At 37.5% G+C, this 144179-nt stretch overlaps 2 protein-coding genes and 1 long non-coding RNA gene across 6 annotated transcripts in view; all 3 read right to left on the reverse strand.

The window, feature by feature from the left end:
- Nucleotides 1-16862: 16862 nt before the first annotated feature.
- On the reverse strand, nucleotides 16863-22171 carry LOC137658156 (uncharacterized). The gene is made up of 2 exons (XR_011047264.1): nucleotides 22109-22171; nucleotides 16863-17077 (listed from the first exon to the last, which is right to left on the reverse strand). It is a non-coding gene; the product is annotated as an uncharacterized lncRNA (long non-coding RNA).
- An 8329-nt stretch (nucleotides 22172-30500) lies between these two features.
- Nucleotides 30501-103720, reverse strand: LOC137658487 (cleavage and polyadenylation specificity factor subunit 6-like). Of its 3 annotated transcripts, XM_068393239.1 has the most exons (12): nucleotides 103589-103720; nucleotides 103375-103483; nucleotides 78920-79159; nucleotides 64658-64885; nucleotides 64202-64257; nucleotides 63849-63979; nucleotides 56584-56787; nucleotides 44982-45145; nucleotides 38347-38485; nucleotides 38010-38116; nucleotides 33946-34244; nucleotides 30501-31523 (listed from the first exon to the last, which is right to left on the reverse strand). In XM_068393239.1, the coding sequence occupies exons 2-12, from the start codon at nucleotides 103426-103428 to the stop codon at nucleotides 31289-31291; spliced, it is 1857 nt and encodes a 618-aa protein (XP_068249340.1). In that variant the 5' UTR covers nucleotides 103429-103483; nucleotides 103589-103720; the 3' UTR covers nucleotides 30501-31288. The 3 variants fall into 3 exon arrangements, with proteins under 3 accessions (XP_068249340.1, XP_068249339.1, XP_068249341.1); XM_068393238.1 differs by having other exon boundaries at nucleotides 63849-64257; XM_068393240.1 differs by lacking the exons at nucleotides 38010-38116; nucleotides 38347-38485 and having other exon boundaries at nucleotides 63849-64257.
- A 10618-nt stretch (nucleotides 103721-114338) lies between these two features.
- Nucleotides 114339-144179, reverse strand: part of TfIIFalpha (transcription factor IIFalpha) — a 59916-nt gene continuing 30075 nt past the window's right edge. The window contains exons 4-12 of one of the 2 annotated variants that reach the window (XM_068393243.1): nucleotides 138233-138367; nucleotides 136848-137018; nucleotides 133505-133599; nucleotides 129867-130010; nucleotides 129157-129271; nucleotides 126561-126784; nucleotides 124403-124478; nucleotides 123914-124042; nucleotides 114339-116471 (exon numbers count right to left, since the gene is read on the reverse strand). In XM_068393243.1, the coding sequence (XP_068249344.1) occupies nucleotides 116267-116471; nucleotides 123914-124042; nucleotides 124403-124478; nucleotides 126561-126784; nucleotides 129157-129271; nucleotides 129867-130010; nucleotides 133505-133599; nucleotides 136848-137018; nucleotides 138233-138367 (1294 nt within the window). In that variant the 3' untranslated portion in view covers nucleotides 114339-116266. Of the gene's footprint in view, nucleotides 116472-123913; nucleotides 124043-124402; nucleotides 124479-126560; nucleotides 126785-129156; nucleotides 129272-129866; nucleotides 130011-133489; nucleotides 133600-136847; nucleotides 137019-138232; nucleotides 138368-144179 lie in introns of both variants that reach the window. The other variant, XM_068393242.1, reaches the window with a different exon arrangement.

Raw genomic sequence — 144179 nt, forward strand, 5'->3', positions numbered from 1 at the left:
TCCCGAACAGCAACCTGGTCTAATCAGGAACAATCCTCCGAAGAGGAGTCTCTATGAGTGGCCTCTATCACGAACGAGAGAGGTGAACACTTCGTAGAAGAGACTTGAAGACACTCGTGATGGCGCCCCTTAGGGTCGTTGGATCAACAAGCTGACCCATAAGGAGCAATCCTCCGAAGAGGAGTCCTTATGAGTGGCCTCCCTCGCGAACGAGAGAGGTCACAAGACTAATCCTGCCGCTGCTCAGCCCCAAGAGCATAGCCACCTGAAGTTCCATGTGCCCGGCCTTGCAACCGCTCAGCCCCTTGAGCATAGTTACAAATGCGGTTGCTCAGCACCAAGAGCATAACCGCTAGAGGACCATAGAAACCCCAACCAGGAAAATTAAGGTATGAGAAGTTCCCCCTCTGCAGGGGGAAGATCTCACACCTGGGAAGGGAACCTCCCACGGAAGGGAACCTCCCACGGAAGGGAACTTCCCACGGAAGGGAAGTTACCCACCCCCGGAGGCGAACCTCCTATCGTTCTAAGATGCACTGAAGAGCTGACAGTTATCACGGGAGAACTTCTAAGAGAAGGGAACGCCCATGACGATGTCCTAGAGAGATGGCAGCGACAGCAGACTCCCCAGGCACAAACAGGACAGCTCTGCTTCATTGGCACACTTAGTCAAACGAAAAAAACTGCATAGTTAACTGGGAAACAGAAATTCCACCCCCCCCCCCCCCCCGGAGGAACTCCGAAGAGAAACCCCGAGGGAATAGCAAACATAAGAATTAAAAATTAAGTATGCGTCATCATCCCCACTTGACATACACGGGAGAAGGGGGAGGGCGGAGAACTGTAACAAAAACAGAATTATAATTATGTAACTCATCTTAGAAAGTTCACAAAAAGAAAGAACCACTGACCCCCGAAGGGAAGTGTTCCCCCACAGAAGCTGAAAAGTTAACAATACAATTAGATTTCATTAAAAATAATTGAGAAAAATAAATGGAATAGCAACCCAACCCGCACGGGAAGGAAGCTCCGTAATAGTACGTAGTGATAGTAAAGGGTGAACGACCTCGACTAGAGAGAGAGACCGTAGTCAAACTAAACTCCCACATTCCCTTCGCTGAGGATCCAAGTTCCCCGTAGGAAAGGAGGAACGGCGAAGATAGAGATGAATGAAGAAAGTCCAGCGATGACGATTCCCTACGGCGGCCGAGTTAACAGATATGTCGAAGGAAGGCCGATGGACCAAGAGGGAGAGGTCGTACCCCACGAAGAGGAACCGTGGTGGCCTAGAACAGAGCCGGTGACGTCATACACTACACACACAGCACAAACACTGAAAAGAAAACTTACTACATTTCTATACACAAATATATACATAAAAATAAAGAATGTTTACATATATATTACAAGTATAAGAAAAAGTAAGTAAAAAGACCAAAAGCATTAATGGCTGTCAACAAGGCGAGGGTGAAAGCGGACATGTCCGATCACTACCCGAACCAAAGTAACAGTGAACTACTGACCAGTGTGTGGGGGGGGGGGAGGGGTAGCTAGCTACCCCTCCCCTACCCCCTCGCTAACTAGCGAGGGGGTAGTAAACCCTCATTAAATTCTAATGGCTCGTCATTTCAGCTACGCCGAAAGTAATACCCTAATTAAATAGCGTGGTTTGTATTTCGGTTGTGGAACAATATTATTTTCTTTCATTATTAATATATACAGGTAATGCTCAACTTACGACCTATGCGACTCATGATGATTCGATTTTACGACTTTTTTTCAGGGTGATAACGTCACAAGTCTATCGGAAATAGGACGAGTATTTCCTTGAAAATAATCTATTTTCTTGTACTGTATACAGATAAACTAATTCCTCTAGTTAAATTATTATTTTCTTTCATTGTTAATATTCAGTATCTATTTTCAGTAAAAAATACATCAAAAAAAGTTTTAATATCTGTCGAGTTCATATTATATGTCTGGTGACGTCACATCACCGATGGAAAGCGACCGGGCAATACAGTGATTTCCTTAAAATAGGCTAACAATTAATATGAGTATTCCCATTATCGAAATATTAAGTAACGATAAAAAGTATTTTGTGGGTCTGTATCGGTTGTCATGAGTACTACGTAACGTACATTTGACTGTACGCTAGTTTTTATTGGGCTCAAGCCATGTCGTCCTGATGGAAGGGTCCTATTGGTAACTTTCTAAGGGATATTTGGCTACAGTGATATTCCCAGAGAATTAACCTTTAGGTCTCCAGAATTCTAACTCCTGGCGCGAATATCCTTGAAATTTCACTTAAGGATATCGCATATCAGGGGACGTATATCTTGATACGACGCGTAGCAATCTTCACCCCGAATAGCGTTTTCGTTTCGAGGGGGAAGAGTGGCGAAAATAGAAGGGGAGCCGTTATCAAGGTTACCCTTCCTCCCGTACTGTTACGAGTATCCGAGATGGCGTCCATTCCTATTTTAGTAGCGATTGCACACGGTGGTTTTCCCTGTTATCTAACATTTTTGATCGTTATCGAGAGGATTTAATATGCAATCTCCAGCTGCTTCTGCCTCTGGAAAGTTGAGTATTTTATCTTTACAGTGAATAATTTTTGGCTCCTGCTTCACAGTGAAATTAGCTTAATTTAATGTGTTTTGGAGCTTGGCCAGTCACTAAAGGCGCCGTGGGCGCTGTCGTTCGTTATGCATGTGTTATTTAGCAGAACAACATTCCCAGTGGTAATAGCAATAATAAATTATGAAAGCTATTTAGGGAAAATTATACTAGTAAAGATATATTATGCATACAAAATTCCCTCTTCCTTATGTCGATCGTATATGTTAGTTTTGGATTTAGGTAACCAAGATCTCACCCTGCGCTAGGCTACCTAGCTTATGCGCTTTAGTATACAGGTATTGCTCGACTTACGACCTATGCGACATACGACTATTCGACTTTACGACCATTTTTTTCAGGGCGATGACGTCACAAGTTTATCGGAAATAGGACGAATATTTCCTTGAAAATAATCTTTTTTCTTGTATACATATAAACTGATTTATCTTGGTAAATTATCATTTTCTTTTATTGTTGATATTCAGTATTTATTTTCAGTTAAAAATACATTAAGAAAAGTTTTAATATCTGTCAAGTTCATATTATGTCTGGTGACGTCACATCACTGGCGGAAAGCGTCCGGGCAATACAGTGATTTCCTTCCAATAGGCTAATGATTAATATTAGTATTTCCATTATCGAAATATTAAATAACGATACAAAGTATTTTGATTGTCTTTATCGGTTGTCATGAGTACTACGTAGCGTAAATTTGACTGTACGCTACTTTTTTAATCTCTGATAATGGATCGATGTTTATCTAAAGAAAATATACTATTAGGGCAAATATTTTCTTGAAAATAATATATTTCCTTTTACATTATAAAAATAAAATACTTTTGTTTGTAAAGTTAGTATTTTCTTTTCATTCCTTGCGAGAAACAAAGAAAATGAATTTACATATTTTGCTAGTCATTCTTCGTAGAGTTTACTGTACGTCACGTGTCTTGTGACGCCATGTATCTGGTGGAAGCGCGCTGACAAACCGAATGATTTCCTTTCATTGTTACCGAGTAATCTAATTACAGCATTCCCATCATCGAAACACCCAGTAACGATATCAAGTGTTTTAGTGGTCTGTATCATTAGTTATAAGATTAGTACAACTTACCGTAAATTTAAGAAGAAGAAAAAAAGTCTGATGACGTCATATTTCTGGCGGAAGGCGAGAGGCAAATCAAGTGATTTCTTTCCGATGCGTTACTATTCCCATAATCGAAACATCGAATAATGATAAATAGAATTTTTTAATAATTTAAAAAAAAAAAAATATGAAGATACAACTGAATTAAAAACAAAATACAGAGAGAGAGAGAGAGAGAGAGAGAGAGAGAGAGAGAGAGAGAGAGAGAGAGAGAGAGAGAGAGAGAGAGAGAGAGAGAGAGAGAGAGAGAGTAATAATAATAATAATAATAATAATAAGCTTTATTCCAATATTTACATTGGCTATTACAATAACTACAAATTACATTGTAGTTTACATTTAAAATTTAGATATTTACATGTGCCTTCATAAAAATTTACATCATTATAAAACATTAATATATAGATTTACTTTATACAAGTTTAAGAACAATAAAGAATTTGTGACATATATAGGTATATCAAAAGTATTTAAAACATTGAAAATTTTGCATATAAAATATGAATTTTTCATAATAGTACTTGAGGCTTAATAAAAATTCTTACCTTGATAAAATATTTGCTATAAAAGTTACATATCTCTCTATAATATTAAAATTATCTTTAGCATGATTATAACATTTCGATTTCAAAATTGCTTATGAAATACAGGTACTTAGAAAACTAGAGTTATGAACATTTATCTTAAAATAGAATCTAAAATACATAAATAGTCTGCTAAAATAGAGTAAAAAAGTAAAAGAGCTCAATTAAAATATATATAAAGTTTTACTATAAAAATTATTTGGACAACAGATACTTTTTCAAATTTAGTTTAAAAGAGTTAATATTAGTTGATGCTTTTAGTTGGTTTGGCAGTTTGTTCCACACTGATGGACCCCGCACAACAAATGCTCTGCTTCCTAGATCAGTGTTGGTTCTTGAAACAAAAAGGTCATCATTAAATCTAGTTTGTCTGTTACGTCTATCTCCAATTCTTATTAGATTAAAAAGCCATGGTGGAATTAGATTATGTAAAATTTTAAAGATCATGACACATAAATCAAAATCAATCTTCTGTTTGATTGTCAGCCATTGCAAGTTATTTAAAATTGGAGTTGCATGATCATACTTCTTGGCTTCCCCATCAATTACTTTAGCTGCAAAGTTTTGAAGCCTCTGTATCCGCTGCAGCTGCTGCTTACTTGTTGAGCCCCAGATCTTTAAACAGTAGTCAAGAATGCTCACGGCAAGAGACCGAACGACCATTCCCCGCATTTCACTATCAAATCGGTCCTTAATTCTATTTAAGTATATTAAAGTACCGTTTACCTTCCTACAAACTTCATCTATATGACCGTCAAATAGCATATACTGGTCAAAATATACCCCAAGATTTTTTACTTTAATGCTTTTCTCAATTGCAAATCCATTGAAATTTATTTTTGTGTCTTCAGGAATTTGGGATATGAACTGCCTAGAGCCAATGAATATACATTTAGTTTTAGACTCATTAATATTTAATCCATTTATTTGAAAATAACATCTCGCCATTTCTAATATTCTTTCTGCTCTTGCTACCAAGTTATTTAGTTCATTTATAGTTCCAGTCATTAGAAGTTGACTGTCATCTGCGAATTGAACCAAGATGCAGTCTCGCACAGCAGTAGCCATATCATTTATATAAATAAGGAAAAGTGTTGGCCCCAAGATAGATCCCTGTGGAACTCCAAATTCTACTGGTTTAGGGGAGGATATAACATCGCCTAATCTCACTGACTGGTAACGATTTTCTAGATAGCTTTTAAACCAGAGAGGGTCAATTTTTAATTGTGTACATTTATTAAGTAAAATATTGTGGCTAACGCTATCGAAAGCTTTAGAAAGATCCAATAAAATAAGTAAAGATATCTTTTTGTCGTCGATATTTCTGTAAATAGCTTCTGTAACTTTCAATAACGCAGTTTCAGTAGAGAGATGAGACCTAAATCCATGTTGAGTGTGAGACAGTAAATCATTTTCCTCGAGATATTTTATGAGTTGAATTGACACAATCTTTTCTAGAATTTTAGATATGATGGGCAAAAGTGATATTGGTCTGTAATTCTCTACATTATCTGCATCACCACTCTTAAAAAAGGGCAGAACGTGGGACAACTTCCAATCACTTGGATAAAGGCAAGTCACTATAGAGGTATTTACTACGACAGTTAAGTAAAACGCAATTATCGGTAAGGCGTCCCGAATGAAACGGAAGGATATCAAATCACATCCATAGGCTCTCGTGTCACTAAGCTCCCCAACTACTAAAATAACTGTTTCGACATCAACTGGCTGTGGCCTAAAAAAGTCATTAAAATTTTCACTAACTATATTCGACTCATTTCTTAAAAGTTGTGAAATATTGTTCATATCTAGATTTTTTTGAGATTTTTCAAAGGCTGTCCTACCAACACTTGAGAAATACTGGTTGAACTCTTCTACTTTTTCCTTCTTATCATTATAATCAGGTAAAATGGCATTATTATTTTTGGGGATCATTTCCCGAACTATTTTCCATTTATTAGGCACATTGCCATTACAATTACGAAATTTATCTTTAAAATGTTCCGATTTACTAGCTTTAATCAAAGTTTTAACCCGTTTCTTTTCGTTTTTGTAATGATCTTGTAGTGTTTCGTTCTGTATATTTGTTTTAGCTCTCTTTTGCAGGTCATCTCTCGCTTTCATTTCTGCTTTAAGGTTACTATTCATCCAAGGGGCTGGGGGTCGGATAATTTCTTGGGTCACAAATGGTGCACATTCATCCAAGCAGCAAACAAAGGTTTTGGTAAAAATATTAACCTGTACATCCACATTATCAGTTTGTAGAATACAATTAAAATCTGGGGCCTTATTTAGTAAAGTGCTACAAAAACTGTCCTGACTGTACTGCTTAAGACAACGAAAGGTTCTTTTAACAGGTATTCTCCTGGGCTTAGAAATATCAATTTTTAAAGTTACTAGCTCATGATCAGCAATGGGACAGGAAACCACATCTGAATATACAATCATTTGTTGTTTGTTTGTAATGACAACATCCAATAATGTCGAGGACGTGCTTGTTATTCTAGTTGGCTTTGTTATTGTTTGATAGAGATTTAGCTGATGTATTATTTTACTTAATTTGTTGTTAGGAACAAGCATATCCTCATTTAGATCACCCAAGACGAACACGGGTTTTTTACGTAAAGATACATTTTTAAAAGTTTCTTTAAGATAATCAAAGGAGGGTGTCAAAGCCTTTGGATGCCGGTAGACACACCCAACTATAAAAGACGGTAATTTCTTATGCTGTATACTAATCCAGACGTCCTCAACACCATTAGCTTTCTCTACATCTGTCAATATTCTATTAACCTTTAAATCATTTCTTACATATACTAATGTTCCTCCCCCTTTTCCATAGTCACACCTATATACATTAAAATTCGTAACATGAATGAACTTATCTTGAACAGACAAATCTAACCAGGTTTCACTTACACAAAGAATGTCTATGTTTCTTTCCAGTATTAACAGTTCTATTTCATCAATATGGGCTAATAATGACTGTGCATTTATGTGTTCTATAGTTAACTGATTACGTATTTCCCTCCTTACAGTAGTCGCTTCTATAGTATCACCTGGGGCACATTCTTCTTGGCCATCTCCCTACTGAACATAGCTAGAGCATATACGCCCTTTGTGTCCCAATCTGTAACAAATACTGCACTTAATTCTGTGGTCGTATCTGCATTGCCCTTGACGGTGGTTAAATTCACCACAATTGTAGCATCCAGCTGGTCTGTGTTGATAACGTTGGTTATGTTCGTCTCTTAACCCTTCTTCATTGTATCGCCTCTTGTAATTTCTGCTATCTGCTTGTTGATGGTTGCTATTTCGAAGTTGTCCTCCATTGAAAACTGTTCTTTGATCTTGGCCGCGTTCACTTGTTGGCCGTCATCCGAAAATCGAGGGGCGTTGATTTTTTCTTTGTTGTGGAATGGTAGGTTCTAATTGTGTATTTGTCCATTCATGTGACATCTTCATTTTTTTCCAGTCGTCACATAACTCTAGATATTGGCATTGCTTGTTGAGTGAATCAAGTAATCTTATGACACCACATCTGTTTAGGAAGATTCCAGGATTTTCATTATTCAGATGAAAACACATTTCATCCACCTCTCCAGTAGCTAGTTTCAAAGACAGTTCGCATTGCATAATCGTTATACCGTTGTCTGTGCCCCATTCCACTAGTTGGCTATTGTGATGATCAATGATGTCCTCTAGTTCATTTGTTCGTAGAGTTGGAAATAGTTGGCATACTATAATTTCCATGTTTCCATTTACTTTCTTGAGCTCCGCAATAAGGCTTCCCATATTATCCAGAATGTTAGACGGGGTTTCCTCTTCCAATACATCCTGCATACCACACACACACACACACACACACACACACACACACACACACACACACACACACACACACACACACACACACACACACACAGAGAGAGAGAGAGAGAGAGAGAGAGAGAGAGAGAGAGAGAGAGAGAGAGAGAGAGAGAGAGAGAGAGAGTATTCCTTTTATAACTAATAATAAGGTCTATAAACGAACTGTATGGAAAATGTGATACCCTATAACATTATGAATATTATGAAGAAATTTCGAATGTCAAGAAAATTATATAAATCAGTGTTATTCGCACTATATATATATATGTGCTCGTAATAGTAATACGGCAGCGTGACCTTGAGATCAGCTGATGCCAACCGAAAGTAAATTGAAAGTATTTGTTGATTATTGATATGCTCAAGAAATTGAAAAATAAAATATAAACGTTCTTTAATAAACCACAATTAAACACAGTAATGTCTAATGAAATATAAAGACTTAATATTAAACCACAATACTGTATGAAGCTTTAAAAATGAACTACCCGTATGTGATTGCGAGAGCGAGCGTGCGCATACACACAGAGAAAGAGCTACAACGATTTCGCATTATACCTAATGATTAGAAGAACTGTATGGAAACTGATTTCCTGTAACATATTGACGTTGATGTAATATTCATCATGAAGATATTTCTAATAAGTTAAGAAATGAAAAAAAAATATGCCATACGTATGTACGCCATATTTTGATACGGTAGGTAGCGGCAATTTCAGATCAGCTGATCATAACCAAAGGTAAACAAAATTTTCAGTACTCGATTGTGAAATGCTTCCAAAATTGATGAATAGAATACAATAATGCATTCATAGAGCATATGATATCCTATGAAACAAGAAAATGGAATAATGATAGACAGTAAGAAAATATTGACAAAATATGATCCAGATGATTGCCGAATCATAACTTATCAAAATAAATCTACGGAAACTTCACTTTTCTAGTTCGACATACGGCCAACTCGACTTACTCATCTCTCGGTCCCTATCTCGGTCTTAAGTCGAGCAATACCTGTACCTTCGTATTCCCCGGTTACCCTCATGTATCGTTTTATCAATTCAACAGCAGATAGTTTATATCCTAGAATTATTCATATAACTCGATACTCGTCTCCTGTGGAGATTTAGGGGTAATCCCTTCTTCCCTCTGAGCGCCGCCGTAGGCGACAACCCTATCTTGGTCTTGCCATAGAGTAGTTCACTCAGGCTTGACTAGGCTAGTGTTTTCTGTCTCCCACCCTTGCCGGCGAGTATGCCGGCTTAGGTTTTCGACAACCTCAGAGTATTCAGTCTTTCTGCAGGCGGCCGAGCGGCAGGGTGAGTAGTCACTCCCCTGCCGGCTTAGTGCTGCCGGCATAGGAGGCCAAGTCTCCCTAGGCTGCACTTGCAGTGGTAGTATGATGCCGCCACCTTCTCCCCTGCGGTCTAGAAGACTAGTCCTGTTTCGGCAGACCCTAGGCTGAAGAATAGATATTCTTCTGCTGCCTAGGATGGCACCGATACTGAAACAATGTTTCACTCTTGAGTGGAAGTGGCGGCAATCCTGCCACCGCCTTCTACACTTGATACAGGACCCTTTTCCCTCCCCTCTCTGTGGCCATTGCCCTGCAATCTCACCGCTTGCCGGGTAGATTGTGGTGCCAGCTGGGCTCCTACATATGCAGCTGTATAGTCACTCAGTCTTTCCCTTATGGACATACGCTCCAGGAAAGGTTGTGCCGGCTGTGACGGCTGCTGGTGGGAGACCCCTCCGCTGCTGAGGGTTCTTCAGTCTTCTCTTGGACTGCCATCCACATTCCTGAAACTGGCAATGCCGGCAACGGATCTTGTGGCTGGATGGAAGCTTGAATGATGCATTCTCCCCTTCCATTTGAACCCTCATTCTAGAGGAAGGCAGTAAGGTTATATACCTACACCCTTATTTATTGTAAATATACATTTTAATAAGGCAGCCCTTCACTCCATACTTTCTCTCTCTCTGTCAGCTAGTGCCGCCAGGTACTAACCCAGCCGCCATGGCATACTGGTCTGGTGCTGTCAGGTACTGCCGGCTGGGCCGGTGCTGCTAGGTACTAACCCAGCCAGCGAAAGGTCGGCTGGGCAGGTGCCGCCAGGTACTAACCCAGCCGGCGACATGTCGGCTGGGCCGGTGCCGCCAGGTACTAACCCAGCCGGCACCATGCCGGTCGGACCGCCCCGCCAGGTGCTAGCCTAGCCGACAACATGCCGGCTGAACTCCAGTATATGATTATACAGTAGCCAGTATATTTGCAGTATAATATATACTGCAGACAGAAAACTATAGTATATATTATACAGTAGTTATTTTCCAACATACCTTGTGTATCCTTGCACAGTCTATTGCTGAGACCAATCCTATATTGAAAGAATAGGATTCCTTCGATACTCTGATTAGAAATCAGTTAATAACTCACCCCACAATATTAAATATTTTAAGAAGGGTCAATGGTAGTATACACTTTTTCAATCCCTAGAGGTTAGAAATCTTCTCGAGTTTGGTCTGATCAAGGAAACTCTATAACCTTAATATTGAGGGGAGGTAATAGCAATTGGCTGGAAAGGACACACAAGTATGTTTCTTTCCTAATTTCTTTCTAGCTTACTATCCTAAGCTATAATGGTTAAAATATCATTAATATTTTGCATAATCTGCTTATCATGTGCGATAAACAAACGCACACTTATTTAATTTTCCTTTCTTTACAGGAGGAACCCCAGATGAAATGCGATGTGATCTTCTGCAACCATAGGAGTAGGAACTTCTACGGTCACAAAGCGTGCAGGTCTCATGCCCCCTGCACCATCATTACCAAACCCCTTCAAGTGCTAGGACCCCTAAGTCTGCAATATCTGTCGGACCTTCGTGACCGAAGGTTTCGACGAACCAAAGTCAACGGAGTCGAGGGATGCGGCACGAGAAAAGCTGCACAAGTGGGTACGAGGGTTCCAAAAGAACTCTCCGGGACCATACCTACCTAACGATAGGATGCATAGCTTGCTGTTCCCAAAAGCGGGTAGTGAAATTATTATCATGACCCAAGCACGACCCGGACCTCCCTGCGTCCAGATTGCCATTGAGACGGATGTCAGTGAGGCGTTGCAAAGCATGGACATCCACCAGGAGGAAAGGATGTCGGAAGTGTCTACGGACACTGAAAAGGATCTACTAAAGGATGATCCCGAGGAGGAGTCTACTCTACCTCCGGAAGATGATAGTGGCGTCGAGCGAGTTCCTTCCGTCTGTGCCGGCACCGGAGCCGTTACCCTCGACATCTTCAGCTTCTACCCCTCCATTGGACAACACGAGCCAGGCAATGGCCCATCTTACGGCCTTAATGGAAAACATTTGCAAGCAAGGCGAAGCAAGGGAAGCGAGACTCAAGAGAGAGCTCCGTGAAGCTCCACTTACCGCCTCCCGAGGGTCATACAAGCAACCCAGAGTCCAAGACCTCCCAACCTGCTCCAAAACCAATCCCTGGAGGTATGCGGAGTTTATGCCGACAACTAACGGCAAACTCTACATCTCGGAGAAGATGGGAGCCATCCCTTTAGACAACATCCAGTTTTAGCCAAGCTTTAACGCTTACCCTGATTGCTTCATTCAACTGAAGCATGAACCAACGTAAAAAGAGGAGACAGAACCGAAGGAGGTCATGGTTTTCGACCACGATAAGGAACAGGCTCTCTTGTCAAGTAGCCTAAAAAAAGGCGGGCTATTCAAATTCAAAAGTGTCCGCCTTGAGCAAGAAACACCTTACCTTTCTTGCTCCTGCTTCAATAGCCTTCCCCTTTACGTCGAAGGCATTTAAAACTGTCACCAAGGCAGTGGAGGCAGGCAAACCATGCCCTGCACTAGAGGAGTACAGGCCTCTGTCGTTAGCCTTGCCCATGGAAGAGAAGGAATGGAAAGAAGTCCATCTAACGTTCTCAGTAGGAAAACTGGACGCAGACATCGCTGGACGACAGTTTAGCGAGAATCTCCCTAACCTTTCTGACTTTCTCTTGCGCAAGGAACAAGAGACGAGAGAGAGACTTGCTGCATCCTTATCCCAACTGCATAGAGATGAGTGCAGGCCAAAGAAGTACCCCAGACATGCTCATGGTCCTGGCCAAAATGCATATGGTCACCCTAGTAAAGGACCTATATGCTTTCATGAAGGCTAGGAGAGCCTGTAGAGAGTTCGTGTTCGCTGCTGCAACAGTGAAACACTAACCCAGGAAGCTGATATCTTCTAACAGCTGGGGTAAAGAGCTCTTCCCGAACAAAGTAGTCAAAGAGGCAGCTGAGAAAGCCGCCACGGAGAATAGGAACCTTCTCCGGAAGTGGGGCACCTCCTCAAAGAGGAAGTCTTCCCAGGATACGGGTCCCCAACCTAAAGGGAAGACAAAGAAGCCTAGACTTCCTTCTCGGCCTGTTCAACAACATCCCAGTCACCATGACCGCAGTGCCCCAAACACAGACCACCTTTTAAGTGGTGCCTCAACAGCTGGTTGCCCCGTCACCAGCATTCAACCCCGGATTTGAGAGGCAGACCAGTACCTTTCAGTCGAAAGGTAAAGAATCCAGACACAGGTCTCCTCTAGACATCCCTCAAGAGAGGGAGGACGCGGTCGAGGAGATAAACCCTCCGGACAATTGAAGCAAGGAGATGCTTCCGGTAGGAGGGAGGCTCCAACATTTTCAGGATCGTTGGACCTTCGATCCTTGGGTCCACAGCCTAATCAAGATTGGACTAGGATGGAAACGGAAAAAGTCTCCACCATCATTTCCTCAATTCTTCCAACACTCCACCCCCTCATTAGAAAAATATACCCTAGAGCTCGTGAGCAAACGGGTTATAAGGAAAGCAAAGTCCATCGAATTCCAGGGAAGGCTGTTTTGTGTTCCCAAGAAGGACTCAGACAAACTCAAGTGTCTTTCTGGACTTGTCGCCACTCAACAAGTTCATAGAAACAGCAAGTTCAGTATGTTAATCCTTCAACACATAAGGACCCTGTTACCCAAAGGGGCGTTCACAATCTCGATAGACCTGGCAGATGCATATTGGCACATTCTAGTCAGTTGCCCCCTCTCTTCCTACCTAGGATTCAAGTTACAGAAGATCAAGTATGTTCTCAGAGCCATACCCTTCGGACTAAATATAGCCCCAAGGATTTTCACGAAACTTGCAGACGCAGTCGTGCAACAATTATGCCTAGAAGGCGTTCAGGTAGCAGCGTGCCTGGACGACATGAACATGGTCTGGCCGCCAACACAATAACTACGTGTAAGTCGGCCCTGACTAGACCTCTTATATACGCCTTTCAAGTGGACTTGACGAACGAAATCTTTAACAAGATCCCAAAGGCATGCGCTAGACTTAGGCATGCAGCTCCTCCGAAGCCCATTTCATGGTCCTTGGACAAGGTCCTACATTATGCTTCACCTGTGAACAATGAAGATTGTTCTCTCAAAGATCTAACCCAAAAGATTATTTTCCTATTCGCTATAGCCTCAGGGGCTAGAGTTAGTGAAATAGCAGCCCTATCAAGAAATGAGGGCCACATTCAGTTCACATTAGTGGGAGAACTGAATCTCTTTCTTGATCCAACCTTTCTCGACAAGAACGAGCTACCCACTAAAAGATGGGGTCCCTGGAGAATCTGCCCTCCGAAGGATTGTGTCTCTCTGTGTCCAGTAGTGTCTAAAGGTCTATCTTCAAAGAACTTCAGACTTCAGGGGAGGACAGCTCTTCAAAGGAGAAACTTCAGGATCAAACTTATCCCTAAAACAACTGAGAGCGAAGCTCACATACTTCATTCGCAGAGCGGATCCTGACAGTACACCCGCAGGTCATGATCCAAGAAAAATTGCTTCATCACTGAACTTTTTTCAGTATATGGACTGAGCGTCTTCGCTCATATACTGGATGGAAGTCATCCAGAGTGTTCTACAAACACTATGCAAAGCAATTGCATGAGCTGAAGCATTACATGGTGGCGGCAGGTAGTGTATTAAAACCTGTCGTCTAGTGCTGCGATGAACAGTGAATTGATTGGGACTATCAATTAGGGTGAAAAGGTGTTGACACTTCCGGTGCGATACCTTTTAAGTGGGTGTCATCATGGTGACAATAAGACTGTTCAAAATCTCAGGTGTGGAATTATACAGATAACACTTGTGCCGTGTGTACATAGTACATAGTGTTGATAGTATACAACATGTACAGAAAATTATATTAGAAAATTTTATCAAAATTTTCAAATTTCAGAGTGACACCGATCCTTTCTTCCCTATCAGGGAGACAAACGCTTTCTGTATACATTGTATGTATAATCCCCGTGACGTTACACTCGTTATTTCATTTGGACATTTATTCGAAATAAATGTCCATTATGAGTGTAATTGCGTCTTATTTCGCCCTGCAATTAGCACAATAAATATGGCCAGAGTCCTCTTACTTATTTAACTAAGTAAACCTCAAATTATTGTATGCTTACAAACTATGGATATAGTTGATACTTAGTCATTCTGACAACATATACAAATTGTGAGACCTTTGTATATCTAGTTGATACTTATGTTTGTTCATACAATATATGCAAACCTTGAAATCCCTTTTCTACTGTCTAGAATGACTCTTCCCTGCAGGGGGCAGGAAGCCCCAACATTGTCCATGATTAGTGGTAATGACGTATAACGGTAACGTCATTTATCTCAATGGTCCGGATTACCAAAGAAAAGTTTGTCCCAAGGTTAAGGCACCTATGAAAATCCACAGATACAGTAATTTCTAGTAATTCTCTGGTAAACTTCCATCAGGACGACATGGCTTGAGCCCAAAAAACGGATTTTGAAGCGAAGCGAAAAATCTATTTTTAGGTGAGATAGCCATGTCGTCCTGATGGAACCGCCCTCCTTTTCCATAGAAAAGGCACAGGCAAAATCCCTCCCGAAAACTACTATATCTGTAGCACCATGCTCAATGCTACAAGGAATGAGTGCCATGCTACAAGGAATGAGTGCCATCTTGGATGCTCGTAATAGTACAGGAGGAAGGGTAACCTTGATAACAACTCCCCTTCTATTTTTGCCACTCTTCGACTCGAAACGAAAACACTATTCGGGGTGAAGATTGCTATGTGTCGTATCAAGATATACGTCCCCTAATATTATGCGATATCCTTAAGTGAAACATTAAGGATATTCGCGCCAGGAGTTAGAATTCTGGAGACCTAAAGGTTAATTCTCTGGGAAAATGACTGTAGCCAAATATCCCTTAGAAAGCTACCAATAGAAACCTTCCATCAGGACGCCATGGCTATCTCACCAAAAAATAGATTTTTCGCTTCGCTTCAAAATCCGTTTATTAAATCACTAATGATAGATCAATGTTTATATAAAGAAAGTATACTAATAATACAAATATTTTCTTGAAAATAATATATTTCCTTTTACATTATAAAAATGAAATACTTTTGCTTTTTAAGTTAGTATTTTCTTTTCATTTCTTGCAAGGAAAAAAGGAAATAAATTAACATATTTTTTCAAGTCATTTTTCGTAACGTTTGTCACGTGTTTCGTGACGTCATGTATCTGGCGGAAGCGCGCTGACAAACCGAATTATTTCCTTTCATTGTGTTACCGAGTAATCTTATTACAGCATTCCCATCATTGAAACACCGAGTAACGATATCAAGTGTTTTAGTGATCCGTATCATTAGTTATGAGATTAGTGCACCGTGACGTAAATTTAAGAAAAAAAACTCTGATGACACCATATTTCTGGCGGAAGGCGAGATGCAAATCAACAGATTTTCTTCTGATGAGTTACTATTCCCATAATTGATTAATATATATATATATAAAAAAGAGAGAGAGAGAGAGAGAGAGAGAGAGAGAGAGAGAGAGAGAGGAGAGAGAGAGAGAGGAGAGAGAGAGAGAGGGAGAGGGAGAGGGAGAGGGAGAGGGAGAGGGAGAGAGGGAGAGGGAGAGAGGAGAGAGGGAGAGGGAGAGGGGAGAGAGGAGAGGGAGAGGGAGAGGGAGAGGGAGAGAGGAGAGGGGAGAGGGAGAGAGGGAGAGGGAGAGAGAGTGTGTGTGTGTCACTGCCCCTGGTGGATTGGCAACATCCTCATTGTCAGTCACAGGAGACCCAAAGTCAGACTGACAGGCTGCAGCACCTGCTCCACAAAGAGGATCCTCCACGGAGGAAGCAGACGGACGCCTACACTCCGTTTCCCTCTTAAGTAGGTCAAAGAGAACCTCCCGCAAGGGCAGCCTACCAACGCCCAGAGATGACCAAAGAAAGTAACTCTGGTGAGGTAGTTATCCCTTACTAAAAATTATCATGGCTAGTTCAGCTTTACCAAAAACAATATACCCAATATAAATATTGGAAGGTTTATATTTGTACAGGAACAAATATTGAATGTCATATCTACACTGTACTGTCATGACTTTCAAGTAGTGAATTATTTTACCTGTGCAGTATTGTCAAATTAATGAAGTCCATGTCAAGCATCCAGCGAGGAATAGTAGTTGGTAATTGCATGGTTCAGTAAATATCTGGAGCAAGTATCTTAGTCATGTAGTTGCTACATGTTTTTGTTACATTAAAGAACCGAAATCCTTTAATATGTACCACCGCCAGGTTTCCACATGCAGAAGCCACCAACCAGGAGTCATGGTCTGATACTCAAATGGGGTCTTATATTACTAAATAGTTAATTAATGTTTAAAAATCATCTCATGCCTCCTGGGGGACACCAACTACAGACAGATACTTAATAAAAATGGGATTTGATTGACCTCTATGCCCATCTTCGATATAGAAGTGTGTACTGTATCCACATACAACCTGAAAAGGGAAAAAAATCATGAATAATGCAGCACTAAAAATTTCAAATTTTCTTAATTTTTTTTTTTTTTTTTTTTTTTAAAGAAATTTGTATTTTTCCTGACAATAAAAATCTGTCCTTTATTAGGATTGTGCTTATAGCAAACCTGGATACAGGTGTTATAACTTCAACAGACCAGTGAGCCCAAACTTCAACCTTAAACTTAGAACTTGAAGGATGGTTGAGGCATAAGTATAATTTACAGGATCAGGTTTGTATAGTTAGGAAAATTACAATATATTTAAAAAGAAAAAATAAGATTTACTCAAAAATAAAAGCAAACTGTCATGCTTTATTACGAGACTTATCCTTGAATGGGAGGAAATCCCTATAATGAAACAGACCAGTTTACTAATCTGAGATATATACAAGCAGTTTAGTCCTGTATAAGAATGAAAGTGATGAGTCGTGTCAACCTCCCAAAGGCTTGGACAGGAAGATGCGGCACATGTTAGGCTAGGTCACCACAAGGAACTGGTAGACCGTCAAGGTAAACTTATATCCGATTGGAGGACATTTGTCCGATTGTATGGTAATTACGACAATTGGGTTGCATACACTTTACCATCCACCACATCTAGGAGGTTGAAAACACTTCTTAGACAGGATGTTTCATGTCATGTGAAGAAGACTTTATTTATTTTTTTTAAAGGGTAGAGATTCTCCAGACCAATAATTCAGGCAACATCTAGAGTTGGCACAAATACATTTGGGAAAGAAACTATATATTAATTCTAATTGATAAAAGATAAGCTATCATACATGTCTAAACTTTGGATTCTATTTCGCGATATGATCTTTAATACTGTATAACAAAAACATGCTTAACCTACCTTATCCTAAATAACAATCACGAATGCAACAGCATGATTACACCATATGTACTGAATATTATCTGTATTGCACTCTCTTCACCAACGGGATGATAGTTTATAACTTTGTGACTAATTCAGTTCAAACGTGTAATATTCTTCCAATTTCACTCTGTTCAAACCTAAGACTACTGACGCAATATAATAAATCTCATTTCTATCATTTTTGAAATATCGTACAGTATTGCTAACTCCAAGTATAGTGTACCAACGATATACTGTACAGGTACATAAATAATGTGAATTTTAGCTTTGTGTTACAGCGTATTTGAACGTTAAACTTTGCTTCAATTCCTCAGACTAAACATAGCGAACACTTTTACATACGATAAACTGACATATAGGCATGTATATTCCGATTTTAAACACAAAACCAAAAAGGTTAGAAATGTAAAACCTTGTAATGTAGATTCTATTCGAACAAGTACATTACTGTACAACATAAGGACCACCTATCAGAATTTTCAAGAACTGTGTGGAGCAACTTATGGCAGGGGGACAAAATCAAAATGGAATACAATACAAATTATGGATAGAAAGAGTAAAATTATTCCTTTAATAATTGTCAGAAAAAAAAAAAAAAAAAAAAAAAGCAGACGCACACTGACGTAAAGGTGACCAGATGTAACAATATTGTTAACATTTGGAATTGAAAGCTAATTTTGAAAACTTGTTCCTTAGCAACACATTTCAAGCAGTAAAGGATATCCACTCATCTGCTGGCTATTGTGTAGCTATTTCTAACTAAAACCTGTAACCAAGTTTATAGTAGCAATGGACTATAGGACGAGGTTAAAAAAATTTAATTATCTAAAGAAATTATTCTCTTAGGAGGTAATGTCCTAACTAATTTTATACAATACTATTAAAACCAATTAATGTCCCAAAGGTAAATAATGGACAACGGCCCTGTTACTCATAGTTCAATTAAAATGAAAAATATTATGCCAAGCACACATTAGTCTCAAAAAAACCCCAAAAAACTGTCGGCACTCGTGTTTCCATTTTCTGTAGCAAACTTCCATTAGGTTAGAAATAAAGTACACAAAGTTTAAAGCAATGGAAAATAATTCTTTCATTTATCACTTCCTCTACCAAAACAGACAAATCGACTGCAATGGATTACCTGGGAGTTACACATCCACACAATAAGGCAAAACACTTAAGGTAGGTCACTGCATCACAAGGAGGGGGGTCCCAAGGAGGAACGGTAGGCAAGGAAACAACATTATAAGCTTAGGTTAGATCATTCATGTTTATTCATGTTTGTGTGTCTAGTGAAATATTTTACAGGCATGAAAATATATCTGGAATTGCAAATGGGGCCCAGTTCTAGTGCTGAAGGAATATAGGGTATTAATCATTTTTTGCTTTAGTGTGAATCCTACCAACTCATGTAGGCCTATACTACATTTTACTACATAAGGGTAAAGCAAAAAATGGGAGTGATGTCATTTATGGTTGTACAGTATGATAAAATTTAAATGCAATAAAAATTATAATACAGTAAAAGGAAATGATGGTTTAAGGAAGATAAGGATACTATACAGCACTCTAAGGGGAGGTTGCAAGGGGCATCGACGCCTTCCAAGTAGGTAAAGATGTGGCTTGTAGGTTATGTTAGGTGGAGACTCATAGTTTGGCTTGTATTCTTGAGTTTCCATTTCCAAATTTGGCTTAGTAGGATGCACGCTAAAACAGATAAATTCTGAGGTAAGACTAAAATGCTGGTAGGACACAAGCTAAAACAGCATCAAAACCCCTTTTTGGGTGGAAACTGTTAGTTTTCAATTAAAACTACAGTAAATATATACTTTAGTTTCTAGCTAAATACTTGTACTATATATTTTTGCTACTCACTATCTTGCGTTTTATGCATTTCTGACCAAGACTATTGATGCAAACCAACCGTTTATGAGTTTTTGAACCGCCTCATATAGACAATTATGGGGGACTCGGTGGAAACTAGGGTTTTTAGGGTTGTGAAATGATCCCCACCCCCTCAAAAAAAAAAAAAAAGGGGGGGGGATTTGCAGCAATAATCTCCACCAGAATGAGAAATGTGAAGTAGAAAAGATAAAATATACAGTTCAGGTAAGTGGCTGAAAATTAAAACATCATACTTATCTACAAGTCACTTCACGTCTTCTAATATGGATTTTGCTGCGCAGTGACTCGCTTCACTCGCAAAAAACAAAAAACATCATTGATCCTATGGGTCCCGGTTTAGTAAGTGGCATACCTTTTTTATTCTGGCTTAGTATGTGGCCTACCTGGCTTGTTAGGTGAGGTGAGGTGAGGCGAGGTGAGGTAAGTTGAGGTGAGGTTAGGTTAGGCCACATACTAAAACATAGAATTTCGTAGGCCATATTCGAAAGGTAGGCCACATACTAAACCGGCACCCTCCTAGGTTATGGCAAGCGATACATATTGAGCTGCGTTATCAAGCCCCGCGTGTCATTATTTCATGAATAAATTTTACTTTTACATGAACAATAATAGCTACTATACAGTGAATAAAGCATTTTCATCATAATCAATTGGCAACATAAAAGACACTACTTTAAAATTTCCTAAGGATTGTATTTCCCTCTTGGAGATGTCTCTATGTGATGGTGGTCAAGCTGAAACTCAAGGGGAGAGTGAAAAAAAAATTGACTGTTGTAGAAAAACAGCTGGGAACTGGTGCAAATTTGGAAGCTCTTAATTGGTTAAGAAAGCCAGCTAATATGTCATATGAAAAACAGAAAAGCTGGCAAAAGCGAGTGCAAGCAAAGCATGTGCAATAAATCACCATCAGTCTCCCCAAAGTAAATAATGGAGTTAAGAGTGAGAAATAGACCACATTTTACTCAACTGATACGCAAGTCATTATGGCCAAGGCACCATTAAACATATAGAGTATCATATATTGACTAAAATTACATAAAAAAAAACCCTTGGCCTAAAACTGTATTTTCACCAAAAATCTGACTTTGAAAAAATTGTCAAAAGGTTACAAGTACATGTATTGCCATGCACAATGACACTAGAACTAATATTTACCAGAACTAGAATAAAAAGTAATTTAAAAGGTGAAATTGGTAAATATTTGGTAAAGTTGTATAAGTCTACAGGGTATCATTTCGAGCAAAAAATATAAGTTTTCCTGTAGCAAATAACGTGATTCAACCGAATTTGACCTTCATTTCAACGAAAAACAAACAGAACCAGTTCGACTAACTTCAAGAAGCCGAACTGGTTGTTGTTGTTGCTGTTGAAATGAAGGTGAAAACAGGTTAAATCACGTTATTTACTAGAGGAAAACATATATTTTCTGTTAAAATCTTTAAATATAATGGCTCTTGTTCCGCCGTGGGCTAGCTTCACTCGCCAGAAAACAAAAACATCAAGCTCATATGTACTGGCAAGCGGTAATGTTGAGCTGCGAACGCTAACATTAGCAATGTTAAGTAAACATTAATAACGCTAAATATAATGGTTCTTGTTACGCCACTGGCTCACTTCCCTTGTAGGAAAACATAACGATCTGAAACTAATCTTTTCCGACAGGAACGAGTGTCATTTTCGAAGAGCACGGACCCTTTTCTAAAGAAAAAATTATTTTTTTCACTAGGTTACGTTACCCTGTAATAAACTACAATAGAACAGATCTGGCTTGACCCCCATCCCACTTTCATTCTGTTTTCCGTCACTAATCTTTAGTGCTTAATGTAACTGCACAGTTATTTCAAACCGTTGCACGTGATCACAAAGGGACCTTACATTGCACAGCAACAGGTTTTTAAAGCCAAAATTCACAATTCCACTACAATATGTTTGAGTGTGCATAGGCTAATGTGAGGCGTATGGGCTGTTGGTAAGGAATGTGTAATTTACCTAAGTATTGTTCAAGAAAACTTATATTAGATTACAGCGAGATCAACTAAACAACATTTAACCTAAAGAACTGGAAACTAAATAAATGAGGACTAAAATGGGTTGTACAATATATACTCATCACCACTGGCTGACTGGATTGGTCAAGTAAATTAGTAATATTAACTAACTTCTTACCTAAGCAAATTATGAAACATAAACGTAGCAAAGTCACAAAGCATGCACAGAGGAAATACTTACATGAATTAAACTATGATCGTAAGTTAATAGAATATAAACTTAGAAACTTAGAGATGTTGTTGTTGTCAGTTCTTCACACCTTGAGAGCCGGGTAAATAATGACATAGAAAACGGATGCTTTCTTCAAATCCATGGATTCCGGAGACCATTGACGTGTCACGTGATAGAAAATCTAGGCGGAACCCAAACTCTGTGACTTTGTAATCCTTGGAAAGAAACTTAAAATTTATAATAAAAATGTATCGTATATTATATGAAATAAAATAACTGCTACCATTGTAGCTTAAACTACATCATTACACGTAAAATATAAATATACACACATACATATGAATTACAGTATGACTAAGATTAAATTCTAAGCAGGAAACATCATAAGAATTTTACCATTCAGTACCTGAACAATATTTTATTTCCGATGATATCCTTAAGTAGTGGAAATTATTTAGTTTTCCTCAAAAAAAATTCTTCATTGACTCGAGTTATAGATCATCGGCATAGCAAGTATCACGTTACCCCCTTGAGTAAAGCACTCATATAAATGATAACGTCAAATGGTTTCATCATATGCCCTATTGATGACATATGTGTGGCTAGGAAAGGAAAGATACTTTTTTTTTCTTTTTTTTTTTGAAATATTGAACGGCTTGGTCCCATCAATAAATTTTACAATTAGATTCAAGAACAATTGTAACTTACCTATTTGTTTTATTGCTGTATTAACATATGTAATGATATATTCAAGTTTAGTTTTACATAAAACCAATATATGTCTAAATCGAATTGTGTTGCTTATATTTCCATTCAAATCAAAGTAATAAAGCTAAAGAATTCAGCATTCACTTCAAAATTTTGAGAGTATTAAATTTGCAACTTTAAATATATTGATGAATCAAATGGGAGTAGTACTGTAGGCAGGTGATTTTAGAAGTAAATTCGTAAAAACATGTTTTTTCTAAGGATAATCTGACCAATTTAAATCTTTCACCATAGCATGACGCCATTAGAAATTACTGTATTACCATGTGCCCTATAACTTGAAAGCAGGTTCGTGGCAGCGTAAAGGTATACAGAACACTTAGAAATAAAATGCAGACCTACATTAACTGAAATAATTATCTCTGTAAGTAGACATCAGCGTCAATAATGTATTGAGAGAAAGTTTTTTGTTATCACGTGCTTTACTAGGAAAATATATTAATATAATACATTTCCCAATTTGGTTGAATCTAAAACTTTACCAGCAGAGGTTTCTATCACTCGATTCAATTCATGCATTAACGTTTGCTTAGTTTCCATAGATCTGCGATGACGTAATAAAAATGTAACAGTTTTCGTTGTTTTTTTCGGGCGGGGGGGATTAGTGTTAAATTAACTGCATATATCACTATGTATAATCTTCGTTGGACTTGTGCTAAATAGATGTCCTCAGCAAATGTTAATTGAAAACTAAGAATCACGCGTCTTTAAAAAAAAAAAAAAAAAATAATAATAATAATAATAAATATATTTTTTTCGGGACAAAATAATTCAATTCTGTCTTTATTGTTTATACCATTTTAAACAACGAATGTATACTATAGAACCGAAAGTTAAATTCACTGAACATATTTTTGTGAATAAGAGTGAGGATACATTAACGCGGTAAAAGGGTTTGTGTAATAATCGGGGCCACCCATACTAAGTTATTTTGCTGTGAGCTATCAGACGAAAATCTCCCACCATCACAATATCACAGTTGGCCCGGGGGGGGGGGGGTGATGAAATCAGGCTAAACTCCAGACATGAATAAGGACATGTCTGAGGCCTTTGTTCTGCAGTGAACTAGAAACGGCTGCATTTGTTGTTGTATTAAGCCAATCACGTATATATATATATATATATATATATATATATATATATATATATATATATATATATATATATATATATATATATATATGTGTGTGTGTGTGTGTGTGTGTGTGTGTGTGTCTCATCTGATGAATGGGAGTTAAGAGTGTTGGTAAATAAAGCAAAAAAAAAAAAAAAGGAGACCTGACTGATTGCAATAATTACAGAGGCATAACACTTGCATCAGTTGTTATGAAAATATATGGTATGCTTATCCTAAAGAGACTGACGAGAAAGATGAAAAGCTGAGAGAAGAACAAAAAGGATTTGGAAAAGGTAAAAGTTTTGAGACATGTACAGCAATGGGTACAATATAGAAAACCACTTTAAAATGGCAATTGTGAACTATGAAAAAAGCCTTTGATAGTGTGCACCGACCAATTTTGTGCAGAGTCTTGCGTTATTATGGAATTCCTTAAATATGTAGGCTAAATTTGATTAAGTCTGTTTATGAGCATAGCAAGTGCTAAGTTAATATTAATGGAGTCTTATCAAATGAATTTCCAGTGAACAGCAGAGTACTCCAAGGGAATGTGTTGTCACCTATGTTGTTTATTCTCTTCATGGATTTTCTAATGCATAGAACAGTCGCAGATGGTAGAGAAGGATGGACTGGATTGGTAATAGGAATTTAGCAGACCTAGAGTATGCTGATGATGCTGCCCTTGTTACCAGAACACCACAGGATTTGCAATGTTTGCTTACCAGAATGCTTGAAATATCACAGGAGGTGGGCTCAAGATAAATAAGAGACAGATGATGAGAATGGAGTATGCAATGGAAGATGAAATATTGGAAGGAGAAAGGATTAATGAGGTAGAATCATTCAAGTATTTAGGAACAATGATCTCCAATAGTGTCTTTAGAATTAGAATTTAGTGAAAAACTTTATGCTATTCTGGGAGACGATGCAGTTTTGTAAAATACCATAGTAAAGACATTCATTTTACACTATCATTATCAATGCTAAATTGAATTGGACTCCATATACAGAACGTTTACCATAGTAATAAAGTTACAAAGGAGACCTTGGAAGCAGATACTTCAGAATAATTATTATTAACACTTGCGGTAACCTATTAGAAATGTCCCAGTTTTGCAATGTTAAATAGTTTAAGCCCAGCTCAAGTCTGAAAGTTTTAGTATTGTCTGCAACCTTAAGTTTACCTGATGAATTAACAACAGCCATTGACTGGCCCTTCCTGGTCCTAGGTTGATGGAGAAGGGGCTTGGGCACTGATCATACATATGGCTGATCTATAAGACATCGCCCTCTCCATTTCCCCTGCCACAAAAGTGACATTTAACATGACGAGGGGTAAAATTTATAGAAAAAGGTACAATAAGGTAGTTTAACCTGACCACTGTTATAACACTCCCAAATCTATTGCACTGGGAAGAAGTGTTTGTCCTTATTACTATAATTTTACGTATATTTAGTAATTAATTTTGAATGAAACTATTTAGTAATTAAAAATATTTCCCATTTTCATATCGTTCAGATTGCCTGGAGCTTATCTCCAGGGTGGGTTTTTTAATAACATCCATGCACGTGTCACGACTGTGGTATTCTTAAAAAACAAAACAAAAAAGGATTACCAAATGATATTTAAGGTGTTAACTGAAGATAAGTGTGAATTACAGAAATGTAATGCTGCTAGGGGCTCTTAGACTAAATGTTATAACCCGGCCCCCCTTATTTTCACGTTTCCAAATTATGTTTAGGTACTTCAATCAAAAGATATTATACCTCTGCATGTCAAAGGGATGGATATATGGAACATGGACCACATAAGCTGGGCGCTGGAACTATAGAGGCCATTAAGAACCGCAACACAAGCGTTTAGCCCAGAGGGTTTAATCTTATTGATAAAATTTATCAAGTGAATTACAGCTTCTCTAAAATCTCATAATTGGACAAGTTAAAATTGAGACACTCTGACGAATTCCACAGTCCAACACTGGATTGTTTTAATTTGTTGTCAGGCTCATTACTCCATATGGGTTTGAGAGATAGCCTAATTCACTAACAGGAATGCTCTCTCTACACGAGATCTGTTCAACCACATCATTTGCATATTTATTAGCTTCATTCCTTAATTGCCTAATTTGGCATGAATCCAACATATTTCTACATTTTCACTATAAAGGATAAGCACATATGAGGCCATTCAGCACTGAAGTGCAGTCGGTGTTAAATCCCACTGTTACACAAGTAAGTAATACTCAAAGCAGGTTGGAGGGCAAGATGGAAGAAAAGAAATGGGAATAGAGGTAAAGCAAATGCAGCTAGAGTCCAAAGAGTTGCTGCAAAGACCCTTCAAGTTATGCCTGGTGATTCACATAAGGTCCACTCATGGTACCAACCCACAAAGGGACATGACCTCAGAGGATGAGGGTCTAGGGTTGTGGACATCAAAGCATTTTTTGAACAAATGCCTTGTGTACAGCTCCTTGAAATTTGAGATGACCTGTTGGTCCATGAGCTGGAGGAGTGGAGTGGTGTTGGATGGGAGATAGAGGACTTTAATAAACTTGAAACCATCAAGAATGTCATCTTCAAGACCCGGAGGGTGACCAGGGGCATTGTCTAAAATGAGAAGACATTTCAATGGCACGTTCTTCTCCATCAAATGCTTCTAGACTGCCAGACCAAAGGCCAGACCCATTCTATGAAGAAATGCCTTGTAACCCATGCCTTTGACTTTACTCAAAACATCACTTGAAGCTTTTCTTTCAAGATCTTGTGACTCTTTGAAAGCACATGGGTTTTCAGAGAAGTCAATGCTGGCATTAGAACACAAAGTTAGAGTTAATCTATCTTTCATGGGTTTATGGCCCAGCAGTTTCTTCTCTTCTGCCATGATTTGAAAACTAGTAGGGGGATGTAACCTTCCCTAGCAACAAGTGAGGCAAAACGTGCAACGTACCCCTCCATGGCTTTCACATTGGAACTTGCAGCTTACCTATGTCTCACAACCGAGTGGGTACCAGTTCGCTTTTTAAAGTTATCAAAACAGCCACGACTAGCTTTGAACATCTCCACGGGCATTGATGTCCCCCCACTGTTGGCTGATTTCCTTCGTTTCAAATTGTAGACTGCGCTGGCCTTCTCACAGTTGATTTTCAGTCACGCTATCCCCCGTCATCTGCTTTTCTTTAATACACAACAAAAGCCTCCCCAGCTCGTCATTTATTTCAGTCCATAACTTAGGCAAGATGGTTAGGTCTTTGGAAGGCTTTGTGCTCTTAATAGCATCCTTCTGTTGGAGGATGGTACATATCGTCTATGTACTCCTCTCATAATGGTGGGCCAATTCACTCACATGGACACCACGCACGTTTTTCTATAATTTCACACTTTGCCCCTATCGTCATCATGCGCTTTACCTTCTCACTGACGTTTCCACTCGCTTCTCTAAATAAGTTACTTATTAGAATAATTGTCTACAAATATATTAAAATCACGTAAATAACTCAAACAACACGCGGGATGCTTGGAGATGCGTACAGCAGTCAGTTATCACACAAAATGAACGAGTGATGCGGGCTTTGAGAAATCCCACGTGCTTAGCCACCTAGTGTCTGCACCTGTAAGCGTGCTTGTATCAACGCAAAAATTTGCTTGGTGGCTTGATTGCATGCCAATGCATTACTGTATACACCTGCCCAGGTGCTGTAAGGCCAAATGATAATTAAGGGAACCAGATGATGAAACTAAAATCCGCGAGTTTGTCCATATCAAGCGTACTGTACTTCCTTAAAAAAAGCAGAAGTCCTCGGAGGCCATACAGCAACCATGTGTAACAGGCAGTAAAACACAGCAGTTGCAATATGAAGGAACACTTAAGAGGCTGGAGAAGAGGTGTACTGTAATAACCCCTTATGGGGAACCGAGTTGGAGAAGTTGCTAAAAGTTTCATTGTTGCCCCCGTGCAGATGTGTGATCATGGCATTTGAATGACAGAATTTTAAAATCTGTAGAGCTTTCTTCAGAAATGTGTCGACAATGATATTACGTAATTGCAGATTAGCCCCAAAGAATCTACAAAATATGAACCCTCAATATTGTAATCCTTTTTTCTAAGAACCAAATACTATCCTTCCAAACTCCAAAAGCCTAAAAGTGAGAGGAGGCAGGTTTCTCTATCATAGTCAGGGAAGAAAGCTTCTTAAGGTGTAAGGGAAAACAGTGTGTTCATAGCCAAGGGTTAGGAAGGAAATGGGACTATCATAAATTACTTGCTAAATAGTTTGTCTGGAATTTTAGCTCTTTTCTTGACATGATTACCTATTGTTGGCCAATGGAGGAATGAGAAGGAAAGTCATGAAGTAAATATACAGATACAGTATTAACCTCCAACCTTGTTTGTCAGACACATGCAGAATATTGCTCTTGAACCTTGCCAAAACATAAATAAGGGCCAAAGAGGAGCCACGATCAATACCAAATTGAAGTAAACCTTGAGTGCTTGGACACTGGGAAGGAGGGATAGGCTTCCCCTCAAAAGGTGTAAAAATGCAATTGTTGAATTTAAATGTCCAGCAAAATTAAATGCACTCTATACAGTAACTGCAGTCGGTGCTCTCTACACCACCCGCCCACACTCAGGTGAAGTGGTTCTTCCTTAATGGAGGAGGATGAATTTCAACTTTAGGAAAGATGGTATAACAATTGAACCTACAAAAGAAGTCTGTAAGGTAACAAGTTCAGACAAATGAGACTAAGTGCTTGCTACCTCACCAAGAAAAATATGGATTTGGTTACCAGTGAATGCTAGGTAATGCGCTCATCATTTATGATAGCCGTGAAGAACCGAACTAGTTAAAATCTAAGATTATACTATTCCAGTTTTTCTTGTTAAGCTTTAATTTGAAGCATTAATGCACATGAAATGGGGCACAATAATTTAATTACCATTCAATGTATAGTCTTTATTTTGTTAACTATGGTTTTGGTAGCTAGATACCACGACTGATTTTTGGCGGTGGCTTTCACCCACAACGTTTCAACTTGCAGTGGGATGTCTACTCAAGTGTCAATTGCCAAGATTGAACAGTGAAACTGTTTACCTTGTTAGTACCAAGTACCTTGACAAATTATCTACAGAATCAAAGCAAGTCAAAGTTCGATCCAAAATTTGTCTTCTTTGATCCAATGATTAGATTCCAAGAGATTAGCCAAATACACAACAGAGGTCATTTAATAAATTAATTGTACTGGTTAGTTTCTGGGTCAGGGAGAAGAGCAATACTGCTACCTTTAAGAAGGTAACTAATAAGGCAGACCCAACTGAATATACACCTTACCCTCAGTGTCTTGAGTTATCTAACTAAAGGCAAGGTTTCATATTAAAATTTTCCATCAGAATCAAACCAGGTACTCGTTTTATTGGTGGAGAGGCTAGCAATCTCACTCCAACCACCAGCAATTTCAGTAACAATTTGTGATTTTACTAATTATTATATCTTTAGTACAAGGTCTACTTTAATAGGGAAGAATGGCAAAATTAAATTACTAAAAACAAAAGGCCTGACAAAAATTGGCTGAATTAGCAGCTTTAAGTAAGGTATGTATAAGTGTTAGCTCATGTCAAGTGTCTATTATTAAAATTATTAGCTAGTCTAGACCCTGTTTGAAATTATGATGCTATATACCCTATAAGGGCTCCAACAGGGAAAATAGCCCAGGGAGGAAAGGAAAAAAGGAAGTGAATAGATTAGCATGGCTGGGTGTGTGTACTCTCAAGCAAGAGAACTCTATCCCAGTTTACTCGTTAGCTATAAAATTAATATGATTCAGTTCATCGTTGCAGCATACTGTAGGCTGTGCAAACCACCTAGGACTTTGAAGTTTCAAATTAACAAAGCACTAGTGGTATTTTCTCACAGCTGCCATTCCTTACATCCTAATGCATCAAGATTTGCAGAGAGGAAAATTTAGAACAGCTAGCGACATAGTAGTTGGATATGTGGTAAGAAGACCCAGAAACTCAAGGAAGATATTAAAATCTAAACCTGGTGGGAATGTAGACAACATGCACTTGACATGAGGAGAATGAGGCAAACTTTTCACATCTAACCCTATATAGAAACATTTACAATAATGAAAATATTTTCACTATAAAATTAGACGTATTACTGTAGATTTCACTAAATTTAATTGTTAATTAAATCCATTATTAGCATACAGTATATGATTTGGCTAACTTTTGGGAAAGGAACAAGCTTTAAAAGTTTGGCCATTCTAGAACTAATAATTCAATCTGAACTCACGTTTACATTCTCTTGGCATATTTTTCTAGGAAATTTACTGTTTTGTTTTACAACTTCCATACTAAAATGATGAAAAGCATGATGGACACAAAATTGTAAAAACTATTTAACTATCATCTACCAGTATGCACTATATTAGATTTTGTGCAAGTTTATTTTTACATATATTCTTATACCTACCTAGATTGAGAACATGAACACCTAAATGGTAAATCAAATAAAATTCTACTTCATAACTTTTATTTAAACAAAAATTATATGAAGCACTGCTAACATATTTCTTTCTAGTGTGAAAGTAAACTATCTATTGTACTATTCTTCAGCCTGTCACCATAATATTGATATTCAAAAACAAAGAGCCCAAAAAATATTCAATAAAAAACATTTTCTGTGCCAATAAACTCTTCGGCAACTGAAAAGTCAGCCACTCTGAATATGAAAACTTGCCATAAAAAAAAGCAGTGATCAGGCCAAAACTCTCAAGCTAATATAATACACAAGCTTCATTTCCTCTTTTAAATCTTCATTTATTACAAAAACAAATAGCAAACACAAACTAAAGTACATATGACAATTATTTTCAAATGATTTCAGACTCAAATTCTGGTGCAAAATTACATGTGGTGAAATATGTAACTTGTGGATGACTTAGAAAGTTACTAATAACCACAACACTCACAACTGACAGCCTGCAGGGAACACATCAATGCACTGCTACAAAATCCTAACAAAAGGAGTAATAAAACAGTGAGGTACAGCAAATACATTCCCAAATTGGTTGCATAAAGTGCAATTTATCACTATAATTTCAATTAACCATTCATGTCTTCTGTCCCATTCACACAGTGTCATGAGCAAACTATCAATCATCCACTACACCAACTCTCCAAGTCCTAGAAGGAAACACTGCTTCATAGAGAACACAACTTCACCACAGTCTCTTTTTTTTATCAGTGTATATGTATACTGTATATATAAACTTGTAATTGATTTTCTCCTTAATTATTGCATCTAATGCCTAGATGAACGGTGGGAAGACGATTCCCTTTCTTCTCGAGTTCTCACATCCCTCTCGCGTTCTCTTTCACGTTCCCTATCCCTGTCTCTATCGCGTTCCCTTTCTCGCTCCCTGACAGGTTCTCTGACATCTTCACGGGTAGGCCTTTCTTCGATGCGTTCACGTGTTGGTCTTTCTTCAATACGCTCTCGCCTTGCATCCCGCTCTCTGTATCTCTCATCATAATATCTGAAATATTATGGTGGTCAGCTGCAGAGTTCTAAGGGTCTTTTAAACAATTTCCATCTTCATAATAGAATCTGGCCACTTAAATCTAATCTATCTATAATTCTTTTACGTTAATTATACATATATCGGCTCATTACTTAGTTTCAATTTATTCACTCCAATGGGCCAGGCCTCAAGGACTTGTCCCTAATACATAAATAGTTTAATCTTAATAATATGTAACTACATCTCTTGAGTTATATACAAGTTTAATAATTAAAACTCTTTAATTAATATAGGCTAAGAAGAGGGCTAAAAGAATATTATAACTAGTGGCCAATGGGAGGCTGAAAAGACCCTGCTTCCTATGGAAAGGCCGAAGAGATTTGTTCTTAAAATAAAATTAATAATACTGTGTGAAATTAAGTTACTGTACAGCTAAATTTGCAAATAATTACAATACATTACTGTACTGTTATTTTAAAAAACTAGTTTATACTAATGCACTTTCCTCTGCTATTTAAATTATCTTTCATGACTTGAATTAGGTCATATGGGTTATATATCACACACCTTCAGGTCTGAGTGCAACCTATTTGAAGATGGGATATTTACACTTAATGGGTAATTTTTTAAATTAGAGCCACTACTATTAATAAATAGGTTTCAAGTTTTAATTCATCAAATTCAGTATAGTATTCTATACAGGTTGTTGTAACTATACACGATTAATTTTAGATGGCAAAAAATTATTGACAGGATTAGTTTTACTTAATATGGTCATAGTTTTAACATTGGTCGTTTTATCCACTTAATTTAAATATATTCACTGTGAAAAAGCTTCATTTTAGAGATACTGTCGTAAAGAAAATCTGACAGGCGTAGTTATATTTAATATGGTCATCCAGTAGTAGCTTCAGCCTTGGCTGTTTTATCCACTTTATTTAAATATTCACTGTCAGGAAAGGTTAATTTAATATGGTCATAGTAGTTTCACCATCGACTGCTTTATCCACTTTAAAACACGTAATGTACAAAGCTTAATGTGATTTTGAATAATAACAGGGCTGAGTGTTGTCTCCTTGGAAAAAAAAAAACCCACCACTTAAAAATGTTAAAATTCATGGAAATACTTTAATTATTTTACCTTGATGTATAAAATTACCAATAATGATACAAAAACATCAAAATAATGTCTAAAAACTTTTTTTTTTCTTCTCATTAGCTGTTCCATTGGAAGGGTTAGATTATGAAATGAGTTCCCTCCCCTCTGCCCAAACTCCAACCAGGTAAAGACTGTCCTCACCTTGCATGGCCAAAGCACCTCAGCCTTATATTATATTAAACCGGACTAGACCAATAATGATTACGATTATAATTCCTGTTTTGGTAATATATCCAAAAATTCTATCAATCAACTGAATTGATATTTCCAAGTTTTAATTCTCAGTTGCATTGAGTTCTGGCCTTCTTTAAAGTGACAAAGGTATCATATTATAGCCACAGTCAACAGTAGTTACATATGGTTCTAGCTTAAACTAAACTGTACTTGACATTTGAGATTTAATTTAAGATTTATTAGAATATACATATCTAAAAGATAAACAAGAAATCAATTTTGTAGCTGTTAAGTACCAATGTTTGATTAAAGTGTTACTGTAGTTAAATGTAAAAGAGAATATGATGTTATAGTTGAAGGGTAAACGTTAAATAAAAGGTATGACAATATTTTATATTGCAGATACAATAGACTGCGAGGTGGTGATTAAGGTGAAAAAATGTTAAAAGTACAGTAGCTGGAGCCTGGATAAATGAATTAGGAAAGTTAGAAAGGCTACTTCTAGAAAATGGGGGAAAAAAAATCATTATTGATACAAGAGGCACGTCTACTTAGGGCAACTGATACATCGAGCACTTTAGAGAACGACAGGAAAATTTGAAAAAAAATGCAGATGCGTAACTAGTGTGCAGTGGACAAACCATACTATGCATGAGAAAAAGGGTAGAGATATGTGAACAGGCTAGAAAACAAAGATTTCAAAGAATAGAATGATTGGGAAACATGAAGAGAAATGATGAAAAACAATTAATAGGAAAGCCAAGTGCTGGATAAAAACCAGCAGGAAAGCATAGAAAGATTAGAGGTGATTGTTTCTTGTTTATTCCTATAAAGAGTAGACATAAAAAGTTCATGATAACATGATAACAAAGATCACCTAAAAAAAAATTTTAACACCTACATTAACATTATTAAATGATACTTGCACCAGACCAGAAAAATATTCAACTCTTATTGAAGTGGCCCAAAGGGGTAATCTAACAATATGTAAGTAACCGTCTGATCATTCACTAAAAATGAACTATCTAGATAACATGAAAATGTACAATACTAATTAATGACAATGGCTAGTTTGCCAGCCTGACATTTCATATCATTCCTTACCTTTCTCTGTCCCTGTCTCTATCACGGTCCCTTTCCCTGGCTCTGTCGTATTCCCTTTCTCGGCTGTAAGAACGTTCATAATCTCTCTCCCGCTCAGCTCTCTCAGAAGTGCCACGCTCTCTTTCACTTCGATGACGGTCGTATTCCCGATCACGAGAGTGCGACCTTGAGCGTTCTCGATACTCTCTTTCACGTGATCTTGACCTCTCACGTCTGTGTCTTCTGCTACTTGGAGAGCGTGATCTCTCCCTTCTTTTACTAGATCCATAACTCTTGGCTTCAATGCCATGCAATGTGTCCTGAAGAGATTAAATGAACCAAATATACTAAATATGCTATGCAAAACTTTTGTCATACAAAACCACTTGCATTAACAGTTATAATGTACGTCATTAAAATCAATATACATAAATTCTATTAGAACAGGGCAAATAAGATAAAACACAAAGGAATACTGTGGAAAAAGGTTAGAATAGCAGAAGTGAATGCAGTATAAGCAACAAATAATAAAAAAGAAATAAAATGTGCTTTGAAATACAGTAACCTTATATCTATGAATCAAGACCAAAAATTAACAAGAAAATATAACTCCAAATGACCCAGTAGCCACAGATGGTGGCACAATTACCACAACTTTAAAGTGAAAGGAGAGGATGATTAATGTCCCAACAACCAATGCAGTTTTGTCAATTTCAGTAATTGTGTTTCTATAATACATAGGTTTTGAAGGAAACTTGAACATTTCTATATAAACATTGTACAGATTAGATTATAAAAATGACCCTTTGGATTTAACCCATGATCTGAAGGACAAGTACATTTATTTACAATTGGTTTAAACAATACCTCAACATCATGTTGTTTATACAGTACAGTAGTCTTTAATATTTATTGGTGCTATAACTCACAAGCTAATATTTGCAAATAATATTTTAATTAGGTGGATCAAAGAACACCAAAGTCAGGGTCTCAAACTTAGGAAATCATATACAGTACATAAAGATAATTCTCAAAACAGGAGAGTACTTCTTTCATGATATCATTTATTGCTATGGTAAATTGAGTGCCATCAGGAGGCCCCATTTTTCTAATTTACAGATGTCTGAATAATTGTCGACAATGAGCACTTAGAGCTTGATTACATTTTAAGTATTGTACAGTATAGTACAGTTAAGTACCTCCATAAGGTATTAGAAGTTTTTTTGTATATACAAGAAAACAGATTGCAACCTGCTTTTGTTAAAATTCTCTCTGATGATATACTAAAGGAAAATGTCAAAGTTGAATCTGAATTATCAAAATCAAAATAAAGAGTATAAAATGCAATTCAAAATTTACACAGAAAGGTTTTCCATTATTAAACAAACAGCTAGTCAATGGTAAGTCAATCATTAGGATTGATTAAGTCTTTTTATGGCTTAACAATGGGAAATACTATATTTCTTTTCCATGATCTTGGAAAATTTTCCAGTCCATAAACAATTATATCATAAGAAAGAAAGATTTTGTCAACATCTTGTTAATCATCATATTTATAACATTTTCACCAGGACCATAATTAATGAAAACAGTACTGTACTGTAGACTCGCATTCAAATTCTTCTCCAATAAATTTATCTTAGATTATGAGCTTTAATCGTTTCCAATCATAACCAAAGAGAACCATAATTATACCAGAAACCTAACCAAATTTACTTCTCTCTCACAAGAATGGTCTGGATTATTTCTTAAATGAGAAGTTATCCACTAAAATGCAACTTGGCAAAACAGTTGGATATTCTGCCAATTTCCTTTTGACTTATTTCAAAGTCAGTTCATACATTATGTTGAGTAAATTCAGGACATCCTGTAGATTTAGGAATTGGGTCACGTGGACCATTCATCAAAAAGGCATATGGGGTCATCCAGGGTGGCCAATTTTAACACACACAAAATCTACTTAAGCATATCCTTTCCTTCCGATATGCTAGATTTCAGTCCAATATTGTTTTTGATCTGCTTAAACATTTCCTATCTGTCTCGTTATTCCATTTATTCTGGCATTCATTCAAGATAATGTTTAGCTTTTCTAATCTTATTCTTTGTAGTTTATAAGCAAAAATGTGCATGTAAGTAATTATTAATTATGAATACCAAGAGTAACAACAACAAATTTCCATGATTCCTAGTGTAAAGAGTGCTACTAGGAACTCATGAAATCAGTTCACAAATGAGAAAGTTTTTGAAAAAATATCTCAATCTCTACTTGCTATGTAAAATCTTCTCAATTTTGATTGAGTATGAGTGTGATCACATACTTTCATTAAGTATGTTTTCATGAGTATTTCAATGTAGTATCTTGTGTTATTTTATAAGTTATCTTTACAGTATTTCAACAGCAGGATAACTTTTCAAGGTGGATGCTTTGACGAAACAAGTTTCATCATAATTTTCATGAGCCATCTTCGCAACAGAATGTCAACTCAAAAGGATGAAATTTTCAAATTTTAACATCGATATCTATCACTAAGTTAGTATAGTATCAATTTTTTACACAAAGAGAAAGTTTTCTTTAATAGGTGTTATTATTTTGTTTTATTTGAAGTCCATTGAAATTTTACCCAGCACTGAGGATAAAATTTGAGTTTCTCTAAACTTGATGCATCAAGTACTATGGTTTTAGTATCATCAAATTTCAAGAACAATGATTTTCCAAAGGTCTACTTTGATAGGGGAAGAGGAGAAAGATTAAAATATTATAAAGAGAGAGACTAAAGCCCATGTCACAATCTGTTGGTTTAGTAGCTGTCTTGTTAGGCCCCAAGGCCCTAAGTGTCATATGTCATCAAAGCGCTGGTGGCATTGCCTCTCAACTGCCATCCCCTAAAGATCCACCACTGACGATGGGTTGAGAATCTCGGGGGAACGTTTGAAAACTAGTTTTCAATCAGAGAAACAAAGAATTATAAACTTGTCTAGGAGACTCAACCGCCCACCAACGGTCCCTACAGAGAATGAACATGGTTCTGCAACATACAATCAGACCCTACTGTTCACAGGGCTTATATTATAAGAGACCAGCGAATGCTGAAAAAACCACAAATAATTGTTGAATCCTATAAGAAATTCCCTGTTCCCTATTCCCTATATAATTACAAAAAACTTTTTAATCTCAACTCCGAGATGAAAAAACTATTAATAGATATTTAAACCAAAAAAAATATTAAGCTTTCACTGTTATATACCACCAAATAGAAAAACCCAAAACCCATTATTACACAATGACTTCAAAAATTCACTTATATAATCAACTTGACCCAGTTATAAGTGTTTGGTCTCATAAAACTCTATGCTTTTTATATGTTCGGATAAAGTGCATTTATAATCATCGAAGTATTAATGCACCTTAACTGAAATGGCAATAAAGCATAGAGTTATAAAGGACCAAATACAGCACTGCACACACTGTTATACATCAGGGAAAAGATATCATGACTGCATGTTTTAGGCTCCTGCATAATGCAATTTTTTTTTTCTACTTTTCCAATTAAGGGCTGTTCTGTATTTGGTGGTATATACACTTTTTGTGAATAAGTACCCATGAGTATTACTTATGGAATTCAAGAGCTGTCTTCAGAGTGTGAATATCAAACCTGTGAATGGTAAGGTCTGAATGTAGAGAACATCTTGGTAGAATTTCCTAGAGTTACAACTAAGCCTTACTACATTAGCAGTTGAGTCCAGAGATCAGACCAAGTACAAGAGCAAAGTTAGAAATAATAATTTTGCATCTATCAACCACATCAGCTACTAAAATTCTTTCGGTGAAGTAGCTTGCTATCCAACTTAACGTTCTATGCGCATTCTAATCCATATTCAAGTCGTCAACGAAGGGTCCGTATTGATAGAAGGGAAAAGTGGAAAAGTGTACAGACTTATCTAATTTAGTTATTAGCAACTACTCTGAACAAAATTATGGTTTGGTCATGAATAGTTGCCTCTCTGAAGACAAGAGTCTGAGGCCTAGTTTCTAAATACAATCAACAACAAACAATATCAAGAGGTAAACTTTGTCATCAACTCACCTGTAAGGAACTTGTGAGAATTTTACATCTGTCATCATGTGCAACCTTGGACTGCTTGATGAGCGATATTGCTGTTACAAGTGTTTCAATAGCACTTGCATACTCCCCTGAAGATAATTAAAATGAGAAATTAATCCACTTTTTAAATTACCAATGCTTTACAGGGTTCTGACACTAAGTTCTGATGTGTGTGGCTACTTTACCTTGAAATGTCATTCATCATATAAAGAAACAAAATTGAGGAGAGAGGAAATCACCGACATAAAACAAAGCGACTTTATCACAAACTCGTTCTATAATTTGATATCTTACTCATATGAAATGATCAGAACCTTACCAGATGAGGCATCAGCAACAGCTCTTGCAATAGCTGAACTGGAAACTGTACGATTACGGTTCATGATATCTTCAAACTCTGCTTCTGACAATGGTGGGGGCCCATCCATGCGGTGGTCACCCCCTCCGTAGCCGCTGTGCTGCAAGGAAAAGGAATTGTTTCAAGGCCACATTGTCAAATAAGCGACAAATACATCACTCGGAAGTTGTAGCTGGTCAAGAATAAAGATGGAACTTGACTAAAAGTAGGATCACAACCCTGTCCATGGCAATCTTAACCTTGAAGGCCATCCTGGAAGTTCCCGTCAGGTCAGGATTGATGTAAGTGGAATTACATAAATTCCATGCGAGTTAGCTTTTGACTGATTTGTAGAATTTGTGCCCCGTGGCCTAGCATTAGGGACAGGCTGGTCATTCAGTGTTGAAGTGCAAGTGGGGGGGAAAGCCTCACAGCTGCACTATGAAGTAAAAGGGGTTGGACAGCAAGATAGAAGGAAGTAGGAATAGAGATAAAGTAGAAGGTTATAAAGTGGGTGTAGATAGGGGTCAAAGGTATACTGCAAACTCTCTAGTGATGCCTTCAGCGTGAAGTGCAATGATGGCACCAGGTCTACAGATTAGATTTACTATTTGTTTTTTGTTTTTTGGGGGGAGCATATTCATGCACCCCCTTTTTTTTATCTCATACTAGTTCAAGAAAAAGGATGGTTTGGGGAAAATTTCCTATGGCACTGTGAAACTTGAGAATTACATTACACATGTATAACAATTTTTTGTTACACATGTATAAAATATTTTACAAATAGTATCTACAACCCTCTTTCTTGAACATGTTATTTTTCACAATTTTAATTGCTATACATATTGTTCCTTTAATACATCGTTTTATATAAATATTTACATATATAATACAATTAACAATAGAATGAGAAATGGCTTTCTCAACACCATAGTTCTGACAGATTTATTACCATAGAACATAAACCAAGGCTAACTAAGAGCATCTCTCACGAATATGCAAAACAGAGATGAGAAAGAAAAGTATTAACGTAGCTGAGAAAACTAATTCAATGTACCAATCATAAATAAATTTAAATAATACTTCATTAATAAGTTTTCAGTTAACAAATACATTATAACTTTGAAAGAAAAAAATATTCCAATTTGGATATGTAAATTTTTCGTTTCGAAATATAATCCTTTTTCAGAAATATAATAGACCCTTGAACTAGTATGTTAAGATTAAATTTTAACCTAATATCTGATCATTTAAACCTAAAACTAGCAATGACCTAAAGCAAATGTTACATAAGAAAATATTTTGAGCAATAGGTTTAATCTAGGAAAGATGTGTAGCTAGACCCAAGATATCTGTAATAAATGCTCAGTAGAAGTCAAAAGTTAAAATTCTAGTATTTTCTTTAGCTTCTGTTCAACCTCTGAGCCTGAGAGTTAAATATCATAAGCAGTGGGATACTCTCACATGAGTAACTGGCATGTGTGCTGGATGCAAGAGGAATAATTTCAGCACAATGAAATTTTCATTTACAGCACACAATAAACTAAATAGCAAAGATAAATACCATTTTGATTTAGAATACAAACAAGCTTTCTCTTAGATTCTCTTAGAATTAAATCCTCCATATACTAGTACAATCTGTGAGTACTCAAACAGACAGATAGTAGATAGTTCCAAATGGTCAACAGATGATTTTCATACTTTGCCTATAAAATTAAACTTGCTAGTGAAAGTGTGTCAAAATTCATGCCATTTGGTGTATAAAGGGCCCATAAACTCTAAAGAAATCAAAACTTGATAACTTTCATTACTAGATGCATCTTTAGTCATTTCTATTTATATTATCTGCCTGTCTAAATTCCTGCATTCAATGTCAGTTATAACCAAAACAAACTTGGCAAAAGTAACACTCAAGATTATTTTTACTTAAAAACTTATGAAATATCGTACTGCAAATATCATACCTTATGAAACAAATCTAGTAAATACAAATTAGAAATTGAGAAGATTAAAAACTTCTGCTTTCCATGATCAATAGTTACCTGAAAGCTAACGTCTCAAGTCCGCAAAATGCATTCCAAGTGTATATCATCAATCTTATTTTCTTTTTCACTTTTTTTTTTTAACAGTACTTCCAATGGTCATGCGTTTAGTGTACAATACTGCACCTACCTTAGTTTTTATATACTGTGTTGAAAACTCATATAGGATCTCACTACTTGGAAGTGTGAATTGTAGCCTAATGTTCGGGATTTGAGTATACTATCTTGGGCAACAAAATGCAAAGACCAACCACTGAGACAGATGAAGTCATTCTGTCAAGGTGGGGGTAGGTTCTACTCTGCCAGTGTACCTCTTAAGCAATCAATTACAGTAATTTCTGCTTATAAAGACAGTGATTTATGGCTAATGACAGCACACAGCTTTTCTAATGTTGACAACTGATATCGACAAATGACTGAGATTTTCATTGCGGAGCCAAATGCAGATACAGTATAGTGTATAGACACCAAATGCTTTGTTTAACAAGTGTATTAAAATGGTAAAATTATTTGCAAGTTTGTAGTAAAGCTTATTACATAATAGGTATCTATATAGTATTCCTTTATCTTTTATGGGTCTGTTATGTCATTTATAGGTTTGTTATTTTAAATGCTACTTGGGCTCATTTCATATCTGACATTGTCTTCTCAAGTATCCACACATTTATTATAGTGAAAAATTTTGGAAAATATATCACGAGTAAAATTTTGGTTTACGATAAACTGATTACAGGCTCTTTAGACCAAATTACACTAATTTCCGCAACATAGTTCAAAAAGGGTTTTCAAATGTCTGACTGTGTCATTAAACTTCCATACTCATTACATCTCCCCTAAAGCCCAAATATACCAAGCAAAGTGCTCCACAATAGTTGAACCAAACTCCAAGCTTAAAACTGATGATGCAAAAATTAACATATGAGATTCCTGGGGGAGGGGGTTTAAAACACATCCAGCTTATGAGGTGCTCTGGCTTAAAGACAAAAATCCAATTCTTTTTTATCACTTATTATAAATTAATTTTTCATAATACTGTATAATGAGGATTGTGGCATTTATATAAAGCTAAGATATTTTTTCACAGTATGTTCAAACATGAAAAAAAAATACAAAATCATAAACAAAGATGCTTTTAAAGTTATTAAAGAACCAATTTATTTAATTTTGTAAAAAAATAATAAAAAAGGCATAATTTGTTTTGCACCATAAAAGAAAATGGGAATTCAATTTCCAATGATACATAATATATTGCAATTTATTCTTGTTACTACCCAAAGAAAAATAATAAAAGTAGTAACATTAGGTACTGGGGCCTGGGAGGCTTTGAATTAATCAGAAATGATTTTATCAAATTCACATTGAACAAAACCAACTTTTGGTAGAAAAAAAAAGTTGAACCATATGGCAACACACCAGATACCATTCCCAATGTTCTTTAATGTTAAATATCTCATGTTTACCAATAAATTCTCATGGAATGGAATATGCATGAATTCATCAGCATCTGAATGGGTTGAAACTTTTATAGTTAACAAGTAACAATATACAAAACTAAGAGTATCATCAATAATTCATACAGAAGAGCAACAATACTGAACTTGCTTTAAGCATGTCCAAGATTGTTTCTATAACATAACTTGTTAAGAGTGAAATTACCTGACTATCATATTGAAATTGACAATAGAAACTGAAAGTCTATGAAATCACATGCATATACTGTATGTGTATAGTACTGTGCATCATGCATTTTGAACCTATGATTACTGTACCCAGTTGACATTTGTGACTATCCTCTCAAGTAAACGACATATAAATTGAACAAGAGACTCCTAAGTTTAATGATAAGATTATATTAGCTTGATTCTAATTAATTATTAAATAATTCAAATATTTTATATATATATATACATGAAAAAACTACCAAACTTTACCGAGTACAATATTTGTAAGTGTCTATATTCGTTTACAGTACTTTAACCCAATTTCTATAATTAAACATGACACATTTACACTCTAGATCAAACAAATCCACAAGATTAGTGAAAGTGAACGGAAGGACAAAGGAAATAGAAAACCAAGAAAATATCCCCCAAACTCTAACTTCAAGGTCAAAATAAAAAGGCCATCCACTTACCAGACTTTAAATATGTACATTTGAGATCCCCTTTATTTTTTTAAACAAAACTTTGTGAACGGTGGCAAATGTTTTTACATTGCTACAAACCGAATCCTTGCAATCATAAAACATATCAAGAGTACTGAAAGAGAAGTACAGTTACTTGACATCTTTATATTTATTTACAGGGTTGCGTTTAGTTTTTCTTGGTCATCTGAATTATTATTAAAGTAAAGGGAAAGTATGAAACATGTTATACCAGCAATATTCAATAAATAATATCAATAAATATCAAGGGAAAATATGAAATGTGTTATACCAGCTATATTGCGTGCCTTAGAGAGAAACGAGTAAAAAGGGTGCTTTACCGTGATAATGATTCAATTCATTATTGCACAGTGATTGGGAGTGAGAATGTTTTATAAGTTGTAATTACAGAAAATAAATATTGACTGACAGGCCAAAATAATTTCTAATTGCATGTTAAGACAGTATCAATAGCTTTCAATACATGAGTAGCATATATAAATGAAGACAAAATAAATATATACATGACCAGCATTTCTTGAATGATTAAGATAAAAAAAAAAAAATGCACTAAAACAACAAAACTGCTTCCATATTCAATGTTCCGAGAAAAGATTTAGGGATCTTTTATACTGCTAAATGATGAATATTACAATCTTTAAAAGGGGCAGTTCTGTCATACTGTAATTCTGAATTACAAAATTTGTCCTCAAAAAGCATATTCACGACCAGTAAGTTAAAACTGGCCACTGTCCACGAACACGTCAGGTGCTGACCAACCTAGTGGAATTACAATTTATCTTAATATCATAGCTACAACTTTCGTTAAATTTTCATCATCTTCACGTACCTCAACTACAAAGGAAGGGATCCAGAATATATGAGATTTTCATCAGTCATGAACTTGAAAGAAATGTATCTAATAAGTATAAGTTAATTCCATTTGAAAACTGTCGATATGAACCATAAATTAATACTGTACAATTATCCATTAAGTGAGCAGGTTGAAACCCGGTAATACTGTATAAGAATGAATATTTCCATGAATATTTAAAAGTACTTCAGTATTTTAATCAGACCAAGGCCACCTTTCCCCTCTTTTACAGGAAAAGACTGAACAATAATAATAATAATAATTTCTAAAATTGATATTTGGAGCAAGACTGAATGGACCAGCAGGAGAATTGTACGTGAATTGAAATGGACAAAGTAAAACACAGGCAGTAACGCAGCTGGGGGATGAATGGATGCTGCAAAGAGCCTTTACTGCTGTCTAGTGTGCCACGCTAAGCACACTGTAGGCAGTATGCTTCATAGGGAAGTAATCTAGCTAAAAGACAAACATGTTTTACTCAAACTATAATACAGAACTAGTTAAGTTCATCCAAAATCATAGTGCCAGCATGCTTATAAAAATAAGCATAAAATATTCAGTATACATTACTCTATACTAAATATTGGGAAAAAGTTAGACTGCCAAACCACTTTATTTCATGACACTTATTTCCTAAAGCCGTTACATGTAATTACCACCTACAAAAGGGAGCCTCTAAAATATCATTAATAATGTAATGGATATCACTGCTTTACCATTCATGTAAAATGAGCCCACATTAATGTAATGTTGTATGTTATCACCTGTTCCAAGTACCTTTCATCAAGCACAAATAAAAATAGTGCATACAATTACATCTCTGTGGACTCATTTTACTGTACCAAGTAATGTATTTTGGTAAATTATATAAATGGAGGATATAGCTGATAATCACATCAAACTGGGTATCTTTTGGAATGACATTAAAAAAACATATGGTTTTGGATAAACACTATGCTAGACATACCCTGAATCCTTTGTGTACTTAATAAACATATTACTTACAATCTCTAGCAATTCTGGTATATAATTTTAAATATGGATATACAGTGATGCAATTGGTTATATTAGTAATGATTTCTCTCAACCACAAGGAATTGTTCGTGTATATAAAATGTAAAATCTAATAAAATATTTATCAAGTAAAAAATTATGTTTAAAAACAACTTTTCAACAATTGTATAAAATTTTCTATTGTTTACATTACTAAATACCAATCCATCATATTACCAACATCTTTCATATATTCCTCTACCCTACTAGACAGTAATAACCACTTCCAATGTTTCTCTGGAAATAGTGTACACCAGATACATGGGTCAAACAAACCTATCAAAAGGTGTATAAAACACCAGTTTTAATCAACACATTTACACAACTTTTACACAAAAGTAACAAAATTTACATGAAGATATAATCTTCTGAGGAAATTAATCTTTCTTTCATTGCAACCATGTATGGCAACAACACACAGTTTTATAACAATAATGACAATCATATGAGTAATAATAACCAAATAACAACATACAGATTTCAAAGAGTATACAACGAGCAATACCTGATGTGGTGGTGGCGGTGGAGGGCCGTAATGAGCAGGTGGTGCAGCAGGGGGAGGTGGAGCGCCATGAGGTGGGAAGAAAGCTGGGTTGACGTGTGGTGCTGGAGGAGCACCTCCAGGTGGAGGGGGACCATGAGGTGGTGGAGCACCATGTGGAGGAGGACCTGGGAAATTACATTACCGTGAGGTGGTAAGACAATAAGATACAAAATATTCACGTCCATTGAATGGATTGCATGGAATCGGGGCCATACAGCAATTCATGTCCATTGCAAACCACCTCAATATCTTCTGCTTAGTGGGTAGGGGACAGACACTTGCCCAAGGTGGTTACTTAACATCTTGAGGGGTTGGCAATAGCAACAATTTCTTTGTATAATCAATTCTACTCATAATACTAGTGACAGGATTCATTTATCTTACACTAAAATTATAAGACACTACTTTGTAATTGTGTAACATTTCAATATGTTTACACAATAATTTTGGCATTACTTCAAGTTACCAAATTGTTCTTTGTTTTCTCAAACCCTCTCACAAATATAATAAATTCATTACAATCAAGAACAAAAACTATGCTCAACTGCAAAAAGAAAACGGACAGCCTAAAAAAAGTGATTCCAAAGGCAATGCCAATAATATAAAACATTGTTTCTGGAGGCAAAACTTTAAACAATCTTTACAAAAGCTACTTCAGTCTACTGACAAGGAAACCAATCTAAACCAACTCACAATCAATTTAATAAATATGTTGTTCCTTATGACTTACAATTTCAAACAAGCAACCCCCACACCATAGCTTTTCCTCTAGGTGAGCATTGAAAGGGCACTGTATTTGGTTTAAATTGTTGTGCAATGCATGCAGCACTAGAAACAAATCAATTGGACTGTTAATACAGTGTTTTAGCTAAGACTTCATGCAAATTAATTTAAATAATTTTACCCTTAATCATAAGCAAATCAATTATGAAAATATTTCATCGCTATTAAGTTACTGATTTTCTAAATATCTTTAAACATGACTCATCTCAAAAGAGTAAACTGTATAATATACAACCGGACAAATTTCAAACATTCTATCATACAAGAAACCGGGACCAGAGAAAAATTAACGTAGGATATATGACTGACCAATCATTCTACAGTACTAAATATTACAGCCAGTAATGATTTATTGCCTGCCAAGTAATCAATATTTAGGGTAAAAAGGTTGGTACAATAAGTTTCTTTTGATTAATGCACCTCCTTTATGAATGATATGCAAACTAATGTATGTATATATACACAAATATATATATCATATACATATTTATGCAAGTTTCATTCCCCTTTCCAGAAGTTGGTATTTGAAAAAAATCAACCAAAATCCCCTCACTCTGGATATACTACCTATGCACATCAAAACTGTACATATCCTTTTATGTCATCAACCTCAAATCATCAAATAGATATATCAACAATTCTGCTGCACCTCTACAAAAAAAACCCTCACATTTCTGTTGATAAAAATACTCATGATTCTTTAAAGTTAGATTTTATGAATGGAATACTTATGCAGCCACTGGTATTCCTTCCGGTCATATCTTACGGCTTCCTATGAATCAATGAAGGGAATACCCATTAAAATGTTCAAATATAAAACATGATCCCTAGCTACAGCAGTTAATAAAACATTAAATCTCTAAAAGCTACATAACTGATAGCTTTGATTATATGAAGTTAATAGCTAAGGTTACAATAGAATAAGTCTTCAAAAATAAATCTACCTAATTTACAACACTGCTTATGGCACTCACTGGCTGCAACAGGAATTCAAGCTACATCAAAAATTGTTCCTGAACATGGTTAAGTACATATCAAATACTCCTTTTGAACCCAATGGGAACCCATGTTAAGTGTTGACTTACCTGATACAGCAACAAAAAGACCATATATTTTTTTTCAACAAACTAGTTACTGAACCCTTCTCTATATTTTTCAAGGATTATCAAGTGAACACAACAATGTAAAAACTCACATGCGACTAAGTAAAAATAAAATTGCAAAAATATTTATAAAATTCCATTGCTTAATTTTTTTTAAATAAAATCCATACAAATTACAATTTGTTGATTACAGATCTTATAAAGGATTTTCTTCAACTCCTTATACAATATGATTTTGTTTGGATTTTAAATATTTTGCAACTTTACTATACTTATCGAATATTAGATAGGGTGCTACAATTTGTTACACCTTCAACAATTGAACTTAATCACCTAACTGTATCCGCAATCTGCCCACACCACTATTAGAATACTCAATTCTCATTGGACTGGATCAGAGTTTGTTTTTAAAACAGATGACTGAAATTTGCAATGTTACACCAATGGTTTAAATGTAAACACTGAATTTCATTCTCTGCATATACTGTGAGGATTGGGCCGTGTAATTTTCCTCAAATGTAGTGGGTCAAATGAGAATGGACATCTAGATCAAATTGCTTTAAAATAGTATTTCTTTGATTTAAAAATCAGTCATAAACCAATGAAAGGTTTGGAATGTCATTACTTGAAAAGTTGTTCCAGAAATGTTAAATAGACACCAACTAGTCACAGTACTTAGTATTTTGGCAGCATTATCAGTCTTTTTATTTCTATTCATGCCCACAAGGGCAGTGATCTAAAATACCTAAAAAAAAAATTTGCCAATATGATTTATTTTTAACTTTTAGTTTATACACTCATGGGCTTCGATGAAGACGGTAAAATGGACTTTATAAAAGTAGAAAATGAAGATGTAGAGGAGTTACCACAAGAAATTAACGAAGTTAAAAGTGTAGTTGAAATAAAAGGAGTTTGTGAAAAAGGACAAAGAAAAGAGAGAGAGAGAAGAGCAGCAGCAGCCAGAGAGGTTCACAGTAAAGGTATAAATAACTCTAAAGAATAAACGTATCCAACAAAGTTAAGCACTTCAGCAGGGTCTCTCCCAATAACCCCATTGTGCTTTCAAGGAACAAGCCCTAATAACCCACTACTACTGAAATTCAGATAGCAAAGAATCAAGCATCAAGAGATATTAAAAGTACAGATGAACAAACACACACTCAGTGGAAGGTGCACACAATTCTAAATAATATTAGTGTAATTTTTTTGTTTACAGATTTTCTTTGTTCAAAAGATACATACTGTATATATATATTAGTATGACCTAATGCAGTAGTAAATCAGATGTACTGTAGACATTACATTATTCACAATAATCTATTTCATAATCTTTAACTGTAAAAAATAACAAAATTAAATGTTACTGAAACTGTAAACAACTGTATTCTAAAAACAGACAGATAATTGATTAGATGTACAGTACATACTGTATCAAAAAAAATTCATGTAAGCAATAAAAAGAAACACTCAGAGAACACGTAAAAATAAGATGATAAACGAATAAAATACTGTTCATAATTATATGGCAAAACATAGAAACTTCACAACTGTAGCTAGAATTAAAATGGCAATGCACGGCGGTACAAATACTTACTATGTAGCATTTACAAAAATATTTAATATGCAGAATAATAATTCTACATAATTGAGAAATGAAAATATTCAACATGAATCATATACAGTAAGAATAAAAATTGTCCGTAATGGCTTCTAATGGGTTTAAAATTCTGTAATTCAGAGTCCTATGTACATGTGTTTGCTTTATAGTCTGAAAAACATAAAAAAAGTGTAATGTAGTTGAAGTGGTTATGAATATGAGAGAAATCTTTAAACTACAGCACATAACTACTGTACACACGTACAATTCACACAATGTACTACTATATAGAAAATCTAAGTTGACGAGATTAAAAAACCCTTAAGGAAATTTTTCAAGAAAAGGAAAGCTTCATGATCATACAGAATTAAAATTAATTTATTAAGAGCAAATAGAGATCCATAATCATGAGCTTAAAGTATATATAAAAACATTAACAAAGGAAGAGATATGACAAAAATGAATGAAAAAGAGCCTTATAATATTTGATGGATACGGAAGTACTAGAATGTGAAACTTATGGAGTAATAAAATTGTTTTAGCATTCTATAATGTTGGAGAATGTGCTGGAGGCAAGGCTGAGAAAATTCAAGAGTTTTACAGCAATATCTGTCTTTATAGTGAGTAAAGTACAGGGAATCTCTCCGAGATTTCCCTTAAACTAAAAATCACTTTCCTCAGCTATTATGAGCAACGAACGGCAGTCATTCTGTATAAAATGTAGAAGCGTTAACACTGCCCTGTGTATACGCCTGAGAACCCCCGAAATATCATACTCCTCAATACAGATATTTAAAACCCAAAAAGTTCTCCGAGCAGAAATTCTTACCTATCGAGTAGTTATTAACTTAAAATGCAATGAACACATCACAATCTGGAAGGGGAGATGCACAGCTTGACAAAACATCTTACGTAAAAATACCTTAGAATGGTTAATTCTTGGAGTCCTACTTACCACTAACATCCAGATTGTATCATAACTTTAATGGGAATGTATCACTTTAAAAAATAAAAAAATTAAAATGGGAATATTTTCTATAAAATCTTGGAGGTAAATATCATTAAAACGAGCTTCTGGAGAAGCAGCATTATAAACATCAGGGGAGAGCGATAGAAATTCTTCAAGTTAATTCTATCAGATACTTATGGATCTTGAAGTCACCAGTCAGAAAACACACTAAAAATCTTGAGGCAATGATATACAATTGAGGGTAATGCAAAAGCTTTTCAAGATAGTGATATGCTATATGAAGACTGAAGAGAGTATTAGAATTTGAGATTTATGTTGGTGTCCATCAAGGCTAAACCCTTTGCTGTGTATCACTGTAATGAAAGAAACTACAGTGCAAAAAAAAATTTCCCCAGTAAGCTGCTTTCAAGTAAATAAGCTGTTAATAGAAGAATGATTATTTATACCACATTTTCCTCCTAAACATTAGAAAAATAGAGTAAAAAATAATGAATGGTATGAATGATTTTAAGTTCTCTGGCATTCTGACATCGAAGGTCATTGACGCTGATATTGTTTATTATAAATAAAGATTAAAAGAATATTCAATTAAAACCAGGAAACTAAATATGTTATAAAATTTAAATAGCATTGAGAAGACCTGCTTCTGATATAAATTTAAAAATGCCACTAGCATTGTATGACACATCATGTCCAAGGATCTTGGCAAGGATGAACCTGCCATCTTCACCCCGAGCCTCAAACATATCTATTTCTTTCTGTTCTTTAAGTGGGGCATTCAGTCAACAAATGCCTCACTGTCAAGGGTAGCAAACAGTCATCGCAATATGGTTGGTGTTGGCCAGCCAGCAGAAACTTGTTTGTCATCCGAGTGGGACCAATCTGGAGACAACAAATAGTCGTCTCCCATTTTCGGGACATCCCATTATACCTCCAAGGGGATATAACAATCGCAATTCCTCTCATCTTATTCTCAGTAAAAGTATCCCAATGCTTTTGCCAATTGTTATAAATAGAATTCTTAATTGCTGGTAATCTAAAACAAAACGAAGTGACTGAAAAGGAAACACTAAAGTAAAATTGGAATATTAAATGGCAGTATAGGTGCTTAGTGAAAGATGTGAACTTAGTACTGGACAGTATAAAAAAATGTAGCATGGTGCCACAGAAGCTCAAAATAATAAAAGCAAATGGGAAGGTTAAAGAGGTGGAAATCTATTCTACAGTATATAGGTTGAAATGGAAGGGGAAATAGAAAAGAAAAAAAAAAGAACTGCAAGTCTGTAACAAAGATAAACTCAATTAAACATTTAGAATAATGATAAATAACAATATTTCCTGGCAAGGGTGAACAAGACTGAACAACCCTACAACCAAATACTGACCCAAACAATGTGTGGCCTGCCAATAATTGAATGCAAAAGTCTCTCCAGAATTGAATAAAAAAACTAAGCTAACACTTTCACCAAAAATTAGAAAGAAAGGTTTTTGGTGAAACTGGAGAAAAAAGTGATGTGGGTATCTGAAGGTAAAGCACTGTGCTTTCCAGATGCATAACAGAATAACAAGCTTAGCATAAGTCTCCCAGCTAGAAGGCTGTAGGAGAAGCATCGTGACGGGATAAGGGAACCTATGATTAATGGATTGTAATGAACAAGGCAGAAATTTTGGCAATAATGTTTAGTTACTCCTACCCACTATGACCTATTTTCATTAGGCAGAGAACCTGTTGTTGGAAGTAAGACTGGAAAAACATTACTGAACCTAAAAGTTGAACAAAGGAAGGAGATAAAGATTCACCAACTGCTATCTGACAAACTTTATCAATTTGTTAGGTTTGCACACAAGAAAATTATTTATGGTAAAACACAACACTTTCCAATGGCAGAAAAAACTGCTGTATATATATATATATATATATATATATATATATATATATATATATATATACCTGTATATATATATATATATATATACCTGTATATATATATATATATATATATATATATATATATATATATATATATATATATAAATCAGTAATAAAAGTAGAGATACAAATGGCATCATAACAGATGACTGATATCATAACAGATGACTGATCTTTTTTACTTAATGCTCTGCACCTCATTCCATACTACTCCTTACAAGGCATGAACGAGTAAGATGTATATAGTTTTGCGATTAATAAGAAAAAAAGAATTGACAGTTCAATTCATCCCATTAATCAGAAGTTATAGCCTCTGGCCTATTGTGAAGCCTGTGGATGTGGGGTTGCTTCAGGAGTTTCCTCAATGAAGGCAAGGGCCTGGTGATGCCAGTTACCTAGGTCCAGAAAGTCTGGGAACCACTCCCGGTGAGTACGCTATGAGGCAATGAGCACAGGCATTCACTCCTTTCTCCAGACTCAGGTGGAACATGTTGAAGGGTGGGAAGGTGTACAAATTGAACTGGTCCCACTTCTGAAGCATAGCATTCATGTTCACATAGATTTACCAACTTCTGTTAAAGGGCCTTGCACACATCAGCACTGAGACCCATGCAAAAGGAGTATCTGGTTTTTCTGGCTTAGCGAGTTGACAACAATGCTGCAGGCAACTGCCACTAACTCTAAGGAGGCCTAACCACAGAATATAGCACAAATACCGTGTAGATGCTTCTCTTCTGTCCACAGTCTGCATACTCAGAAGTTAAATATACAGTGTAAGCACTACCTCTGTTTGGAGGCATCATTGAGTAAGAAGATCCCTAGTTCCCACTGGACTAGTTATTCCTATTAACAAGTGGCAACAGTCTCCCTTCACAGGATGTCAACATATCTCATCTGATATAACTGGGAGGTTGCCTGGCATCTTAATTATCCTTCAAGTCCTTACCATCTGGAACTGGAGTTGTGTGAATCCACAAGATACTGAAAGAGGTCTGCTACTCCAGGGAATCTGAATGCGTCATCACCACCTGCCATTTCTTTGCAGGAGCAGTGTGTGTCAAGAATGGGTGAAGAGTGGACTCAAGCCTCTGATCATCTTTGCCTCAGGCTTCACCGTCCATTGCACCGGCAACAATTATTCTTAGGAACATGGGTCTTGTGAAAAGCGTCAGTTCTGACTTTATCTGGTTGATGCTCATTAGCAGGCATATTCAGCAGTAATACTCTCTAGTCTAGTAGACATCAGAGCAAAGACAAGATTACTAGATCCATAGACAACCAATAAATAGTGTGATGACAAATTCCACCACTTACTCTATGTGATCAGAAGAACGAGGAGTAACAGTCTCCAATCAAAGATAGCTACCTTCTTGGTCATGTTAGAAATACACACTGCTAAACAGATAACCAATCCTTCTAAGAAGACTCGTCCAGTAGAATCGCCGTCCTCCCAATGCTGCTGATCTTGAATACTCATAGTGAAACATGTAAAGCGAGTCAAGAGAAAGTGCAGTGTCTGGGGACATTTGAAGACCCCAAAGGCAAGGATATCCGAGTGTTAAATCAGCACGAAAAAATATTTAAAAAAAAAAACAAAAAAATGTGTTCTTACTAGCATTTTGACCTCATGGAAGGATAAATCTCTACATTGGATCATTCAGCTGCTGATATCCAGGAGACAGTAAGTTTTCCCAATTATAAAGGTAATTATCTGAGAGAGAATGGTTGATTCTCGTGTTCACAAACAGCACAACCACCGACTGATTACTCAAAATTACAATCACCTCCATTTCAAAAGGATGCCAAAGAAAATATTATAATATATACAATACTGGCCAAGAAAAGGTAATTGAATTCTGTTGAAAAGCTCTTTACAGCATAATATTACAAGTACTGCTCAGAGGTCAAACAAAAGCTCCTACAAGTGTTCAGTTCGATTCAGAAATTACAACCGCCCATTAAATTTAGCTCTCGATTTATCCATGTGCCAATAATGTACGAACACAATGCATTTCATCTGTATGATTTAATCATAATGGTGGTTTTTTTGCCCATTGGAAGTTTAAGGGTACTATTCGATGGCCAAAATATTCCACAATATTCGATAAATCAAAAAACTCAATCCACCACCACCACAAAAAAAAAAAATTGCAAGAAAAGACCCACATTTTTACAATTCCGAAATCTTTAAATTACACCCATGTGCACACAGAAGGACAAGATTTCCCAGCATAAAAGATGGTGCCTCAAAAGAATAACACAAAGGCCATATTCATGTTACAACAGTACATCATAGAATTAATATTTCAAGCACTACAGTTTTACATCTTTTCTGTCTTTTGCCTTTACGTACACCTCAATATTAATGTTTGCAAAAACTTAAAATCACGATTTTTTCATAAACTTTCCATCCCTTATTCATAAACGATGTTTATTTGTACAGTACATGGGAATGTATAATGTAACCAGGTAATGAGTACCTGCCTAGCTATAACTAAGCATTTTTGCCATTAGTTTTTATCTTGAAGGCTAGCTGAAACTTAGAACAAATGGGACTTAGAAAGGTTCAAGTGAATATCAAGAAAATATTACCAAATAGAATACAGTATCCAGTGTAACTATATACTCTTTTAAGTTTGTCATTTTGAGTGAATAGTTGAAAGAGTAATGAATTGCACAGGTTGGCTCAATTATAGTTATTAATTAAAGAACAAACTTGAAATCCCTGTAGGTAAAGCAGATATGGACAATTGTAATTCAAATTTCACAATGATGTACACCACAGTGGGTTTCAAATAAAAAACTAACAGCTATCAATAAAGATAATATTCCTAGGCTCATAAATGATCATTGTCATTTGCCACACAGTTTTTGAGATATTTAGATTAAGCAGTATGGCTGCACTACATTTTAAGATTATCACCGAGAAGAATAATAAAATGAAATATTCTAATAGTTATTTTAATGCTAAGACCTTTATTAAAATCTACTTAACCAATTAAGTTAGTTACTTAAAACAATATTGTGTGATATATCCTGCCCCTCATTTCAAACACTGGTTTTATCTCTACTCTACTTCTAAGAATGATTTGTTTTCTAATCGAAATAGAACTCCTACTGCTGGTTATCCTCTTAAAACTCTGACAACGGTGTAAAGAAAGATAAATTTCCATACCACAAGAAATATTAATTGTACTTATCATTGCTTACTGGTAAAATACACCTAGCAAAAATATTGGACTATCATCTGGACTGATTCAGATTACATTATTTTCATATAAACATTGGCACTAGAGTACTTTACTTATTCTTCCAAATCTCAGAATCCACATGGAGAAAATTAAGACTGAATATCCCCCAACTCCCCAAAAATAACCTACATATTCAACATGAAAAGTAGTTATGCAAAATTCATTTGAACAGTATCTTACACCATATAACTGCATTCGCCTTTGCGAAATACTCCTATCAACACATAATAGAAATAGCTCTTTGCAAAAATAACATTAATATTAAAGAATATTTTTCCTAAGAACATTTTCCAATAAAATAAAGAAATCACGTTATCTTTGAATCTATATAAAGTATTCAAAATACCAACAGATTTTACTGATCCACAGCAATACTATTTACAAATTACGAATGAAATACAGGGGAAAGATGAAAAACAAAAGATAAGTTTCCTATACCTTCTTTTCTTCATGTTTCCAGGCTATTTCTTCACCATTGCATTTACTCACACTAATCTGTGTTCCTGACATCATGTCTTTTTAAGGCTTTATCCTTTTCTATTCCTTAAAACTATTTCTATGTCCTGAATTTAGTAATATCACTAATACCACAAAATTTTTTAGCTATAAAGCTCTATCATTCCATAGGAAATTTTCCGTCTTTCACGAGAAGGAAACTGGAAGAAGTACTTTGGGAGCATCGTGGGAATTAATGTTAAAGCATTTAAAATTACTTAGATAAGAAAGTCTAAGACCATAATGAAAGAAATATAAATATTACTTTATTCTAAAAGTGTACAGTATATTAAACTATTAAATAATTGGCTTGTTATGAATATTAGCCATCAGAATGAAAGATCCAGAGATATTACCTTAAGTTAATTTTTTGTTTCCTTATAAAACCAGTCGATTGAGTCTACTATCAACTAAAAAGTCTTTCCCTTATTTTTTAGCGTTACTTTACCAACTATTCACTCTTAATTACATAAGATCATAAATATACAATACAGAAAGCTATCAAAAATAACAAAAAACTATTACTCTTTTTAGTAAACGGCTATAACATAGCAGTGCAACCTGTTCACATGAACATATTACTATTAATTACAGAAGTGCACTAACTTTCAACTGACGCAACAAAAACAAATAGGCAAGTGTTTACCTCATCACTTATAAAACTGGATTGTTTCATGGTATACAATTAAAGCGAAAAGTAAAAATACAAGGTTAAAAAATATTAATCCTCAAAGAACAAAGCAATTCATCAGTCAAATTATGAATTTTAAAGTTGAAAATTAAAAACAAAAAGAAGTCTGCCATTCAGTTTGAATGTTAAAAAATGAAGCAAAACAAATTCTAGAAAAGGACAACACGATTAAACAGTGCCAACTACAACTGTTAATATACACTGTTACATACACTTCAGTATTTTAATAAAATAGCTTTTGGCTTAGGAGATCAGTCAATGGGAGTAAAAAGGGCAGGATAAAAAAAAAAGATCAACCCACACCACACACATCTCTTATCAAGTGCAAGAAATGCACTTTCAGAGCTTTACCACTGCCATATAGTTCTGTGGTGGGAGTACATTGCCCCATAGGCGGCCTCGTGGAGAGAGCCAAGCTGTGGGGAACCGTAGGAGGGCTGCTCGTGGCAGGAAAGCCACCTGCCAACAAATACCAATAATTTAAAGTCTCCCTTAACCCAATCTGGTAAAGGTTGTCCCTAAATTATCTGAAAGGATTAATGAATGATATGAACTACTATACTGTACTACCATCTATTCAATGAGAGACCGAGGGGCGGATGTCTTGGCATGCACTTACTATTGAGCAAGATACACAATGAACATTTCATGGCACCCCCTCTCATATTTACCTTTTGTTAAAAGTATGACCATGCAATTTCAACAACAAAACTCCAATATAAATAATTTTTACATCAAATTACCTTGTATAAAATCTGGTCTAGGAGGCGGAGCCCGAGGATCAATAGGTGGTGGTGGACCCCTAGGTGGAGGTGGTCCTTGTTGTCCTGGTGGTGGTCCCATATTTGGTGGAGGACCTCGAGGTGGTCCAGGAGGGGGGGCTCCGGGTCCTCCAGGATGTACAGGTCTTTGCATATGGCCTGGAGGGGGACCTCTTGGACCAGGACCTACAAAAAATCAAAGACCAAAGTAGTAGTTTAGGTACAGTCAGTGTGACAAATGGAATATATTCAGTTTACAAAAGAACACTTCTCTTAAAGACTCAAGTGGAAAAAAAATGCAGTATTTGCCATGAAACGGCTACCTGGTCATTCTAACTCGAGATGAAAAGAAGGCACTAACAATACATGGTCAGGGCCGCAAAATATTCTGCATTTCCTTTAGTTCCTTAGTGACCATCCATAATTCAGAGATGGAAGGAGAAAAGTTCTTTAAAGTTAATAGCTTGGTACAAGAAATAATTTCCTTATATTACTAAACAGATTTTTAATAAACATAACTATTAATCACAGGTTTAATACACAAAACTATTAATCATATGTTGCCTTCTCCAACTTCATCATCTGATAGCTATGCAAAATATGTTTAAGCAAAGAATCCTACCGCAATAGAACCTGACCTTAATGGAAAGAACTGTATGTTGCTAAGGCAATATGGCCCTGCAAAAGGGGTAAGAGAGGCATTTAGAACCTATGAATTACCTATGCTTAATCTATCAAGATCCCTCCGATGGACCTGCACTGGGGTAGAGGCATTCAGAACCTACAAATTACCTATCCTTATTCTATTGTACTCCATCCGAGGATTAAAAGTTGCAGGGATTGTTAAAAGTTTGTATATTGAAAATTGTCTTTCTGGAATAAAATATCACTTGTTCAAACTTGATCCTTTAATAAATTGCCTGAATAGATATTGAAGGTGACCAGAAGAAATCCTTGCTACCAAGCCTAACTCTGGGTACTTGATGGGTCAAGATTCAGAGGGCAGTTAGTATTCATGATACAGGCAGAAATAAAGCCATACTATGTATTGAAGGATAGTGAGCTATAATGTAAGCTTCATGGTCGGTGTTCACCGAAGAAGTTTCAGATAGATCGTCTCGAAGACCCTTGCACAACAACTTGGTCTGCTGCAATCACAGGTCCAAACGAGAAACTAACCAAATACTTGAGAGTTTGGTTTCTTTGGGGGAAAACTGGTAGAGAGAAAACTGCAACCTTTAAATTCCTGCCCTGATAAAAGATGACTAATCCAACGAGTTCTAAAAGGAAAAACCTTCCATTACCAATATTCCAGAAATGTTTGAAGGAGGAGGTATGGGACACAATCCCTCTAGAGATACATTCCTATGGATCTAACTGAGCATAGCAATGAGTCTTCTGTTGGAAGGGATGGATTGGAAAATGAACCATGGGAGGGACACTCTACTCTGGCCATGGATTCTTGCCTTCTGAACAAAACATGACAACCGAAAAGGCATGACACTCTTACTCCTTAAAAAGAGGTCTAAGCCTGCATGAGGCAGTGATGCTTATGACTTGGATATTTCCCAGCAGATTTCTTATGGCTAGATGTTCACAAAAGGGTTTCTATTGTTGTCTAGATAGGCTCCTCAGCATTATATGCAAGTCTAAGATGGGAGACTTCCCCTCTTACAATCTCCAATGCTGTACAGAAATCCCTTGATTGTGGTCAGGAAGTTCAAATGATTGGCCTTGATTTTAGTGCTGCCTTTGACCATGTTCATTATGGGGCCCTTGTTTTCAAAATCAAACAGTTGGGAGTGGGTGGGTCGTTTCTTGACATCATCAATGAATTTTCAAGTACTGTAATAGATCACAAAGAGTTGTTGTTGATGGCCCCATAGTGAGTATAAGAATGTGATATCTGGTGTTCCACACAGTAGTGTTCTTGGCCCATTACTTTTTACACTATTTACACATGACATGTGGTTTGGCCTAGAAAACCATCTTGTTGTATTTACAGATGATGCTGTACTCTTTAAATCAATTCCATCTCCTGAATGTAGATCTAGGGTTGCTGAATCCAATAATAGAGATACCTGTACAGCTAAAATTAGTGCATGATGCATATTATGGGGTATAAAGTTGAATTCTAAAAAGAAAAAACTCAAAGTATGATTGTAAGTAGATAGAGACAGTGGCCCATCAACATCCAGATCTAAGCATTGATATGTTTCTTTAGCTCTGACTATTAAAATTTTAGGTGTGATTCTCGACAGCAAATTTACTTATGAGAAACACATTAGGTCTGTGTCTTCTTCAATTGTGCAAAAAATTGGCTTATTGAGAGTCTTCTAAGATTTTCGGTGATCAATCTACTCTGAAGAAGTGTTTCAATTCTTTCATTTTACCTTGTTTCAAGTATTGTTCTCCTGTCTGGTCTTCAGCAGCCAATTCTCCTCTTAATCTTACGGTCACTTAAATTTCTTATTCCTGATCTAGATATTAATCTCTGGCACAGTCGTTCAATTAGTTCGTTATGCATGTTGCATAAGATTTTTCATAATTCTGATAATCCTTCATATTCAGACCTTCCCGGACAGTTCTATCCGGTTTGTAATACTAGGCATGCAGTTAATTCTAATAGTCAGGCCTTCTCCATCATGAGGCTCAATACTGTGTAGAAGTTTTATTCCAGCTGTGACAAAGTTGTGGATAATCTTCCTAATCGGGTAGTTGAATCGGTAGAACTTCAAAAGTTCAAACTTGCAACAAATGTTTTCATGTTGAACAGGCTGACATGCAGGTAAGTCTTTATATCGTTTATATACAAAATATTTGTTTTGATATTACTGTTTCTAAAATATTTTATTATTTTTCCCCTGTTGAAGCCCTTAGGTTTATAGCATCTTGCTTTTCAACTATGGTTGTAGCTAAGTTGATAATAACAACAACAACAACAACAACAACAACAACAATATTCTTTGAGCAAGCTTAGCTAGAGTGTCATCAGGTCCAAGAGGAGTCTGACCAAGACTACTACAGCAGTCCTCCAGCTCCCGTTTCCACTACATTGCCACATGTACTGGGAGAGGAGTTCCAGCTCTTAATAACCTCATTCACTTTCATTCCCCTGGACTAAGCCTTGAAAGAAAACTGAAAAGGTCAAAACAAATCTTGGCTCCAGAACAATGGAGATATTGAAGACTGAGGACCTAGTTAGGACCTCACTGAGGATGAAGCCTTTACCCAAATCAAGGTCAATGAAATAGCTTCCCCCTAAGTTTGGCTACATTAATTTTTGCAATTTCCAAATTGAAGGAGACAAAGTTCTGAGCATCAGTTCTACATAGCTTAACTGCTACCTCAACTTTGTAACAAGGTCCCTGATCCATTCAACAAAAAGAAATTGGTTTCAGTCAAAACCAGGGGAGAAAATATTACACAAAGCATACAGTCTTTGGAGAATCAGGGTTACCTGAAGATTGACAGCCTGCCTGGAGAGGAGGGTCAATGTTCTTCCACCTGACAACCACCACCTTTGAGACTAGCCAAATCCTTTCCACACATCTCATAAACATTTGCAGTTTGGCTTTTGCCAAGTCCTTGGAGCATGTGGTGCCCTTCTCATAATTTCCAATGCTGTAGAGAATTCCCTTGATTGTGGTCACAAAGTTCATATGATTGGACTTTATTTTATTGCTGCCACTGACTGTTATAATCATGAGGACCCTGTTTTAAAACAGTTGGGAGTACATAGGAGTTTTCTTAACACCACTATTGAATTTTCAAGTTATAGACTGCAATAAGTAGTTGTTAATGGGCACACTAGTGAGTAGAGTAATGTAATATCTGGTATTCCTCAGGGTAGTGTTCTAGACCCATTTACTTTTCATATAATATACACGTGTGGTTTGGCCTAGAAAACAAGCTCTTTGCACATGCAAATGATACTATCTTAGCATCAGTTACATATAAATGTAGATCTAGAACTGCTAATTCCTTCAATAGAAATCTAGCTAAAATCAGCGCATAGTACAAATTATGATGTATGAAGATGAACCTGAACTAACACTCAAAGTATGACTATAAGTCGGTTGAGTAGCCTCAATATCAAGGTCTCTGCAATGAGAATGTTTCTTTATCTATATAAAATGCCTTTAAAATTTTTGTTGTGATTCTTGAGACCAAATTTACTTGAGAAATACATTGTCTATTTCTTCTTCAATTGGACCAAAAAATTATTTAATACCAGGCTTCAAGTATTATTATTATTATTATCACACTTGCTATGCTACAACCCTAGTTGGAAAAGCAGGATACTATAAGCCAAGGGGCTCCAACAAGGAAGATAGCCCAGTGAGGAAAGGAAAAAAAGGAAAATAAAATATTATAAGAGTAATAACATTAAAATAAATATTTCCTATATAAACTATAAAAGCTTCAACAAAATATGGGAAAGAAAAATAAATAGAATAGTGTGCTCGCGTGAACCTTCAAGCAAGAAAACTCTAACCCATGACAGTGGAAAACCATGGTACAGAGGCTATGGCACTACCCAAAACTAGAGAACAATGGTTTGATTTCAGTGTGTCCTTCTCCTAGAAGAACTACTTACCATAGCTAGAGTCTCTTCTACCCTACCAAGAGGAGAATGGCCACTGAACAATTGCAGCGCAGCAACCCCGTAAGTGAAGAAGAATTGTTTGGTAATCTGTGCTGTCAGGTGTATGAGGACAGAGGAGAATATGTAAAGAATAGGCCAGACTATTCAGTGTATGTTTGTGTAGGCAAAGGGAAAATGAACCGTAACCAAAGAGAAGGATCCAATGTGGTACTGTCTGGCCAGTCAAAAGACCCCATAACACTCTAGCGGTAGTATCTCAAAGGATGGCTCGTGCCCTAGCCAACCTACTACCTATTCTCTGGTCTTCTTTTGTCAACATAGAAAAAAAACTTGTGGTCTATCATATTACTATTATTAAAAACTAGGCTATAACCTTAGTTAAAAAAACAAGATGCCATAAGCCCCAGGGCTTCAACAGGGAAAAATAGCCCAGTGAGGGAAGGGAACAAGGAAATAAACTACGAGAAGAATAAAAAATCAAAATGAAATATTTCAAGATCAGTAACATTAAATTAAATCCTTTACAAAAAAAAAGGATGAAAAGAAATGAGATAGTGTGCCCTAGTGTTACTCAAAGCAAGAGAACTCTAATCCAAGACAGAGAAAGGCAATGGTAAAGAAGCTTTGGCACTACCCAAGACTAGAGAACAATGGTTTGATTTTGGAGTCTCCTTCTCCAGAAAAGCTGTTTACCCTAGCTAAAGTCTCTCTTCTACTCATTCCAAGAGGAAAGTAACCACTGAACAATTAAATTACAGTAGTTAACCCCTTGAGTGAAGAAGAATTGTTTGGAAATTTCAAGTGTTGTCAGGTGTAAGAGGACAGAGGAGAATTTGGTAAAAATAGGCCTGACTATTTGGTGTATATAAGACAAAATGAGCAGTAACCAGAGAGATGAATCCAATGTAGTACTGCCTGGCCAGTGTCAAAGGACCCAAAAATTCTCTACTGGTAGTATCTCAATGGGTGGCTGGTGCCCTGGCTAATTCTGACCATCTTTTGCATTCAGATCTTTCCCGACTGTACCATCCTGGATGTACAGTAGTACTAGGTATGAAGTTTATTGGAGTTTTGCTCTCTCCATTGTAAGACTCAACACTAAACAGTATTCTAAGTTTAATTCCACCAGAGACCAAATTGTGAAATCTTCCTATTCTGTCCGTTGAATTGGTGGAACTTTAGAAGTTCAAACTTGCAGTGAATGTTATGTTAAACAGGTCAACATTAGCGTCTCTACTTAGTTTACATATGACATAACTACTTTACAGTTACTACCAATCTTGAGATATCTTACATTTTTCATTCATTACTTCTCATGATATTCATAAAGTTAATTTCCTTATTTCCTGTCTTCACTGAGCCTTTTTCCCCAAAGGAACCCTTGACAATCTTATTTTCCAACTAGGGTTGTAGCTTAACTAGTATTTAACATGTCTTTATATAACAGTGGGAAACATTTTAATAATTATCCTTCAAGGGGGATTATTTTCCTTCTCTATATGGTGGGAGGAAGAGGAAGGTTAATGTCTAAATTTGTTTATAACTGAACTTGTCCCTCTCTTCACTCACTAACCCCAGAAAAACAAGAAAGAGAAATGGGTACCCCCAGTTTGAATGGTAATGAGGAGCTAAACTATTTCACTAATCCCCAACTGAGTATTCCCCAAGGTTGTTCAGGGTGTAAAACAGAACCACCAGCAGTTTGCAACTGCATAAGCATGCAGCGGATTATCATTAAAAATAGAGGCAGAAGTAACCTCCCATTGACTATACCTTCAAATATAAACAGACATCCTTGATAATCAAAAGTACAGGAGTCTGAGCATCAGAAAAAGAATAAGGTGTTGATAGAAATGTATTGACCTTGACAACAAACCATCCCCTTATATGATTGCTAGGAAATCTCTTGAACACCTCTGCTAACCAGGCAAAACTTTCAGCACAACCATATACATCATCACCATCATCATAAAAAAAAGGTTCAATAAAAGAAATTTACCTTACACTATGGCATAACTAAGCATTTACCAGAGTTAAACTTGAGCATCACCTTTCACACGATGATAAACAAAAACATCCAACAGAGGAAGCACAGAAGAACAAAGACAATTTGAGAAGCTTTAAGCACAGCAAATCATGTTTGCATTGAAATGAAAAATGCCAAATAAAAAAAAGAATTGCCAGTTCCCATAACATATTGGGTCCTAGTAGTCTGGCAACTTATTTTAAGATATTTACAGCATCAGTCAGAAGTAAATCCATGTGATCAACTAAGGTTTTGTATCCATGTTTGAACAACAAACATTTCTGACAAAATTTCTAAAATCTTTTGAGACATGGTCACAAAAGTAATCTTCCAATTTCTAGCACATGAAAAACAAAAATTGCATCTGGCCCGTCATGATCCTAATACCTTTAACAAGAGCCTCATCGTAAGTATCTATTATGCAAACACTATTACGACTAAAGAAATTAACATTATAATATGCAAATCTTGATAACAAATACCAGTTTAAATGCAAGTCTGTGCAACACCATAATTTTACATCATTAGATTACACTGTTAACCTTAAAATTTAACAAAATACCAAATATAATATTGAAATTAATTCTAAAATGGTAAAGAAAGATAACTAACCCTGCATGCTATGAGGTGGTGGTCCTCGTGGAGGACCTTGATGAGGTCCGTGATGTGGTCCCATGTTGGGAGGGCCATGTGGACCAGGTGGCCCTCCATGTGGAGGACCATGGGGGCCTGGGGGTCCATGTGGACCGGGAGGTCCATGGTGTCCATGAGGGCCATGTGGACCACCATGGGAACCGTGAGGCCCATGAGGACCTGGCGGCCTATGATCCATGCCAGGGGGAGGCATGCCTCGCCCTGGTGGTGGCATGCGAGGTCCTCCTGGGCCTCCAGGGTGTCCGCCAGGATGGTTACCTGGATGGCTACCAGGTGGCCCTCCAGGACCCCCTGGACCACCCGGCCCACCAGGACCCCCTCGCTGTTGATGCTGAGGACTGGAACGTGTCTTACTCTGAGCCTCAAACTAGAAAATACAAAAACTTTCATTACATATCCTCCCTTCACTTGAAGCAATATTTTTATGATTTTTCCCAAGGTACATACAGTAATCATTCTGATTACATTGTTATTTGTACCAAAATGAAATGGTGTTTCTAGATTTAGTACTGTTTGCATTTTAAAAGCCTCATCTAAGTAAGAGAGTAAACTTTTATCTAAAAACTTTTTCATCAAAACAGTAAAAAGCATATGTTTAAGGAAATATCAAAAGCTTAAGAAAACATGTCAACATCTATATAAAAGAACAAAAGGATATTTCACCCTAAAATATCACCCATATCAAAGATAATACTGTCAGTATAATTCTAAGAAATTTACCTTGTTACTAATTTTTTCTTTTCAAATAACATATTTTAATCCTTTACCTGATTGAGGGCCTGTTTGCTTGGGAAATTAACCACAGGGCTCATCCCGTGGATTTCCTTTCTGGGTAATTTCTCCATAACAATACGACTGCTTGCCTCGGACCCAAGCGAAATAGCGCAAAAGCCTTTGCTTTGACCATTGGCTCTGTTTTCAAAGAACTTGACATCCAAAAAATCTGAGATGCCAAGACTCTTTACTGCTGCGGCAACATCATTGTCTGTAGTCCACTGTAATTACAAATTCATGGGTAAAAAAAAAGAAAAAAAAAAAAAAGAGAGGAGAAGAAGAAGACAGGAAAGAACATTAAGAAAGTCAAATGTTAAAACAATGTGGTCTTCACTTCCATTAAATATTCATTCTTTAATTCTCCATTCATTTTCTGCATTAGACTGCTTTCCCAGTTTGGACACTGCATCATTAATAGCTGGAGCGTCTCCACTTTGCCTGGTACAGGTAGTCCACCGTCTTATGTCAGAAACAGGGACCGAAAGACACGCCCAAGTCAACCTCGATGTATATTGAACAGTAAAATCTTTTCTGTATCTTTTTTTATACTGGGTCATGATTTGGTAATCATCTAAATTGTTTTATCAATATTTTCTTGATGTATATCATTATTAAATTTTCTTGTTTCATAGAATATATGCTTTATTAAAGCATTTTTGTATTCTATTTTTCAATTTTGGAACCAGTTTAACAATCAACAATTATTAGCTTTTTTTGTTTACCTTTGATTGTGATCAGTTGATTTCAATGTCCAGCTACCGTATCGAGAGAATGCACCATACGAGTAAAAATTTAACTTGGAGTATCCTTTACATAATTCCTTCATTTATTTGAAATATCTTCATGATGAATATTACATCAGCACCAATATGTTACAGGATATCAGTTTTCAGACAGTTCGTTTATAGCCATTATTATTAGTTATCATACGAGTCTGTCTGTCTGGACCACACGAGTTTAACCGATTTGAACTGATTTATTTATATATTTTTTTTTTATTTCGGGAGCATTTCAATATCCAATTACATTAGTTTATTTTTGGTAGTTATCAGCTGATAAGGCCACGCTACTATGTTGCAATTATGCACACACATGAAAAACAAACAATGCGTATCGTTTATATACTGTAATTTCTTCAAGTTATTTAAAATATCTTCGTAATGAATATTACATCAGCACCAATTGTTATGTATAGGATATCAGTTTACATAGAGTTCGTTTCTAGCAATTATGTTGTTATACGAATACATTTGTTCCTTGTTCCTCCCCCCTACCTCTCCCCACACCAACCCAATCGACACAAACATAGGGGGATATTACTTTTGGAGAAGCGGAAAGATGCGTTGTTAAGACTTTTAGCGAGGGTTAACAACCCACTCACTAGTTAGTGGGAGAGGGGTAGTAGCTACCCCATTCGCTCACATACCTGAGCTGTGAACCCACTTTGTTTGGAGGTAAGATTTCAAGGGGGACAGGTGCTGGCAGGCCAATATGTATAAACAGCTACAGGTTTGTACCGTTAGGAAAAATACAAATTACTTCCAAATTTGTCATTTGTTTCGTCACTAATTACAAACCAACGCTTTTATAGGGATGACAAACCCTATAAGAGGGTAGAAGTCCTTGCCAACTAGCTTTCTGGCTTTAAATTTGGTTTCCCCATTTAAGAGTTTTGCATAAAATTAGTGGAAACCATACACCTCAGTAAACCCATGCTATGTACATTCCGTGGCCTATACAAGCTGTGTGCTCAAGATACTAGCAATGCGACTGGCTAGGTAAGAGTTCTTCCAAGTCATAAGAAACTTCAGAGGTTACCAAGACATTACCAAATGTCCCCCTCGTTAGGTATGGGGACACAACAATTATTGAAACAATACCAGGTTATACAAGGGAAATGGTTATTACCTGCAGATAGTTGAGGTCAGCTTTGCAGAGGACCCTGGGTGCCGATTACCCAAGAGACGGGAAGATGAAAAAAAGAACGTCATTCTTGTTCATTCATCCCAGACTAATCATTGGTGACCTTTGCCCTCAACCCTCTGCTACTTGTCCATCAAGGAGCTTGCCACAGAGTAGTCTTGTTTGAATGACAGGGACGTTGCAACGCCTGACGTCATGAGCTCTGGGTCGACGTGTTGGAGGAGGATCAGGATTCAGGGCCAGGTCAATGACCTTGCGAATCCAAGAAGAGAGTGAGATCTTCATGACGCTCCTCTTGACCCCACTCCCCCCAGTGGTGATGAAGAGTGCTGACACTCTGGGGTGATCAGCAGATGTCCTTTTGAGGTAATACCTCAAACTCCTTACTGAGCATAGTAACAGTTGATCTGGGTCATCAGTTACAATACGGAGACTCAATTCTAAAGGAATGGAATCTAGCATCTGCTACACCCGAATTTTGAGTCTTTGCAATGAACTAAGGGACAAAGCTGAGAATTACCTCTCCCCATCCCCTTCAATGAGTGATGTCATAAGAAAGACCATGAAGTTCACTAACTCCTCTGGCCGAAGCCAAAGCCGATAGGAACACCATCTTCAGAGTGATGTGGGGATCTGAAGCCTGGCGTAATGGTTTGTAGGGGGGGGGGGGACCTTACAGAGCCTGAACGACCAAAAACATGTTCAAGGGAGGAGGTCTAACTTTCAACTGGGGGCAGGTGGGCTCATAAATTTGTATGAGGAGAGTGTTACTACAAAAAAGAAATATAGACCCCTTTCAGCTAAAGCAGGCCATACATGCAGAGAACTGGCGCGCTGATTTGACCGCAACTGGCATGAATTGGTCAATCCTTAATATGTTCAAGGAGTAAACAGGACAAACCTGGCGAGACTAGCCTGTTCTCTCATCCTTCCAACATGTTTGACCGGACAGGCTAGTCCCACCCCGTTTGGCAGTATCCCCCGCCAGTCTCGTGTGTGTGGCGTAAAGGACTGGCATGGCGACTGGATTGACTAGCCTATCTTGACATGGACATTATTATCATAGGACCGTACTTTGTCTCTAGATGGGAGAGCTTTTTATAATAAACCAATTGCATTTCAAAATCTTTTGACTTATTACTGTATTAAAAATTTTTTGCTTCATCTTTGTTATATTATAGGAGACTGCTCTCTCTCTTTTCTCAATCAAAAGATTAATGAGGGTACTAATCCTGTACAGGTGATGCAAGAAGGAGATAGAAGAGAACTTTGGAGGAGTAATCCAGGTGTAGGATTAACAAAGCTTACCAGATACAACCCACAGTCTAAAATCATCTTTTGGATACTTAAAATTTACTAAAAAAAATTTTCAAATAGAATAAATTTTCTTCAAATAGACATGTATGCATCCAACACTTTATGTACTTCAGTTTTATATTAATTTCACTTGATGCAATCATTTGCACTCTTCTGTATCAATGATTGTGTCAGTGCAAACAAGAACAGAATGTATCTACAGTATATCTATTTGCTTGAAATATATTATTTTAATTGTTCATTACTTCTATATTAGTTTATATATATTTCCTTATTTCCTTTCCCCACTGGGCTACTTCTCCCTGTTGGAGCCCATGGCCCCATAGTATCTAAACTAAGGTATTTCAGAGATTTGTCAATTCGAAATGATAAACCAGAAAAATACATTCTTTATGCTATAATAACGATAAGGAGTGCCTATCACGTTCCTTCATACTTTTTCATGTCAGATCTCGTAGATTTATATTGAGTAAAAATAAAGAAGGAAAAAAGTACCAAATTTGGTATTTTCAAAATTAGTTGTACCAATTGTACTCGATACCACGTAATATACCAAATTTGGTACACAAGTACCAAAAAAGATAACCATGTAAGCCTAATCCTGGGTGCCCAATTCTCGAACTGAGCAGGCTAGGCCGCAGTGTGTGTGGGCATTTTTTACAGGACAGGAGCGCCACTCCACTCAAGCAGGACAAACCGTATAGCAGTCCTCTGTGTGTACGGCCGGCTTAAAATCAAGTAGTGTCCTATAGCTAACACTCTCTCAAGGGCATGGAGTATTAGCATCAAGCTTGCTTGCTTTCTTGTAGACATACAACTATAGGGGAGTGCTCATAAGTAAGGAGCTTGAGTTCCGTCATATTTGGCCCTTAAACCCTAAAACTCTATTGCAAAATGGAGGAGAAAACTATGGATTATTTTATGGTGACATCTTGGATGAGGTCTTTCCATCGAGAGTTTTGATTTAACAATATTTCCTGTATGCTTCTTAAGGGAGGGTCTTGATAAGTTAGGTTTTACATTAGCCTTTTCAGGTTCTATTTTACCTAATTCTTGAGGGGGATGGTAGACCTCAACTTACATTTTTAATTGATTAAGTAGTTTTCTTGTTGATCTGAATTATTAGCAGACAGAGCATCATATTCATTTGATATAACTTTTGTATTTTTAATGGAAATGGCCGAGAGAGATGGAGGACTGTCTTTTCCTATTAAGAGGTGATTTATCAGGTTTGGCATTTGCTCCACAACAGGTGAACCTGATAATTCGGTTGTACGTGAAATCTCCGTCAAAACAGGCAAAGATATAGCCTGAGGGGCTAGAATTATTCTTTGTAATGGGGGATAAGGTTTAATAAGAGGTGGACAAAGACTAATGTAATATTCTTGCCCTATCCTGCAGCACTTCATCAGAAGATGGCACATTTATTTTTTGTGTTATACTGGCAGTAATAGGTGTGTTGGATGTCTCCTACCTCATTTTTCCTCCAGATTTCAATGCCTTTGCATAGCTTGTCGATTTACTCATTAGCCTCTTGGCATGCCACACATTTGTATGTTCGATACTGGATTTATTGAGACCAGCCTCCTCTAACTTATATTGCTGGCACCTCCTATCAGTAGATTTAGGATTCAAATTGCAGTTTAAACAGTTGGCCTCTAGTATACATTCTCAATGATAAACATTGGAGCATGTAATACACATTTTTTCATTCTTGCAAACTTTAGATGGATGCACATATCTAAAGCACTTGAAACATTGCAGTGGCTTCTGCTTAAAAGTTTGAACTTTAATCCATTAATTTTCTATGTAAATGTGGAATGGCACATCAGCATCCTGGAAAGTAATGATAACCATTGATGTTCCAGGGACTTATGCATTTTCCGCACAGTTAAAAGACACATGGTCAGTATCTCTTCTTAGTAAACTCATACAACTCTATTGAAAACTACTCCTCTTCCATAACTAAAGTTTAGATGGGGTTTCACATCCAACTTTGTCTTCATTCTGTTTTTAGATTGCATAATATAACAATGTGTTTCTGATTTCACACTTATGATGAAACTGTTCTTTCCAAAATGAGACATATCTCCCGGTGCGATGGTACCTACTTTCTTTCAAAGAAATTAGCATATCTTAAAATAAAATAATTTCCTGTACTCCCTTTTCACTGAGCAATAAGTCACTTTAGTAGCTTTGACTTCCTCTGGGAGGGTATATTTCTGTCAATCCAATCTGCAAGTTTGTATGCATCTAAATCCTTAGGTAACCCATCACTAAAAACACACTTGATATTCAAATTATTAATTTTAATATTCATTACGTCTCTGAATACATCAAATGCTTTATCATGAGTATCAAACAATATCCAGGAATCCCACTTGTCATTTTCAAGTCTCATTCGGCTTTCTCTGATACTACCATAACACTGGAATGTTTTATATAGTACATCATAATTACTTTCTATGGGAATTTGAGTGACAGGAAGAATTCGCAGATTCCGTTACCCCCAATTACCTGGTTTTTGAGCATCCAAAGAATGGTCCTTTACAGTTTCCAGTTTATCAACAGAGGGGTTGGTTTCTGTTGAAGAAGAAGCAAGCCGGGTTATCCACCTCTTATCGGAGGATGTCAGTCCTATCCCATGTGGACCAACAAGATAAAGAGGCTTCAGTGGGGAGCAGGCCTTTATTAGAAAGGGCCTGCCTCTCTTTAGGTGGGTGTACACTAGTCAGTGGGGGTAGTTAGCCCATCCCACCGAAAAACCCCAATGCCTGGCGTTACCCATTACCCGCAAATATGCCCAAGAGGAAGAGATGGGAGAATAAAAGAAATACCTAGAAGGATAAGAGGAAGTGCTGACTAATTTAGTTTGATCAACAATTGGGTACCAAGGTCCAGTGGGAAAGCAGGCCCCACCGTTCATCAAAGCTCAGCTGCTAATCCTTAAGCACCCATCCTTGCCAAAGCTTCAGCATCTAGGGGGCCGGCAAAGCTGGAAGGTAGCCATTAAGACTAAAGTGCCAGGTGGCAGCCCTGCTCAACTACTTGAGTGGGTAGGCCGGGGGTTGCTGAGGGGTACCCAGCCACCTCTATATATATACTCTAACAGTCATGACCTGTCACTTTTTTCTTTTGGCTTGTAGAGAGCGGACATCTCTCCTCTCTCTTCCGAAAGAAGGCTGCCATTGACTTTGTAATTTTTCCTTTCCCCTTTTAAGTGTGCTTGTGCTTCTTCCGATCGCTCTCATGAGAACATGATCTGGGCATGAGGGTTCTGCATGTCATTGGTGGATACCGACGGCACTGTCTTGTGTCCGTGTAGAGGGCAACGCTGCGAGGAGGGTTCGCCCTGTGTAGAGTGTAGGGAGTGGCCTGCCTCCCAATGGGAGAGCTTTGCACGGCGCAGAAAGAAGAAGGCTAAGCGCGATCTTTCTCCATTGTGGGAGAAGAAAGCGCATTCTTTTTCTACTCGCACCCCCAAATCTCTTTCTAAAGCTGCTCCTCAGTTGTGCTCTTCCGAGATACGATCGAGTAAGAGCACAGACTGCATAACTCCTTGGTAACCCAAGGGTACACGAGGGGGGGGGGGGTTTTAGTTGCCCTCCCCTTCAGCTGCCAGGGAGCCGTTTTCCCTTGCAGATATGTTGCAGATGTGGCCGTCCCTAGGGGTTTCTCCACGCTCCTTCGCCTCCTTCAGCGTGGTGCCAGGAAGGATCCTTCTCTAGAGCCTTCAACATCCTATGCTTTGGAGGTTTGCGAGGTACATCTATCGCGCTCTCTGGGACCTTCCACACGTGGATGAAGTGAACACTCGCATTCGCCCCTCAAACAGCTTCCTGCTGAGAGCGATCCTGATCGCCATCCTGGGACATTATTGTCTGTTAACCCTCAGCCTTCTGTTTCTCCCCATAGGAATACTTCGGCTGCAGGAGATGATTTTCAGGAAACCAGCGGTTCTTCCACCAAGGACAGGATTCTCCATCTTCTCATCCTTCGGGACACTTCTCATGATAGTTGTTCGCGATAATCTGAAGATCACACAGATCGTAGGTCATCCCGATCTCAACGTTTATCCAGAAGGCGTTCTTTTTCTAGAGCTTAATCCTCTCAAGACCAACGGTCTCAACGCTCTCCTCAGAGGTGTTCCTCTTCACGAGGTAAAGTCTCGCGATGGCGTTCTTCACGATCACGAGTAACTGTCTAGACCTAGGTCTGGAGCTCACGTTCTAGATTACATCGATCTAGATGACAAGGACAAAGCTCCCGTTCACGAGGACAACGCTCTTGTTCGCGAGGACGAAGCTCGCAGTCACGAGGGCAACGTTCATGACCGCGAGGGCGCCGTTCGGGTGGACGACGTTCACGATCAAGAGAGTAACGTTCATGGGCCAGAGGGCGCAGTTCGCGAGGAAGGCGTTCACAATCCCGAGACCAACGCTCAAGTTCGTGAGCTAGGCACTCGGGATGTTTACGCCATTCACGATCAGGTGATAGACACTCCAGATCACGAACAATATGTTCACGATCAAAAACCATGTGTTCACAATCAGGATTTAGAAGTTTCTCGTTAAGAGGAAGAGGTAAGAGCACACGCAAACCATCAGCACATCGCTCCTCAACCTGTCCTCCTAAATGACCTCGGACCGAACCTGATCCAGGGAGAGAGAACACCCTGTAGACAGATGTCCAGCTACGCTACCTCCAGTGCTCTTTGCTACCTGGGGTGCTTTAGCATAGCGGTCACTCGCGACGCTCGATAACGCGTTCACCAGGCAACAAGAAGGCTCAAGCCTTGCACCGTCTAGTATGGCTCCTAGTGCTCATGTTACGCGCACTTCTACTCATGAATTGCACCCTTGGTCGCTTGTACTCATAGTTTTTCATGTGAATCTTGCAATTTCACTTGCACATCAGCGAATTCCACGAGCGATTCAAAAGTAGGGGTTTTAGAACAGCGAGCAAGTGCGGTATCAACATCTCTGCCTCCGGCTTCTACCACCTCAAGCGGCAGGCCTATACCTTTCCTAAAATGGTTTAAGGAGCCTCCTAATATGTATGCCAACATACCTATTTGCCCAGACCGTCGTCACATTCGCTTGACGAAGAAGCACCTCCTGTTGCCTCGGAGACTCTCCTAGGTCTACCCAGGCTCTCTCTAGGGCTCCTCCTAGAAGATATTCTCCTCCCCCTGGATTCTCTAGGGGAAATCCAGGACTGATCAAAAAGGTACTGAGCTCCCTGCATGGGTTAGCACTTTTCTAACTACACCGCATAGGTCCTTGGGTGTGGCTCTTCCACCACCACAGCCTCCAACTGCTACAGTCAAGGCCACTCCTTGGATTCCCTTGGAGTCTGACTAGGGTTCATCTTATAGGAGTTCTGACCCTAGAAGGAGACGTTTGTCAGACAGGCCACAACGATTTTCTATATCTTAATATAGTGCTGAGGTGCCTCCAGCTTCTGATCCTTATCTGGATAACCTTCCCTTTAATCCAGAGAAGGCGAAACAAACCATACCTAAGAGACATAAGAGGAGGATGAGAGGCATAACTCTACCGCATGCCAATCTCATCCATCCTAGGACGAGTACAGATATTACCTCTCCCAGGGAGATCTCTGTTCAACCCTTCAATCATCAAGAAATTGAAGGATGTCTCTGACTAGCATCTGGTTTCCTTACCTCCACCAAAGGAAAAGGAGATGGTTTCTGGAGCTAAGGCTTTGGTTACTAGTGTCCCTAAACCCTTGCAAGTACCTGCTTCCAACATCTTGGAGGAATACTTCCTTTGCTGAAGGGAATCCAAGGACACCAAAACCAAACCCAAGAACGCCAAGGCAAGGAAGCCCGTTTGGAAGAGACAAAAGGGAGGTCCCCTGTGGCAGGTCCTTCAAATGATCAAGTTAATGACCCTGACCTACCCCAACCCTGGAGGTAGATGAGCCATTAGACATGGATGACGAAAATCTTCCGAGGGCAGCTAGTCCGAACTTTCACTCAGATAAGAGAGACGAAGGAGTTGAAACATATCTTTTGGCAGGTCCTCTCTTACATGAGGGCCATCAATAGGCTGTCAACTCCTGGTACTACCACCCAGGAAGGTTAAGGATATGGTTCTCGATGAGATCTTTCAGACCCAGAAGCCTTATAAGTCTAGTGCAGCCTTGCCCAGGTCTAAAGACCTGACAGCCGCCAAAAGGAAGGCTATCTCCCAGATAGCTGGAACTTCCAGTTCCTCGTGGGCAGGTTCCTCCTCACGATCTTTACCGCTTCCTTTCATCCTATAAAGGAAGTATTATGAGACCGAGGGGGAACCTCATTCCGCAATGTTCCTCGACCCTTCTGTGAAATCTCTGACAAAGTCTTGACTCAAACCCTGTCTGCTTTGCGAGCCTCTCTCTCGGCAGGTGAACTGCTCATCATTGGGAGAGGCGCGAAGTACGCCATGCAAGCTGCTTCGTGGCTCAACCTATGGTTGGGGTCTTTGGCCTTTATTGTGCGCTCCCACAATCTTTTGAAGGAGTTTGCAAGGAAATCTTTGGAGTCTTTCCTTTTGTCAGGTACCCAAACTCGAGTTTTTGTCGCACCAAGTTGTCAACTTGTGGGCGAATGCTATTCTCAAGAGAAGGGATACCGTCATTAAGAAATTCCATAAACAGATGCCGAAGGTGGAAGTCTCCCGTTTGAGGAATTCTACCCTTGAAGGTTTTCTCTTCGTTCCTGAGGAAATTAAGAAGGCTGCTGAAGGATGGAGGAAAACATCGAACAATTCTCTCCTCCATAGAGCCATGACATCACGGCCCTAAGGAAAACGATCCCAGTCTTCACATGGTCAGCAGGCTACCTCTAATACCTCAACTTCTAGGTCCTAGGGCATACAAAGGTGTCAAAGCGTCCCCTTCAATCAAAAGGCCGGAAAGGGTACAAGTCCTTCAGGGAAAAGAAGCGAGCAAAAGGGAATGGCAGAGGTGGTTACTCCTGCTAAGAATGGCAATCCTCACCACCTACCACCAGTGGGAGGATGCCTGCAGCACCTCTGGCAGAGGTGGCAGCATCATGGGCCAGATACCTGGACGGTCAAAGTGGTACCCATAGGGTATCGCGTTCCGTTCATTCAATATCTCTCTCTCCTCTAACTTGGGATCCAGTACACTCAAGCTTCTATGCGAAGGGATCTGCAAAGGAGCTGGCCCTCCGGGCCGAAGTCCAGAATATGCTGTAGAAAGGCGCTCTCCAAGAGGTCGTGGACGCGTCTCTAGGCTTTTACAGTCAAATTCTTCTAGTGAATAAGGCGACTGAGAGCTGGAGACAAGTCACTGATCTCTCTCCCCTGAAAAAGTTTGTCTAACAGACTCCGTTTAGGATGGAGACGGCAGACACAGTCATCCAGGCAGTTCGACAAAGGGACTTCATGGGCACACTGGATCTAAAGGACGCATACTTCCAGATTCCAATACATCCGTCTTCAAGGAAGTATCTCGGGTTCATACACGAGGACAAAAAATACCAGTTCAAGGTTCTCTGCTTCAGTTTCATGACAGCACCTCAGGTTTTTACCAATGTGTTAGTCCTTCGATCATCTTGGGGTCAAAAGAACAGCACTCATCTCATCAGATATCTAAACAATTGGCTGATTCTGGCAGACTCGGAGACGACCCTTCTTTGTCACCGAGACATGCTTCTTGAGTTTTGTCAGGATCTAAGTGTCTCGATAGGAGCTTCAGGAAGAGGTCGGGGGGACAAAGAAGAAGTCTTAAGTTTCTTCGAGGAAGATCCTGAAGGCGAAGAAATCCTCTTGGACTTCTTACGCCGTACCCCCATACTTCTCCCACTGGGAGGCAGACCACTCCCGCCATTCAGGGCTGGTGTTGTCCTGGTCACAATGCTACCCACAGCGGGCAGACCACAGCAGATGCGGGTCCATATCCATGGACAACAGGAACATCCATGAGGAGCGGCCCTCAGGCCCCGACAAGTCTACAAGAGGACGGCCAAAGAGAGCACACACACACTTGAATATAAAAAGAAAAAAAGATATTAGTCAGTAATGACATGTCAATAATGGTGAGGGGGAAGAGTGGCAACGTCTGTTCTCCACACAAAACAAAAGCAAAGTGGGTTCACAGCCCAAGTGCGAGATTAAGCGCTGTAGCTACTAACCCCCAACCCAAAGCTAACCAACCGGTGGGTGGGTAACAGTCGCTAAAAGTCTAACAGCTTGTCTTTAAGCTTCGCCGATAGTAATATCCCTTATAAATAGCGTTGGTTTGTATTTAGTGACGGAACAAAGATTATTTTAAGAAAATATTCAACCTACTAGTGTACTTTTTCCGACAACTCCCAACACCATCACAGTGAAAAAAATGGTTGTAAAGTTGGTCGCATAGGTCGTAAGTCGACGACTACAGTATCTGTATACGTATAGCTACGGAGAAATTGTGAAGGTACCCTATATCCTAAAGGTCACTTCAAAATCTGTCTCGAAAAGTCCTTCTTTCGGATCTGCTGGATACCCTCCAGGTCTGTTAATCTTTCTGCACAAAAGATTTTCTCAGGGAATGAGGAATCAATTCTTCCCCTTGGGAGAAGCTGAACCTGTAGAACCAAGTGGAGTAAGAGCAAGGGCTGAGAATTTTCTAGGAAAATCAAGTTTCACTAATCCCCCTCCAAGAAGCTGCATCTATAAGACCCTGTGGGGTAACACGAAGAGAGGACATATGAGGTCTTGATGGGGAATAATAAGAATAATCCAAGGTCATAGGAGGCACATGAGGAAACACATGATATGATGCACAGCCATAAAATGACGAGATGTACATTTCAGGATACTACCTGTGTAGGGGAAACTTCTGGAACCAAAGGTCACCATAGTCACCCCCTTCTGAAGCAAATATTTGCTTATGTGCACTTGAACCACTCTGAGATGGAGAATGAACATGACTCTGATGATATCCGAAGCACCTCCAATGAGGTACAGTACTATCTTCATCTTGAATAACGGCAGATGCTAAAGAGTCGTATCCCCAGAGGAATTTATTCTTGGACTTGCTAAGGAGGTCAGGAGACACAACAACCACTCATGTACAAATGACCTGTCACCATCCATCATTACCAGCGGCTAAGGAAATTCCAATAATGAAAGATCAGACAGGAAGAGCTAGGCTTGAAAAAGAAGGTTTAAGCTTCTTGCCTAATTTCAATGAAGAAACTGTCGAAGGGGAACGATCCTGTCTAATCTGTTTTTAATTTCCTACGGCTGTTGAACTTTTGCCGTTAGGAGGCTGACCACTCCCCCTAAAGTATCACAAGGAGAATTCACTCTACGTCTCTCACCACTATACGTAAGTCACAAGGGCGATCTTCAAGAGCTGGGTAGATTAGCATAACACTTACAGTTTAACATTTACTCAGAGTAAGGAAAAGTATCAAACAAAAAACTGTAGGAAGGTTAGTAACAGACAACCATATATCATTACAACCAAGGGCAGAGTGAAAACCCAAATGCTAGCAGAAAATCACCGAACCACTGCTGGCTCCAAGATGCAACCATAAAATATTGCCAGACCCCCAACTATTCTTCAATCTGGTCGTAACAAAGCTACGCCAGAGCTAACTCCAACAAATGACGACTGTTTGTATCCCCATAGGAAAAACTTAGCTTCAATGAGCAATGTTGACCATGATAGAAAATATATGCAACTATACACGGAGGGTCGTTAAAAATAAAACCAACGTCAACAGCCAAGAAATTGTAGCGCACAATTAAAATTAAAAGAAAAAAAATTCCACCACAGGCCCCCAAATTAATTTTAATTTGAAAGTAACTGAATACATTCAGGTTTTGGTAGCTATTTTATCAGGTTTTGGGAAAACCAACTGGACCACTAATTACAATATAAAATTATCAATGATGAACAATAAGTGATACACTTATCTAATGATGGTTTTGTTTTTAGTAATTATGAGAAGCTCTATTTGTTAATAGAGCCGATAGTTCTCACTCTATAGTGAATTAGACATAAAAGCGTAACACTAGAAAATCCTAAAATAAAAGTCTACAAACTCAAAAATAGGTTATACTGTACTTGAAATAATTCCACTCTTTCCTTAAAATAGGAATGTGCTTGTACAAGTAAGTATACAAAAGACACCAATACAGCTATTAGAAGATAAAATTAAAATATTTCAAACTGAACATAATAAAAAGTAAACCTAATTTCACTCTGTACAGTCATTTAAAAAGAGAACAAATCATGTACTGTGTCTGTAGCACATACAGTACAAAAGATCAGCACACAAATGTAGTTTTAATTTTCATTACCAGTCCTTACATTAATATTTCACATGGCATTAACAGTCAAGTTGTTCTTAAGCAACAAAGGTTGTGCATAATTAATGAGATGTCTATCATTAGCTAGTAAGAGGTGACCCTTAATACTGTATTAAATAAAAATAAACTTTTGTCAATTTGCTGCAAAATCAATTGTTATGTTCCAGTAGATGTACAGAAATACTATCAGTTGATGACAAAATTAATCATGAAAGCATACCAGATTCTACTGGAAAAGTATACAGTATCTGATAAAGAATTTCAAGTCACCCATTAACTTCTATAGGTAAAAGTGGCTTTCAATGCTTCAACGTAAGAGGGATATAATCAAAGGTATGTTTTATCTATATAAACACTATTACTCTTGACAAAAAGAGTGGTCCAAGAGACAGACAGAATGTCCAATTGAAAACATGCTAAAGCACTTGTCATTAATTACTAAATAAAACCTAGTCACATGAAAGTTCAGAAGACTTTAAAGACTGAAGTGAAACTTTTTAAATGTTCAATATAATTAAAAAGATTCCATATAAATTCATGTCAAGCAATCCCATAAAAGTTTCATAATTAATTCTAATACTGTACTCAAGTACAATACATTTGTATTTCCGTTTACAATAACAATGCTAATATAAAGATTCAAAAAGGATGATAACACAAACACACACACACAAGAAAACTTACCCATGTTAGGTTACCAACATAGAGTTGGAATTTGCGGCCACTGTGTGGAACTGGGCCTGAAAAGGCAGCCCTATCTTCCGATGAAACAGATCGACCTCGTGATTGGGAAGACTGTCGAGAGGGAGCAGACCCTCCGTTGCGCTCTGAAGAAGGCGGAGCTGGACTGGCATCTTCTCGATCTCGCTCTCTTCCCCCACCTGTGAGGACTGCATCGTATAGGTCCCCATCAGCAAAGTCATCCTAAGTAACAACAGGGGGTCATTTGTTGTTAGAGTTCCATTTAGCATTACTGATCTAAGCATTACAGTATTGTTCACTCATAAAATTTCTAACGTCTTCACAACTTTCATCAGAGGGGCTCAGTAAATGTCTAAGCACTAATTAGTACAAGCTAGAATCAACTGCCAAACTACATTAATTTCTTTTTAAACAATGTCCTTATTTTTTTACATAACGTTTAAAAACATGTACCAGACATGACGGAGCCAAAAGTCTTCCTTAATTCTTATAAAAGAGCCACACAGGAAAAACTGCTATTAAGAGAGATCTACGTAGCCGAGCATCGATATCTTACCATGTGTGTATCAAGTCCTCGATTTGTTTCTCATATATTACAAACTGTTAATAATAAACTAGTGCATATTTTGTACAGATACAGACAGTGTTTGTGTTCATTTTCATAACTTGAAATTTCAAACATGCTTTACATCTCAAAAATCCCTACAAAATACTGTTTTCTTTCTACCATATAATCAACTCTAAAATATTATATAACAGTGTTTCAGAGACAGAACAAGATTAACTGCAACCTCTTCCCAAAAGGGGAAAGCAATACTTAATAGTATAATATATATATATATATATATATATATATATATATATATATATATATTTTGTTCTTTTAAATATTTCAATCCTATACCGTAAGATAAGCTCAATGCACATTTCAAGATAAGTTTTGATTTTTATTTCAAATTTATACTTCTAATCCTATCAACAAGATCATGTAGAGTAACAGTTATGCATGCTCCCCTTTTGAAAATCAGTTGAACTTGAAACCAAAATTTGTTGAGCTGAAAAGCACATTTACCAAGGCCAGCTTAAAGGAAAAAAAACATCTACCCAAGAGTAAATGTCTACCTTCACTTACAGAAACTAGGTAAGGTAATTAGTAAACCTCCCTTCTTAAAGGACTTGATGAGGCTTTGAATATAAAATTAAACTACTTTATGAATACTAATTGCTCAGTCCATTAAGAAGCAAGTTGAAACCCAACAGAACCTTGTAAAATCCATGAAACAGTGCTATAAGTCCTTAAATGTTGTTAAACAAGTCACAAAATTCATATGAATAATAATAATATTAATATATAGACACCAGTTCTGAACATCTTCATAACATAAGAAAACATTTCAGAACTGACCACAGTCATGTACCATGAAGCAAAAAGAACAAGTAGTAATCAAGTGAAAATACTAACTTCTGATAACACGTAAAACTAGAATAAGTATTTTAACTGCTATTTTGTAATGTACATCCACATCAAAAGGGGCAGACAGATCTAGATACTCATGACTAACAATGAGCTCAGAAGTGAGTACATCCAATTGAAACTGTATACACATTACAAGGAAAAAATAAACAAAAACAGAACATGTAGACTAATATATCAAAATATATACTGTATATATAAATATATATAGGAAATGCATATCGGAAACAAAATCAGCTGTCTTGCCATTCCTGCAAAGAACAACAATTAGCCTGAAATTTTAATCTGGTAGATTGGTAACTTATTATAAGGTGTTATATAACCATTATCATCTACAAAAATATAACAAAAATGCTTTCATATCTCAAAGGCAATAAAAAAAATGTTTTCAAAGCAAATAACGGAAGGCTTCTTATCCCAACATCCCCAAACCTTTTGACATGATTTGGTATCAATGATTCAAATAATTATCAAAGGCTTTTAAATACTGTTTCTATATCATTTATAGTAACACTATAACATCACTTTACAGCAACCCCCCTTGAGCAAACTGTGTCATTGTTCATTAATATGACTAATATCTTCACAAAATCCTATCTACCGCTGGACTCAGCCAATGTATCTTACCAAGAAACATGAAACAGCTTTTAAGCCACATTCTGGCAAGTAATTCATGACTACACAGTAGTAGTCTATAGATGGAATTCTTGAATACTTAATTTACAAAAGCCACAAAAACATGAAGTATTGGAAGAAATTGTAAAGTTAACACCTCCATAATATTGGTTCGCCAATGTTTACATGTTATCTATGTTTCTGGTTAGAGGGAAAGAATTACATAATGGATTAATTTCTTTCTGATATTAATCTTATGAAATATTTCCAAAAGATTCTTAAATCATTTAATGCCTTTACCTTTATTTTTTGGGGGTATAGGCTATCTATGCATAACATGGTGTAGGTAATTACCATGTATGGTATTATAATTACTTTCTAAGTCATTATACTATCTTTTAACAATAATTAGCTTTCTTCATAAAGCATTTTTATGTACATATCTAGAACACCATCCTTGCTGGTTACAAAGTTCCCAGTCCTATAAATTCCTAAAAAGTACCTATAATTTTCATTAAAAATAAAAATGAAAAAAAAAATCTTATTAATCTACATTGAATAATCATACCTGACGACCTTTAAAAACACACCTGTTTACAAGATACAATATAGTTCATGTTAAAAACACAGGTCAATTCCAATGAGGCATAGAACACTTATGCGTCAGTCTTTGCATTAGTCATCTAATATCTATTACCATTTAACCTTGAAGTAGGCCTGTTCACTACTACTATACATCAATATCTAACTATATTATAAGAGAATCATGATATCAGCTTCTCTCCTTGTATCATATATATCAGAATCAAAAATAAACAGTGATCATAAAAGGACCAAACTAATTACTCACAAACGCCTTTAACCTCTACAGATTTTCAAAGGATTCTCACATCTGACGAATTGCTGATAATATTCTCGATTGTCTTACGGTATTCAGTTAACAGGAGAATATAACAGGAACCCATAAAAAATTATTAAAGGATGTAATACTAATATAAGAACAAATAGACAAAAGTTCCATAAAGAATATTCATATTGGAACTATAGTCCATTTCTTTTAGCGATGCATATTTGCACCGACTCGCAGCGGTGCCCTTTTAGCTCGGAAAAGTTTCCGGATCGCTGATTGGTTGGACGAGATAATTCCAACCAATCAGCGATCCGGAAACTTTTCCGAGCTAAAAGGGCACCGCTACGAGTCGGTGCAAATATGCATAGCTAAAAGAAATGGACTATAGAATAGAAAAAGCCCCTTTGACAATTCACATATGTAAATTAGATCAACACCTACAATTCCAAAAATCATATCTATGAGGGGGGGGAAAAATTTTCACCTCTCCTGGAATTCATTCAAATTCAAACACCTCCGATTTATCATCGCCTTTCTCCCTAGATCAATTCTAGTCTTATATTATAGCAATCAATTATTTACATGTTCCAACAAAAAAGTATAAACTATACTCTAACCTATACGTTTTTCCGTCTCTGAATCACACAGTATAAGCTGCACTAGTGATAAATTGAAAGTTCGTCAATATTATAGTAGTGCATTTCTATAAATTAGTTCATAGAACAAGGTAAGATTTATTTCATGAAAGTTTGTATTCACCAGTCAGAAAACAAGACATGAGAATCCATTGCAAACCCATAGAAATTAATATGAAGTGGAATAAATCAAGTAAATATATAGCATGATAATAACAGAAGTGTTACGCATAGCTAGAAATACCATTAAATTTTGAAGGACTAAAAATTATAAACAATTCCTTATATATTCTCACATTAAAGCTAATAAACATCATTCTATTTTCACTAAAACTGTACGCTGTACGCTAAGATTTTTCTTTACCAAGAACTAAGATGTGACGAAAAAATTAAAAGATTTTATAGTCTACAACCATAAGGAGAAATTTTTAAGTCTATGGCACATATCCTTCAACAACATACACCACACACTGTACTTATCTACAAGCATCCCAGGATGGAATCTCAAACTAAATTTTGAGAAATAAAACTTTATAAATTACCCCAAGAAGATATGTCACAAAAGGTTTTTAACATCTATTCTCAAGATTCCTGTTATGACCCAATACTCCAATCGGGAAATTTGGCACCTGAAATCTTCAGATTTTTTTCTTTTCAAGTACATTAAATTGGTGTATACAGTGCACAAAAAATACCCTAAAATCACATACAGATCACCCAAGTGTTGTTATACTGAACAATACCTCCTTAATAAACATATGATGTTAGATCAATTTACATGTCATTTTTGTATAACATACCAAAATAGTGACCTTCCTGAACAGGAAAAAACGGGAATGATATTGCACAGCCTTGAAAATCAAGATAACACAGTATAATATTCAGGCCAACTTTCACAAAGCCACTTTTGAGTGCCTTAACATATGCATATTATTAACAAAGGAGTTAGATATCAAAAGTAAAATAAAAAAATAAAAAAAAATATTACGAAGCGTCTTTTGATAACGTTCCTAAAGATCCAGAGAGATCTACACTTTGGAGAGAGAGTAAAGTATTTGAAATTCTACCTACGAGAATTCAAACCAGCAAGGATGGAATTGTTAACATGTAACCAAACCAAAAATTAGGTTTCAGACAATAATAATATATGATAATATAAAAATATATGAAGAATGTTGGAGGGTGCAGGACTAGAAACTTCGCAGGAGTTCGTTTCTTACCAGCTCATTTCACATCCTGGAATGAACAACACCGAACTGTCAATCTGAAGGTCACGACTGATGAAAACTTCTCTTTTTTTTTAATATACCCGATCGTTTCAGTGGTATTAAACATGTAGGACTATGAATTTGAATGAATTTAGTTAAGGATTAGCATGTACTCATAAATATTTTTCCTCTTCTGAAAACTGAGCCATAACATGAATAATTTAATCTGACAAGGCCAGGTAAATCTGACATGATATGATAAAAGTCATCATATCATCAAAGTAAAGGTTCATCTTTTGACCAACATTACACAAAAATCTCATGTCATGACTCAGAGATTAAGCTTAAAGCTCCTAAGCTGTGTTCCAAAAGTAATGCCTTTGAAATGTCAAAATAATTGACGTATAAAAAGGGGAAAAATGCTGAATTCCTAGAGAAACTTTACCATAAGTATTTCACACTAAAGGCCTGGATAGCTTTAATTTTACTTAAATTACCTAATTTTGGTATTATATAGTATTTACATTTAATGAGGAGTCTAATAAAAATGGCATTACAACAGAAAGAAAAAATAAATGTAGAAGGAATAGTAGCTGTGGTAAAGCAATCAGTTTACTCTGCATAGGAAATAAAGAGCTGTAAAAAGAAGAGTGGATATAAAAAAAAAAAAGTAAAATCCATCAGATTAATGATAGCCAGGTTGTGGGAGTCACACAAACGGTGAAATTTCAAGTGTTCAAAAATTCATGAGTTAATATATAGATCTATCAGCTCTTGGGGACAGCACTGCTGAAGGTATCTCAAACATCACAGTAGAAATACAGTAAGAGTACCATACTGTATTTCACACTCAAACTTTTTCAAATTATGTACTGTATGACGAAAGGCAACAATGAATTAGACCAAATACCATACCTATAAAAGACTTCATAAAAAATGCAAAATGGAAGATAAGAGAAGTGCACCTTAGCCAACATACATACCTCTCGATAAAATAGTTTACCCATTTCAACTAAAATTTATCTTATAATGCCAAAAGCCTACAATTACTGTAATGTATTACTTTTGAAAGGGATATATAGACAAGGGTCAATTCATTCATGGAATTTGTTACAGATAAATTCCATAACAGGCAATATTAAGATATAAAGTACAGTACTGCCTCCATTTATTTATTCGGGAAGCTCGCTTGCAAACAAAAATGTTGGTATACTAAAACAATGTTTCTGATAAGAAATAAAGGAAATTCAAAGAGTTCTACACAACCATAAATAAACATAGAAGGAAGTCCTAAGGTTACGCTGATTCGCTGTTACGAACGGGCTCATATGAGATACTTAGAAAAATCATCGTAACTCAATTTTGAGTTACGACATTTGGTTCGTTGATACGACAAACTACTTGCTAATGCAGAGAGCAGCTATCGCCTTTACCTAGCTGCAGAGTAGTGTGTTACGAGTCACTTTGTCATTAGTCTGCCATCTTTATTTATGATATCCATTAGAGATTTTAGTGCTGCTCTTTTTGGAATATTTTTTTGCCTATTTTTGGTGTACATCACGTCTGGAGAGTGATGTCAATGGGCAGGCTAACCACAGGAATAATGGTAAGGAATTGTTATATATATTACTTATTGTCTATTAGCATAAATATAGGTACGCTACAGTACGGTGTACTGTAGAGGGTAGTAACTTATGAATAATAGGAGATTGTTCCCTCTCTTTATTTTACGGTACATTATACATATATAGTGAGTACATAAAATATGTTATATACAGTATACTGTATAAATAAGACTTGCAACTAAAATTGACTTCTGGCACAAAGTAAAGCCTGTATTACTGAAGGTACACGGTACACTACTGCATAGGGTACAAGTATTTGTATGTATAGGGTACAGTAATTTATGAATGGTAAGTTACTATTTTCCCTTTTTTTAACAAGTATATTATACATATGAAATATGTATATCTTCGTATGTTTATGCAATATGTTATCCATATAAAAATACATCTTACGACAAAAACCTACTTATGACGCATTATAAGATAAAATCTTGCTCATAATTGTAGGACCTCCTGTAAACTCATCTTTAATGGTTTTCTAAAGGTAATTACAGTGGAACCTCTACATACGATTGTCTTTACATACGAATTTTCCAACATCCGAAGTAAAATTCGATCAAATTTGCGTCTCGACACCCGAAGTCTTGCTCCAACATACGACGTAGATCATACGAGTACGTGTAGAATTTTCTCCAAGCGTCGATCGTAGTTTCTTGTTTACGCCGGTAGACGGCAGCACATCGGAGGGACGCCAATCGAGCGTCGCCTTGATCAGTCCTCTCATCTCGTGCGCATCGTGTGGTTGTTCTCTATTCACTCCGTTATTAACAGTGTTTTATATCTTCCTTCCCTCACATTTCATTTTTTATTTTACTTATAATCATGGGTCCTAAAAAGCTTAGTTTCGGTTCAGGAAGTAGTAGCGGAGAGAAAAGGAAGAAGTCAATGCTTTCATTAGAACTAAAACAAGAAATAGAAAAGCAATATGACCGGAATAACACAAAAGGCAGCCATTAAAGCAGTCAAACCATCGAAGGGGATCACCATTATTTCTAAACGTCGTAGCCCTACTCTGGAAGAGATGGAACGCCTTTTGTTGATCTGGATAAAGGACAAGGAGATTGTTGGCGATACGATCACTGAAACGATCATCTGTGAGAAGGCCAGCGTTATCTACAGTGACTTGAAGGCGGCGGGCTCTGGGGGTGACGAGGGGGAGAGTTCAGCCAATCCTACGACGGAGGAATTCAAGGCGTCTCGAGGTTGGTTCGAGAAATTTAGGAAAAGGACCGAGATTCATTCAGTTGTTCGGCATGGAGAGGCTTCAAGTTCGGACACCAAGGCTGCTAATGATTTTGTTAAAAAGTTCGTGGAGGAGGAAGGCTACGTAGAGCAGCAGGTTTTCAACAGTGATGAAACCGGTCTGTTTTGGAAAAAGATGCCTAGTCGAACATACATTACCGCCGAAAAGAAGAAAATGCCTGGACATAAGCCAATGAAGGATCGGTTGACTCTTGCGCTTTGTGCCAACGCCAGCGGGGACTGCAAAATAAAGCCGTTATTAGTTTACCATTCCGAAAACCCTCGGGCATTTAAAGCACATAGAATTAATAAAGACCTGCTACATGTTCTATGGCGTTCTAATTCTAAGGCTTGGGTCACTAGGCATATCTTCGTGGAATGGGTAAACGTAGTTTTCGACCCTGCTGTCAAGAAGTACCTTCAGAAGAGGAATTTGCCTTTGGAGTGCTAGCTTTGTTTGGATAATGCACCCCCTCACCCCCCCAGGACTCGAAGATGATATCATCGACGAATACAAATTAATCAAAGTGTTGTATCTTCCAACGAATACCACCCCTATCCTCCAGCCCATGGACCAGCAAGTCATCTCTAATTTTAAGAAGCTCTACACCAAGCACTTATTTAAGCAGTGCTTTAATGTCACGCAAAGCACCAACTTAACTTTGCGTGAATTTTGGAGGAGCCACTTTAATATCGTGCACTGCTTAAAGATCATAGATCAGGCTTGGGAGGGAGTAACTCGTCGGACACTGAATTCAGCTTGGAAGAAGCTTGGGCCTGATGCTGTTGCTCCCAGAGATTTCGAAGGTTTTGGCCCCGAGCATGGACCTGTGCTTGCCATCGAGGAAGACGTCGAAGAGATTGTATCCCTTAGCAAGTCCATGGGTCTGGAGGTCGATGAAGATGACATCACTGAACTCGTCGATGAGCATCATGAAGAGCTCACCACCGAGGAACTCAAGGAGCAGCAAGCCATGCAGCATGATGAGATCCAAGCGCAGTTGAGCGAGTCGGAGAAGATCGAGGAGGTAGGTCACATCTTAGGTTCGGCTGAAATAAAACAGATGTTGCCATATCATCAACACGTGGTTGATTTCATCGATAAGCATCACCCACAGAAACTTCAGGTTTGCCATGTAGTTTCGCAGTTCGATGATGTTTGTTTAAAACACTTTAGAAAAATTCTCAAAAGCCGTACCAAGCAACTTTCTCTCGATAGTTTCTTTAAAAAATCTACGAAACCGTCTAGTGATCATGATAAAGAGAAAAAAAGTGAAGCAAAGAAAAGTAAGACCGAATCGAGTGAAAGTGATGCAAATTAAAAATAGAAAAGAAAAAAAAATGTAATAAAAAAAATATATATATAAAATATAAAAATGAAAAAAAAATAAGGCAAGTTAGGTTAAAGTTCACGTATTGTAAGTTAGAGTAAGTTACGGTAAGTTATCGCAGTCGCCGTCTCTACCTCCTCGCTGATCTTCCGTCTCCTCCTGCGTAGCATTTCCTACACCTGCGCTGGCCTGTCTCTAAGGTAAAGTGTTAATAAAAACACCTTTTTTATTTATTTCTTTATTATTCTTTTTTTAGATATTTCTGTATTATTCAATTGTATTAATGTTATGTGTAATTATGTGTAGCAATTTATTAAGGAGTTATCATGGGTTTTTAGGCTGAGGAACGAATTAAAAAAATTAGTGTATTCTTATGGGAATATTTGCTCCAACATACGATCATTTTAACATACGAAGCAGCTCACGGAACGAATTAAGATCGTATGTAGAGGTATCACTGTATTTAAAAATTTATAAACCCTAACATCAAAAATTAATAAAAAATAATTCGCAAAGATATGACAAATTCGGAGGTAATTTGTATTTTTCCTAACGATATAAATCTCAGGTATTTATAGGGGTCATTATTTTGGCGAAGCTGAAAGGAGAGCCATTAAAATTTAGTGAGGGTTAACTACCCATCCGCTAGTTAGCGGGGGTTAGGGTGGGGTAACTAACTATACCCCCTCACTCTTACACCTGTGACTGAGCTTCAATTTGCTTGGAGGTATGACTTTGACGGAGGACAAGGTTGGTGGCCAAGTATGTATAAATAGCTAAGGTTTGTATCGTTAGGAAAAATACAAATTACCTCTGAATTTGTCACTTTTTCTGTAACTGGAATACAAACCAACGCTATTTATAAGGGTAACTCGCCCATTAGGAGGGTGGATGTCTCTGCCAGTCTGACTTTTTGGCCTTACCCGGGGTACTCCTTATTGTGCAGAGTTTCGTGCAAAAATAAGGAGACCCTAAAACCTCCCTAACCTGCTAAGCATGGTCTGCGGCGTACATAAGCTGTGTGTGGTGATATACTAACATTGTGACTATCAAGGTAATGGTTATTCTGAGTCTTGTAAGGAAATATCCGACGAGATTGAGACATTCCCGATACCACCTCGCCAGGGTATGGGGACGACGCAACAGTATTGGAACAAAACAAGGTTACACAAGGGAGCAATGATTTACCAGGAGAGGTTTGAGCTCAGCTTGTGCAGAGAATCCAGGAAGCTGATTTCCCCACGAGAGGGGAGGATGAAAAAAGGAAAAGAGCCAAATATTCTTTTTCATTCACTTAAGACTAAAACCTGAGTAACCAATGCCCTCAACCTTCTACTATGGTGCGGGTGCTAGAGAGGAGAAGAAAGGTCCCCAAAGCCTTCCTGGTATGTTCCTTAGAGAAATCCTCGGTCCATACCAAGATTCCCACAAATGCCAACCAAAGATCCAGCCACGAAGTAGCCTGCATGGCATACTTCGCAACCTTCTCTTGGTTTAAAATCTCCGATGCCGAGAAAGAGATTTGACGAGAACAGAGCCTTCCTTGGTGAGTTCAAGGGAGTGATGGAGACATCGTCGAGTAAGTTTCGTCTATGATATCATAACACCTACTCTGGTTGACACCCAAAAGTGGGAGGAGTTTAGTGGACGATATAGAGCGGTAAGATTCAGAGTGGGTGGAAAGCTAGGAGGCGATCTTACGCCGAACAGCCTTTAACCCCCGGGACCAGGCCAAAGCTGCGCTGGTCTCCAGAGGCTTTTGGGTGCCTAAAACACAGTGTAGGACCGTATCTTTGCCTTCTTAAGGGGGGGGAGGGGGCCATCTCTGGATCCGGTAACCCGTCGAGGGGCCTCACGATGGTTAGAACCTGCCAAAAGGCATGGTCCGACTCTCACTGGTCTCTGTCTGAAGCTGGGCTGGCAGCGAGATTTTCATCAACTGCTGAGGTCACACCTCTGGGTGGGTCGTGGTCGTCAATGAGAAGGCTGACTTGGGTCCTGGACCTCTTCTCGAGGGTCTCTTGAGACCACGAGGAGAACTTTGGTACCATCTTGCAGTCTTTAGGTACCCTTCTTGGAAAAAACAGAGGTTCCAAGCCAGAAGGTTTGGGAGTAGCAACCTTCTCAGAAAGAAGAGAACAAGGAGCTGGAGGTGAGACGGTGTTCTTTTCCTGGGGTCTTTCCGTAGGTGACGGGAGGGGAGTCTGAAACTGACTCTTCCCTCTGAGAGCCTCTCAATACGGTGGGTGAGGCATTGGTGGCCAGAAGTGACGATGGATCCATAGGGGGAGCCACTACCCTTGGAGCTCTGACTGGAGTAGTTTGACCCTTGCTGAAGGAAGCTTATCAGGAGATCCCCTCTTCCTCTTCAGGGAGGAAGCAGTAGTGGTCCGTAGTCCCGGATCGGTTGAAACAGAGGGCGATCCCAAGGAAGTCTAAGGGGGCTTCCATCGGTCGCGAAGGAAGCATTGGGGCGAAGGCCTGTGTTACAGCTCTGACCAAGCCGATGAACCTTCGCTGCTTACTCATCGAAGCACTCTCCGATAGATCCCCTGAAGGGAAAGGAGTTAAAGGGTCCTTCCAAGTGGTCTCCATTCCTGACGCTGAAGGCTTAGGAGCTGTAGATGTAGCTTCCATCCTGTGCGCAGGAAGTTTTGGAACTCTAAAACATTGAAACTTGCCCATTTCCTCCTTCCCTGACAGTCGCACTGTTACGGCGAACGATCGTTAACCACCTTACCTTTCCTAGTGGCTACTACCACTGCCTTTGGTGGCTGCAGCTGGTAATCCTCGTTTGCATAAAGACGTGATGGCCGCCGACACATTGGAAAATGTCGCGAAACCTGCTGAAGATACATTGGTGACTGCTGACACGAAGACCGATGACTCGATGATTGATGAGAGGGAGTGTGTGTCTGCGTCGACGAGCGGTATCGGGATAACCAGGTGTCGATCGTTACCGCTGCACGAAAGGCTGGTCGGTGTGAAACCCGACGGATATAAGATCCACATTGCAATGTTTAACAAACTGGTGGGCAAACGTGTACCGAAGGTGAGCGATGCGATGGTTTGGGAACTCTTCGAGGTACGACTGAACGCTGGCTAGTTGAGTGACGGATGAGCGATTCCCACGACGGAGATGGTCTGCGTATCGAGTGATTGCTGTGGCGAGCGCTGTCGGTTAGGGGATTGGTGGTGAGCGCTGTCGATTAGGGGATTGGTGGTAAGCGCTGTCTGTTAGGGGATTGGTGACGAGCAGGCGATTTCCAAGAAGTTCTCGGCGATTCTCACGAAGCAGAAGCTTCACGAGAAACCGAACGAGTAGGCGATTCACATGTAACCAAACCTGTAGATGGTAAACGAGATGCCGATTGTTGATGATGGTCAGGCGATTCACGAGCTGATGGAAGCATCGGCGACTCACGCTCTGCTGGTCGATGGTGAGACTGTCGAGCAGGTGGCGGAGAACAGTGAGACGAGATCGGAGACAAAGGCAATGGTCGATAAACAGAGGAGTCAAGTTGGACAGCTTCTTCCGAAGAGGAGGACTGAGGAGGCGAAGAGGTAATGAGATGTCTCTTGGCTGAGAGAGCACAGGAGCACCCTGAAGGTGAAGCAGAGGACAGACACGGTGAGGTCTTCTGCTGCCGGCACGACGATGTACGAGCATGAGATCAACAGGCTGACCGTCAGCAGGCCTCAAAAGAGGAGTATTTATGAGAGACCTTTACTGGAAAGGGCAACACTCATCAGAGTGACATGCCTTGGACTTTGCTCCCTTCCCGAAGGATGTTCGTCTGGTGAAGTAGCCCAGACCTCGGCGGCGGAAGATGGAGAAGACGCCGTCATAGAAGCAGCAAACGAGCTCTCCAAAACAACACCGTCGACAACAGACAAGGGGTCGATGTCAGATGCCGACGCAAGCTGAAGATCCGCACCCCGGTGCAAGAACCACAGGAACACCTCCTTTGAAGGCTCACCAGGCAACCCCAACGACTGCCAAATCTGTAATAGGGTAGAAAGACACGGCCTCGCTCGAGGGGAGAGCCGGACAACCCCACTAGGGGAGGCAGCACTGTCTCTCGAGGACCAAAGTTGGCCAGGAGGTAAATGGTCTATGCTAATACTAGCCAGCCTCCGAGGTAGCCGTCTAAGTAGGAGCTTTGGAGGAAGGTCGGGATACAGAGGAGGAAGCCTTGGGTTTCTTCTACTTCAAAGCAACCTTGGAAGAGGAAGAATCCCGCTTAGACTTCTTCCGTCTACAACCATACCTTTCCCACTGGGAGGAACACCAATCCAGACATTCATTACACTTGTTGTCCATGCCGCAGCATTGTCCTCTGCAGACGGGGTAAAGGCTGTGGGGATCTGTCTCCACACCAAACATAAACTTCCCGTAGGTGCGGCCTTCTGATCCTATACAAGTCCGCATGGCAGTAGAAGAAACATAGCACACACACTGAAAAGAAAAAGCAAAAAAAAAATTAATGGCAGTCCAACATAGAGAGGATGAACGGTGACACCGAACTCCAGCAGAGCCAAAAGCAAAATGAAGTTCAGTCACAGGTGTGTGATTGAGGGGTGTAGCTAGCTAACCCGCCTACACCCCCCCCCCAGGTAACTAGCAGATGGGTAGTTAACCCTTGCTATATTCTAATGGCTTGTAAATTCAGCTTCGCCGAAACTAATAACCCCTATAGATAGCGTTGGTTTGTATTCCAGTTACGGAACAAAAATAAATTAGAAATAATTGACTAACTGGCATGGAAATTATATATATATATATATATATATATATATAAGTGTTTTTAATAGGGTACATGGCAACACTCCTTGGCTTCATGCAGCAGCTGGTGAAGCTTAGTGTCCATGTCATTTCTCATGTGACATGCTAGTGCATTAAGTGCCATGATAGGCATGCAAGTAGACTGTAAGTAGTTACAGATGATTGGATTGACACCACCCTGTATGTGAAGAAAGGGTTTTAATATTGTTGAAAGACCCCTTTGACGGCCTGCCACTGAACTTTTTTTCCCTATTGATCTTGCCAGCAGGTGTCATCATCTTCTAAAACTATTGATGCAAAGGGCTGTTAGATTTTGCCACTCGTCTCTATCTTGAGCTTTTAATTCAATATTTCTCCAATCATCATCTCCTACTTCATGCTTCATAGTCCTCAACCATGTAGGCCTGGATCTTCCAACTTTTCTAGTGCCTTGTGGAGTTCGGATGAAAGTTTGGTGGACTAATCTCTCTTGGGGAGTGCGAAGAGCATCCTCAAACAATCTCCATCTACCCCTTACATGGCACTCAAGGAATCTCTCATAGTTTAATTTCTAATACTGTCCTGCCATTAACTCCCAACATTCTTCTGAGGGCTTCTCAAATCTACAAATCTGTTGGATAGTTTTATTGTCAAACAGTAAAGCAGATCTCACTAAACTGATATACAGCCCTGATATTTTTGCTGTAATTTCAAGCGATTTGACTTCCACATTTTACTTAACTAAGCCAGTGTCTGCTTTGCTTTTTTCAATCTTTCCCTAAACTCCAATTCTAATGACTCAGTATTAGAGATCATAGTTCTTAAATACTAAAATAATTCTACCTCATTAATTCTTTCACCTTCCAATGATATTTCATCTTCCATTGCATATTCCCTTCTCATCATCTCTGTTTATTCTACTTATCTTGAACCAAACCTTCTGTGATATTTTACGCCTTCTGGTAAGCAAGCATTGCAAATCCAGTGGTGTTCTGTTAATATCAAAAGCATTGTTAGCATATTCTAGGTCGGCTAATTTCCTATTACCAATTCAGTCCCATTCTTCCCCACCATCCCCTACTGTTCTATGCATTACAAAATCCATGAGGTGGATTAATAACAAAGGTGACAGCACATTCCCTTTTAATACTACACTGTTCACTGTAAATTCATTTGATGTGACTCCACTAACATTAACTTTGCACTTGCTATATTCATGAACAGACTTAAGGGCACTGCCAGACCCCCATAATAAAAATTCATTTAGGTGTTACAGTATTCCAAAGTGGACCATCTCTCTATTTTTAATCAATTTTGATGAATCAAAAACTAAATGAAAGAGAATCTATTTATAAAAACTTGTATGAAACTTATTTTAGAGATTTGTTTCATCTTCCTTTTTTATTTTTATCTTTTTCCAATTTTTACTTTTTTAAATTTTGTGACAATATTCAACAAAAGAAAAATTACATACAAAGATGCTCTCCTATCTCTTCTACCTGCTGGTTTTTGTATGGTGAGAATATCAACATGAAAAAGTGTTTTTTCATTTTAGTGTGAAAAATCAAAGTTTTGATAAAACGCAACAAACTACAATTCCTGTATTTTGAGCTTTTGCTAAAAAAAATTCTTATCTTTCGACCTTTTGCCAGCAATGCATGAATTACCTCACAACTGGAGATCACCAGAATATAATTTCCATTTCCTAGGGGTATTTATTTACCAGTGGTGAGCTCTTCCCTTGGATCCAATTATATCCCTCCCCAACTATCCCTTCACAAACACCACTACTGCCGTCGCTGACACTACTACTACGATGACAGCTATAGGCCCTTCTTAATTTCAGTCTAAGCTTACATATTTTGGGCATCCTGCCAAATAGTTTTTGTTTCATTCCAAGACATAAACATGAAAAAAATGTTGAAATTCAGCTTGAGATGGTCTCTACCTCTCTCTCACGACAACATTGTGATTTCTAATGTTTTATACTGAAAATGAATTACAAACAGAAAACCATAGAGAAACATAGAAAATGTTTCATTCAACATACTCAAAGTAGGACTGTCAGAGTTTCATATTTTTTTCCCTTTGATATAAAACAAAAGAGGCAACAATACGTGACGATTGGTACCGGACCCGACGCATTACATTTATAATTCTAATATTTTCGACGTGATAAAGCATGAATACACTAACATGACCATCAATACGATGAAATAGAAACATAAAAAAACCACACAAAATGACCATCAATACCATAAAAAAAAATTTGGCCAGACCCATGTGACAGGGGCTTAATCAAATTTACTTATTTAAGAGGAATTCCATAATAACACAGGACTCTCAACATAATTGCCGGTACACACTATCAAAGGCTTTTTCATAGTCCACAAATGCCATCAAAGGTGTAGTACAGACATTTTTTCTCCTTCCGTGGAAGAGATGATTCCGGGGAATCGGAAGTCGGAAGTGTATCGTCTGTCAACTCCTCCTTCCTACCAGCTTTTGTCATCGTGCAGGCAGGCACAAAAGCATCTAGAGCATCACAAGGTAAGACAGAGCAGAGTACCGACTAGTAATGCTCTGGGTCAGTCTCTAAGGATCCCGACCATTAGAAACCTTGGCGTGAGCATTGGAACCTGACACTGAGCTTCATTTTTGAGAGTTGGGGCCTGGTGTAGTGTTACTTCCCACGCAGGGGAATTGTTTGGTGTGTCTATGACTCTGAATGGCCAGTAGTTCTGTGCTTTGATGACCGTCTTTTTCTACAAAACCACAAAAATATTCAAGTACACCTCCGGCTTCCTCATATACGGGCCACAACTATGGCTGTTCTTACTGGGGCATAGCCACATTCCTGGTTTAGGGGCAGACATTGCAATCAACCAGAATTTTACATTAAAGGGAAATCAATTAGTCATTCTAACAACCAAGTCAGCGAGCACATCGGCGTACGTCCGTAATCAGCTGTGGTCGAAGTCAGTTAAGGTTGTTCTGTCTGTTAAAAACCTATTGGCCTTTTAAGCTTCGCTGATGTTATACTGCTATTAAAGATAGAGGGTTTGTATTATTCGAAGGAACATATCAAACTTTGTAAATCATAAAAATAGTTTCATATCATATATTACACAAAGAAAATTTTTCTAATCAAGAAATTCAATTGGGAAAGTATTAAAGTTTTACATGTGTCCCAACCACCTACATACATCCCCAATTTACTTATTCACAGCTTGGGTTAGAGCCTTTGTGGTTGGTTGTGGCACACCCGATCAGCAAGTAGAATGTGTTGAAAAAGCTAAGAGACACCAATTTTTTATATGGTATGAATTAGCTATCAATTTACTTCTTCTAAAGATTACCCCAAAATTCTACATCCTACAACCACTTGGCGCACAAAAGGTTGGGACAGACCCCGAATAGAAATTAATTGTGCTGGTGAGGAACAAGGCAAACCTGATTTCTGTGTATATCGTTATATATGATACCAAATAGCTATAAATGCACAGGTTCAGTTAATTATTGTAACGACATTTCACAAATTGTCAGCGCAATAACAATATACTCATATTCGCATGAATTATCTAACACTGCCATCTGCAGTGGATTTTGTTAGAGAAATCAATGGTATAACTGACCCAACATTCAAAAAATTATGAACACTTACCATACAAAAGGAAACTACACTAAACATATTTCTGACAGTGACTCCTTACCACTAACCATATTTATCTGTTCTTAATTACTCATTGTGGTAGCTTCAACCCCCCTTCCACTTATAGTGCATGTGATCTTGATTCTATTTCAATATGGAGGCTTTGTCACCAAAACCCTATTTACTTATTCATTTTCCAAGTACAAAATTTCCAATAAATACAATTTACATGCATTTAACAATGGGTCCTAACAATTTCTACTTTAATATCAGTCACTGAACCCAAATTTTTCAGTCTCTAGCAACTATAACTTCTTTTGAGGACACCTAATAAAGAATTTCACTACTGGCCACACTTGCAGTTCCTCGCCGCCAACAAACTTCGGGTAAACACCAAAAAAATTCGCTCTTTACAAAAACTAAATAATTATGAGTGAAATCTTCAATGCAGGTGAAGATATTTAATTGTCTTAATAGTCAATTTCTTCTTCAATACAAAAAACTCTACTACGTTTTACAAAGTCTAACTTGTATGTAGGACATCGTGCCATGAGTAGGGTCGGTGAACAAAAAAGCAACCTGGGGTTAGGAGTGGGTAGCTGTATGATAAACGAATTAGAAAGTTCTAAAAAAGGCCTGCAAGCAAACTGCCTCCTAAAAGTCTGCATAGCCTAGAAGAGTGCACTCAGACAATGTTCGCATAAACCTAAAAGCGCACTGCTTCTAATAATGTTTGCATGGGCCAACAAGCGCACTGCCTTTAACAATGTTTGCATAGGCCTACTAGTGCACTGTCTAACGACGTTCGCATGAGCTTACAAGCGCACTGTCCCCTACAATGTTTGCATAGACGTAGAAGCACACTTTAACAATGTTTGCGTAAGTCTAAGGCGCACTTTTACAATGTTGAGTGGGCTTACTAGTGCACTGTCTTACAATGTTCACATAGGCCTAGAAGCGTGCACTCTTAAGAATGTTAGCGTAGGTCTAAAAGCACGCACTCAAACAATGTATGCGTGGGCCTGGAAACGTGCACTCTAACAATGTTCGCGAGGGCCTAAAAGCGCGCACTCTAACAATGTTCGCATAGGCCTAGAAGCGTGCACTCTTAAGAATGTTAGCGTAGGTCTAAAAGCACGCACTCAAACAATGTATGCGTGGGCCTGGAAACGTGCACTCTAACAATGTTCGCGAGGGCCTAAAAGCGCGCACTCTAACAATGTTCGCATAGGCCTAGAAGCGTGCACTCTTAAGAATGTTAGCGTACGTCTAAAAGCACGCACTCAAACAATGTATGCGTGGGCCTGGAAACGTGCACTCTAACAATGTTCCCGAGGGCCTAAAAGCGCGCACTCTAACAATGTTCGCATAGGCCTAGAAGCGTGCACTCTTAAGAATGTTAGCGTACGTCTAAAAGCACGCACTCAAACAATGTATGCGTGGGCCTGGAAACGTGCACTCTAACAATGTTCCCGAGGGCCTAAAAGCGCGCACTCTAACAATGTTCGCATAGGCCTAGAAGCGTGCACTCTTAAGAATGTTAGCGTAGGTCTAAAAGCACGCACTCAAACAATGTATGCGTGGGCCTGGAAACGTGCACTCTAACAATGTTCGCGAGGGCCTAAAAGCGCGCACTCTAACAATGTTCGCATAGGCCTAGAAGCGTGCACTCTTAAGAATGTTAGCGTACGTCTAAAAGCACGCACTCAAACAATGTATGCGTGGGCCTGGAAACGTGCACTCTAACAATGTTCCCGAGGGCCTAAAAGCGCGCACTCTGACAATGTTCGCAAAGGCCCAGAAGCGCGCGCTCTAACAATGTTCGCACAGGCCCAGAAGCGCGCGCTCTAACAATGTTCCCGAGGGCCTAAAAGCGCGCACTCTGACAATGTTCGCACAGGCCCAGAAGCGCGCGCTCTAACAATGTTCGCACAGGCCCAGAAGCGCGCGCTCTAACAATGTTCCCGAGGGCCTAAAAGCGCGCACTCTGACAATGTTCGCACAGGCCCAGAAGCGCGCGCTCTAACAATGTTCGCACAGGCCCAGAAGCGCGCGCTCTAACAATGTTCGCACAGGCCTAGAAGCGCACACTCTAACAATGTTCGCACAGGCCTAGAAGCGCGCACTCCAACAATGTTCGCACAGGCCTAGAAGCGCGCACTCCAACAATGTTCGCACAGGCCTAGAAGCGCGCACTCCAACAATGTTCCCACAGGCCTAGAAGCGCGCACTCCAACAATGTTCCCACAGGCCTAGAAGCGCGCACTCCAACAATGTTCGCATAGGCCTAGAAGCGCGCACTCCAACAATGTTCCCACAGGCCTAGAAGCGCGCACTCCAACAATGTTCGCATAGGCCTAGAAGCGCGCACTCCAACAATGTTCGCATAGGCCTAGAAGCGCGCACTCTAACAATGTTCGCATAGGCCTAGAAGCGCGCACTCCAACAATGTTCGCATAGGCCTAGAAGCGCGCACTCCAACAATGTTCGCATAGGCCTAGAAGCGAGCACTCCAACAATGTTCGCATAGGCCTAGAAGCGCGCACTAACAATGTTCGCATAGGCCTAGAAGCGCGCACTCCAACAATGTTCGCACAGGCCTAGAAGCGCGCACTCCAACAATGTTCGCACAGGCCTAAAATCGCGCACTCCAACAATGTTCGCATAGGCCTAGAAGCGCGCACTCCAACAATGTTCGCACAGGCCTAGAAGCGCGCACTCCAACAATGTTCGCATAGGCCTAGAAGCGAGCACTCCAACAATGTTCGCATAGGCCTAGAAGTGCGCACTCCAACAATGTTCGCATAGGCCTAGAAGCGCTCACTCCAACAATGTTCGCATAGGCCTAGAAGCGCTCACTCCAACAATGTTCGCATAGGCCTAGAAGCGCGCACTCTAACAATGTTCGCATAGGCCTAGAAGCGCACACTCTTAACAATGTTCGCATGGGCCTAGAAGCGCGCACTCTTAACAATGTTCGCATAGGTCTAGAAGCGCACACTCCAACAATGTATGCGTGGGCCTAGAAGCGCGCACTCTTAACAATGTTCGCGAGGGCCTAAAAGCGCGCACTCCAACAATGTTCGCACAGGCCCAGAAGCGTGCACTCAACAATGTTTGCTTAGGCCTAGAAGAGTGCACTCTAACAAAGTTCGTGTAGGCCTAAGAGTGCCCACTCTAACAATGTTCGCATAAGCCTAGAAGCGCGCACTCTAACAATGTTCGTGTATGCCTAGAAGCGCACACTAGAAATGTTTGCATAGGACTGGTAGCACACACTCGAACAATGTTCGCGTAGGCTAAAGTGTAGTTTTAAATTCTTTGCGAAGCCTTACAATCAGTCTCTGACACTGTTCAAATGATTAAATTAGCTATGGCTTTAGTATGGTACTGTAATTGTGATACTGTTTCATACTGTCACTGGTCTCAGATTTAGGCAAAAGCTTACAAATGCCTAATCTCAACATTCTACAAACCTAACCCTGTGTATGATTGCATATACTTGGAATGCAATCTACTACAGTATTCCAAAATTCAAAGAGGTGACAAAGTCAATCTCAAGTGGGCCAAACAGGACTATTAAGTGACCTAGCAAAATAATTGGAACTATAACACACAACTATATACAATCATTAGAGAGGAAATAAAATGTTAACTACTTTTCACGTGTCAGTTGGCAAAATCTACAAAAGCATCTTGACCAGTTGGTCTGGAACCTTTGATAAATACTTTTATATAAAAATACAAAATTCTCAGCAATGATGGGATTATGTCCTAAAAATTTACAAACCTTACCATGAGGTAAGATTGTAGGTTGTTGGAAACAGATAAAACTGATGTCCTAACATGTCAATTTTACGCCATAAGGCGATAGACATACAAAGTGCCACCATTTGGAAACTTAAAAATGTATCAATCTATGCATAACAGATTTACTACCTAACCTCCCTTAATAATAATTAAGACTAGTTATAATAGCGCATTTACACGACGCATCACAACCAAATACAAACTTGACCGACGAGGTAAGAATGTATATAGCTGGGTTTGGTTAAAATGTATATTTAAACAACATAATTAAAGACGACCAAGGCTTTATCAAATATTTTCCCCATAAAGAAAATCGATTCGAGAAGTGATAAGAAAATTTTACGCATGTCCCATCCACTTACATACACCCACATATTTATTTCACCTTGTCAACATGAATAACTTGTTCATTCCATACATTGCAAATGAACAGCCTACCTAACCAACCGGTGAGATAATTAGGCATATAAAAGATGCTTGTACACGCACACAATTACATTAGTGTTACTTCAGAATCTAAATGCAAATAATCCGTGAAATTCAAATTCAGCAAAAAGAATAATTCAACCAATACATTGTGCTTAACAGCAAAATTTATCGACTATATTAATTACCACACGCACCAAAACTACAACTCCCACCGTGAGCGCTTCCAATCAAGTAGAAATAGGTGTGGAAAATGTTATGAAAGGCTGGAATATTATTATCATTACTAGTTAAGCTACATCCCTATCTAGAAAAACAGGATGCTATAAGCCCAATGACTTCAACAGGGAATAGGTATTTCTATACAATACTCTGCCAGCAAGTTATCAAATTTAAGTACTTTCACTAAAAAGAAGGAAGTCTAAAGTTTCGTTTGATAAAGAAATCTAAGCAGCGCTAAGTCTAGAAGTGGTTTAAATTAAATTTGACCCACCTGAAACTCTCTCAAATTCCTCTTCAGACTGAGCTCTAGTTTGTACGTTACAAACAGATTAAGTCATTATTACATCATCGACTGTATTTTACGTAGCAAAAAGGTCACCCAAACGTCATGGTTTTTAACCATTGATGATTATCCAGAATCACACGGCTTGAATACACAATCAGGAGCCAGTTTTATTAGGAAACTAAACACTTTAAGTCACTTTTTATACGCAATTTCCGCTGCTAATTTTTCAGTCTTTAGAGAGCCATGGAGGGGTGCAAACCTTCAACTTCTGGTGCGGTTTCTCATTTACCATTTACTTTGATATCAATTTCTGTGGATTTTCTCCCAAGTATTGTCTGAATTATTTAAATTATAAAGATCTTGTTTTGCATTATTGTGGTAACGTCGAAAGAATAATAAAATACGGTTAAGATCATGTTGTTATTAAAAGTGAAATTGACACTATTTGCCCCTCCTGTGGTTCTAAATGCTGACCTGATAATAACAAAAAAGGATTTCGGTGACATCAGGTATGTTGTATTAAAAACCGATTGAAAAAAAAGGTGTAGTTTTTTATGTATATTTTTATGGAAACTTGGTTTGAAAAGCCTCATTTAGATCAGGAATCTAATTTGATACTTGTACATAATTATGCTGGTGTTAAATTTACTTATAAATCTGTTGAAAATGAATTAATTTCTAACAAAACTATGATTTGTGCACATTTATTCTTGAGGTTACTGTGCATTGGGTATCGAGTTGGAAAGGTGCAGCTCACCTTTACCTTCCAACATAAATACACAAAGGGTTTTAGGCTGTCTTATATTCAATATGGCTGTGTAAGGGGGGGTTCACCCCCCCAGGTAAGGATATAGCTACTAGGTTAGGTTAGTTGGTTTAGGTTGGCTGGTGGCTTCGTTTATTGCTAATTCAACATGTGCCATTATTCACATGATAAAACGGATTCTTTAATTCATTCCCCACCCAATAGACCCGGTTTCCTATTGTTGGTCCCCAAAAATTGGAAAGATTAACAAATAGGGTAAAAATACTATTCCTCCTCCTTATTTAAAAAAAAAAAAAGTCACCTTTAGATAAAGCACTAAGTAATTCATCAGAAAAAAAAAAAAAATATAAAATTTATTAGTAGCGGAGCTATTGTATAGAATTACCAGGAAATATAGTTCAGTGAGGAAAGTAAACCATGAATTAAAATAAAATACGAGAAGTAATGAATAATCAAAATAAAATATTTTAAGAACAGTAACAACTTTACACTAGATCTTTCATCTATAAAGGGATTTATAATACTATCACCACAAGATCGCTCCGCAACACTCGCTCGGACTAAAGTGACAAGCAAATATACCATTGATTTACGCTAAATGCAAACTAGTCGTTAAAAAACGGCTCTAATACATGTCATTGCTTACCCTATTTTCCCTTATTATTACTATCACCATCCAAGCTACAACCCTAGTTGGAAAAGCAAGATGCTATAAGCCCAAGGGCTCCAATGGGGAAAAATAGCCTGGTGAGGAAAGGAAATAAATAAATGATGAGAACAATTCAACAATAAATCATTCTAAAAACAGTAACAACGTCAAAACAGACAAGTCATATATATACTATAAAAAGACTCGTGTCAGCTAATCAGAAAATTTTCCGACCTCAAAAACGCAATTAAAGGGAATAGGCCAATGACAATAAATCCTTCCTATTACTGTACAAATAATTATTATTGTTAATTGCTAGGCTACAACCCTAATTGGAAATTTAGGATGCTATAAGCCCAGGGGCCCCACCAGGGAAAATAGCCCAGTGAGGAAAGGAAAAAAGGAAAAATAGAATATTTAAAGAACAGTAACATTAAAATAAATATTGAAAGGCATAATGCAGGATCCTTAAAAAGCAAGCTTAAATTGATGACAAGGATCTAGAAGGGGCAGAAATAGTTATGGGGTCTTCATAATTTGTCTACATGTAATATTCGATTGTTTGTGCCTCCCTCAACTAAAAAAAAAAAATAAAAAGGCTTTTTGCGTTCTATAGGATAGGCCTATGTCTAGAAATGTAAGGAAATTAAGTATACCAATTATTCACGCCATAGCCTACTGTAGCCCTACGACTCGAACATGCAAAATTATTCAAATTAAAACATGAATAGATTCAAGTCGACACAACGCTTCGGAACATCGAAGCCTAGAAGCCAAAGAGGCTTGTCAAACGGGGTCTAATCCAGCAACTAATAAATATGATAATTAACAAATTAAAATTTTCAATATATTTCCGACAATTATGAATATGTCGGCCTTACTTGAGTGAAGTCCTGTTCCACGTCGTCGTATAGATCAATATCCACGTCCGCCATTACTCCAGAGGAAGCCTCTGCAAGGTCTGGATTACGGCGATCAACACTTTGTCTCCTGCAAAGACATTGGGGTATCAGGGTCTCAAATGCGTGTTGAACTGGTCACTGGACTTTTACGTACTTGAAATTTATAACAGAATAAACTACACTTTGTAATTACCTTCAAGGTCAAAATGGTTTGTAATTTTTCCTATCATCAATAAATGGCGTCCGGCTACCTTCGCTACTATGCCACTCACTGTTACCAAACCTGGTTTGAACTTTGAAGTCTTGTTGTGACATATTTTATCAAAAACTGGGTAATTAAAGAGGTAAAGTTAAAAAATATAATAAATAATTTATTAAAAAACCACATGTTATAAATATAACGAGCAAATGTTATTATTTTACTTTGAAAAGGCAATAACATTTACATAGATAGTTGTGGTTTAAGGATTTCTTTCCCATATGGTTGGTAACAACATTAAGCTTATGCTTGTTTGCATCTACAGATGTGATAATAGCTAGAAAACAATATGGATTTTCCTCGACTTATTCTATCATAATTCCTTTCAACGTGAAGATGAGAAACTATTTATCAAAGAGATCCATCAAGTTAACTATCCATTTCGACTAGTTAAGCCTATCAAATACGGATTACTTTTAATGTAAATATTTGCCTGATACCTACAACGCATCCGTCAACCATTAATTGTTCTTTTCCTGTTGCTGCGGAAGCACTGATTTTTCAGGAATGGGCTAATCAGATATAATGTAAGCAGCAATGATACGAATGAAGCTATAAATACTACATTCTGCATAATGATAACAGAAAAATGTGGTATTGTAAATGGTTGGGAAGTTATAGATGTACCGTCTACGTCAACGCATTTTTCAACTTGTAACCACCTTGACAACAACGCATGCAAACATTTAACGTTGATCCAAATCTGCCTTTTATGTTCCCGTCGGGAATGATCAACATTAAAAAAAAAGACAAATAACACAGGAAATTTGATTGAATAGATGAGCATGAATGCATTTTACACAGGCGATTGTGTTCGTTTTAGCCTGTGTTGTTAAGGTGGTTCGAGTTTCGCGAAAATTCGAAAGCTTTGCCAGTTTATATGATGGTCAGGAATTTATGTAGTAGCGGATACAAATTTCGACAATTATCTAATAAAATAATCATCATAATCGCCGTTGTAAATCACCCAACATCCCTGTAAAATTCCAGTAACATAATTTGACTTCCAGTCTTCCACTTAGAAGTTAAAATTTTTTGGGCAAGAGGGTCGAAGAAATGAAATACGAAAATAGGTAAATTAGAATACTGCCCCCCCCAAAAAAAAAAAAATTAAGCGCCACTACAACAATTTAATCCAATAACTTCAAATACTGTTGTTTATGTGAACACATAAATTGTAAAAAAAAGAAAAAAAATATATCTATAAAGTTAAATGATAATGCTACTGGATTCTTGTTTAACTGGTTCATGTGGTATCTGCTTGCGAATTATCTTTCAAGATAAAAAAAAAAATCTTACTATTTCCTAACAAATTTTCACAATTTGTCCTTATGAATCAGCAGGATATAAGATACTTCCCCATTATTCGCACATTTAAATTGTAAGAGACGAATGTTAGCCTACAGTATGCAACATTGCTTAGATTTTTTTTTCTCTATAGCATACCTCGCCTTAAATTGAGAAGATAAAAATATCCTTTCAGTTGAATTTAAATGTGTTTTAAAGTTTTAGTTTCGAGAATATGTGAAGGATAAACAACCATTCTTACCTTAAACTGGCGTAACTTGTGTATGAATCAATTAGAGGACGGGGATCAAGCATAAAAGCTAGCAGAATTTTCCTTGAAGACTCATTCGCCGAGTGTCTCGTTCTTTTGCAATAAATTTATCTTTTTTAAAGTCTTTCTATAATATTTGTTTGTGATGTATTGATATAAGTAGTCCTTATGAAGGCCTTTGAATATTTATCCATAATGAACGTTGCCAAATACTAGGACTATTCTGAGGGTGACGAACAATTGCATATACATCATGTTGTTTATAAATCCTAACACATACACAAATATTAAAAATTATGTAACTATAGTCAATTTTTTTTAATGATACGCATTTGCACCGACTCTCAGCGGTGACCTTTTAGCTCGGTAAAAGTTTCCTACTCGCTGATTGGTTAGAATTATCCTCTTCAACCAATCAACGCTCAGGAAACTTTTCCGCGCTAAAAGGGCACCCCTGCGAGTCGGTGCAAATCTGGCTCGCTAAAAAGAATTGACTATAGTTATGAACAGGATAATGGTTAACGATATAGCATACCTCAACCATTCTTGTTTCGTAAAAGGATCTATGTCAAATAAATATGGCCTCATAATTACCATAAAACTTCGTCTCTCGGTATTATTCCGTTATTGTGGGGAAGAAAATTTAGCCATATCCTTTGACTGAAAACAATATATTTCATCAAATAGATACGGAAAAAAATATACTCAACTTCATTACCTTTCCCACAAGTTAAATGTCTGCACTGGAAAGCTAACCAAAGATTCACTTGTGCACAATTGACAAAAAGTTCCAGAAGTAGAGTAAAAAAATAGCCAACTGGTATCGTAAATTTTGGCACCCAATTTTGGAAGCTTCTATCCAAATATTGCTTATGAGAACTCAAAAATACTTTTCAGTTTTCCTTTCGATCTTGAATTCTGCCACATCAACATCTCCCTTCTCTTCTAAGTCAAATACTTTGATTGGGAGGAGGAAACCACACTTTTGGCCAAAATGTAGTTGCTCAAATCAGTCTGTTATTTCTTGAGTGACACTATCGTTGAAGGCATGTACAGTAGATTTATTTTACATTTAGTACACATTACCTAGTTTAATTTCTTACCTCTTTCACAGAAGCTTTATAAAAATTCCCTTGACTACAGCTTCATTTGGTTCCTTTGTAGTTTGGTTTTGATAACATGAATTTCCAGTCCTCTCTACTCCTCTACTTTTAAACCATTTCTACAACCCCTTCCTTAATTGGATTTATGAACCTAAGCCATAAAGCCTGTGTTAGAGGCGGGGAGGCCATTTAGCACCCAGGAAAAATTTGGGAAAATGTCTTGGTTGCACAATGATGTAAAAATTAAGAGGTTGGACACCAAGGTAGTACTGTAGAGATGAGGTGAGGAAGCAGACGGCTAAAAAGGGGTAGCAGTTATTGTCCAAAAGCATGCTTCCAAGATCCTAAGCAATGTTTACAATGTAGCACTCGATGTGCTCTAACAGCATTATCCTCCCTATGGGAAAATCCCCTTCCTAAGTTTCATCTATTAATACAAGATTATTCCTTTGCAGCAGCCCTCTGGGTCTCCCATTCCACAGCCGTTTAAAGAATCTTTCCTTACGATGATAAACAGAAAATGACTCATTGCTGACCTTACATAGGCAATAGAATCTATCTTAATTTTTTCTGATACAAGTGACTGTCCTCTACTTTAGATCTTATGGTAAAGTAACATCAATAAAGTTTTTCTGGTACCTCATGATTTCTTAATCCCTATTCAGTACATACAGTAGTCTCCTTAACAACTCCTTTAGATTCATACGCCAAAAAAATTTCTTCCTCTTACTTAACCAGTATTTTCTAATACCAATAACCACAATTATAATTCAAGTAATCAAAATAGCTGACCATACAAATAATGTACAACAATATAATCTGGTTTTATTATATTGTGAGCGATCTCATCTGTAACAGGCAAAGGAATTGCAGTTTCTTTTACTTTGATTTTCATTGGCCTCATACTCCATGTGAGACAGACTTAAAATTAAGAATGGTATATTATCCTTTATGAGTTCACTGTTTGTCAATGGTCATAAATTCAAAATTTATGTTCCCTCTCACTATTTTCATTATTGTTCAAATTAGTTTAATTGGAGAAGGGGAGGGGCAAAGGGTTGAAGAGGGTAGTTAGCAACCATCTGAAGGACTCCCACTACCCAAGGCTCTGCCCTATGCCTTTGCTGATTCACCCAAACGGATTAACAAGCAATTCCCTACATGGACGTAAGAAAGGGGGATAAATGCTGGCTACAGCTTATCTCTCTTCTTCCTTTCGTCTGTTGCCGAGCTGCCTAGAAAGGACAGATCGGGTAGCTCGTAAGGGCTGTGCATCCACCGGTTCCTTCCGCGATATTGCGGGCAGTCCTGTCAGTTTATGAAAGGTCTGGATATCTTATTTGACAAACCATGTACCAAAGAGTTTTGAGATAACTTGTTTTGAGAATGGGGAGACTAAGACAGTACCCAGGGATGGTTAGAGCCCTTGACGAACATCGAAGTACCACTCAATGACCAAGACCCCTCCTGAAGGCAGATCCCAGGTTACCTTGCTCCGACCGTGACAATCATGAATTTTGCACGGACGGCCACCAGAAGCTCTCACTTGGGACTGTCCGCCTCTGTTGACACCATTCCAAAGCCAGGTGTCTTTGGGACAGACGTATCCTGAGTACATTCTTAACAAGCCTGGGAAGATAAGGCAATCAGGAACAGAAGGTGGCCTTGAAGGCCGACAACACTTGTGAAAAGATCTCAGGCACTAAACACGGTAGAGACATTAAGAGTACTTTTACCTTTCCCTCTGCTGGACAAGGTGCAGGAACGGTCCACAGCCCAGGCACGGGGGAAAGACCCTTCTGTCATTCCCGCACAATGGGACCAAAACACGTAGCCATGCCCAAATCCCTCCTGCTACTATTGTAGTCAGAACCTGACCCACGACAATGGTGGGCCGTGAGATGGGCCAAAACGCGGAACCGATATCAGTCATTTCCAAGCCCAGTGAGGTGCTGAACCATGACAGGGCATCAGTACTTCTTCACCATGCATCGACTCACAGGAAATGAAACACGAGGCAGACGGTAGTCATCCTGGCCCTCAGAGTAACTGGGGACTGAAGCCACAACCCCAGGGGACCTTTGGCACATGACAGGGGTCACAGTTCTGTATGTCGATCCCAGGTGGCTGAAACCCAGAGCAGTAGTCTGTCCTGCTTGGCTAACTAAGTAACCAGGAACACGAGCCCTGGCCTCTAGCCCGGTGCATCTGAATAATGAGGCCGTAACAATTGTCATGCCTAGCTACCATGTAATTCGTTTACTCTCTTGGCTGAAGCTAAGACAAGGAGGAAGACGATCTTCAGGGTAAGATCCCTCTTTAAGGCTTTATGCATACGTTCATAAAGGGCTATTTTCAAGGCCCTAAGAACCTTTGTCATATCCCAGAAAGGGGGCTTGGAGTTCTTGAGGAGGACTAGTCTTTTCAAAACTCTTAATGCGAGCTAAACATTCCTATGAGGAGGAGAGATCAAGCCCTTTCAGTTTGAATACTTACCGGTAGCTCAAGGCCGAGCGTTAGCCTTTTACTGCAGTGACTGAAAGGGATTTCTTGTTCCTCAGTAACATTTAAAAGTTAGCAATCAGGTGAATAGTGGCCCGAGTGGAGCAATATTCCCACTACAACACCAATCACAGATGCTTTTCGACTTGGCTTGGTAGACTACTGAGGAGGCATCTGGAATATTATTTCGCATTTGGTCCCAAAAGGCCTCTCTTTCGAAGGAGATGCTGGATAGTCTCCAACTGTGATAAGATAGGCAGTGAACTGCTTAGTGGAAACTTCCTACATGCGGTTGACGCAGTAGGTTTGGCCATTCTAGGAGTTCTCTTGGGATTTCCGAGAAAAGTTCCGCTGTTGGCCATATTGGGGCTAATAGCATTACTCTGATCTCTTGTGATGTTCGGACTCTCTTCAAGACCTGATAAATCAGACAGAATGGTGGAAAGGCATAAATGTTCAGCTGGTCCCACAGATGCTGGAAGGCATCTTCCATTGCTCCTGCTGGGTCTGAGACTAGAGAGTAATACACTGGGAATTTGGTGTTTTGGCGAGTGGCAAATATATCTAGTGATGGGGAACCCCAAAAAGTTATGAGACTCTTCACCACTACAGGAAGTTCCTATTTCTGGGGATAAACCTTGTTGAGAGGGATATTGCATCGGTGAATGCCCAATTGTGGATCTCCACTGCTAAGTGGCATAGCAAGAGGGAGACCACATCTTCCAGTTTGGAGATGTAGGTCACTACTATGGAGTTGTCCCTCATCAACTCCACGGAATGACCTTTGAGACTCTGAGAAGCGGAGTATCGCTAAATACAACGATTTCATTTTTAGATAGTTGATGTGAAAGGTCTTGTCTTCCTGGGACCACAGACCTGAAATCTGCTCCCTCCCTAGGTGAGTGTCCCACCTCTGATGTGAAGCATCCAAGAATAAAAGGTATTTTGGGGGAGAGACCTGAATGAGTCTTCTCCTCTATCAGCCACCATCAGAGATGTCACAACCTCCTGGGGCACTGAGAGCAGAGTTTCTGTTACTTTCATGAATCTCATTACCCTGTTGGCAGATAAAAATGCTCTGGCCTTGACTGAGTTGATATCCATGCCTAGATCAACTGTTGTGGAACAAGGTTGGACTTCTCTAGGTTTAGTTGAATACCCAACTCCATTAAGAAGTCGAGAAGATCACTGTGTTCTGAAAGCAGGGCTTGGGACTCTTCTAGATACCTGTGGTAAGAAGGAAGTAGTTTTTCCTGATGGCCTGAAGAACAGTAGCCATAGCCCCCATTTTGAATCTTGTTTGTAAAACAAAAATTCAAATGGAAGAAGTCTATGATGGTTCTCCAACTTCCTGTCAGCTTCTCCACTAAAAATAGATTGCTGAGGAAGTCCAAGAAGTTTTCTATGATTCCTTTGGCCAGCATCTTGGACATTTCCACTAGAAAGAGGAGGTATATTACTGAGGCTTTTAAATAAAATGATTGGACTATCAGAATCTTAGTCACAGGGGGTGGACAGCATGAATAAGACTTCATTCCTGAATGCAGAATTACTACTGCCCAGGGATCAGCCCTGAAGAACTGGCACCTTTGCCAATGGCTTTGCTGGCATCCCCCCATTGGTGATAAGTTTGTAATAACTTTGAGAACAAAAAACCAGGTTTAGTGCTTATGCCCTCCCTAGAGGGAGCCTCTATGACCACGACTGCAATCTCTGTGGCTGGAGGAGTGTCCTCTATGGTGAAGGGTGGGCCGAGGGTCTTACCTCCTGGGTTGTTGGAACTCCATAGGGGAAGGAGCCATCTCTGATGGGCAACATTCTTGAAGGGCAAGTTCCTTTGGGATTGTTGAGGGGCAGGCATACTTGGTGCCGCTGCTCTCCTCATAAGAGAAGCCTGGTTAAATTTCTCAGCCTTTTCTATGGCCGTGGCCACTTCTGATGCTGGAAAAAGAGATGGGGAGCTCACCAGGGTGGAGTTCCTCAAACAGTCAGGGTCCCTAAGGGACAATTACTTTGAGCATCTGGCCAAGATGGCATCGCATCCTTTAAAGATGCAGTTGTCCCAGAGGGAGACAGTATAGTGTCCCAAGAACACTAGAACCTTGTCTCCTGACCTCGAAGTGCCTTCAAACTGTTTCCGGCTTCTCGTCCCACAGATTTTCAGTCACCGCAAAACAGGAAACTGTCCCTGACCACTGGTCAAGCTAGGAGGATGCTTGTAATGCAGACATAGCTGCTACCACCCTGTTTTACATCTTGGGCCCCAAAATAATGGAGGGGAGGTCAAGCAATTTACCACCAGGTACAGTGGGTACTAGGTTGGCAACGTTGGCATCAATAGGGAGTGGGCTCGAGAACATGTCAGAGTGAACATAAAATCTCCTCTGGCGTGAAAGGGCTAAGGGACGCAACTTCAAGGGCCTACTAGCTTTAAGCGAGTTCTCTGAAGCTGAGAATTGGGTGTTGAATAAGTCCAGTGTGTCTCAGGTTTGATTGGTGTGTGTCACGTCAAACCTCTGTTTAGAACTTTGAGATTGAGGAAATAAGGTGTCTAAAACACACTGGCTATCAGTGGATTGGACATGAGGAGGCTCATCTAGGCCATCCAAATGACGGATCAAACTCCTAATGTTAATAAAATGTGATGCTTGTGAACCAGACATCGGAACCTTGAGGGGAGCCACATCAGCTGAGCTGTTTCCTGTGTGCACGCAAGGTTTCCCGGAGACAATAACTGATAATATCATGATCAAGAGGAGGTTCCACTTAGGGATAATTGGTGGTTCCACCTTAATAGTCATGTCAGAAGATTTTACTTTTCCTTGAGCATCCTTCCTTACTCTTGTGACATTCAATGAATGGAGAGAAGAAACAGAAGTCGTGCTCACTCCTCTTATATGGGTGTCTACCTGTAGCAAGGAGTTCTCCTTCTGAACTTGACCTCTGAGAGGAGAAGGATTTCTCTGACGCAGGCCATTTGGCCCATCTACGAGGACCATGTCTATGGCATTTAATAACTGCTACATCATCTGCTGCAGATGGGCTGTCATTCTTAGAAAAGGGGGAAATGTTTCTGGCACATTTTTCCAGCCTTGAACCTGAGAAAAAGATTCATCTAATAAGTAATGTTCTTGTCACAAAGAACGCATAATATCTGAAGCATTAAGAACAATAGGCAAGGTACTAGAGTGAGGGCAGCTTGGTAAAGCAATGGTTTTGTTATTTATATCAGCAATGATTGTTGGGTTGTGAGAACAAGGTTGTTGGTGGTTATACACCAAAGCTTTCTGACACTGGGCTGAAGCTGACAAAGGAACACAACTACTAAGGGGTTCCCTTCGCATACAAGCCTAGGGTTGTGGTAGTACGATTAGAATGTGCATTATTGTGTGACATGGTAACATAGCCATCACAAGGAGGACTATCAACTCACGGAATAGCGGTGCGTTGAATGACGTCATAACTCGTGGGCACAGCAGAATTAAAAGAGGATTAGAAGTTGCAATTGACTTCTGAGCTGTTGGTTTGGAAGGAGAAGGCACAAATGGTTTGGGGCAACTTGGTTTAGACAAAGTGGCAGTTGTGGACACAGCCAAAACGGTCAGACAACCTCAAAATATTGCGATAGGGAGTTATGGAACCAGTCCAAAGAACTTGTCAGAAGAGAGCTGTGCCGAAAACCCCTGGGAGTACGAGGCAAGCCCCGTTCCTGTGTAGGAGCTGGAGGACAAAATGGATCCTCAACAGGGCTGCCTCCATACTGGGTAAAATGAAAGTCTCGACCCTAGGGTTCTGCATATGGGAACGGGGAGAGACTTTCGATGCCCTGATAGGACATACCTCAAAAAGCATAAAGTCATACTGTATAAAATCAGCCATATAAGGCTGGCAACTAAAAACACTAGTGGGAGGCAAGGGAGACCTATGCATTTCTGAATAATCAATGACCCAGGATACTGGGATAGAATTCGGCTTAGGGAGCGCAGCAGCCGTAGTTATAGGATCTGTCATAAGCATTCTTGGGATCACTAAGCACATACAAAACAGTAGGTAATAAAACCTTAACAAAATTATAATATCAATGATTAAATTATGGACGTTGTCCTTCGTGACTGGGGCCTCAGAGGGCTCAACACACAAAGGGGCAGGATGGGGGATAACTTTCGATGCAGAAATGAGTTTACATTTTTTAGCTTGTTTCTTGCATCAAGAAAAATATCTCTCCCACTGGAAAGGCAACCACTCCCTACAATACTCACAGAACATCTTTTGCCACGGCATAAGGGCAGAAGGGATGCAGATCTATGTCCACCAACTCATGAAGTTACCCCATGGGCAACCATCACGGCCAGGCAATCATCACATGACACTAGATGTACCACTCATAATTAAGTACAATCATTACCGCATGGATAATGAAAGCATAAGTGATAATGATATAGAAAAATACCAAAAGCACCATAAGGGTAATCCAGTGTCGATGTTGAAAGTCGTGACCATAGAAGAGGGAAGATCTCCTCTCGATACGATGACCAGAAGATAAATGACGTAAGCCATACAGCAGCGCACTTTTGTCTTGTTACCTACAATTATCTATCTTAGAGATTTTATTACAATTTACTACCGCTAGAGTTATTGGGTCCTTTGACTGGATCCCTCTCTCTGGTTACAGCTCAAATAGTCTGGACTATTCTTTCTATCTTCTCCTCTGTCCTCATACACCTGACAACACTAAAATGACCAAAAAATTCTTCTTTGCTCCAGGAGTTAACTTCTGTACTGTAATTGTTAAGGGGCTACTCTTTAGCTATGGTAAGCAGCTCTTCTAAGAGAAGGACATTCCCAAATCAAACCATTGTTCTCTGGTCTTGGGTAATGCCATAGCCTCAGTACCATGGCCTTCCACTGTCTTGGATTAGTGTTCTCTTGTTTGGGGGTACACTAGGGCATGCTGTTCTGTCTTGTTTCTCTTCCTATTAGTTTTGAAGTTTATATATTTTATATGTGAAGGACCTACAGTAATTTAATGTTGTTACTGTTTTTGAAATATTTTATTTTCATTATTTATTCTTCTCTTGAAGTTTACTTATTTCCTTGTTTCCTTTCCTCGCTGGGCTATATTTTTCTGTTGGAGCCCTTGGGCTTAAAGCATCTGGCTTCTCCAACTATGGTTATAGCCTAGCTTCTAATAATAACAACAACAACAACAATAATAATAATAATAGCAATTTAAAAAAAAAATAACACTATACATTATTAATGAAATGTAGTTTAATGAGAAAACAGACCACCTTTGGTTTGTTTATAAATCAAAGGGGAAAACCACACATGCATGAAGTGGGAAAGATCATAAGAAATATATGACAAATGAAACACAAAAAGCAAATAACCAGTTTAGGGCCAAAGGGACACTTCAAAAGACCCTCAATACTATTTATAGCGTGCTACACAAGACAAATTGTTGGAAATAATGTCCAACAGGCATACACATAAAAAATTTAAGGTTACACATAAGCATGAAACAAAATAATTGATCTATATTTCTTTCATACAAAATGATTACAGATTAAGGAAATAAAAGCTACTTTGGACAATTAATTTAAAATCCGACCCACAAAGTTTTCAGACATCGAAGGTCCTAATAAAAGGCAATAATATTACTCCTCCTAGATATATGAATATTACTATGATTCAAGGAATTTGGGCCATATGGCTTGGCACTAGGACTTGGGAGGCAATTCTGTGTCACTGTATGGTTGCTAACCAAGCATACAATTATGAATAAAAAAACCAGAGATTCAAGAAGACTTTTTTTTCAAGTAATGATTCTAAATCTATTCAAAAGATACAATTTCTGTACTGAGGCACATCAAAAGGTCAACTTTCACAGGAAGAAAGTCTTAATAAAAGGAAATATAAAATCCCACTACATAATCCATAAAAATTAGACCTAATAATTTATATCATTAGATTTGAATCATATGACACAAATTCACTAATATGGGGCCACCACGATGAGTTAAACACAGCATGGAAGATAGTGGATCTAAAGCAAAAGTTACTAAAATTTACAATATGTTTTTAAGGTGTAATGTTAACCAATGGATTGTTCAATGAGCATTTGTATACGAATTATACTGGGAGCATCCAATCCAGTAATAGAGATAATTAGTTAGATCTTTTCACTCTTAATATATCATTACCAAAATTTAATAAATTCTCATTTTAAAAATTTATATCAGCAATTGCATGATAGATTATTTGACATTTTCTTCTCAAACATGGAAGGGAAATTACTTTTGATACAAAAACTTTAAAAACTGATTACTGTACACACAAAAAAGATACATTAAAAACAAATTTCCTACTGCATTCTTCCTTCATTACATTAATCTCTTTAACATCACTCACTCTTCTTTATCTAATAGTTCTGTCTTGTTTTCCTGATGAATAATAAGCATGAACAGTACAGAATATCAATCAATTACCTCAGTCACACCACTGTTGCATGATGTAAATTATCTTTTTTTTAAATGTGTGCACTTCAATAAACAAGGAAATTATTTTTACAGACATGCCAAAGAAGTATTGAAAGTATGGGCAATAAAATTGAAAGATGACCCTTAACTTTACACTTTGATTACATAAAATTATTCAAAACTATGACTGTACTCTTCATGAACACAATACTACACAAAATGCACCTGAACAGTTATGATGATCAGCCTAATATTGTTCATGTGAAGACATCCTGTATGACCATATTTGGTGTTTAAAATAACTACTAAAGCTGCGATGCTTATAGTAGTACTAGTCCTAAACTAAGCTAAAATACGTCTTTCATAGAATGAGTTACATTTGTTTTAAAAGACGGAGTTAAAGGAATTTTAAATGTTGATATAGTTGTACGCTGTGCTACTTCCAATCATTACACAATGTTATCTTTTTGCATGTGTAATTCAAATGCATGTAAGCCACATGGGTTATTTAAAAAATTGTCCCAGATTTACAGTATATGAATGCACAATATCATCAAAATGTTGTAATGTACTACAATATCTTTCATAGAAAAGAATACATAAATGAAAACCTTCACTGACAATCTTATGTAATGTCAAGTTGATTAATGATCTCACCCGGATTAAAAGAGCAAATAAAAACATATTACAAATTTTGCCAGTTTTCACAATCTATACTAAGGAAAAGTATGTTTAAAAAGACAAGGTCAAACAAACACATTTCAATCCATAAAAAGCATAATGTCAATAACACATGAATGGAACATTTTCTGATGTGACAAATGATGTTCTGTAGCATTCCTAACAGCACATTTCCAGTCTATCAAAGGAATTCCGGCATCACGATATTCAACGAAAAACTTATATCCCTGTATATGCATATACCTTCTTACAAACACAAAAAGATTACTTTTAAATATATAATCAATAATTACATTTTAATAGATAAATACATTTTTCCTTTCACCATCTGCTTTACAGGATTTACTCTCTTCAAGATCTGAGCAATAGAGTGAACTAACTGGTCTGAGTTCAGACCCGTTTTCTTCAGCTTGAATTTCTGCAAGAGTTCGGTCGTGGTCATTGGCTTACGCATCAAGTATCTTCTGATGGCTTCCTCTGTCACTCCGCTATCACTGCAGAGAAAGTGAAATAATAATAAGAGCTCCATGTGTCACTAGAGTATGCGAAAACAGAATTCAGTAAAACCCTCTAGACCTTCGTATATGTACATAACATGACAATCACACCACAAAATGCATGCACACAATTCAAAACATAAATAAAAATCTTTTCCTAAGGTATAAATGAACATCTTTGAAATGCATGCAAACATATTTAGTTTAAATAAACCCTTTTTTCCTGGATAAAAATTTTGTACAATCTCAAAAGTAAGAAATTTGGAAGATGATAATTCACACAATATCTTTTAAAACCCCTGGTGTAACAAATTGCTTCTCACAGATTTCTCATATGTTCATGACAGAAATATACATACATACATACATATACCAAAGGCACTTCCCCAATTTTGGGGGGTAGCCGACATCAACAAAGAAACAAAATAAAAAGGGGACCTCTACTCTCTACGTTCCTTCAGCCTAACCAGGGACTCAACCGAGTTCAGCTGGTACTGCTAGGGCACCACAGCCCAACCTCCCACATTATCCACCACAGATGAAGCTTCATAATGCTGAATCCCCTACTGCTGCTACCTCCGCGGTCATCTAAGGCACCGGAGGAAGCAGCAGGCCCTACCGGAACTGCGTCACAATCGCTCGCCATTCATTCCTATTTCTAGCACGCTCTCTTGCCTCTCTCACATCTATCCTCCTATCACCCAGAGCTTTTTTCACACCATCCAGCCACCCAAACCTTGGCCTTCCTCTTGTACTTCTCCCATCAACTCTTGCATTCATCACCTTCTTTAGCAGACAACCATTTTCCATTCTCTCAACATGGCCAAACCACCTCAACACATTCATATCCACTCTAGCCGCTAACTCATTTTTTACACCCGTTCTCTCCCTCACCACTTCGTTCCTAACCCTATCTACTCGAGATACACCAGCCATACTCCTTAGACACTTCATCTCAAACACATTCAATTTCTGTCTCTCCATCACTTTCATTCCCCACAACTCCGATCCATACATCACAGTTGGTACAATCACTTTCTCATATAGAACTCTCTTTACATTCATGCCCAACCCTCTATTTTTTACTACCCCCTTAACTGCCCCCAACACTTTGCAACCTTCATTCACTCTCTGATGTACATCTGCTTCCACTCCACCATTTGCTGCAACAACAGACCCCAAGTACTTAAACTGATCCACCTCCTCAAGTAACTCTCCATTCAACATGACATTCAACCTTGCACCACCTTCCCTTCTCGTACATCTCATAACCTTACTCTTACCCACATTAACTCTCAACTTCCTTCTCTCACAAACCCTTCCAAATTCTGTCACTAGTCGGTCAAGCTTCTCTTGTGTGTCTGCTACCAGTACAGTATCATCCGCAAACAACAACCGATTTACCTCCCATTCATGGGATATAATAATAAATGTATACATAAAAATTTACCAATTTAATAAAGAACTTACACACTGGATAAAGCAAAGGAGTTGGCCTTTTGCTATCACTAAAATGTATATTTATGATATCTTACAAATTAATTTTGTGGAAAAAATTTACATCCTGTACTATTTATCTAAATGTTCTACCTTTGCCTTTAGACACTACACTGCATGTTCATGAAAGGTTTAAGACATAGCATTTGGAATCTAATAGGCCATCTAAATAAAGTGCTCACAGATTTGTTAATACGGAACACTTATTTCCATTATTTTGTTATACTGTACATTAATATAAGCAATAGCTGGACTGCTTTATAAAACAAGGTTATAGCTTCTGTTTCTTATTGATAAAAATAACTTTAATGTTGCCACTTTCATGTTGGATAAATTTAAATCTAGTCATTTTTATACTGTAATACATTGTTACATCACATATCTTGGGGTTCTTCATAATAAATACTTCAAATCAATGTTTCATAAATAGAAAAAAAAAATCTGCATTAAATAATCAACTTTGTTTACATATTGAAGTTATATAGTACATCAACATTTTTTTTTGCCAACTTTAATTATTATCTACATATCAATCAAAACTTCCAACCATTTGGATTGTATATTAAGATATAGCCTCATCTTTACCTATAGATGTTCTTTTGTTTTTTAACAATAGGGATATCCTATTTAGGGTTCTTAATATTTATAATATATTAATAGATAAATGCATAAGCTTAGATTTTATTTACACATTAATATTAAAATCAATAATGCTTTAAACAAAAATCCATGAAAAAATGAGGTAGTTTTGTTGTGTTGTATCAAGATGTGCTGCATTATAAACCCTTTTACCCCCAGGCTCTTTGGAAATTTCCAACTCTTAACCCCCAAGGGATTATTTTTTCCCCAGCACATTTTGCAGTATATTTTTTTTAAATTGCTCTAACAGCCTTAATTTTTGTCATAGAGAGGTCAGGTTGGTCTCATTCTCTTGGAAAATGCCTGAATTTTCTCAAAAAATTATCAAAAATTTGAAAAAAAAATTTTTATAGCATTTTTTTTGCAAGGACGTACCGGTACGTCCATGGGGGTAAAGGGATGAGTTTTGTGAAACGTACCGGTACGTCCTTTGGGGGTAAAAGGGTTAATAATGTATGACCTACAGTATGAAAGGTTCAGTTTTGCTTATTAAAACATTTTTATTTTTTTAAGAACTGTCATAAACTTATGTTTGACTTTTTTTTTAAATAAAAATTTGCTCAGAAATGAATGTTCACACAGGTCAATAGATGTTTATGAAAAAAAAAAGCTAATCAGTAAATGTGGCTTTGATCAAGAATTAAGATTTTAAATTAACTATGACTAGAAAAATATGAAAAGTTTTTTTTTTAACTATAAATATTATAATTAATCTAATAAACATTACAACTCTTAGGTTTAGGTACTTTACACATGTTTTTACTGCTTTATTTAACAACAAAAGTCTCACAATGCAGCTTAACGGAACACCACATAGAATTCGTTATAAAGTATAATATGCTACAATTCAGTCTTAAATATGTTGCCATTAAAAATTATTATTTTGAATACTGTAGTTATTAACCCTTTTGCTACGAGGCCGTGGATTCGCTGCTGGAGCTCAATATGAGATTTGTCATCAACGGATATACTTGCTCATTTATCCTATAATAAGCCACATTTCCATATTTATTTGTTTTACTGATGATTACAGAATAATTTTTTCTTAAGTTTTTTCCATTCACTGGTAAGGGATTATAGAATAATTTTGAAAAAAAAGTGTTATGTACTCATCTTTAAATAATAGTAAAGCACTGTGATTTTGTGTAAAAAAAAAAAAAAAAACTTCATATTCATTAAAGTGATTGTTATTCTGTTATAATGTACGATGAACAGCCGTCAAAAGATATAAAACTACTTGATAGTCATAATGAACTTTATGTTGTACAGAAATGTAATGAAAATATCCATTTATTTCTTTTAACACAAGAAATATTGTATAATTTATAATTATAAGGTACGGTAAAGCACTGTGATTTATGTGTGAAAAAACGTTATATATCTATTGAAGTGACTATAATTCCCCGATAAATAGCCGTCGAAAGATATAAAACTAGTAGACAGTAATAATGGAATTTATGTTATACAGAAATATAATGTAAATATCCATTTGTTTCTTTGATACAAGAAGTATTCTATAATGTATAATTTATAAGGTATAAATACTATAAAACAAATACGAATCAACATAAAACTGTTTACAAAATAAATAATATATATATATATATATATATATATATATATATATATATATATATATATATATATATATATATATATATATATATATATATGCAGAAGAACCACAGGGAAAATGAAAATACGGAATATACACTTAAGTCCTGACTAGTTTCGTGATACTTCCTCAGAGGACTGATTTATTGAGAGAGGTTTCTTTACAATTTATAGGGAAAGCAAGCGTACGAACATACATATAGAGATTTAGAGAACAATGACACTCCCTTACCAACTACCTGGGTCAGGTGTTGAGTAGGAGGAGTCCCCCAAGCTCATTAGACACCTGCTAAAAAGGGTCATTTCTAGTGGCGGGTATATTCTTGTTTTCTTCTATTTTTATTTTCAGTACAGTTTATTTATATGACAATACGGTATCCTTATCTATATAAATACATAAGCAAAACACACAAACATACAAATATATATATATATATATATATATATATATATATATATATATATATATATACATATATATATATATATATATACATATATATATATCTGTATGTATATATATATATATATATATATATATATATATATATATATATATATATATATATATATATATTTATATGTTTGTGTATGTTTTGCTTATGTATTTATATAGATAAGGATACCGTATTGTCATATAAATAAACTGTACTGAAAATAAAAAAAGAAAACAAGAATATACCCGCCACTAGAAATGACCCTTTTTAGCAGGTGTCTAATGAGCTTGGGGGACTCCTCCTACTCAACACCTGACCCAGGTAGTTGGTAAGGGAGTGTCATTGTTCTCTAAATCTCTATATGTATGTTCGTACGCTTGCTTTCCCTATAAATTGTAAAGAAACCTCTCTCAATAAATCAGTCCTCTGAGGAAGTATCACGAAACTAGTCAGGACTTAAGTGTATATTTCGTATTTTCATTTTCCCTGTGGTTCTTCTGCATCTGAGCATCACGTTTTCCTGTGATTTTTACGCATATATATATATATATATATATATATATATATATATATATATATATATATATATACTGTATATATATGCGAGAGAGAGAGAGATAGAGAGAGAGGATTTAGTTCATTAGACATTGTTTGTTCGTTCATTTGTGATTCCACCTTGCGTGTAACTGTGACCATGAACTGGATCATTCCTGTTTTGGGTATTTCACGAGCTTTGGCAATACTGTGGATTGCTCATGAAAGAACATGACGAACACTGCGTAGAAACGGTAGAATAGCAATAAATGGAAATAATCACAATAGGCCAACTTTTACTCGAGAAAACAATGAACAATACTAATATGAAATATATAAAACATGAAGATGATATCATATTGTAGAAATGATAGTTGGAAAAATGAATAGAATAAGAAAAAAAGATAAATCTCGTCTTCTGTTAACCGTTTCCTTTACTGGTAATGGTAAGTTTTCGTCTCATGGGTAGGACTTATAGTCGAGGGCAGGGATACTTTCTCTGTGATTATGAACACTGTGGCAACATAAAAAAACATAAAATAGACTTTACATTATCATGAATAAGGACTGGAATTTCAAGTATTTTTGGGTTGGTGATGACATTAGATGTGAATACACTAAAATATACCTTATATTATCATGAATAAGGCATAGAATTGAAGGTGTCAAGGGGGGGCGGTTGAGTAATACCTAATGAAGGGAATGTCGCTATTGGCTAGAGTGTGTGCTGCGACTATTTCATGGTAACATAGAAAAACTAAAATAGCTCTTACATATTAAGATATAAAGGCTAGGATCCCAGAAACTTTATTGATTGACTGAAGACAGGAGGGGGAGGGGCTAACATTAGGTAGAGGAGATTCTTTAGTGAAATTTCCCCGAGTATGAACTTGTGTGATTTACAGCCATGTGCTATACTCTTTCGTAGCTTATAAAAATGATTATAATAATGATAATAAAAATAATAATAATAAAAATGATAATAACATTAATCATTATCAGGATAATAGTAATGAAGAGGACATTATCCCAACATCACCGTGTGTACTACCAGGTATGTTTTGACGTATATTGACGTCAACAGAGTGAAGGGGTTAATACATACTTTTTACTAAGGCAAAATAATTTCTTGATCTTATAAAAAACTTAAAACAAGTTCCTCTGTCACAATGTACTTTTTTACTCAAGAATATACACACTAAGTGTGCTTGAGATCCATTTCAAAATCAACGTTCATGAAATTAAAGTTAAAAAACTTATTTTTTAACAAAATTACAGAAATTTTAAATTTTAGCTACTTGACATATTTCATTCAACATTATAACATTTCTTTTACAAGACAGTTCTCAATGAAGTCATTTGAACAAAATTGTTTTCAACTAATTCTTTGGAATTTGCCTAATTCTACCCGAAATTTAGAGAACCACAGCCAGAGTTTTCTAGGTACTTTCCACTAGATTACACATGGCTCCCACCTCCAAAGGGGTGAAGGAGATTTCAATTCCTGATGATGGCACTCTTGATTCCATAGGTTCAACAGAAATTGCACCTGGAATGTTAGCCTATTCCACTGGCACAGGTAATTCGACAACACTTTCAACAAAATCATTGAATGACTCATGATGAAAGTTCTCCCTTGTTTCTATAAAGTAGTTGACAGGACACATCTAGTTCTGAGGAAGTGTACCTTGTCATACCTTTACTGCACTGCGAGTTCCTGCGTGTAGCCCCACCCACCACCTCTGCCATACACTATCTATTTTGTTACTCAATGCATAGGATTAGAAATGAAACTATAAAAGAGATTACTGAAGTGCCATATGTGGATGAGATCATGGTGAGGGGCAGACGGAGATGATTTGGGCATGCTCTCCAAGAGAGATTAGTTCACCATACTTTCAACTGGGCTCCAGCAGGCACAAGAAGAGCTGGAAGACCCAGACCTACATGGCTGAGGACTATGAAGCATGAAGTAGGAGATGACGAATGGAGAAGTATTGATTTAAAAGCTCAAGATAAAGATGACTGGCCAAATCTAACCGAGGTCTTTAGCGTCAATAGGCGTAGGAGATGATGATGATGGTAATCTTATCAGGAAGATGGTTTGTATGTTCGCATAGGAACAAATATGCTTGTACTATCATTATACCTTTAAATAAAGCTAATACTGTAACTATTTTAGCATTCATCTGGTTACAACCTACTTTTCATCTATACCACACCTATGAGTAGATAGAAAGTAATTACCTGGAATTTCAGGACTATTCTTATATAACTGAACTAATTCTAATAAAGAATTTCCTTATTTTCTATAATTCAATAATTGGTTCCTACATCATCTATTTTACTACTAAGATTATATAAAAGTAAATTGAAAATATTAATATCTTTGATAATCCTAAAAACTGGATTCAATAATTGGTTCCTACATCATCTATTTTATTAATAAGGTTATACATAAATGTAAATTGAGAATAGTAATATCTTTGTTAATCCTACAAACTGAACTAGTGATAGTTTTAAATTTTTTTATGATTTGTGCACATCTACAAACAGTTTGTTAAAACTTTTCTGATCAAAATTACACATTTCAAAAGTTTTGGTAGATTTTATTTACAACATAAAAAATTTAGCTAAATATTTCTCAACATATAAAACCAAATATGTTAGCAAGTACAATAATATTCTATTTAAGTGAACAAGAAGCATAACACAAACCTTCCTGGCGTAGATATCTGTGCGCCAACCATATCCGCTCGCATTTTCTTAGAGTCACTGTCAGGTCCATCCTTCATCTTCCGCTTGCTGCTTCCACCCTCTGATGTGCCAGGTTCACCAGCACCATTACTGAAATCATCAAAATTAGGAAAAATACAAACTGCACTTAAATTATGCAACTTATAACACCTTTTTCACTTTTTATTTTTTAGTATAAATGATATCAGTAAGGAAATTGTAGGGTTTTGACTACAATGCTAATCTAATACTGAGCCTTGTGAGTTGTAAATATCCTTGTACACATATAACACAAAATATAAATATTCTAGGAAACAATTAATGTGAAGCATGCAATATATTGATTTGGGCATGAATTTAGAAATCTGCTTTCCCTTCATAAAATTACCAACAAAGCTTGGGAACAAACTATAAGCCCAAAAATTACAGTTGTCATTCACATAAGCCATGAATACTTAGAACAAAACTTACGCTTTAGAGTCCTTCTTTTTCTTTTTCTTGCTATCTCCATCATCATCACTTGCATCTGATGTCTTACCATCAGAATCTGTGGAAATTAACCATCATTCACTATCATTTACATAGTATAATATTGGTGGATTCTAATATTTTCCCTACTTATAGTAAAAACACAGGTTTCCTCCTGGTTCTTATTCTTTCTTACTTAATCTAACAAGAACCATAATGGCTGATAACAGAACAAGACTGTCTATTACTTGTGGGCTTCAACATTAATAAATAGGATATGCAGAGACTTAGCATAAATGGAAACCTAATAATAAAATTTATTTCCTAATACATGTATTCATATTGCTACTTCTCAAGACACTGCTTATTCACATTTACCGCTAAACTAGGAAAAAAAAATCCCATTTTCTTTCCTTTCAATACACATCCCCCTAGTAAATTAATGAGGCACACTGGTAGTTAATAGCAAAAAGTAAAGCACCACAGACACTTAATTATTTCAGCTTCTGTCACATTGGCTCAACCTTGAGACACACTACATCCAGATTATGTTGAGTTTTTATTGTATTTTAAGTTGTCTTTCTCTGGATTTGTTTTTAATATTTAAAAATATTTAATATAAAAGTTCATATGAAACTGAAAACAGCTACAAGTTCCAAGCAAAGTCCATTTAGCTCACTCCTAATAAATCTGATAACTTTACCTTTGCAACTACTGACCTATTGCTCTCCTTTATTGATTCTTAATTATCAAAAATCATGTTTAACTTCCTATTTTCATGTCTCTCAAACTCTAATTTACAGATTTTACTTTTACTGATACTATTATTCAGGATTATACTAAATTAATAAACTGATATCAATTAAACCTTTCCACATCATAAGTATGGAATTTATTTGTACAGTAACATCCTCATCAATCACCATATCTCACTCATCTTTGATCATCTCCTAAAAGCTCTTGAAAATCTGGTCATGACAGTTAATTGATCTACATTTGAGATTGCAGTATAATAATCAAACTCTACTATGGAAAGGATAAAAATGGATGATTACTAAGCACTAGAACCAATAAGGAAGTAGAAATTGGGCACTAACATTCAAGATGAAATATCAAAATTACAGTTGACTTCCCTGATACAATATGTTAATCACCTGCCATATACACAAGGTTCAGGATTATGATATTCTGTACTCCATGATAGAAGAGACTAGTGAAAATATCTTTGAAAGTGAAAATTGATATATGCACTGCATAGTACTGTTCAAAACAAATTTAACAATACGTACATTCATAACAGAAAGTTTAAGGTATATATGAGTGTGAACCTGTTTATTTCCAGATGTTATCTGTTTAATTGTGCTAATGCAATAAGCACGTCTCTCTCTTTCTTGACAAGTACAATGAGTAAAACTATAACTCAGAAAATTAATAACACATTTTCACTTGTTCCAATATTTTGATTGTGATTATTGCAAACAATTATATTACCAGTATAATAGTTTTTGTTAGATTGCTTTCTTTAAATATTTTTATTGCCTTATCATAATTTTTAAATCTTATGCACACTCCACCAATGCACAACTTATTAGTACCGATAAAGTAAAAAAATAAGACAATACTGAGTTTTGTAATTTGCATGATAAAAAAATCACAATGTGGATCAAAACTATAGCAAAGGTATCTAAAATGGCTATTTCATGTAGACACTATATATCTTCCTTGACTTTGTTTTTTCTTTTTACTGCATAAATTTATACAACAGTGGCTAGTGAATTTATGAAGGTACCTCACAATATAAAAAATTCACTATAGATAGTTTTAATTTTCTTTGGATGTGGTGGTTTTTACTGCAGTAATTTACTGTTAGGGAGAATTTCAACTAATTTATTTACAGCTTTTTCTAACCTGATAGGCTTTATTGATATACTTATATACTGTTGATATACAATTAAGCTTCAAAATACAACCAAAATGATTAAACCATCATGAGAAATAGATTTATAACTGTATAAAGTGAATTATTGACCATAGAACATGAGGGACAGGCTATGCTCAGACCTCTACACTTAATCTCCTCTGTTCACAGCAAGACCATGATTCACTACCTTTCTCATACAAAATTGTCAGCAAAAAATAACGATATCTATGAATATTTTACCTTCTTTATCAGACTTCTTGTCTTTCTTCTTCTTCTTTTTCTTCTTCTTGTCCTTGGGTTCTTTCTCTTCACTTTCCTTCTTCTCCTCATCCTCCTCCTTCTCTTTTTCTTTTTCTTTTTCCTCCTCTTCCTCTTCATCAGAGTTTAGAAGTTTTCTCAACGCATCGGCTTCATCGACACCTGCCAATTCCTTCCTTACAACTTCATCATCTTCTGCCTCAGAACTGAAAATATACCAATTTTATTGAAAGATGTACTACAAAATTGAGATGACATATTAAGAAATACATAAAATATCTTCAAAGTAATTTTCCCAAATATACAAACCTGAGTCCCTTAATAGGAGTATGTTTTCAATGTAACTGGAATTCAGCTAATAAAATCATAAAGAGGTGACGGTGTCACTAAAGTCGATTCTTTTTAGTGAGGCAGATTTGCACTGACTCGCAGGGGTGCCCTTTTAGCTTGGAAAAGTTTCATGATCGCTGATTGGTTGAACAGATAATTCTAACCAATCAGATAGCAGGAAACTTTTTCCGAGCTAAAAGGGCACAGCAGCGATTCAGTGCAAATGCGCCTCATTTAAAAAAAATTGAGTATAGTTACTGGTGGGTGGCAGAGGAGCCGGGCTTCCTCTCAAGGATATTCAGGAGATGGAATCGATGAAAAGAATGTAGCATCATCTGCATATGCAACAAGCCTGTTTCTAAGCGAAACCATATGTCATATGTATATATTATGAAAATTAATGGGCCAAGAACACTACCTTGAGGAACAACAGACATCACATTTCCATACTCACTATGGTGCCTATCAACAACACTCTGCAATCTATTACTTAAATTTCACTAATGATGTTAAGAAACAACTTATGACCTTCCCCTAGGACTTGTGGGTTGGTTGAGGCAGGAAGTAAAACAAATGACTAACATTTGTAGTTTTAGGAAAAATATATATTACTTTAAAAATTCATGATATGTTCTAACACATATACTGTACAACCCTTGACCTCTAACCTTCCCTACATTGATGTACACTGTACGTCAAAATATACCAGGTACAAGGGTGTATTATGTATCACAAATGTCATTTACAAATATAAACCCAATGGAAATTGAAATGATTTGCTTATCCTAATAAACTCCTTCTAAATTCATATGTTACACCTAACTATTCTACTAAAAATAACTCCTCCCCTTGAGTTTAGCTCGTCCTCTTTTTTTCAGCCAACCAATGATGATTTTGGGATTCTAGCCTTTATTCCTGATTGTGTAAGAGCTATTTTAGTGTGTTTTTGTGTTACCATGCATAATCCCACCATTTTCTTTAGCTAATCATAACATTCCCTACATGAGGCATTACTCTCGGGCCCCGACAACCCCCAGCTTAGTGATGTACTGTAGCTATCCTCATATCTCACTTAACCATCAAATTTGACACTTGTGATTATAATCTTTATTCATGATAATGAAAGGGTTATATTAGTGTACTTCTATGTTAGCATATGTGACCACATTACACAGGAAGCATTCTCTAAAGTGAGACATAGTCGTGTAATTCTTCCTCCACCCTTTGACACCCACTTATGACGCCAGCCGTGCAAATTGTCGAGAGCTACCATTTTGGTTGAATTCTAACACAAAATATCTAAAATCCCACCAAATTATCTCCAAATTATTAATAATTACTTGAAAATGTCACAATCTATATAAAACTTCCCCATATTTTGTTATAAATTTTCGAATTCCACCAACATTTATTAGCATTTCAAAGATCTTGGGAAATTTTCTCAATATCGGTAACACTGCTAATACATAGTAGCATACTAATGGAGTGCAAAGTGGCACGTAATCTCGCCAACTCTTTCTTCATCCTCGGTGAAGGATTAAGCAACACTGTCTCTCCCATAGAGAGGTACGAGTCACTTAAATGTAATGGCTATCGATCAGTGTAAAGGACTAATTGTCTAAATAAAACAAGGGGATAAAGAAGGGTTGTGCCCTTTCTTTTTCTGACCAGCAGTGTGCTCTAAGTCCGATGAATGTATGGCTCCGCAGTCGGCGCTGAGAGATGAAGGAGTATAGATGAAGAAATAACCAGAAGTTCTTCTACTGACGGTTACGATGATGTCATCGTTACTACTACACACTAGGGAGGGAGTAAACAGCATGGGAAACAAAAAGTGTATATCGGTAAGTTACATAAAAACTGTCAGTCAGCTACAGTTATTAGGAAGACTGCAAAACCTTTCCTTTTCCTGTTAACCCTAACTTTTAACTATAAACTAGAGGAAAAAACAGAGAATCAAAACAACTAGTTGATAGCACCAGGAGTATAAACAACTAGTTGATATCACTAGGAGTATGTCTGTATTCTCCGGTGGTTGAAAATAGTGACTACTCAGTCTACTGGCTGGGGGGTGGGGCTCCAACGCCACCCGTCAGTAACTACTGACACCTCGTTATAAATTTAAACAAGCAAAGTTCCAGCCAAGCCAAAAGCATAATCCAACTAAAGGACAAGGGTTTGTATTTTGCATGAATAAACATACAATTAAAAGGAAAAAGGTAATAACAAAAAAAATAAAAATTCTTACTCTGATGAATCACTTGAGATATAATCATGCTCAGCACCATCATCAAATTCGTCACTCTCTTCTATACAGTCCTCATCGCTATCGTCACCATCCAATGTTTTGCTTTTCTTGCCACCTGAAAGATTAATATTACAATTCACTACCACTGGAGAACAGATTGTTTCATACAAAACCATTAATTACCCAAGTGCCTAGTTAGCACATTACATACATTCCCTATGTTAACTTAACCCTTCCTACTAAATGAAATATAAAGCAATGTACATTGGTGCTAAATTAAAAATTATAATTCTATGGAGTTTACGAACATATTTTTGACTTGCAGTGATTTACGTTCGTAAATCTGAAAGTTCGTAAATCAGATGTTCGTACCTTAAGGACTGTCTGTATTCTGTCAATATGAGTAAAATGTGAATATTTGATTTCTTATATTTCTTATCTTGTTTATTTATAATTACAATGGTCCTTTTTCCTACAACACTAGCAAAGGCATTGTCGGGTTCTTCACGTAGAACACGACAAAATGTAAAAATAGGTCATAAACCTTTATAGTAAAATTGACTAGTATATAATAACAAATAGCTAAATTTTTCATGGGAACACCTATTGATTTTATCTATGCTAATCAAGTGTCTATTTGTGCTACTGATTTTATAAATGTTAATTAAGAAGCTATTTGAGTAATAAAAACAAATGATAAAAACGCCTACCTTGTTGTCGTCTGCCTTTAGACTGCACCTTATTTTTTTTCTTTCGCTTATCGCCACCATCACTGTCATCATCCATCTCATCTCGCTCATCATCACCTGATTCATCATCAGACATCCAGTCATCCATTTCTGATAAAATCAATTCTGAAAGTAAAAGAAACAAAATATGCAATGAGTACAAATGACAAAAATATGTGCTAAACGTCGTAAGTATTTAGTACTTAAAAAAGAAATCTCAGGAAAGCAGCCATGTGATTTCTATAGGAAAGATTTGAAGGGTGAATTCCGTATGGTGTACTAAAAGTAATAAATGATGTCAAAAGAGAGTCACAATTACATCATTACTATGTAAATTAACCAGACAATAATAATGTATTCTGACCACATCTTTTGACACCATCTGTTACATTTCATATACACTACTGAATGCACAACACAATAGATGACGATGTAAGAAAAGATAGTCATGGTGACATTATTATTACAATCTGGTCAAATTACCTACAATAATAATACTGTTATGCAATCCTGATTAGCCAAATATTACAAAAAATACATGGAATAAGAAATTTTCAATGCTCTAGACTAGAACAAATAGGGAAGAGGGATTGATTGATTGATTATTAGATATCTGGTATCATAAAAGGAATGGGGGGAAGAGGGAGAAAGGAAGAATAAATGCAGCAGAGCAATAAAGAACTTATGGGTATACTCCCTAGAATAGATAGCTGTGAAGGCTGTTTGGCAATACAAAACTTCTTCATCCCTTGTCTGACTACAATTTTCTTACGAGTTGAAAGTGGTACCTTGGACCCCTCAAGGTTGCAGCGTATGCTCTTTGATGGTCTCACAAAACCAGAAAGTTAATGTGTTCTTGACATCTTCCTTGGTTCTGGCAGTGCTAAGAAAAAGTTGTTGATGCTCAAGCCTGAGATATCATGTACTCTACAGATGGCATGGCAAAGCCCACACACGGCACAAAAGCATCTCTTCTTGATTAACACCTGAGGCTTCATGAAGGGAGGGGATGGAGGAGGTCTCAAACCTGGGTCGTAAGTTGGGGAGTTTTGGGATTAGTCACGAATTTTGGCACAGACTAAAGAGACCTTTTTCTAACATTCTGGGTCAATACAAGAAAATCTGAACAACTTCCCAATTCTCTCCACAAAAGCTACTACAGTACTAGCAAAAACAGCCTTGAGAATTGGAACTCTGTATAATCTTCTCAAAGTCTCATAGGGGCAAATGTAAGAGACCTGAGACCATGGGTCCCATTCCACTTTGTGGGATAGAGGTCTCAGGAGGGCAAGACTGTTTGAAGTTCTTTAAGAGGATAGAAAACACTCAAGAGAAGGAAAACTTTATGCTCTTCTGTTGGAAGATGACTTAAGGCTCAAGGCCTGCCACAGCTGTGACCAAAAGGTGCTTCTTGGTGAAGATGAAGATTAAGTTTGCAATCTTCAATACAGCTGCTAACAGATCGAGACACCACTTGGCTTGTGGCCATCTAGGATCAACCAATTTCACCTGAGACCTGGCATGATTAACACTTGATTGATCAGCTATAATTATTATTATTATTACTAGCTAAGCTAAAACCCTAGTTGGAAAAGCAAGATGCTATAAGCCCAAGGGCTCCAACAGAGAAAAATAGCACAGGGAGGAAAGGAAATAAGGAAATAAATAAACGATATGAAGTGATGAAAATTAAAATAAAATATTTTAAAAACATTAACAATATTAAAACAGATATTTGATATATAAACTATAAAAGGACTTATTTAGGCCTGTTCTACTGATTCAACTACCCGATTAAGAAGATCATTCCACAACTTGGTCTCAGCTGGAATAAAACTTCTCGAGTACTGAGTAGTATTGAGCCTCATGATGGAGAAGGCCTGACTATTAGAATTAACTGTATACCTAGTATTACGAACAGGGTGGAACTATCCGGAAAGATCAGAATGTAAAGGATGGTCAGAATTATAAAAAATCTTAAGCAACATGCATAACGAACTAATTGAACGATGATGCCTGAGATTAATATCTAGATCAGGAATAAAAAATTTAATAGACCCTAAGTTCCTGTCCAACAAATTAAGATGAGAATCAGCAGCTGAAGATCAGACAAGAGAACAATACTCGAAACAAGGTAAAATGAAAGAATTTAAAACACTTTTTCAGAATAGATTGATCACCAAAAATCTTGAAAGACTTTCTCAACAAGCCAATTTGTTGTGCAATTGAAGAAGACGCAGACCTAATGTGGTTCTCAAAAGTAAATTTGCTGTCGAGAATCACACCTAAAATTTTAAGTGTGTCATACAATGTTAAACATTATCAATGGTGAGATCTGGATGTTGAGGAGCCACTGTCCTTGACCTACTTACAATCATACTTTGAGTTTTGTTAGGATTCATCTTCATACCCCATAATTTGCACCATGCACTAATTTTAGCTAGATCTCTATTAAGGGATTCAGCAACCCCAGATCTACATTTAGGAGATGCCATTGATGCAAAGAGAGTAGCATTATCTGCATATGCAACAAGCTTGTTTTCTAGACCAAACCACATGTCATGTGTATATAGTATGAAAAGTAATGAGCCAAGAACACTATCCTGAGGAACACCCGATATCACATTCCTATACTCACTATGGTGCCCATCAACAACTCTTTGCAATCTATTACTTAAAAATTCAATAATGATGCTAAGAAACAACCCACCACCTCCCAACTGTTTGAGTTTGAAAACAAGGGCCTCATGATTAACACGGTCAAAGGCAGCACTAAAATCAAGGCCAATCATACAAACTTCCTGACCACAATCAAGGGATTTCTGTACAGCATTGGAGATTGTAAGAAGGGCATCACATGCTCCAAGGCCTTTACGAAAAACAAATTGCAAACTAGGGAACAGATAATTACCTTCAGCAAACCTATTAAGACATTTTGCCAAAAGACGTTCAAAAACTTTAGATAATATGGGAGTTATGGAAATTGGGCAGTAATCAGTTGGACTTGGGCTACCACAAACACATGTACCTAGTAAAGTAACATTACCAATTCTCCAACAAGTGCTAAAAGCTCCTCTTTTTGCTAACTTGCGCAAAATAACAGATAACTTAGGAGCTAAGAAATCTAGTCTTTATAAAAAACAAAGGAAAAATACCATATGAGTCTACAACTTCATAAGCATCAAGGTCCATCAACAGAGCAAGCAAATTCGACTGTATGGTGGGAAAGGCACAGGCATGCCAATGAACCCATAGGCATTTCTCTAACAATGTGCATGAACCTGGAACGGAGAACAGAACACCAGGAGCTTCCTGTTTAGCCATGTGGCGAACAGATAAATTCCCAGTGAGCCATAAAAAGCAATAAGGAAGGCTCCGACAATACAACTTGCACCTGGTGACTGAGCACATCTGCTAGTGCATTCCAGCTTTTTACATAACTGGTATTTCCTGCAAGTTTCATTACTCTACTATAAAAATTGTGGCCAGAAAGCTGTTCACAAACAAACACAAACAAATTACAAACACACAAACAAGTGTGAAAACAACTTCCTTCCAACTTCCTTAGCAGAGGTAATAAGAACACAAAACATGATATGACTTACGGCGGTCATGCGAACCTTTTTTTTTGGATTTTCCAGAATCTTCATCTCCATCCTGAGCTGCATTTTTATCTTTCTTCATTACTGTGAAATAATTCATAATCTTGTTTCGCCTGTGTGGAGATATATACTTAATTTAGAATACCACAATTAACAAACTTGAATGTAAAAAGTTATCATTGAAACACATAAGTAAACTCATCACTAATAACAATTTCCTAAGATAGTTAATAAAAGGAATTCTATAATTATTTGTTTCTATACTCACCTAGTGCTCATACTGCTTCACACTCAAAGCTGATTTTAAATGTCAACATCTAACCTAAAACTAAAAATTTCCCATCTTCTTTCCTTGTGAAAGCCCTGCCCCTCTAGAGTAGGATTGTAATCATATGACAATACTACTGCATGGGTAACTTATATACCTTTGTCTTTCCATCTAAAAATTGAAACTAGTTCAACAGCCTCTTGAAGCCACTAGTCAATGAGTATAGAAATATTGTAATTAATTTTATCATCAACATACTTTTTATTTCTATGAACCTTCCTTGGCGATCCTATCGCTGACTCCCACAACGAGATGGCAAGTGGAACAGTAAAGGAAAGATTCAAGAAATCCAAATCCCTAGCCTATTTATATACTTTAAATCAGCACACTCACCCATACTTCCATACTTACAATAGTTTAATAGTAATTTACCATAAACAAAGAAAGAGTAATAACGCACATTAAAATTGATTATAAAAATAAACACTCCCAAAGTACTACAATTTATTAGTTATATGAAGGAATTTAAAAAAAAAATCTCTTGAATATACAGTCAATACTATACTTTAAAACTATTTTTCCTATATTAACCATCACCCTGAAATTTCACACAAAAATTAATAACAACTTGAATAAAAAATTAATAAAATATGTTTATCAAAAGAAATTTTTTACATTTACTTATATCACCCAATTTTTATAACGAAACCAGACTCGTTTTACATAATGTTTATAAAAATATGACAGGGTACACAACTGAGCTGATGCCAGAACTCTTTCCAACAAAGAAATAGCTGTGCTTCTAATAACACAAACTTTAACTTTTAGGTCCTTCATTTGACTTGGATCTAATCCTCTACAAAAAATATGTCACTACACTTTTAATGAGGAAGGACCTTAGCATTCTTAGAGGCAGTTTGAAACCCTGACACCACAAAAAAAAAAAATAGAAACCTTATCCTAATGTTTTCAGTTTTATCAAAATAATACTTAGTACCTGTATTGTATTCTTTATGGAACATAGGAATCTATTTTTCAATGTACCATTGACCTTCTCCATAGAAAATATGAAAAATTGAGGCAATCTTTTGTCTTGAAATAATCTTCAGCCCTAATTGTAGGTAAGAGAAAAAAATCATATTCCTCACACCAAAACCGACATTATAGAAAACATCCTGTAATTCCTTAGTATGTTTAGCTGCATTACAATAGTAATATCTGTACAGAGAGGGTTTTCCAAAGGTTCAAAATGGGGTATTTCTCAATGACAAAGAAATTGAAAACCTCTACAATAATACTTAATGAAGCAATTAAATTTAACCCTAGATTTTTTTAGAACAGTACTAAGCATGGACCTATAATCCTTAACAGCAGCAAGAGGTAATTTCTTTTTATAAAATAAAAACAAAATTTAATATTATCATCTAAACTAGTTCTTGTTGTTGAAATATTCCTAGGCTTTCACAAGTCAAAATACACATTCTATTGTCTTTGATATAAATCATTGGTAGACTGTCTTTTGGATCCCAAAATGGACAACCTAGAGGACTTGGATAATTTTTCACTCATAACAGGTGATAGCCTCCATGAATTTAGATGAAGAGCGAAGACATTTGGTGAAGTGCTCTGGATATCAATTGTCTGAATAGATTAACGTTGTAATGTAGTGTAATCTCTTTGGACATTCCGACAGTAGAGGCCACAGATTTATAAACCATTCTCTCAGGTCAAAAGGGGCAACCACAATCATCCTGTTGTTCAAAAATATCTTGAACTTGGTTATCATTGCCTGAATCATTGAGAACAGAGGAACCGCACATAAGATCTTGATTCAGCCAGTCCTGTAACAGGGTGTCTACCTTGCTGATGGATCACAAAAAAAGGGCAATACACCTCTACCTTATTGATCACAAATAAGTTCATGTTTGGTCTTCTCCCATCAACTTTAAATCTCTTGATACCCTAAAGAATGCAGAGATCATTTATTTGGAAGGGTCTGTTGCTTCCTACTGAACTGTTGAATAAGTTCAACTTCTCTACCATCTAAACACATCCCTAACACTGGTCAGTTTAATGGAAAGTGGAAGGAATCAGTCCCACAGGAAGATTAAAGAATGCCCTGTGTTGAGCATTCTCATGACCTAGAGAAGGAAGAGGATGAGACAGAGGTCGAGTATTTTTATCTAGATTCTCTGTTAACCTCTAAAATATCCATGAAAAAGTGGATTGTACCAACACAAGTAGAATAAGAGGATAAAAATGCAAATGCAGAGCACCAGCAATAGATGAGCATGCACAGACCACAAGCAACAAAGTGAGAAATGATCTGCACTGTCACATTGTCTTGCTAAAGGTCACTTGCAATCTCCATAAATAACAGGCAGTTTGTGCCACTATTTTGAACCCAATGAAGGTAACGAAGACCGACATCACTTCTTTAGAGGTTAACTCGAGTAGGAAGGGCTAAGACAGATACCAGAGGAGTCTTCCAGAAAAGTTGACATGAATTAACTCTGCAGAGAAAATGATTTGGGAGACTTTATAAGATCCTCTTTGTTTCTCTAGTTACAAACTAAAAAATCATACTGTAAGGACAGGTTTATTTATAACTAAGAATAATTACATACAGTATGGTATAGTAATCGTAAAAATATGACAAACCTGAAGCTTCATATGTTCATATAACACATAATGATGCAGGTTATCTCAAGGGAAACACAGATAGAAATATACCATTGTCCTAGTATTCCTGTCACAATAAAAAACCACCTAACAAATAATAAAAATAATCATATATATGATATTAATGCTATTAAGAAGCTTTATATCCCTATAAAAAAAATTGACAAGGAAAATGGAGACTATGGCCAAAGAAGAGTAATTTGCACCAGTTAACAACATTATTACCAAGCTTCAAGGACAATCGTTTAGCTTGCTGGGGGCTATCCTGAACAATTAGACAGCAGTCGATATTCTTGAAGGAACAAGTGGAAATTCTAATGAAATCATTATCTACGTAAGTACTAGGAAGATTTCTGTTTTTCAGAATATCTGCCAATGATGAGTCAATACTAAAAGACAAAATAATCTAACCTTTCAAAATGTTGCTCAGCTTCTTCAGCTGTCAGAGACTTGTACCGCTGTATGAGCTTATAGTTATACCACTCTTCTACTGGATATGCCTCAAATGCTCCATCTTTTCCTTGCATGAAAACATACCAGGAAGAATTCTCTGACACTCCACCTTCTCGGATGCCCTTGAATCTGGAACAAAATAATTAAAAATCTTAATGAAAACAAACAATATTAACACTAGAAAATGTGAAACTGAAAACAAATAAACTACAAGTATCTTCTTCATATTACCAATTTCTAATTACTTCTATGGACCTGTCATGATGTTCAGATTGCTTCTTCTCTGAAAAATTGATTTATTGACATTTACCATAAATTTCAAAACTTCCCTATTTTCTTTCTTTTAAGTAGACACCTGTCTGTAGTAAAGAAATGAAATACTAGCAGTGAATGGCAAGAAGCAAAGCAGTTTTGTTTCAGAGGCTGTTATTTCAGTTTGTGAGTCACATCGGTTCGACTTAGTCCGTCCTCCAGATTTTTAGCAGCTTTAGTATGTTATAAAATATCTTCCTCTAGATTTTTTAACAATTAGAGAGTAAATCCTTCAAGGGAATTGTTTCTTGGTGATCTTGATATGCATTCTTTGTCTCATGCCAGGGACAGTACTATGATTCCAATAACCACTGAGGAGCTAGAATGCCTCATTGTTCATCTCAGAAGTGTCAATGGATGTCAACCATATTAAGAGTACCAAGCAGAAAAGGAAACTTTTTTTTTATTTCAGGGGAGGAGAAGGCTAGGACAATAATGCCACACCAGCCATGTTCTCTAATACAGCACTTAACCAGCAAAGTGTTGATAATGATACACCTTTTTATTCTTCCCAGAGTCAAATAAGATAAGATTACAAATAATGGGGATTTCTTAGCTCTTAGGCTTTTAATACTGGATTACATTTCTGAAATATGAAAGTAACATTTTCCCAGAAATACATATTCTTTTTCATTGAGCAAAGTTTAAGTCTAATTTGAGTTATGAGCCAAAATAATTCTTTGCTTCATCACTCAGCAGTCAATTAAACTTCTTTTTGTCTAAAGACTGTGGTCTCTTCCTCAAAAGTTTTCCATATAAAATATGGAGTACCACCCTCTAAAGCCAACTAAAATTCCATCTAATAATTTACTTTGATAAACTTTTACTAACTGAAGATAAAAGATGACTTAGTCTTGTTAAACCACTCTATCATATGGCATACTGCTTTACAAATTATAGAGGTGATCAAATTCATTATTAACAATTTACAATTCTATCTACCAAATAAATTTACCTGTAGTACACAATACAAAGCAAGAGGATAAATCAAATTTGAAATGTTTCTGGTGATAGACTGGATAAGCACTTACTTTTTACCACCTTTTCCACCAATAGTTAGAATCCATGGCTGATCTTCTGGGCGATATTTCTTCATGTGGATGCCAAATTTTTTCCTACGGGCCTCTTCCTTTTGCTCCCGGCCAAATTCTGATCCCGCACCAAATCTGTGTAGTATAATAATTAGATTTACACACTACTTCTTCAAGAACTAATATATTACCATTGCTTGCAAGGCTGCATCAGGTAACATATTTCATCTGGCTAAGCCACTTTGCTAATAAAAACACAACTATCCAGAATTTCTTATACTTTAGATATAAATATAAAATAAGTACATTGAAAATAGAAGTAGATGAGTAGCTAACAATTTTATAAAAAAAGAAAATAAAAAAACACTAGATGTTATAGGTTAAGGGGATCGGCCGCCTAAAAAACCGAAAAAATATGAAACATTCGATTTGCTGAAAAAAATTCTATGGCTTCGTAGAGCATTCAAGAATGTGTGCACGAAGTATTATGCTAAAATTCGCCTTACTTTTCTAGTTATGGCCTGAAATGTAACAATAACTTTATACACAGAAAACACCAGTAGCGCAAATTATTTAGTCTGGTATAGTTTTTGTGATATATGTTACAAAAACTTCCTTTGAAATTAAATATATAATGTCAATAATATCCTAATTGGCACCTTTCTGGTTATAACTAGACAAGACAAAAAACCCATGAGGCTCAGTTGCCTATAAATCTTCACGTAATAAGGTCGCATTTTTTCATGCTCGCTAGCCTTGACTGAACTCTGTTTTTTTCTGCGGTGTTTTTAGTTTTTCACCATGCCTAAAAGGCGCAAGAGTTCACTTCATGCTTCTAGAATGCGGAAACGCCAATTTGATATAGCCATCGAAGAAGTAGAACAGAGAATTCAAGAAACTAATACCATAGAGGGGAATGAAGCGACGACGAGAGAGAGAGGGGCCGCGCAGCAAATGGCGCACGCTAACATCACTGCTGGCCAGAGACCAACCACATCCACCCCTAATCGTCTCTCTATTCATTCATCACTGCTAAAGGGCAAAGATATTTTAGAAGAAGAATGCAGTGGATCGGAGGCTGATATTATCAACGATAGTGAAAATAAAATGATAATAATAAGTGAAGCAAGACTTGAAAAATTACTTGAATCACAAATACCGAATTGTAGATGCAAAGTAATTCCGAGGATCCATTTGGCAAGGGATGGATTTGAGACACTAATAAAAAAGATATGCCCTAAATGCAGAGGCAACTATGATACCCTAGAGTAATACCTTATAACAAGATCAGATAAGGGGGGACCAGGAGCCTAAAATTTATAATATGTCTTAGGCACAAAGATAATCAATTGATTAATATTTCTATTCATAATACTTTTGCATTAAAGCAATAGACATTAAAAATAAGATTTGAAATACAGTTAATACTCAAAAAAAAAAAAAAAAAAAAACATAAAATTAATGGTAACAGTCTTTTACTTTGTTTTTATGTACCTAAAACTTCGAAGGCCCGTTTCTCAAAACATAAGTTTTTCACCTTCAAAATGTATCTCCTCCCTTAGTATTGGACCAATCTTAATGTAATTTCATATATAATATGGGGAAACATGGTAGATTAAAAAAAAGCCGGGGATTTTTAATATTTTGAGTTTCTGATTTTTGGCAAATTTTTTCCTGTAATTTTTCCGGGAAAATTTCATAAAAAAAAAAAATAATTCATATCTTGAAAAATAATTGAAAAATAAAAAATCCCCTGCTTTAAATCGAAGGTCCATATGTGTTTTATACATGGTTCAAATCTCATCCCTTAAAACCAAAAATCAAAGGAGGAGATGCATTTTGAAAATGGCCATTTTTGGCCGAAAAAAGCTCTGGCGTCACAAAACCTAAGGTCACTGAACAAAAAAAAATTCCCCAAAAGTTCCAGACAATATCCTTTAACAAACCCCTATATATCAACAACCTGTCGTTAAAAAAGTCGGAAACCGGCAGATCCCCTTAAGTTCAACTTACATATCTAGGAAATGTCAATTGTACGGTATGTGTTAAGCACACATCCCATGCAAAAACAAGAAAATTAAATTTACTTAAGGATAAAATGATATTTTAATTATAAAATAAATTTTTGAATATACTTACCCGGTGAATATATAATAGCTGCAACTCTGCGGCTCGACAGAAAACACACTCAAAAAACTCGCGAGCGATCGCTATGAAGGTTGCGGGTGTGCCCACCAGCGCCAACTGTCGGCCAGATACCACTCTTGCATGTAAACAAACCCTTCAATTCTTCTCGTCCCGCTGCGTCTCTATTGGGGAGGAAGGGAGGGTCATTTAATTTATATATTCACCGGGTAAGTATATTCAAAAATTTATTTTATAATTAAAATATCATTTTTAAATATTTAACTTAGCCGGTGAATATATAATAGCTGATTCACACCCAAGGTGGTGGGTAGAGACCAGAGTTAATTAAGTTTACAGCATATAAGCTAAGAGTTTTTTCATTTTGACAGTTATCAATATAACAAAACCAAAATATATAGGTACCTGGTAAGGAAGTTGACTTAGACGATTACTCTGCCTTGTAAGTCTGTCTTCCTCACGGAGCCCAGCGATCCTCTTAGGATGCTGACAGACTCCCAGGAGCTGAAGTATCAAGGGCTGCAACCCATACAACAGGACCTCATCAAACCCCTAATCTGGGCGCTCTCAAGAAATGACTTTGACCACCCGCCAAATCAACCAGGATGCGAAAGGCTTCTTAGCCTTCCGAACAACCCTTAAAACAATATTAAAAACATTTCAAGAGACAGATTAAAAGGATATTGGAATTAGGGAAGTGTAGTGGTTGAACCCTCACCCACTACTGCACTCGCTGCTACGAATGGACCCAGTGTGTAGCAGTCCTCGTAAAGAGTCTGGACATCTTTCAAGTAAAATGACGCGAACACTGACTTGCTTCTCCAAAAGGTCGCGTCCATGATACTTTGCAGAGATCTATTTTGCTTGAAGGCCACGGAAGTTGCTATAGCTCTAATCTCGTGCGTGTTAACCTTAAGCAAAGATCGGTCTTCCTCACTCAAGTGGGAATGGGCTTCTCGTATTAAAAATCTGATAAAATATGACAAAGCATTCTTTGACATAGGTAAGGATGGTTTCTTAACCAAACACCATAACGCTTCAGATTTACCTCGTAAAGGCTTAGTACGAGCTAAATAGAACTTAAGAGCTCTAACGGGACATAATACTCTCTCTAGTTCGTTGCCTACGATCTCTGATAAGCTAGGAATATCAAAAGATTTAGGCCAAGGACGAGAAGGCAGTTCATTCTTGGCCAGGAAACCAAGTTGAAGAGAACAAGTGGCTTTTTCTGTCGAAAAACCGATGTTCTTGCTGAAGGCATGAAGCTCACTGACTCTTTTAGCCGAGGCCAAGCACACCAGGAAAAGAGTCTTAAGAGTGAGATCCTTCAGGGAGGCTGAATGTAAAGGCTCAAACCTGTCTGACATGAGGAACCTTAGGACCACGTCTAAGTTCCATCCAGGAGTAGCCAAACGACGTTCCTTAGAGGTCTCAAAAGACTTAAGGAGATCTTGTAGATCTTTATTGTTGGAAAGATCTAAGCCTCTATGCCGGAAGACCGAAGCCAACATGCTCCTGTAGCCCTTGATCGTGGGAGCTGAAAGGGAGCGAACTCTTCTCAGGTATAAGAGAAAATCAGCGATTTGGGCTACAGAGGTACTGGACGAGGATACAGATACTGACTTGCACCAGTCTCGGAAGATTTCCCACTTCGATTGGTAAACTCTAATGGTAGAAGCTCTCCTCGCTCTTGCAATCGCACTGGCTGCCTCCTTCGAAAAGCCTCTAGCTCTAGAGAGTCTTTCGATAGTCTGAAGGCAGTCAGACGAAGAGCGTGGAGGCCTAGGTGTACCTTCTTTACGTGGGGCTGACGTAACAGGTCTACTCTTAGAGGAAGACTTCTTGGAAAGTCTACCAGCCATCGAAGTACCTCGGTGAACCATTCTCTCGCGGGCCAGAGGGGAGCAACTAACGTCAACCTTGTCCCTTCGTGAGAGGCGAATTTCTGCAGTACCTTGTTGACTATCTTGAATGGTGGGAATGCATATAGGTCTAGGTGAGACCAATCTAGGAGAAAGGCGTCTATATGTATTGCTGCTGGGTCTGGGACTGGAGAGCAATAGATTGGAAGCCTCTTGGTCATCGAGGTTGCAAAGAGGTCTATGGTGGGTTGACCCCAAGTCGTCCAAAGCCTCTTGCACACGTCCTTGTGGAGGGTCCATTCTGTAGGAATTACCTGACCCCTCCGACTGAGGCAATCTGCTAGAACGTTCAAGTCGCCCTGGATAAACCTCGTTACCAGGGAGATGCCTCGATCTCTTGACCAAATGAGCAGGTCCCTTGCGATCTCGTACAGTGTCAGGGAGTGGGTGCCTCCTTGCTTGGAAATGTAAGCCAAGGCTGTGGAGTTGTCCGAGTTGATCTCCACCACTTTGTCTCGAAGGAGACTCTCGAAGCTCATCAAGGCCAGGTGGACTGCCAAAAGCTCCTTGCCGTTGATGTGCATGCTCCTCTGACTTGAGGTCCACAGACCTGAGCATTCCCGACCGTCCAGTGTCGCACCCCAACCCAAATCCGATGCGTCTGAGAATAGAACGTGGTTTGGTTTCTGAACTGCTAGAGGAAGTCCCTCTCTTAGACTGATATTGTCTTTCCACCAATTCAGGCAAGCCTTTACTGTTTCGGAAATCGGGATTGAGACCGCCTCTAGCGTCTTGTCCTTTTTCCAGTGAAAAGCTAGATGAAATTGTAGAGGTCGGAGGTGTAGCCTTCCTAGCGAGACAAACTGCTCCAGGGATGATAGAGTTCCTACTAGACTCATCCAATTCCTGACTGAGCAACGTTCTCTCTTCAACATCCTTTGGATTACGAGCAGGGCTTGATCTATTCGGGGGGCAGACGGAAAAGCCCGAAAAACTGGACTGCGAATCTCCATCCCTAAATACAGTATAGTTTGGGATGGGATCAGTTGTGACTTTTCCATGTTGACCAAAAGTCCCAATTCCTTGGTCAGATCCAATGTCCAATTGAGATCCTTCAGACAGCGATGACTGGACGAGGCTCTGAGAAGCCAGTCGTCAAGTAAAGGGAGGCTCTGATACCCGATAAATGGAGGAATTTTGCCACATTCCTCATAAGCCTCGTAAACACGAGAGGAGCAGGATTTAGGCCAAAGCACAGGGCCCGAAACTGGTACACCACATTGTCGAACACAAACCTCAGAAAAGGTTGGGAATCTGAGTGAATGGGGATGTGGAAGTATGCGTCTCTTAGGTCGAGAGAGACCATCCAGTCTCCCTTTCTGACCGCTGCTAAGACTGATTTCGTGATCTCCATGGTGAACTTTGTCTTCGTGACAAAGACGTTCAGAGCACTGACGTCTAGCACCGGTCTCCAACCTCCTGTCTTCTTCGGTACTAGGAAGAGACGGTTGTAAAACCCCGGTGATTGAAGGTCCGAGACTTTGACCACCGCTCCCTTCTCTAGCAAAAGAGACACTTCTAGTTTCAGGGCTTGTCTCTTTGCTTCCTCTCGGTAATTGGGAGAGAGATCGATGGGGGAAGTCGCTAGAGGAGGTTTGTGTACAAATGGAATTTTGTACCCCTCTCTGAGCAACCTCACAGACTGTTGATCTGCGCCTCTCTTCTCCCAGGCTCGCCAGAAGTTCTTGAGTCTGGCACCTACTGCTGTCTGAAGCTACGGGCAGTCAGACTCTGCCACGTGAGGACTTGGCTCCTTTCCTCTTTCCTCTCTTTCCTTCGGCACGAGTACTTCCCCTGCTGGGGGCTCTGCCACGAAAGGGCGGAATAAACCTGGACGCTGGAGTGTCTATCCTAGGTCTAGCAGAAAAGGAAGTCGAAGG

The sequence above is a fragment of the Palaemon carinicauda genome, chromosome 19 (genome assembly GCF_036898095.1).
Source record: "Palaemon carinicauda isolate YSFRI2023 chromosome 19, ASM3689809v2, whole genome shotgun sequence".
NCBI lineage: Eukaryota > Metazoa > Arthropoda > Malacostraca > Decapoda > Palaemonidae > Palaemon > Palaemon carinicauda.

Excerpts from the sequence above, each read along its gene's own strand:
- LOC137658487 (XM_068393238.1), bottom strand. The coding sequence starts at position 103,428 with ATGGCGGACGTGGATATTGATCTATACGACGACGTGGAACAGGACTTC. Across the intron at positions 56,788-63,848 it reads ACCACCTCATAGCATGCAGG|GTCCTGGTCCAAGAGGTCCC; the intron begins GTTAGTTATCTT and ends GATTTTTTGTAG. Across the intron at positions 38,486-44,981 it reads CACCGCCACCACCACATCAG|CACAGCGGCTACGGAGGGGG; the intron begins GTATTGCTCGTT and ends TTTTCCTTGCAG.